General features: G+C 53.1%; 6 protein-coding genes and 1 pseudogene across 17 annotated transcripts in view; 2 read left to right on the top strand and 5 right to left on the bottom strand.

Moving 5' to 3' along the window:
- The window catches only part of CARNS1 (carnosine synthase 1), a 27,058-nt gene extending 7,437 nt beyond the window's left edge, over positions 1 to 19,621 (bottom strand). The window contains exons 1-9 of one of the 2 annotated variants that reach the window (XM_090032195.1): positions 19,357 to 19,621; positions 15,582 to 15,738; positions 11,441 to 11,459; positions 10,490 to 10,742; positions 10,023 to 10,112; positions 4,225 to 4,712; positions 3,738 to 3,936; positions 3,003 to 3,088; positions 1,792 to 2,023 (exon numbers count right to left, since the gene is read on the bottom strand). In XM_090032195.1, the coding sequence (XP_089888321.1) occupies positions 1,792 to 2,023; positions 3,003 to 3,088; positions 3,738 to 3,936; positions 4,225 to 4,712; positions 10,023 to 10,112; positions 10,490 to 10,742; positions 11,441 to 11,443 (1,351 nt within the window). In that variant the 5' untranslated portion in view covers positions 11,444 to 11,459; positions 15,582 to 15,738; positions 19,357 to 19,621. The remainder of the gene's footprint in view (positions 1 to 1,791; positions 2,024 to 3,002; positions 3,089 to 3,737; positions 3,937 to 4,224; positions 4,713 to 10,022; positions 10,113 to 10,489; positions 10,743 to 11,440; positions 11,460 to 15,581; positions 15,739 to 19,356) is intronic. The other variant, XM_090032196.1, reaches the window with a different exon arrangement.
- A 22,440-nt stretch (positions 19,622 to 42,061) lies between these two features.
- On the bottom strand, positions 42,062 to 51,788 carry TBC1D10C (TBC1 domain family member 10C). The gene is made up of 10 exons (XM_090034884.1): positions 51,674 to 51,788; positions 50,808 to 51,019; positions 47,094 to 47,193; positions 46,698 to 46,805; positions 46,230 to 46,336; positions 45,468 to 45,582; positions 44,842 to 44,907; positions 44,319 to 44,508; positions 43,770 to 43,924; positions 42,062 to 43,383 (listed from the first exon to the last, which is right to left on the bottom strand). Exons 2-10 carry the CDS (start codon positions 51,002 to 51,004, stop codon positions 42,919 to 42,921), a joined length of 1,503 nt encoding a protein of 500 aa, XP_089891010.1. The 5' UTR covers positions 51,005 to 51,019; positions 51,674 to 51,788; the 3' UTR covers positions 42,062 to 42,918.
- A 5,190-nt stretch (positions 51,789 to 56,978) lies between these two features.
- PPP1CA (protein phosphatase 1 catalytic subunit alpha) lies at positions 56,979 to 60,649 on the top strand. Its single transcript, XM_090032194.1, has 7 exons — positions 56,979 to 57,132; positions 57,416 to 57,547; positions 58,127 to 58,357; positions 58,908 to 59,012; positions 59,250 to 59,473; positions 59,706 to 59,840; positions 60,228 to 60,649. The coding sequence occupies exons 1-7, from the start codon at positions 57,078 to 57,080 to the stop codon at positions 60,336 to 60,338; spliced, it is 993 nt and encodes a 330-aa protein (XP_089888320.1). The 5' UTR covers positions 56,979 to 57,077; the 3' UTR covers positions 60,339 to 60,649.
- A 1,173-nt stretch (positions 60,650 to 61,822) lies between these two features.
- RAD9A (RAD9 checkpoint clamp component A) lies at positions 61,823 to 78,415 on the bottom strand. Of its 6 annotated transcripts, XM_090032186.1 has the most exons (13): positions 78,297 to 78,415; positions 77,325 to 77,422; positions 66,340 to 66,479; positions 66,050 to 66,120; positions 65,451 to 65,585; positions 64,831 to 64,945; positions 64,335 to 64,434; positions 64,099 to 64,208; positions 63,643 to 63,749; positions 63,490 to 63,554; positions 63,065 to 63,166; positions 62,334 to 62,568; positions 61,823 to 62,099 (listed from the first exon to the last, which is right to left on the bottom strand). In XM_090032186.1, exons 2-13 carry the CDS (start codon positions 77,336 to 77,338, stop codon positions 61,995 to 61,997), a joined length of 1,299 nt encoding a protein of 432 aa, XP_089888312.1. In that variant the 5' UTR covers positions 77,339 to 77,422; positions 78,297 to 78,415; the 3' UTR covers positions 61,823 to 61,994. The 6 variants fall into 6 exon arrangements, with proteins under 6 accessions (XP_089888312.1, XP_089888314.1, XP_089888311.1 ...); XM_090032188.1 differs by lacking the exon at positions 77,325 to 77,422 and having other exon boundaries at positions 78,297 to 78,394; XM_090032185.1 differs by lacking the exons at positions 77,325 to 77,422; positions 78,297 to 78,415 and adding an exon at positions 75,108 to 75,595.
- Positions 67,193 to 119,911, top strand: CLCF1 (cardiotrophin like cytokine factor 1). 5 transcript variants are annotated; one of them, XR_016440186.1, is made up of 3 exons: positions 67,193 to 67,324; positions 68,182 to 71,002; positions 111,163 to 115,881. XR_016440186.1 is itself a non-coding variant. In XM_090032192.1 (3 exons), exons 1-3 carry the CDS (start codon positions 78,340 to 78,342, stop codon positions 116,240 to 116,242), a joined length of 687 nt encoding a protein of 228 aa, XP_089888318.1. In that variant the 5' UTR covers positions 77,343 to 78,339; the 3' UTR covers positions 116,243 to 119,910. The 5 variants fall into 5 exon arrangements, 3 of the variants coding, with proteins under 3 accessions (XP_089888318.1, XP_089888317.1, XP_089888316.1); XR_016440187.1 differs by lacking the exon at positions 67,193 to 67,324 and having other exon boundaries at positions 68,182 to 68,310; positions 68,863 to 71,002; XM_090032192.1 differs by lacking the exons at positions 67,193 to 67,324; positions 68,182 to 71,002 and adding an exon at positions 77,343 to 78,355 and having other exon boundaries at positions 111,163 to 111,329; positions 115,739 to 119,910.
- A 150-nt stretch (positions 119,912 to 120,061) lies between these two features.
- LOC149871226 (glycine-N-acyltransferase-like protein 3) lies at positions 120,062 to 123,202 on the bottom strand. Its single transcript, XM_090032193.1, has 4 exons — positions 123,166 to 123,202; positions 122,954 to 123,061; positions 122,669 to 122,795; positions 120,062 to 120,745 (listed from the first exon to the last, which is right to left on the bottom strand). The coding sequence occupies exons 2-4, from the start codon at positions 123,044 to 123,046 to the stop codon at positions 120,510 to 120,512; spliced, it is 456 nt and encodes a 151-aa protein (XP_089888319.1). The 5' UTR covers positions 123,047 to 123,061; positions 123,166 to 123,202; the 3' UTR covers positions 120,062 to 120,509.
- A 7,686-nt stretch (positions 123,203 to 130,888) lies between these two features.
- On the bottom strand, positions 130,889 to 135,437 carry LOC149871225 (glycine N-acyltransferase-like protein 3; annotated as a pseudogene). The gene is made up of 4 exons (XR_016440518.1): positions 134,670 to 135,437; positions 134,300 to 134,426; positions 132,932 to 133,052; positions 130,889 to 132,059 (listed from the first exon to the last, which is right to left on the bottom strand). The product of XR_016440518.1 is annotated as a glycine N-acyltransferase-like protein 3 (transcript).
- Positions 135,438 to 138,622: the final 3,185 nt, after the last annotated feature.

Here is a 138,622-nt window from a genome sequence, read left to right as displayed (position 1 = left end):
CCTACCAATTTCTTATCCAAAATTAAACAACCCCATAAGGCCTTGAATACTGACTAACTGCTTGGGACAAAAGACAAATGGACTGAGGTGGCACAGGGGGATAACAGCTTGGGGAGCAATATCCACTGAAGACTCCCAGGGCCAGATCCTGTGCCACCTATTCAATGCCTAAGCACAATCGTATTCCACCCTGCTGAAAAAACGTTTAGGTGCCTACCTTTGTAACAAGCCAACAACTCAGCCAAAAAACTTAATCAATAAATGTAGGGAACAGGAGAAAGAACCCCTCCACTTCTTGAATGAACTATTTTTCAAGGACTCAAGGAGGGTGGAATATGAAAATACTTAGGCACCTAACAGGTGGAACTGGCTCTGGCCCCAGCTTCCTTTGGTTAGTTCAGAGGAAGGACAACAGTGAAAAACTATGAAGGAACAGAAGCAACCTTGGACAACAGGCAGCTGCCTTACAACAGATGGATATGTTCAACCATAGTTGCAGTGGAATGCATTTGTGATGCTCTTTACCTAAGGTAACTACAAGCACTTAGGAAAGACACCCGGAGCAATGTTGTGGCTAGCTGGCAAGAAAAAGAATCTGCTCCTTATATGGGTACAGCAGTGGTTCTCAACCTTTTTAGACTCCAGTAACCCCTCAGTGGACTCAAAACACCCTTCAGAAAAGGTCAGCTCTTAGTTTTCATTTGTTTTTTGACTATGGAAAAAAAAATAAGAGTGATTCTTCAGTTACAAAGAACTCAGAAAGCCTACGGCAGATCAGAATGTTTTTAATGGGTTCCAATTTGAAATCTCTGGCTTTATCTTGCAAATCATGTGTAGGTATTTGCATGCCCTGGCTGAGAATTGCTGGGCTACAATCAAACAAGCCCCTGAAGCTATTGGAGTATATGAGGAATAAGATGGAGACTATGAATACATGTCTATAGTCAATGGCATGGTCTCCCACAATGTGCAATACCAGCCAAGCCATCAGTAGCGGGGCAGGAGGTGGCATTCATAGGTAGTGACAACCATGGCCAAATAATTGGAAAAGCTCTCAAGAGACTGTGGAAAGGAGGGGGAAGCATAGTAAATAATAAATGCAGTACAGATGGTGAATCTGGGATCATCCCTTCCTTTTCTCTCATTATACACACACACAAAGGAGACTAAAAATGGCCAGTCCATAACAGATGAAGGACATGATGTCCCATGTGCCCTATGGGACTCCTTGCTAAAAGATCTCACTGAGATCAAGAACTCAGCAGAATGTTTAGAAAGATAACTGAGCATTTGTATAATACCACCTTGCTCTCTGACAGCTTTTCCTTGGGTTTCTGTAAAGGAAGCCAATGTCTGTCTTATACAGGTAGAGAAAGCAGGGCAGAGGATAAGGAAGTGATTTATCCCTGCTCTCCTGACAGGCTAGCAGCAGAGCTGGGTACTGAGCTCAGATCCTCAGTGCCGTGCCTATCCACAAGGACACATTACCTGAAGATGCCCATGGATTTTGCAACCCTCTAGAGCTACACTGAAGGAGAAATACTAGTTTGGCTTTGAGGTGCCACTGGTGGACAGGCCTGGGGGAGTGGCCTTCCCTGGGGGCAGCTTATTTCAGAGTTGCCCAGTAAGGGGCAGCTTGCACCTTCTCCTGAAGCAGCAGGTCCTGGCACTGCTGGAGAAAAGATAATGGGCTAGATGGGTCCCCATGTCCAGCTGGATGATTCTAAAGCACCCCATCAATCTGTGATGTCCTCTAAATGGTCAAAGGGGACGAGTGACAGGGCAGCTCACCAATCACATCAGTCTGGGTCCTACGGCCCCCCCGTTGTTCCACTGAGAGCTCTGCCTCCATTTCCATGAAGGCCCTCATAGCAGCCTCGGCCTTCTGCTTGATCTGGGCACGGATAGCTGTCATTTGGGCCCCGTCGGTCATGCCCCACTCCTGCAGGCTGCTCTCCAAGCTCTGGGGCACCGTTGCTTGGTGCTTCAGGGGCTTATCAGCCCGCCCCATACCACACACCACCTGGGGAGGGAGAGGGGGACAAAACCCAAAACCATAAACACCTATGCCTCTCCACCACTGACCATGCCCAGTGCTCCTGTGATGTCATCAAACCAAATGACTTCACAGCTACCCAGTCTGATGCTTTGCTTGCCTCACCCTTCCAGGACCCTGACTGGCTGCAGCTCTTTCCTCCCACTCAGGAAGTGGGATGTATCATATACACAGATGAGGGGGCAGAGAAAGGAGCTGTATTAACCAAACAGCGGGGGCAAGTGCAAGACCAATGATACTCATCCTGGTGCCCTTGACAGATAAGCCAGAGATGGCAGAGCAAAAAGGCATAAACAGCCCCTCCCACTAACTGGCTTGGGTGCAATGGTCATCTCAGATCCCAAGCAGCAGGAAGCAGCAGGATTATTGTCCACCACACTAAACATTCTTGACAAAGTTGTGGGGAAGACCCTGGATCCTGTTCTCCAGCTCTCTGCACCAGCTACTTGCTCTGCCCTGGGTCCAGCTCAGAGTTGGCACACCCCAGAGACCAAAGGCTGCATATATCATGTATTCTCTTCCCCTACAACATCCAAGTCTCCACTTCCATGGGACAGGATCTGATCCATGTGCTCTGGGATGAAAAGTCCTGCATACTAGGTGGAAAAAAATCCTAGGAGGAAAAGTTGGCACCCAGGGGGTGCCAGCTCCAAATGCCACACCCAGGGCAGGGTCCCCCAACCACCACGGCGGCAGCAGAAGGATGGTGACTAGGTGCGGCCCCTCTGGCCACAGTCCTAGAACTCCTGCCCCTTTTGAAATCTCTGGAGCTGGCCCGTCCAAGCCTGGTCCTTCCCCAGCCCATTCACCATCCCTGGTCAAAGTCTGAGTGGGACGGGGTCACTGGCTCCTTCTCCCCCCAGTTCAGGGCATTCGGGGGGTGGTACAAAAGGCTCAGACAGCTGCAGAGATAAGGAGGGGCATGTGTTCTGGGCTGCCCCGTTACCTTGGTCAGCAGAGGCTGGTCTGCCCAGGATCTGCAGACGACTGTGCAGATCCGGATCGCCAGGTTGGGCCTCGGAGATGTGCTGCCTGGGAGGGGCGAGGGGTGAGAGGTGGGAGGGGGAGGGGAAGGGGGCAGGAAGGGGGTTAGAGGACAGATGGAGGGAAGATAAGAGAGGGTAAAAGAAGAGAGAGAGGGAGATGGGGGAGGGGAGGGGAAGGAAAGAAGGGAAGGGATGGCAGGGACAGAAGAGAAAAGAGTGAAAAGCAGAGGAATGGAGGAACGGAGGAGGCGGGAGGTAGCAGGAGATGGAGAGAAGCAGCGAGGGGGGCAGAGAAAGAAATGGTGTCGGGTTTCATGCAAACTTGCCGCACAGGGCGGCCTCCTCTGCCTTGAGGGATCCAAAGTTTCAAAGATGGCAGCGGCCCCCGCTTCTCCAAAGGATTCTGGGATTCCAACATGGCAGCCACCCCTCTTTGTCCCATGGTTTTCAAGGTGCCAGTATGGAAGCCACCCCCTGCCCTGGAGGATTCGGGGATTGCAATATGGCAGGCAAACCTCTCCCAAGCCACCTCCCAAGCCACCAGCAACTTGCAAGCCAGTTCTCCCCAAGGGGTGCCAGCTCCAAATGCCACACTCAGGGCAGGGTCCCCCAGCCACCACGGCGGCAGCATGGGGGTGGACTAGGCATGAGCCCCTCTGGTCACAGAAGCAGGGGGCAGCTCTGGTGTCTCTTACACAAGGAGCTGCTGTCAGGGCTGCTGAACTGGGTGAAGCGGGCGGTAGGAATGAAGGCCTCCACTAAGGCGCTCTCCTCCTCCTCCAGGGTCTCCAGGAGCACCAGCACAGCCTGCAGCACAGCAGCCTGCTCCGCTTTGATGTGGAAGCTCACTGTGTGCGCCCCGCTCCAGCGCCAGCCCGATGGCTTCACCACTACCTGCAAGGGGAATAAAGGCACTCAGCAAAAAGGCCAGGGCTGTACTCCCCTCCCTGACCCTTTCTTCCTGGATGGGGTCCACTCCTGCTGTTCCCTGGCATCCTCTGGGCTGGCTCTGGGGCTGCCCCCTCCCTCCCATCTCTACCTGTGGGACCCTTTGCTCATCCCTCCCCCCCCCAAAGTCCTCTATTGCATGCCCCGCCGACTTGGTTGAAAGGTCCCCTATGCCAACTGCCTGCTCTGACGTAGTCAAAAAGCCCGCTCCCCATACTAGGAGCCCTCCCTCACCTGACTGTAGGGCTCCATGGCACCGCCCTGCAGGAAGGCACCGATCTCCTCCTGCACAAGGTTCTCCTGGCCCTCCTTTCCGCTCAGCTCCACCACGTGCAAGGAGCGCTGGGCAGCAAGGCCCTGCAGGAGCTGTGGGCGCTGGAAGGTGAAGGCCAGGGTGGGCGGCACCCCGACCTGTGCCCGTGCATCCAGCAGCTGGCGTGTCAGCAGCTTGTCCTCCAGCAGGCGGGCCAGCTCCCCCGAGCCCCCCGTGGGACAGTCCAGGTCACGGGCCAGCTCCCCTGCTGATTGCTCGTGCTCTTTGCAGGGCCCGAAGGAGCCCGTGAAGTAGGTGACACGGCGCGGGGGCGAAAACTCTTCCAGGAATGTGCGCCCACCCTGCTCGAAGGAGATGGCCTTGGAGACCAGCAGCGATGACTCCCCAGGGCGCAATAATGACGGCACCTTGGAGAGCCAGCAGGGGGACAGGCACAGCAGCATGCTACCTGGTGGAGCAGGGAGATGGGCAGTGTTACATCACCATTCAGCCACCATGACATCACTGAACACCACCAACATTCACTTCCCCCCTCCTCCCCAGCACATGCGTGCATCTCACTTCACAAACTAGGCAGCTACTGTCTTGATTTCTGCTAGAGACTAAATCCTGCTGGCAATGTCCCAATGTGGAGCTAGGGGGAGATGGAAAGTGCATTTAGATGGGGGGGCTCTCCCCTGGCCCCTCTGCCCCAGGGCAGTGCTACGGAGCACTGCGCTATTGCCAGAGGCACCATCTTACCCAGACACAGAGCAACTCCTTCTTGCTCTCAGACGACCCGCACGGGCACAGCCCTGTTCCAGCACAGTCACATTTCAATCCCTCTATTGCACCTAAGCTGTGGTCAGGCACCATCTTCTGCCCCAGCCCTCCTCCTCTCTACATGCTGTTGCTGCAGGGTGGTGATATCAGCCGCTGATCCCACCTTAGAGGTGGCTGCATTGCTTGTCAGGCACTTGCATAAAAGCCCTTGGAGTCAGGCCAGGCCTTCACTCGCTGATTAATCCGATTAATCGCCTGGTTGGGTTCCCCAGCTGAGCTCCTGACCAGGCCAAGGCTTTCTGTCCTGCTGCTAGAAGGGCAAAGGAATTGGACACAGGAAGGACTCAGCCTGGGGCCAAGGGAAACTGGAGCTGCTGGGCTTCAGTTACCTACAGCCAGGGCCTGGAGCCAGGCGGGGAGAGTGCCAGGAGCACGAACAACTGCTGTGCAGAGAGACAGACAGCCCCCATGCCTGGGCTTGGCTCAAGCCTGCCAGCTCTGAGACCTGAAGGGGACAAGGTCATGCTGGGGGACACACTCCAATCTCTGCAGCTGCTCGAGGCCATGCAAGGATGATGGAGGAGCAACCCCGCATACACCCACGCTACAGCAGAGCCAAAGAGGCTGGCATATCAACCAGCAAAGCCAGACTTGGGCATCCCTACACTGTCCCTGCCCCACTCCTCTAGCAGCCCATCCCCCTCTGCCCTGCCCATTTCCCTCTAGTCTCTCCTCCCACACCCCTATCCACCTGCTCTTCTTCCAGCCCATGTCCCCAGATACCAACCCATGTCTTTCCACCTCTGCCCATCCCCATCTCCCCCCCACCAGCCAATGCCTCTCCTCACCCTTTAACCCTCTGGCCCTTCAGGAAGGGAGTCTGTGCAGCTCCCACTCCAGGCTGAGACCAGGAGCTCCCAGCCTCTCTCCAGGCTCTACCTCACGTCCCCCAAACCAGGGCTAGTGGGGGCCAGAAACAGGAAAGGGTCTTGTACTTGGCTAACGGGATGAGGCCCCTCAAAACACAGTCCCATCCCATATGAAGATCTCCTCCCTCCCCTCTGCAGAATAGAAAATCCTGAAACAGGAAACAAAGGAAACAGGTGCCGATGCCAAGGCTTAAAGCCACAGAGCTCAGACAGCAGGAAGGAGGCCAGGGCGGGGAGGTAGGGAAGAAGCTCCTCTCCTAGCAGAGGGCTGTTCAACTGCAGGGAAACATTTTGCATAAGGGAGATATGTCAGAGTTCATAAAAACCATTTGAGGGGGCAAAGGGGAACCTGGGCTCCTCTGAGGCCTGAAGCCCAGACAGTTTCCTCATGCTCTGGTGTACTGAGGCAGGGAGAGATGCATGGGGGCTCCAGCATGCTCTAGAGTAGCACATTATTTGGGCCAGGGAGAGTACAGGGAGATATGCTTGAGCCCTTGGAGGCCTGAGTCCTTGGGCTCCCACTGCCCCACAACCCCAGAGGTAGGCAGTAAACCAGAGTGCCCACAGCAGCCTGGCAAGTGCCCAGCAGGGAAAGCCCTACCAGGGCTAGGTGCCCCACCCCAAGGACCTCTCCCCAGACTCCCTCCTCCAGTCCCACTCACACCAATGCACCCCCAGCCTCCTCTGCAAGGCCCCACAAGCCCTCCCTCCTCCTGCTCCCCCTTGTCCTTATCATATTCACACTCCCTATTCCCTACTCCTGCCCCCACCAGAGGCACTGATCATCCCTACCCCTCTGGGGTCTTGGGCTGCCTCCCTCTTTCGTTGCCCCATATTCCTGTCCCATTTATCTGCCTCCCCAAATGGCACTTGTGATGCTCCTCTTGTTCTTGCCTCCTTTCTCCTCACTCGGCCTTTAAGACCAGCTGCATCCTCCTTCCTGCCCCCACAGTCTGGGTGCCAGCAGGTCAGGGAGGGAAGGGGGGTCATGGACTGCAGAGGACAAACAGACCCCCCTGTTCCCAGTGTCATGCTGAGCTCCCCAGCTATGTTCCCCCCACCTTCCCATACACACTTCAGTCTGTGGCAGCAATGGCAAGGGGAATCATTCTCAGTCCTGGCAACCCCTGGGCTTAAGCACATTCAGCTGCCCTGTCAGAAAGGAGCGTGCTAAGTGCAAATGGAACAGAGCTGCTGAATTTAGTCCCTCCTGAGGCCATGCAGGAGTTTGAGGCTTGTAACTTGACTGATGTGGGGCAGGTTTTCACTGGGATGCCTAAGGATAAGTTCCTGGCAGCAGGGCAACCCCATTGCCACCTTGCAAGCTTCTGCTGCAGCACAGGAAGACATGGGAAATCCTGACTAAAATACTCAGACCTGTTTGCTATGCCCGTGGGATGGTGGGGTAGGCCTACCAGGAAAACTATTAAGCCTCCCTTGATTACAGGGAGGCCGGGAGATGCATACCAACTGATTACTGAGGACAGCAAATGAAAAAACAGGGATGGGAATGAAGGTCACAGGATGATAAGAGGGCTCCAAGGGGGTACACCAAGCAAATAAGACTGGCCAGCACCCAGGGCCTCTCAAACGTATCCAAGCCAGTGGACGCCTTCCAGTAAAACTCTGCCTGGAGACATGTGCAAAGGAGTGACAGGAAGACAGTCTCATAGGATGCCTGTACATGAGCCTGAAGGCTGCTCTGATGTGCTGTAATTACAGCATGTCAGAGCAGGCTTAATTAATTAAGTCTGCTGGAGCGTGGTAATTACTGCACTCCAGCCAGCCTCCATGTCTCGTGTATCAGCATCCTTGCACTTCAGAATGGTGGTGGGGGCACTTTAACTAAAGCTAATTCAATGAGCTTTAGATAAAGCACCCCCCGCCACCATTTTGAAGCACAGGGATGTGGATACACCAGATGCTCCAGGCACTTTCATTAGAGCCACTCTAATTAAAATGCTCCCCGCTCCTGGAGCACATGTAAAAATTCACATATAGTCACTCAGGTTTCCCTGGCTAGGGTCTTCTCCCTGTTTGGGTAGATGTACAGTTTCACCAAAGGCAAGAGGAGCTGAAATAGTCAGAAGAATGCTGTGAACAATGATTCTTCCAGTCTCATTGTTGGAATAGGGCACAGCTGACTTCTGATTAAACTTCCCCCTTGCTTGATTAAATTTTTTACGTTACAGGCCCTTGGTGGCACCTACTCCACCTGTAACAAAAACTCTTGCAAAAGCACAGAAGTAGGTGTTAGTTCAGAGTTTGCAAGCATCTCTCAGGTTCCAATGTCTGTCTTTAAGCATGTTCTTACCCTAAACCGTTCCCCTTCTCCAACCCAACCTCTTACCCCAACCCCCTTGCCAGCCCTAACTTGGCCCTTCAAGATGGGCCACCCTCAGTGGGTATTATACCCTGCTACCTCATCCAGCCTTCACTCCACTCCTTACAGCTGTCTGCCAACACCCAGGTTTAACTGGGGATAGGTCAGAGGTTAATGGTTAGAGTAGATGCACTATTTCTCAACTTAAGCATTTGAGGGTTAGCTTCCCTGAAGCTTTCCACTTCCCCATTAAAATGCTGGAAAATCAACACTGTGATGTTCCAATAATGTTTCAGTCAGCAGTATCTATTAAATGTGCATTCACAGCAAGAGACATTATGAGCCAGATTTTATTCAACTTATTAAGTGAATAAGGTGATTTAGGATCACATTTAGGTATCTATTCCACTCCGTTTGAGTCCCTGCTAAACCATTACTATAACAGATCGGCAGGTCTCCCTCCTCCTCCTTGGTCCTGTATTGAGTCATAGTCTTAAGGGTAAGATGACAGTGTGTTATAAAAGTAGTTGCATGAATGGATCTTCAGGGACTTGAACAGGGTGGAATAGAATTGCACTTAGGTTCTTAAGTTAAAATCACATGGCTAATAGGCAGAACAGGATCTAGCTCTTTTGTTTTTCTTGTAACCTGGGAATTTCCTCCTTTATTTATTTTGTTTTATGAAAGAAGAAAATGGCCCCTTGAGCATCATTTCTGCTTCTTCCTTGCTGGCCATAAGTGCTGATTATGTGTCTAGGGAATGTGGTAATGGGGAAGGAAAACGTAGCACCCTTTTTAATTGGATGTATGGATGGGGGGGTGTGCAGGGGCCTACAGGCCACACACATATACACGCACATATGTTTTGGTGTAAAAGAGAAATAAAATTGGTTTATAAGATTTGCTGACTGGATGCAAGACGGGGGGGATTGAGGGGCGTCTTCTGCCCCCTTGCTGTCCAGAGGGTGGGGTGTAATGAGGGGCTGTACAGATACCAGGTCAGCGGACAATTAAAGGGAGCTATTTGGTGTGGAGAAGCATGTTTGGCTCTGCTCCAACCCTGTTTTCAACAGAGACCCAGTGCTCTCTCAGCCCTTGTGGGGCCTCCTGCCACAGGGGAATAGTCCTAGCTCTCTGCCTCCCCGCAGCACTATGGAACCCTCACGCACTATAAGCTCTGGATCCTCTTGGCTCCAGCTGGCCTAACAGAGGCTCAGAGCCAAAGGACATGCTCCGGCTGCCCTTGGCCTGCATATTAATCCACCTCAGCAAATAGTCCCCCCAGCTGCTCAGAGCAAGGGCAGAAAAAAGAGTGGCTGCCTCCTGTTGTAAGGACCCCCCACCAACCACCCTATTAACTCAGTCTCTTGCTGAAGAAAGCAGGGCAGAGAAGTGACAAGAGCTCTTTCTAATAGTCTTCTTCCCTCTTACTGTCTGGAGAGCAGCGCATACCAAGCTGGGGATCTAGTAAAATCACTCGGATCTGGTTCCCATGAGTCAATCCAGCAGCTTTAAGCGAGTCCAAGCCAAGGGCTTGGCAACAGAGAGAGCCCCACCAAGGACACCCTGGCTCTGTCTTAGGATGGCTACAGCCAAGCCAGTCCTGGGAACTGGGGAATATGGGATGCTGAGCCTCATGCCGCCTTCATCAGGATAGGGCCAGAGAATGGAGAGTACTGTCCCCAGCACACAGGCAGGGGTGCTGAGGCACAAGGCCCTAGCACACTGACGACCCAGCACCCACCTGGGCACTGGGAGCCACCCTCCAGCAGGACAGACAGGTATGAGGTGGGGGACCCTAGGATGCAGATGGTCACTTCCGTGGAGCTGAACCCTAAGACAGACAAGAAAGGGGTTAAACACATGAGCCCTCCACTCCCAGCCACACCCTGCCCTCAGCCTTGCCCACCCTGCCTTCCCACTCCCCACCTGTTCAATCCCCAGCCCTGGCTTCCCTGCCACAGCATCTAGACCTGTTTTCCCTTCCCTTAGCCTTAAACCAGCCCCACCCTGTCCCTGCCTGACATCTGGTCACATATAGTAGTACTGGAGGACACCTTGATACCCACCACACATCCTTCCCTAGCAAGGTCCCTGTCCCATCCCTGCCCTAGGAGGACCATAGAAAGACCTCTCTGCAGGGCAGCCCTGAGTACTCGGGGCACAGTGGAGGAGCTGTGGACCCCCAGAGGATGGGGTGGAGGCATGCACCTGTACGGGGCTCCTTCGTGCGGTCAGTGGTCTCAGGCAGCCCCTCCTGCTGAAGCATGCCCTGCAGCAGGTCATAGTAGTAGGCAGTACAGGCACGAGCATGGCTGTCCTCAGGTGAGATCTTGCAATCCAGAGACACATCCCGCCGCCAGTGTGGGCACAGAGAGCCGATGGATGGCAGAGGCCCCTGCTCAGCCCAATCCAGTTCTTTCAGGATTAGGGGCTGGTCCGCATTGATCTGGTCCAGAGACAGCTGTATCCAAGGGGGTGGGAGAGAGAGGGATGCCCTGACCACTCAGAAAGCAAGAGATCTGTTGATCTGGAGGGGAATGGGGGCATGTGTGGAGGAGGGAGTTCATGCCCTGGGGTGTGGGGGTCTGAGAGTGCAGTCCTCCATTGCTGATACCCTGAAGCACAGGTCCTGCTGGGCTGGGAGGGTGTGCACAGGACCCATACTGGGGCGGAGAGGGGAGGGGAGTGGGGGAAAGTGCCAGCAGGTCCAGCTCATGGCACAGGGGTCAGGGATTGGGCACGTGTCAGTTTAAACAAAGAGGCTGTTCTGCAGAGGGGTCACGTGGGGCAGGCACTAAGCTGCTTGGAGCAAGCTCATAAATAGATCACGCTCTGGAGTCATTCAATTTTAGGGGAGGCAAGGCAGGGCTGGGGGGGTGGGGTAGGAGGAGTGACAGACTGTTCTGCCTTGTGTTGGAGCACTCCCCTCTTCCCCGCCTCACAGCCCATCCAATGCTTTGAAACAGCTGTGGCCAGCCAGGATCCCACTGTGATCTCCCTATGGCACTGCCCCATTGGCACTATTGCTAGGAGAGAGCCAGCTGATCATGGCCAGCTGAAGAAGGTGCCCAAGGGACTGGGGAAAATCACCTTCCGCCTGTAGGGAGAGGGAGGGCCTCTTGAAGGGGGAGGAAGGGAAAAAGAGTGGGTCAGACTCACCATCCTGCCAGTGAAGAGGCTGCAAGAGGAAAGAGCGAGAGATGCTGGTTACAGGTTTCAATGGGGAGCATGATCTGTCCTTTCCTTGACACTCACCCATGGGGGGCACCAGTAGTGTTTGGCCCCCTCCTTCCCTACTCAGTCACTGAGTGCCTCCATGGGGCTTAGTTATCCCTGCTGGGCGTGCCTGGGTGGCATCAATGCATGGCATCCTGAGCTCCTCCAGATCAGGAGTGGGATTAATCTTACCCTTGGCCTAATTCCCCAAGTCCCAGCCAGCACAGTCCTAATACACCCTAGTTCTAGCAGCAGCCCTCCTTACTCCATAGATATGGGGCTCCCTGCCCTGAGGCACGCAGTGCAGAGAAACCAGATGGGGACACAGGGAGCGCAGCCCCCATGCCCTTCAGTACAGGGGACCCAGGAGTCCAAGGGGCAGCAGCTTCACACCCTCCTGCACAGGCATCATTCCCCTGGCAGCAGCACTGCACTAGGGATTTATAGGGTGTGAGCTCCAGGACATGGCTCACACCCCCTGGGACCATCCTCCTCCCCAACAGAGATGAGAGAACCAGCACAATGGTACACCTGTGCGGGAAGAAGGTTAAACCCAGTACCATCAAGGGCAGGTGCATAGAGAAAGGAGGGCTGCACCTAGAACCACTTGCCCGTCTCTCTGCTAGCTGTCTAAGCAGGGCCACTAATGCCCTCAGCAACGCTCTCCTCCCATGAGCAAAGACAGGGTTACCATCAGTCCCACAATGGATGGGGAACTGAGACACAAGGCCACAGAGAACATCAGTGACAGAGGCAGACAGACAAACTAGGAGTCCTGGCTTCCAACCCCACTTTTATACACACACACACATATTGGAAAATGTTTCAGGTTCCAGGTCAAATCAACCAGATCAGTCTGAATCCTTTTGACTGAGCAAAACTCAATCATTCAAACATCATATGTGGCGCTGCAACCGGCAAGTATCCTCTACCCCAGACTTTTCAGCCTGGGGCTTCAGATGCTTCCAAATCCATCAGCAGACATCCTGTGTGCAGGTCCAAGCCTGGAGGCTTGGGATTCACATGCCCCTGAGTCTCACTTGCCCTCAGCCAACAGCCTCAGGAGCAAGCTAGGGAGGAGTCCCTCACTTCCATAAAGTAGGCATGTAGCCGATAGCCGAGATCCTCCAAATGGAAGCTGGCCAGTGGAAAGCTAATTACAAAGACTCTTGTAGGGTGTCCTGCTGTCTACAGTGCATTTGGACAGGGGTGCACCCTCCACTACACAATGCCATTAAAATCCATTTTGGCTTGGGCATCAGACCAGTGCAATTACACTTGATCTTAGCTCACAAGACACCAATCCCTTTTTTTCTTTTTAAAGAGAATTTTTCATGTTCCAATCCAAATCAATTCCAAATTTGTGAATCAGTCAAGAACCTTAAGTGGCCCTACTACCGGCAAACATCCTCCCTGCCACCTGGGGCTTCAGATATTTCCAAATACTTTGGCAAACATCCTACGTGCAGGCCCAATCCTGGAGGCTTGAGGTTCAGATGCCCCTGAGTTTTGCTTGCCTTCAGCCATAAGGCCCCTGGGGGCAAACTAGGGAGGAGAATCCCATTTCCAAAAAGTAGGTATAAGGCCAAGATCTTCCCTCTCAAGCAGCAAGTGGAAGGTTAACTATACATTATGTCCATGGGTACTACCCCATGCCAGAAAAGTGGCCATCCCTGGATGTGACTAGGAAAACCACCTTAGTGATCACGGTGTTTCCTCTGCCAGGTAAGAGGCCAACCCACTGCTTCAATTCCCCACACCCCACTCCCTTCCCCATGGTTGAGAACAGGACTCAAGAGTCATGGCTCCCACCCCCCACTCCCCTCCCAAAGCTGGAAATGGAACTCAGGAGTATTGGGCCTTTGTCCCCAGGCCTTCCCGCCCTCCAGCAAGGCAGGAGTAGCACCTGCTCCCTCTCAACCTCTTCTGCATCAGCAGTGGGGGTCAGCTAGGATCTGTCCCAGTGCATCTCCACACAGCATCCTCAAAGGCCCCTAAGCCCCAGCCCCTTTTCAGCCTGTCTGTAGAGCTGTGGAACAGCCCACTGCCACACCCCAGAGTCAGCTGCATTTTGGCTTTGGAGGAAGAATCCTCTCTTTAGCCTGGAAAAGCGCAGGCTCAGGGGTGATCTGATGGCCACCTATAAGTTTATCAGGGGTGACCACCAGGATCTGGGGGAACATCTGTTCACCAGAGCGCCCCAAGGGATGACGAGGTCGAACGGTCACAAACTCCTGCAAAACCGTTTCAGGCTGGACATAAGGAAGAATTTCTTTACTGTCCGAGCCCCCAAGGTCTGGAACAGTCTGCCATTGGAGGTGGTTCAAGCACCTACACTGAACACCTTCAAGAGTAAATTGGATGCTTATCTTGCTGGGATCCTATGACCCCAGCTGACTTCCTGCCCTTTGGGCAGGGGGCTGGACTCGATGATCTCCCGAGGTCCCTTCCAGCCCTAATGTCTATGAAATCTATATGTACAGCAGCAGGGCTCCAAATCACAGTGCCAGGCGAGATACCCTTGTCATCTGTACACTGCATCTGAATAGTAAGGTGGGGGAGGGCACAAGCTGGGCATCCATGTGGCGCTGATGAAGGCAGCTGGTCACAGGGGGTTCCATGTGCAGGACTGAAGTGACCCTGTCCCCAGTGATGGGATTAGCAGGGACATACAGCTCAGCTCTGGTGGGGCGTGGTGTGGGAAAAAAAAAATAATCTTGTTAATGGGCACCTCTTCTTTTTCCTCCCTGCCTCTCCTCTCCCCTCCCTTCCCCTTCCCTCCTTGTATCCAACTATTTGGCTCCTTTCTGTCCAAAGAAAAAGACTAGGAGAGGCTGGGGGGCATGTGGGGAAGGCACATTGCCCCACTTCCCCATGGACCCACCCATAACAGGAAGTGGGGAGGATGCAGACAGATGGGTTCTGGGCTCCCCAGACCTGCCCTGAGCTCACAGCAATGGGATTTTTGGCCTGTTGCCTGTGGTGACCCTGCCCTCCACATCCCTGCCTCTCTCACTGTGCCCACCATGCTCCATGCTCTGTCATGCCCTGCCCCCAAAGCCTTTGCCACCAGTAGAACCCCAGTGACTGCTTTCAACCCCACCCTGTACTTGATACCCATACCCTCCACACACATACACTGGGCAGGGGCCTGGCAGGGTGGCCTGGGACCCAAGCCCAGCTTGGTCGCCTCAAGGCAAGACCCCGGTGCCATGCTTCTTGGGCAGGGAGTGAGGACAGAATGGGAATCTTGAAGGACCTCAGTTTGCTTGCAGGATGGCTGTCCTCTCCCTGTAGGCACCAAGCAGCTTTGGGGTAACTACTGTGATCATCAGTGCTGCAGCTGGCACTCCAGGGATTGGCAAGGTGTGGGGAGGAATGGTATACTGCCGTGGAGATGCCAATCATGGAGAGCTAGGGGAGTCTGAACAGGAAAGCCCCCTCAAAAAAAGGGAACCTTTGCAAGCCTGGTTGAGGGGAAATGAGGGAGGGCAACTCGGTATGTCCCAGAGTACCCAGGGCTGCAGGATAGGTCAGATCTTAGCTCATCTGTGGGCTGTGTATGGGGTCTAGAGCAAGAGGCCCTGTTCCCTGGCTGGGTCCTAGGAGGACCCTGCATCTGGGTGGTCCCCAGCTAAGACTTGTTCACCATAGCCCATAGGCCCAACCCCTCATGGGGGTAAAGCCAAATCAGCAACCACTTGGCCTTCCTAATCAACTGCCCATTGAACATGTTGCAAAAGAGCTCCAGCCTCACATCACTCCCTTCCCTCACCATACAGAAGCTTCTGTGGCCCCCTGAGGGGGTGTTCACATCACACTTTGACAAGGGCACATGAGAAGCCCCCTTCCCTCCCAGCCTAGGCTAGGGGGGGTTTCAGCAGAAGTCAGTCTCTAGTAACTGCCTGATCTGGGATCGGAGGCAGTGGGGAAGAAATGACAGAAGCAAGGGATGGCTTTAGGCTCCAGTGCTGAGGCAGGACACATGGCCTCCATTCCTGCTCTGCCACTGACTTCCCACATGGCCATGGGCACTCCATCCAGCCTCAGTCCCCCACCTGCCGCCTGGAGATAATGTTCCTACCTTTGGTGCAGTTGTCTGAGTAGCTTCTTCAGGGTGGGGGTGGGGATCTGTCTCTCACTCTTGCACCCGTGCTGCGCCCAGAACCAGGAGGCCGGATCTCAGTTCCTCTGGGTCTGTGTCACAGCCAGTACGACAGGGCCCCGAGATGGGAGAGGACCTGTAGGTGCCACATGACACATACATCCAACCAGCCAGTCAGCGACCCAGGGCAGCTTTTGGGTTGTTCTTCAGAGAACAGCTGAATCTGGGGACCAAGCTGGCACTGACAAGTTATTTAAGGAGCCCCCAGTTTGGAACTGGAAGTTAAGGTTTTCCTAGGCAGGCAGGAATTCACTTCAGAACAGCCCAACATGAGGTACACAGTAAAGTCACTGACTTCAAAGCAAACACACTGGCATCACCACCCACCTCTGAGCTGGGGGTTGAAGCCAGGGCCAGGACCTGGCCTCCCTTTAGGATTATAAAGGTTGCCAAGATTCATAGATGTTAGGGTCAGAAGGGACCTCAGTAGGTCTTTGAGGCTGACCCCCTGCCCTGGGCAGGAAAGAACACTGGGGTCAGATGACCCCAGCTAGGTGCTTGTCCAGTCTCCTCTTGAAGACACACCAACGTAGGGGAGAGCACCACCTCCCTTGGCAGCCCACTCCAGATTTTGGCAACCCTAATCATGAAGTTCTTTCTAACGTCCAACCTAAATCTGCTCTCCGTCAATTTGTAGCCATTGTTCGTAGTTACTCCAAGTAGTGCCTGGGCAGGATGATCCAGGACAGCACGGCCCAAGGAGAACGGTGTGTGAAGACCTAGTCGCTAATCAGGAACAGCCTCAAGGGACAAACAGGCAGACAGACAGACCCATCTCAAGTGCCCCCTCCAGTTTCATGGAGAAGGGACATGTGTGTTTCCAGCTGTTAATGTGACCCAGAAAAAAAAATCCCCACAGGTGACCCGAGTATATGGGTACTCCGAGAGTCAGGCAGGATACAGCAGCTCTCCACCTTGCCGACCTTCCCAAGGTGCCACCTGAGTTGCTCAACAGTCAACTGTTCACTGCTGATCAGAGGGTACAAGAAAACATGTCAGTGATTCTCAACCAGGGTGCCATGGAGTACCTTTCAAGGGTGCCATGAGGTGCCACACAGTGTTAGCATTGCTAGGTATGTGCAAAAATGATTCATAAGATAAACCCAAAGATTGCAGATAGGAAGCTGTAGCATTAAAAACATTCTGCCCTGCTGTGATCTTTCTGAGCTCTTTGCAACAGAAGAATTACTCTATTCTTTTACTGTAGTCAGAAAACAAGTGAAAACTAACAGCCAGGATTGGCTGAGAGGTACCTTGAGTCTCATGAGAGGTGCCTCAAGTCTATAAAGGTTGAGAACCACTGGCATGTTTGATGGGTTTGCACCAAAGGCAGATGAGGTGGAAACCTCAAAGAGCACATGGCAGGATTGTGGGGCCTTCCTCACAGGAGTACATCCCTCAGCATCCAAAGATTGCTGGGTCAAGTGGTGGCAGTGGTTAAAACAGGTTGATTTCTACCCACTACCGCTCTCTGCTCCTTCCAGCCCCCGTTCTGGGCTCCCTAAGCTCCCATTTTGCCCCCACTGGCCTTTGAGGGTTTTCTGTCACTCTTAGCTACGTGGGGACCGGAGCATTGGAGTTACAGGTTACAATGATACATCGTCCCAGTTGTGGTTTTGCTTGCAGTTGACACAGATGAAGTCACTCAATGACCTCACTGTGCTGCCTGCCAGTAAGTAGCCTCCTCTGGGCAGCAATTGTGCCTGTGTGCAGGCACACCGGGGCAAGCAACACATACAGCAAGCACACAGAGCACGCAGGTGTGCACCCAGCAGGCAGAAGAGCCACCCACCCCCATGTCACTGCGACCTCTACGTACACATGACACTGAAGTTCAGCAGAGGGGGACACCAGCCCTAAATGAACAGCAGTAAGGGCACCAAATCAGGCAGTGCTGTGGCATGGGGACAAGGGGCTGGATCTCCAGCAGATGTAAATCAGCAACGCTTCCCTGGAAGCAATGCAGATTTGCTCCAGTCACAACCCTGACCCATAGCATGGGTAGCAAAACTACCTGCCAGCACTGACTCCTGGGAAGCCTCGGTCATGGGCTCCAATGAACCCAGGGTAATTTATATCTGCCAGGGACCTGTTCTGCACAGGACTCAGCCTAGTTTTCCCAGTGGAACAGTCCCCCTCTCCCCACACACTCCCCGTGGCTGTGCCACCAGGGACATGGCAGAGGTTGGTAGCGTCTCCAACCACAGCAGGGGATCTGGCCTGTGTAAATGACTGCTCTGGGTCCTGATGACAGAGGCCAGGGTACCCCTGCCCCTTCCCCCCACACCTAGCTCTGCAGAGCTGCCAGCCAGCACCTCTCTGGGCTTACTGTTCTCAGCTGCCCCCAGCAGCCAGCCCCAGCCCAGGTGGGCACAGCTGCTCCTAGCAGGGCCAGACCCCTACCCGCAGGCCAGGGGTTTGGGTCTTCTTTACCAGCTGGGACCAGCCTGGGGACAGAGAGATGCACTCACTGTCACAGCCATGGGCTGGGGATCGCTCTGACTCACTCATACACCCCAAAGGTACACACAGGCACAACCCTGCAGACACGCCTTCACATCTGCCCCAGTGACAAACAGCCACAGGTACATCTAGCAACATGCATGTCTGTGGGGACGTATGTCCCCACAAACACATGCATGCAATGCACACTCACATGCAACACTCACCCAGACTGCACACACACACACGCATCTGTAAAAATACATCCAGCACATACACTTGTATGATAACAAACAAACCACCACAGTGGCGCACACAAATTCATACATATACCCCTGTGACCAAGCAAAAGTGCAGAGTCCATGCAGGGAAACACGTGCCCAAGGACACACATGCACACAGGAATACATACCTCAACAATGCGTGTCCAGTAACACCTACACCCAGGAACGTACAGAGGGACACACATCTTCACTGACACACATACAACTCTTGCACACCCCATCCAGTGGGACACACAAACGTATACCAAGAATGCACACCTCCCTCTTGCATACCCATTTCTAAAACACCCCCCCCAGCATGCACACCCCCCCTCCTCTCACACCCCCAACCTGCTGGAGAAACACACACAAGTATACACCTCCCTTGCACACTCTTGTCCAATGGGACACACACTTCTAGCACACCATAACAAGCATGCACACCCCACTCCATAGTTTCATAGTTTGTAGGGTCAGAAGGGACTTGAGCAGATCATTGAGTCCGACCCCCTGCCATGGCAGGAAAGAGTGCTGGGGTCAAATGACCCCAGCAAGGTGTACATCTAGCCATGTGTACACTTGCACACCCTTATCTGGTGGGACACACACCTCACACCCTTGCCCCCACCCAATGGCAAACAGACATGCACCAAGCATATATACACACCCAGTTCCAGCGACACACACACACACATCATCTTCACACACCCAGGTCCAGTAGTGAACGCACACACACGCCCAAGCATGCACACACACCACCTTCACACACCCAGGTCCAGTAGTGAACGCACACACACGCCCAAGCATGCACGCATCACCTGCACACATCCAGGTCCAGCAGCGTGCTAACACCCCCCCCACACCCGCCCATCCAGCGGTAGGCGTATACACACCGATCGTGTTTGCACACACACACGTCCCCCCGCCCCGCAGCGCCACACGGCGGGCGCCCCGGCCCCCGGCCCTGGCACACGCGGGCTCCCCCCTACCTTCCCGGGCAGCGGCTGCGGCCGGCGGCGATGGTCTGTCGGCGGGGGCGGGGGCGGCGGAGGCGGCGGCGCGGCGGTGCCCGGGGATTAGGGCAGGCGGGTTTTATATAGCACCGCAGCCGCGGGGGGAGGGGGCGCGGGTCCCGGGCCAGGAGTGGGCGGGGTGAGTCCCGGGGAGCGAGTGTGCAAGGGGAAGGGAGTGGGAGGTCCAGGGAGGAGTGTGCAAGACCGGGGGGAGTGGGAGTCCTAAACAGGAAGTGTGCAAAGGACCGGAGGGGGGAGTATGTGCAAAGGGGAGAGCGGGAGCGTGTGTTTGTCCCAGGGAGGGAGCGTGCAAGGGGGAAAGAGTGTGAGCTCTAGGGAGGGAGTGTGCAAAAGGCAGGGGGCGGGGGGCTATGTGTGCCCCAGGGAGTGTGCAAAAGCAGGGAGTATGTGAGCCCCAGGGAGGGAGTGTGCAAAGGGGAAAGAGTGGAAGCTCCAGAGAGGGAGTGTGCAAAGGTGGGGGGGTGAGTCCTGGGGAGTGAGTGCACAAGGCAGGAGGGTGTGAGTTCTAAGCAGGGACTCTGCCAAAGGGAGGGAGTGGGAGCTTTGGGAAGTGCATGTGCAAAAGGGGGAGTGGGTGCGTCCCTGGCAGGGAGTGTGCAAGGTGAAGAGAGCATGAACTCTAGGGAGGGAGTGTGCAAAAGGGTGAGAGTGTGTCTATCCCAGGAAGTGAGAGTGCAAGGGGAAGAAAGTGGGAGCTCTAGGGAGGGGGAATGCAAAGAGGGAGGCATGTGAGTCCTGGGGGGTGAGTATGCAAGGCAAGGGAGAGTGTGAGTCCTAAGCAGGGACTCTGTGAAGGATGGGTGTGAGCTTGCAAGGGGAGGAGAGTGTTGAGTCCTGGGGATTGTGCCCGTGTGTTGTGGGGAATGTGAGTCTCGAGGAGTGTGTGCGCAGGAGGAGGGGGGTGAGAGTCCTAGGGAAGGAACATGTGTGAAAAAGTGTGAGCTCTAGGGAGGGAGTGGGAGTCCAGGGGAAGACATTGGGTGGGGGGAGCGGTTCTTGAGAAGTGGGGGTACACCCTGCTCTTTTCAGGGGCTAGGAAGGGGAAGGCAAATCATGCCTTGCTTCCTACCGAAGGAGAGTTGTAGGGCACTGCCCATCTGTCACCTCCCAACCCTTGCCCCTCTCTCTGTGCCAGATCCAACCTGTTACAGAATCTAGTAACTCACTTACCATTGTATTGCAAGTTGTAAAAGCCCCAGCTCAGGAAGGCATGTGATCTCATGAAAACCTGCTTCTGGTAGGGGTGAGGGTAAAGCAGAAGAGCATGCTTGCTTCCTGCTGGCTGCAGACCTGAGTGAAATCTGAAAGTGCACAACAATACTACTTAAAATGGAACAAAGGCTGGAGTGAGTTGGAAAGTTGAGGCCACTTAAATCTGGCCATATTAAAACAGCCACATGGACAGACCTATGAATAAGGAAAGTAGAATAGAGGAAGGCAGACAGCAAGGCAGAGGTCAAGGGCTCCAAGGGGCAAACGCAGCATGATACTGGGGCAAAAAAGAAGTAATAAAACCCCTGGGGGCCTAACCAAGGGACCTGTGAAGAAGACTGGAGGCGTGACTTGACATTGAGTCATGGCACTGCTGTGGCAGACCCCCAGACACTTTGTCCAAGTTGGCCACTCATATTTTCAAAGGCTGCAAAAGTGCCTCCTAAGCTGGAGGAAAGAGGTCTTCCAGGGAGTGAGGTGCAGGTTGGGCACACACCCACTCTGCAAGTTTGCTTTGATAAGGCAATGGCACAGATAAGAAGGTTGGAACTTGCATTATCAATTTCTGCAATGGCAGTCAGCAGAGAAAGCAGAGCTGTGGGAGGACTCTCTTAGCTGATCCTGAGGAATAGGGAGGCTGTTCCATTCCCCATCAGGTCTGGGGCATTGCTCCCTCTCATGGAGTGCTGGGAGGCTTCATGGTGACCCCACCTCTGGGGGCCCATGAAGGTTACACTAGCTTATAAACTGATACAAGCCAACAGTGTACTCTTGTAAAAGGGCCAACAACATCCTGGGTAATAGTAACAGGTGTTTAGCTTGCAAATCAATAAAATTGAATCTCCTACTCTGTTCAGCACTGACGAGGTCTCACCTGGAGTACAGGCAACCCTTGCCATTTGCAGGAGATACGTGCTTGAGATCCTCATGCAGGGGCGACACATAGGGGGTGCATGCTGGTCCATGTGCACCCCCTGCACATGGTGGTGCACCTCCTGCGTCTGCGGAAGCTCCCCACTCACTGCCGCCAGGCTCCCACCGCTGCCGTAGCGCTCCCACCACCACTGGCACAGCTGTGCCCCCTCCAGCCACCAAGGCACACGCTGTTTATGTCCCCGCAAATGGCGAAATCCGCAAATACGGCACTGCATTCATGAACATCATGAACGCAGTGCCCGCAGTGGCTGGGCGGGGCCGCGGCTGCACTGGAGACGGCGAGTGCCCGGCAGCGGCAAGCACAGAACTATTAAGGAGCTCCTGTAAGTGTATTTAAGATGCAGGTTCGCCATTCGCAAATATTTGAAACCATGAATGCTGAACCCATGAATAGCGAGGGTTTCCTGTACTGTATTCAGGTCTTGAGTCCTGCACTTCAAGAAAGAGGTGGACAGATTGGAAAGAGTCCAGTGGAGAGTGACAAAAACGATCAGAGAAAATGCTTAGGAAGCAAGACTTATGAGGAAAGGCTAAAAGAACTAGGATTATTTAGTCTAGGGAAGAGAAAACTGAGGGTGGATTTAATGACAATTTTCAAATATCTGAAAGATGATTATAGAGACGAGAGAGAGACTATTCTCTGGCTGTGGGGGACAGGGCTGAGCAACGTTCTCACACTGCAGGAGAGGAAATTTAGGATGAAGATAAGGAGGAACTTTCTGACTATAAGGTGGTTAGGCGTTGGAAGAGGCTGCCTAGAGAAGCTCTGGAATCTCTATCCCTGAACATTTTCAAGAACAGGTCAGACAGACACTTGGCTGGGATGTTTTAGTTGGGGATGATCCTGCCCTGAGTAAGGGGCTGGATTAAATGACCTCATGAGGTCCCTTTCAGCCCTGCTTTCCTATGATTCTGTGTGCTCTGGTTACCTTCACTGAGTCTTAAACTCCCCGTGTGACCCTAGCAGCCCCACTTCCTGTTATACAAATTATGAAGCTATCTTTGGACCCTGTATTTCTAAGGCAATGCCTAGTGGTAGTCTCATTCCAGTAACTGGCTGTATCAGTGAGATTGGAGCCAGGCTCCCCTGCTTATCTTTGCACAGAGGGAAGGTTCGCACAGACCTCATGTAGGCTTCAAATTTAGCCCCTTTTCTTGCTCTGATCAACAAGGCATGGTGGGAGTGCTGTTCAGCTGGCCTAACAACATTGTTGGAGAATGATGAGCCCTTTCACTGTTTGCCAACATTAGCATAACTAACGAGCTACAATGAAACACATTTTAACACCCAAGGTACAGCATGAGAGGGGCATAAGAAACATGAGCTGTTTGGCCAGTCAGAAGCCAGAATGACAGTGATCACTGACCAGCAACCCAGTGGTGATGCTTGAACAAGGGAAGGGACAAATTCCCCCAACACTTGATGGTTTCTAACCCAGACAACAGACCTTCCTGGAAGACCCTGTTGATATGCAGTTATCTGGCTCTGTGCAGGGATCACTTGGTGGTGGGATACTGTGTTGTGGTAATTAGCTGATCTCAATGTCCCTTCTGGCTGGAAGCTCTAGGAGTCTAAGAGAAGATGCTCCAGGTTTTTCCATTTGAAGAGATCCCATCATTTTAAGCCAATCTTTAGAATTGTGATTGTTTGGAGACTGCAACACTGTGGTCTTCACATCTGTTCTCCCTGCTTCTGAATGGAGCAGCCCAGCCCTGCTCCATCCAGAGTGCTGCATCTAGGGTGCAAAAATATCCAGCATACCTACTGACTGGGAAGTGACCCTCACAGCAGAACAGAAGCGGAAAGGGATCTTGGAGTCATAGTGGACTCCAAGATGAACATGAGTTGTCAGTGTGACGAAATCATCAGCAAAGCTAACCAGACTTTATCATGCATCAGCAGATGCATGACAGATAGAACCAAGGAGGTGATACTTCCCCTCTATGTGGCATTGGTCAGACTGCATTTGGAGGACTGCGTCCAGTTTTGGGGGCCATACTTCAAGAAGGATGTTGATAGACTCAAGAGCGTCCAGAGGATGGCCACTTGTATGGTTAGAGGCTTACAGGACAAGCCCTATGAGGAGAGATTGAGGGACCTGGACCTCTTCAGCCTGTGCAAGAGAAGGCTGAGAGGTGATCTTGTGGCTGCCTACAAATTCATTAGGAGGACACAGCAAGGGTTCGGAGATCCTCTGTTCACCAGGGCACTTCATGGGGTAACAAGGAACAGTGGTCACAATCTGACAGAGAGCAGATTTAGGCTAGATATCAGGAAAAACTTCTTCACAGTAAAGGTGGCCAAAATTTGGACTGGGCTTCCAAGGGAGGTGGTGCTCTCCCCTACCTTGGGGGGCCTTTAAAAGAAGGCTGGATAGACGTCTGGCTGGGGTCTCTTTCCTGCCTAAGCAGGGGGTCAGACTCGATGATCTGTTGAGGTCCCTTCCAACCCTAGCATCTATGAACCTCTGAATCCCAATGAGACCCCACTTGCTAACACCTCTCATCAATACTAGCTCCTCATTCACCAGTGATCACTGTATGTTACCAGAGACTGTTCCACCTGCCCTCCTTGCACAGACACAGAGCAACAAGCTGTCTTGTTGTGAGAGAAGATAAATGACTGGGCCATGGACAGGGCTGGGAATTGAATCCAACTCTCCTGAGTCCTGTTCCAAATCCATCCCCTTGGCCACATGCAATGAAAAGGCAATTTATGACTCAGTATAGTTTGACCTGAGATAGTCCCAGCTCCTGCAAAGGGCCCAGGGGAGCAATCCAGCATATTGTCCTGACTTCAACTACAGGCCTGTGTTCAGTCCCTCTGTAATCAAAGGCTGCAGGTTCCCAGATATGACCAGTGCCCAAAGGGTGCGTGTACTGGCAACTTGCCACACTAAAGCTCCAGCAAAACTCAGGCATGACTCAGTTCATGTCACTAGAGACTCCCAGGGCACCGCTGCCCTCTGGAACTTCCTCTCTGATGGCGGGGTGTCATCTCATGACTGGATACCTGTGCCAACAGTGCCCTGGCTCTGGGCTGAGTGGCTGCCTAGCTGACACTGCAGTTTCTAAATTGCAGTGCCACAGCTGGCCATATGGTTTATCCCAGTCTGCTCAAACTGACTTCTGTATCAGATTGGAAGGGACCACTTGGATCATTAGGCTGGCTTCCTGCATAGCACAGGCTAGACAACATCACCCAATCATGCCTGCATTGATGCCAGGGCATGAGAATATTATTGCGACATAATCCAGTTACTTTAGCAAAGGAGAATTCAGCAGGACTGGATAATGGCTTGTCACCCTCACTGTAGGCCTCAGACATGGTCAATGACTGAAATATCATGATAACAGGTGCAGCCTCTGAGTCTAACATAAGCCTAAATCATGACAGTATGCCCCCTAGCTTGCATTTTAGCCATTAGTGTGGCAAAGCAGAATAAAGTCTGCTGGTCAAGTCCATTAGTATTGAGCTAGGCCAGGTACAGATAATTGTTTTTTTGGAAAACAGTAATAGCAGTTAGAGGTGACGACTGTAATAACTTGAAGTTTTATTTTCTGATGAGAAGATTGAATTATGTGTAGTTAGCTAGAATCCTATTACATGCCAGTGCGTTTTTGTTGATTGAATATGGTAAGGCAAAAATATATAAATATGTGTTGCCAGCACTAATCATTTTCAAAGGGCCTACAAAGTGTGGCTAAAGCAAGAGCCCCCAAAAGCCTGTTTCTGAGTGACTTCAGAATGAATTTTTGCAGACATGGCAACAGCTCCTTCGGTGATCCCGCAATATGACGATGATGTCTTCCGGGCGGGGGCAGTTATTGGTGAGTTTTAAGATAGCTGAAGAGTCCAATCCATGCTCTGCAAGGTTTTCCACAGATACGACAGGTTGTACCTTGTGGGGGGCACAGCAGTTGGCCAGGATGTGTGCTTTCCTTCCTCCTCTGCTGTTTCTCGGCTTCCTGAGCAAGACGGTTCTCTTTGGAGTGGGCTGTAGCTTGATGTATGGTGCAGCACCAGTGTGACCTGTTACCAGCCAGCACTTCCCAGTTTGTAAGGTTGATGCCACCCTTCTTAAGATATACTTTCAAGGTGTCCTTGTAGCGCTTTCTCTGTCCACCATGGGTGCTCTTATCATGACTGAGTTAAGAGAAGAGGACTCGCTTCAGGAGATGAGTGTCAGCCATCCACATACAGTGGCCTGCCCGGTGGAGTTGATGTTTCATGATCTTTGCCTCAATGCTGGTTATGTTAGCTGCAGGGAAGATGCTGGCATAGGTGCAAAGGATCTTCCTGAAGCAATACTAATGGAACCATTCCAGGTGCTCAAGATGGCTTTGATAATGTCATCCACATCTCACACCCCTAGAAGAGCATGGGGATGACCACTGCATTGTAGACCAGTATTAGCTTCCATCTGCAGACCTTGGTTGGTAAAGACATGGCAAAGCAGATTTCTGAAGGATATGCTGAAGCAATGAATCCTATGTTTGATTTCTGCATCAAGACTGGCACCTGAAAAAATGTCAAGGGTGGACTGCAGATCAATCTCAGTGCGTGGGAGGATAACGCAGTCATCAGCATACTGAAGATTGGTGATGCCAGTCTTGGTAACTTTAATTTTGCTGTGAAGGTGCCACAGGTTGAAAAGCTGACTGCCAGTTCCAGGAGGAAGGCAGTCACGGATGAGAATCAAAATCACAGCAAGATAAATGGAGAAAAGGGTTGGGACGATAACGCAGCCCTACTTGACACCAATATGGAAGGTAAATGGGTCTGTCTCTGATCCACTCCAAAGGACTATGGTGGTCATCCCATCATGGAGTAGCCTGAGGACACTGATGAACTTCAGTGGACAACCAAACCCAGCCAGCACCTTCCATAAGGCTTCACGATTGGAGTCAGAGGCCTTAGTTAGGTTAATGAATGCCATAAACAGCTCCTGGTGTTGCCCTCTACACTTCTCCTGGATCAGTTATACCACAAAAATCATGTTGGTGGTACCCCATGATGGTCTAAAGCCACACTGGGATTCTGGAAGGACATCTTCAGCAACAGGGAGGAGGTTATTCAGAAGGATGCGAGTAAGAATCTTCCCTGCAACGGAGAGGAGGGCAGTGCCTTGGTAGTTCCCACACACTGACTTGTCCCCTTTCTTGAAGATGGTCACAATGTTGGCATTTTTTAAGTCAAGTGGAACTTTGTCATTAACCCATATTTTGATGAGAAGTGGGTGAAGTTTCTGCACTAGTGTTGTTCCACCAGCTTTGACGACCTCTGTGGGAATGCCATGTCCTAGCACCTTATTGTTTTTCGTCTGAGTGATGGCACACCAGGCTTCCCTGAAGGATGGGGGAGCAGCAAGAGATTCTGTTACTGGGTGTTGAGGGATAGACTTGGTTTCATAGTTTCATAGTTTCTAGGGTCGGAAGGGACCTGATCAGATCATCAAGTCCAACCCCCTGCCATGGCAGGAAAGAGTACTGGGGTCAAACGACCCCAGCAAGGTGTTCAGCCAGCCTCCTCTTAAAGACCCCCAGGGTAGGAGCCAGCACCACTTCTCTTGGAAGTTGGTTCCAGACCCTAGCCGCCCTGACCGTGAAGTAGTGACTCCTGATATCTAACCTAAATCTACCCTCTGCCAACTTGTGACCGTTATTCCTGGTCACTCCTGGTAGTGCTCGGGGGAACAGGGACTCCCCCAGTGCCTGCTGGTCCCCTCTGACTAGTTTGTAGACAGTCACCAGGTTCCCCCTCAGCCTTCTCTTGTGGAGGCTGAACAGGTTCAGGTCCCATAGCCTCTCCTCATAGGTCCTGCCCTGCTGCCCCCTGATCATGCGAGTGGCCTCCTCTGAACCCTCTCCATGTTGTCCACACCCCTCCTGAAGTGCAGCACCCAGAACTGGACGCAGTACTCCAGCTGCAGCCTGACCAGTGCTGCATACAGGGGGAGGATCACCTCCTTGGACCTGCTCGAGATGCATCTGTGGATGCATGGCAAGGTACAATTGGCCTTCCTGACCGCATCCCCACACTGCTGGCCCATGTTCATCTTGGAATCAATGATAACTCCAAGATCCTTTTCTGCCTCTGTACTGACAAGAAGGGAGTTCCCCAACCTGTAGGTATGGTGCCGGTTGTTCCTCCCCAGGTGCATCACCTTGCACTTGTTGGTATGGAATCCCATCCTATTCCCATCCGCCCACCTCTGTAACCTGTGGCAGCTGAAACCTCAGATTCAGGGTTGAGTAGAGTCTTGAAGTGCTCCTTCCAGCATTGTTTGATGGATACATTGTCCTTGAGGAGGGTGGAGCCATCCTGGAATAACAAGGGGGCTGGGTCATTGGAACGTGGCCCATGAATGGCTTTTATTGCTTGAAAGAACACATCATGTTGATCATTGAAACTCTGGATCTCCATGGTCTTTGCTTGCCACCACCAGTTCTTGATGTCCCATAGCCTCCTCTGAACTACAGCTTTGAGATGGTGGTAAGCCTCTTGTTTTGGTGGTTGGAGGGTTCATTTTGCCAACTACAGAATGTGGTTCTCTTCTGATGTACAAGTGCTAAGATTTCCTCATTATTTTCATCAAACCCATTTTGGTGACAGTAAATAGAGTATCCAATTGATTCAGGACATGCCTGATGAATAACATTCTTAAGTTCCTCCCAATGTGCCTGGATGTCCTTGATTTTGTCAGGTAGGTCAGACAGCCTCTCAATAAGATGTTACTGAAGAGCCTCATATCTAGCTTGGTCTTGGAGTGCCTTGATGTTAAATCTCTTCTGCATTTCTTTTGGTTGTTTATGGTGTTGTGGTGCAAGCTGCATGTCCTTGATTGATCTGATTAAACAGTGATGTGTCCAACAGTCATCTGCATCTCTCAGGACTTGGGTGATATGGACATCAGTACAATCATGGGCTCTGACAATAATATAGTCAAGAAGGTGCCAGTGATTGGAGATGGATGTTTCCAAGTGGTCTTATATTTGTCTTATATCTGTCTGAAGGTAGTATTCGTGATGACCAAGTCATGCTCTGCAGATTTGCTGAAGAGAAGGATACCATTGGAATTAACTCTTGCGTTGAAGTCACCCATGAGGATGAGCTTGTCTTTCTTCACAGTGCCAGTCAGGACCATGTTGAGAGTATAGTAGAACTGTTCCTTGTTGACTTCTTCATCATCAAGTGTGGAGGCATATGCACTGATGACCATAGCCCTGGTTGTTACTGGAGTTTGAGGTGGAGAGTCATCAGATGTTCGTCAGTACCCACAGGGCAAAAATTGCTTCCCATATCCATATGGCATTCAGAAGCGTGGGAAAAAAACAAATATCCTCCACTTTGCTCTGCAACCTTGTGACAACAATCATAAAACCGCACATCACACCCTGTAACTAGAGAGCCAGAACTCCTCTTCCCGTATCCCCTCTATAATGTATCCTAGCTGCTTTTATTGCCTCCCATAACTCAGTTGTACAGCTCAGCTTCATTTTCCTGATATTAAGCATGGTCCTCTCCAATATCCACTTGTTCTAGGCTTCAGAGGTGTCTATATGCGTGCACCAAAAGAAGGTAGAGGAGGGCCTTTAATTAGAGCAGCTCTGAAAGCCACTCTAACTCAAGTGCCTAGAGTGTCACATGGTTCAGCATCCCTGCACTGAAAAATAGCAGTGGGGGCTTTAAAGTGCCCCCATTGCCATTTTTCAGTGTGGGGACGCTGTTACACATGATGCTGGACCACGCTCCAGCAGACTTGATTAACTGAGTCTGCTCCAATGTGCTGTAATTACAGCACATTGGTGCAGCCCCACTGCACGTGCATAGGCATCCAGAGTTCTTTGTGTGACGTCTCAGTGATCTGGGATGAGGGTAGGGAAGAGCAAGGAGGCTTCTGGGCTTCCAACTGTTGCTTCTCACAGCATGCTCCAGTCATTGCTACTTCTAGATTATCCCTGATCCACGGGTGACTGGTGCCTCCCAAGACTGGGGGGGCACCTGCAGGTGCTGCCATCAGCAGGAATGGAGCGTCAGCGCCAGGTGCCGGGCTGGAGCTGACAAACTTCTGCAGGCGTCACCACCAGCATCAGTGGCCGGAGCGGAGCTGGTGAGCTCCTGCAGGTGCCACCGGCAGCAGCAGCAGCCTCCCCTCCATGCCCTCCCTATGCATCGCCTATGCCCTGATCAATGCTTGTCCAACCTCTTTTTGAACACCCCCAGTGATACAGATGCCCCAGCTTCCCTAGGCAGTCTATTCCACTGTCTCATGATTCTAACACAAGGCCACTAGCATGGGGGGATGGGGGTATATTGCCCCTGGCATCAGGGAAGAGAGGGTGGCAGGATCTGTAGGAAGAACCAGAAATAGAAGGGGTGAGAAGGTGGCTTTGAGGAAACTGGGTGAATGGAGGGGGACCTGGAGTTCTTGGGGTGTGCAGGACCTATGCTCCTCCTGAGTGCAAAGGGAAACTTTCCTTGGAGGGGCTGGTGGTCCCCTATGCAGCAGCCCCACCTACCAGAACTCACTGTGTAGCCCAGCTGAGCAAACATCTCCTTGCTCAGCAAGAGCACCCAGCACTACCTGGATGAGAAGCACAGCCTGAGCGTAGAGCCAAAGATGATCACAGACTCCATTCCACCCTGAATGAGGGCAAGCACTCCCCTGCCACCCCAGTAGGTGGAGAAATTCAACCCTGTAGGTGGGATCTGCCAACACCAGAGGCTGCTGCTTAAGGACTAGGATGCACAGCTGATCACCACTGTGCAGGCTGAGGGAGCTGGCCCAAATGCAAAGACAAGGGGTGGGGGTTTTGGTTGCAAGCTGGAGGTAAAGAAGCTTTTGGGAACATGTCCCTAGGGGGGTGCAGAGATACAGAGCTTCTTGGGTATAAGACTCACAGGAGGGGCAAAGTAGGGATTTCACACAGGGGAGCTGCCTGCCAGGGTATGTTCCACGATGGTAGGGAAACAGAGGCTTGGGGACATGATCTATATATCCCCCAGACTACACTAGACATGCACCTGGCTCTTCTCCTAATTGTCTCATATGGCTAGTGGGAACAGCCCACCAGAGGCCTGGATCTCAGCTAAACGCTCAGGTGAAAGGGAGCCTCTGAGAATAACAGAGCCCCCATCAAACAACAGCAGTGTCAGTAAATGGAAATTTGAGCTGGTGGCTGTACCTGCAGAGTGAAGTGGCACCTCCTGGATGACAGAAAAGTGGGATGGGGAAATTCAGTCCATTGCGAGCCCAAAGCCAAGGCACTGCATTAGCTGGTGACCAAGAACCCTAAGACAGCAGCAGGAGGAGGGTGAACAGAGCAGGAAGAAAGGATAACTGTGCCCACTTACATCTGCACATATCTTAAGTTAAGAAAAAAGAGGGGCAGGATTATTAGGTGCATTACCACAACCTGGTAACTGGACTACTTCTGTCCCTGCTGCAGGAAGGGACTTGGGCACCAAGGGATTGAGTGATTTGATCAAGGCCAGAGAGTCTACTAGGTGCATTATGGTAGAGCCTGGAGATTGAGCAAAACCAGCCCCTACCACAGGTGAAAAACTGGGGCACAGAACAATTAAATGACTTCACCAAGGTCAGCAAGTGACTCAGCAGCAGAGCTTAGGGTTGAACTTGAGGCTGCAGTGCCTGCATTATGGGGTGAACAGAGGAGGCACAGCTTTGTTCCCTGCACTTCCATATTTTCAAGCATCCAGGGAGCAAGCACTTTAAGGTTTTATGGGGTGAGGGGTGGGTGGGGAGAAGACAAACCCTAATCTTTGCTTTGCAGCTCAGTGATGAGGGCAGGTAGTGGTGCCTGGGGCTGTGGGGCTCTGTGCTGGGCATCTGGTCTTTGTCAGAGTCTGGCAGCTGTGGGGGAGACAGGGCCAGCCCTGCCAACAGTCCCTCACTGGCACCATGGCCACAAGCCAGGGACGACTTGTTTATGAAATCACGGCTGCTCTGGGGAGCAGGGGGTTATTAATACGAATAATTAGCACCATGAATCTTCCAAGCTGAGCACAAACATTAGTTAATGAGGTATCACAGTGCCTGGTGCTGCATGGCATCTTGTCCTTTGCTTTGCAAATGAAGAAGCTCATGTGGGAAGTCTTGCTCAAGGCTACATGGACTAGAAGGAAGCTAGGACACCTAGCTCCTCACTCCCACTCCTACACCCATCCTCTAACAACTGGACCCCGCTCCTCTGGAAGCTGGGAATGGGACCCAGGATCCCTGAAATCTATTCATTACTCTGCTATAGTCACCTCCATCCAGAGCTAGCATTAGAGCCCAAGAGACTTGGCTCCTAGGCCCTCTTACTCTATCCACTAGACCCTACTCTCTCCTAGCACTGGGCACCCAGAAATGCTGGCTCCCAGTCTCCCCTTTAGCTCCTGCTCCCTTCTAGAACTGGAACTGGAACCCAAGAGATTTGGCTCCCAGGCCCCTTCCTCTAACCCAGTAGACCCTACTCCCATCCCAAAACACAGAAGAGTCGCAGCCCAGCTGTGCTTGCACCCATTGCACCCTGCTCCCTCATCAAGTTACAGTAGAACCCAGGACTTCTGACCCCATCAGCCCTGTTAGAGTTACAGTAAAGGGGTCTGCCACTGGGAAGATGAAACTGAGCAATGAGTTTTTTTAAGGTGCTATTCATCCATCCCACAATGCTCCCTGGGGCTCTCACAGTGGCCAGTAAGTGGCCATGTATGGGGACAGGTGGGGACAGCAAGTTCTCCAGGACCCCAGGCCTGACCTGTGTGTCACTAAAGCAGAGACTTCCTCAGCCTACAGAGGGACTGCTACAGGAGTAGAAGAACCAGGTTCTTCCTCCCAGCCAGTGCCCTTCTCACAGGGTGGGCCCTATGGGGAACTCAGCTCAGCCAGGAGCACCCAACCACAGCTCAAGTGTCCACAATTGCTTGCTGCTCCAGCACCCTCACAGCACCCCCCACCACAGCCCCCATGGCTTGGCTGGGGACACTGGGGTATAGGTGCCAAGTCACAAGTGGCGGGAAGGACTGGCCTCAGGCTTTCCCTGTCTAGGGCAGAGGGAAGCCAGTCCTGAGCTGTGAGTATCAGGTCTGCTGGTCACAGCCAGGAACCTAGACTCCTGTTTAGGGCAGGTCAGTCCAGCAGGGGCCTCTGCCAGACCAGGTTGCAGAAGGTGAAGAAGCCACCCATACCAGGCCTGCTTTGTGCATAGAGGCTGGTAGTTCCCCAGTGGCAGGAGGATGCTCAGGGCCCAGACCCACACCTTACAGGCCAGGCAGGGGCAGCAGGGCCCCACAGCAAAACAGAAAGCTTGCTAATCCTGACTATGCTGCCTATTCCACCACAGGGATGCCAGCAGCTAACTGGTGGGGGTACCCACTGCCTGTCACCAGCTGCAGGGAATTCACTAAGCTGCTCAGCAACCCCCAAGGGCCAGGTTAGAGTCAACCTCAAAGCCCTGCCAGGGGCTGGGCACTGGGAAACACCAAGAGATTTTGATCACCCCACAGTGCAGCCTGCTCCTAGGCTCTTCTGTGAGGACACCCAGTCCCTGCTCTGACTATGAAGTCTCACTACCTTCCCAGAGCCAGGACACAACTCAGGAGTCCTGGACTCCTGGAGTCCAGCCCCGTCCTTGGACCACACCAACACACTTCCTTCCTAGAGCTGGGCTAGGATCTAGGAGTCCTGGTTCCCAACGCCCTGCTCTAGCCCCTAGACTGTTTTTCTATCACACTCCCTCGGACAAGGGACAGGGTTTCCCCCAGCCCATCCTTGCTGAGAACCCTGAGGTGCGCATGTACAGTCCCCACAGGGAAGGAGCTGAGTGGCCAGGGGAAGGGGCCAGTCTGCCTTTCAGGGGGCAGTGACTTGGGGACAGCAGTGTTCAGCAATGGCCCCATCCCAGGCTGGGCTGATGGATCAGGAGATCAGGGGTCCCCCTTCCAGGGATCCCACGTACTTGGAAACAGCATCACAGCAACCAGCTGTCCCCAGCGGCAACAGCACCAGCAAGTTGGGTGGTGTAATGAGCTCCCATGGGTACCATCATGAATGGGATGGGGAGCGGTTGCTCTCTGCTGGGCCCTGCTCCCAGGTGGAAGAGGTCTGGAGGCCCCTGAGGCAGCAGCACTGTGCTGCTGGCTCTGCCCACTCATCCACACACTGGTGGGCAGCTGGGCAGTGACAAGGCACTTTGTTTTCTTCCTGTCAAATAGCCTACCACACAGGACCCTTCAGGGGCAAGCAGGGAGTCTCCCAGTGAGTCCAGTCACCAGGCTCTGCTGAGGCTACTGAACCCCTGTCCTACCCACCGCACCCTGGAAGGCACCATTTCTTCCCATCTCCCTTCCTTTGAACCACCACTGGTACCCTGTGCCCTCCAGGCCCTGCCTCCGAGACCCACCTGCCCCAGGAGGGGCTGTCTCTGCCCCCATTTCATCCCATGTCATCCCTTTCCTCAGCTATTATTTCCTGGAATGAGCTGGATGGGCAGAGGAAAACAGAGTTGCCAGATAATGAGATTCTCCCTGCTCTCCAGTGCTGAGCCATGTGCAGCTACTAATCCCATCAGAGGGGACAGGGTCACCTCAACCCTGCATGGGAGCTCTGCTGATGCCCAGACTGGTGGATGGCCCTGCTGCTCCCCTGCCCCCTGCAGGGATCAGCCTCTGCCCTACCCCATGACCAGGCCTGCGGTGATTGCCAGTGGGGGACTGCTCTTGGGCCACTCGGGCACCAGAGCAGGGACTGTGCCCCACTGCTCTGCCATCCTCTGAATGCTGCCCACACCTGCCCCACTGTCAGGGGGCTCCAGGGCCACCCAAGCCTCTCTGTAGGAGCCCCTCAGGGTGGCCCCCAAGAAACAGCCCCCAGTCCTCTGAAGGTCTGTGGCATCCCAGGGCATCCCTGCCCCCACTCCCAGGGTGCTGTGCAGCGCAGGGGCACCTGAGGGCTGGCACACAAAGGCCCCTCTGTTGGCCCCGCTGGCGTGCACTGCCTCAGCCCTTTGTTCCCTGAGAAACAACTTGTTGTTTGTTCCCTCTGTTTCCTTCACTCTGTCAGGCTCACTGGCTTGTAAGCGAGGGACAAGGAGAATCCTCCTCATGAAACAGGGGCACAGGGAACCCCTCCAAATGAGACAAGAGCCACCTGGGCCCCATGGACCCCCCGATTCAGATTTCTATGCCACGCTTCTGTATTTGTTCTTAACCACAGAGGGTCTAGGCTCTTTGGGGGCACCCAGCACTCCTTCCCCTGGCAGCCTGGCCCAGCTACGCTTTGCTGGCTTCTGCTTTGCTGACAGTGCTCCCCCACTATATTCCCACTCAGAGCTCTGCCTGGCATGGGGCCCTGAGCCTAGCCTATGTCCCCCAAGACACTGCACCACAGCCAGGATATGCCTGCAAGGGCTCAGCTTGGACCCCAGGGCCTTAGATCCCTGAATCTTGGACCAGATCCCTTGTAGTGTCACCTTGGGGCTCCAGGGAACTGGCTCATTGACTCCAGTGGAGTAACATCCTGTGCATCAGGATTCCCAGCCCGGTGCCCCCAGGACATGCCACCATCATAGCCAGCACCCTGAGGGATCCCACCCCATAGCCAGCACCACCAGGGCACGCCACTGCAACAGATGGCACCCTCAGTCCTGCCACCTATGTAACCTGGCTTCTTAGGCACCCAGGCCTGTAATAACCTGGAGAATCAGGGGTTTAGGCACATCAGTGCCTTTAAAAACCTAACCATTAGAGCTTCACCCCAGTCCATCCAGAGCTGGGGTCCAGACCATTGCTCAGTATGGCTCTTCTCTTACCCACAGGGGGGCAATAGCTCCCTTCTACCTCATCCACCCACCTGCCTAACAGGCCAGCCCACGGCAATCGGGCAAGGATGGGGGTGCAAGCTGCATGAGCTCTGTAGGCATATGCATCTAGCAGATGTGCTCCAAGATTCATTTCCTTGATCCCCACAGGAGGCCTAAGGGATGCTCTGGCTCAGATGAACTCACGCCTGCCTGCTGGGTTCTGGGAAGCAGCTGTAAGCTGAGCCCAAGTCATCAGCTCACACTGCTGTAAGGGAGCTTGCCTAGGCTTTGCTCAGCACTACACAAGCTGCAGGGAACAGATGTGAAAGTTGTGGAGCAGGCAGCAAGTCTGGGGCCATGAGGAGGGCAAGTCAGAGCCAGGACAAGCTCCAGGGCCAAGGTTACAAAATAGCACATCAACAGCCCCCACCCCTGCTGCAGCACCCACCCCTGAAACCCACCTGCCCTGCCTCTCAAGATAACCCTTGCTCCCTGTCTCCTGGCCACAGCACCAGGCAGAATTGGCTGGCCCTTGGAAGGCTCCCAGCAGGCAGCTCCCACCTCATGCTCTTCCTACAGGCAAGCAGCACCTGATGGCTTTGTGTCATGGTATTGTTTCCCAAGAGAACCAGGGTGGCCCATTCCTATTTGTTCTGGTTTCTCCCTGCCCAGCTCCTTTTCTCTTGGGAGTCCCAGACTCCTGCAGCCCCTTAATGGTGCATCTGCCCCAGAGGCTTCTGGGTAGCCCTCTGCCTTGGGAGTGCAGCATCCCATGATTTCAGCCGTAAGCAAGCTCACAGAGGAACCTCCTCCCTTCCTTGGCAGGAGGCTTCCAAGCTGGAGGGATTGTGGGATAGGCCCCAAGGGGCATCACAGGAGTACATTTTGGATTCTCACAAAATCCTTCCCCTTCTCCACAATGCCCTGCTGTTAGCCAGGCAGTGGTGTGACAGGCAGCTCCCTGGATATACTTGCCAATGGCATGTAGAGTTGTGCTGACAGTGGTGAGCAGGAGGGCAGGAGAAGTTGGGGAGCTGCAGAGAGCACCAAGGCCCCTAGAGGGACGGCAGCCACCTGGATCTTGCTGCCCAGGGAGATGGTGTGAGTCCCTCAGAGCTATTTCTCCTTTTCTCCTTCTTCAATAGATGGGACCTGTCAAAACTGACCTCCCATGTTGGGGCCTGCCAAAGTGTGAGGCTCCATCCCCATCCATCATTGCCATTCCTGTGCTCCACCCCAGGCAGATAAGCAGCAAGGCCAAGAGCCCTGACAGCTGCAAGTCACTGGAGACAAATTGGTTCATAAGTGACTTGACAAGTTTCCATGAGATCAGGAACACAGCACCTCTGAAAATCAGACTCCAAAGCAAGTCGGCCACAAAACTGGAACAGAACCCAGGAGTCCTGGCACGCAGCCCACTGCCTTCCTGGAGCTGGGTGAGGACACAGGAGTCCACCAGACGCCACTCCCCACCCAGGGTTGAGAACAGACCCCAAGAGCCCCAGCCCCAAGTGCCTTTGCTCTGATCCACTAGGCTACACTTCCCTCTAAGAGCTGGGACAGAACCCAGGAGTCCTGGCTCCTGGTCTCCTGCCCTGCCGTCTAAACCCCATTCCCCTCCCATATCTAGGAACAAAACCCAGGAGTCCAGCCTCCTGGTCCTAGGCTGTCTCAACACCCCTACCCAGTGTCTCCATACCCACACCCCTACTTCAGCACAGTTAAGGGTGTGTGCCTTTGCCTAGTAGCAATGTGGGCCCAAGCTGCCTGGTTGCCAAAGAGACAACCTGGGTGGGTGCTGCTGGCACCCATGTCAGGCTGCACCCCAAAAGCACTCCCCATTGCTCCCCAAGCTGTTGAGCCCCTGGGGATTGCTCAGCCTGTGAGAGCTCTCTGGATGGCATCATGGTCATCTCTACTGCTTCACTGGGTGACTCTTGCTGCACCCAGTACCCCTAAGGTCAGGCCTCACCGTGCCAGTCACTGCACAAACACACACTCACTGGGGCCCGGGGCTGGAATAGCAGGGCAGTAGGTGGGACTGATGGTGTCTGGTAGGGCTGGGTGCAGTGGGCAGCCCCTGCTCTCACTCTGTCCAGCCATGGCATGCCCACATGGTTCTATGTGTAGCCCCTCAGCCAGGCTCTGGACAGTAGTAGCAAGGGCCAGTTTCAGGTTTGGGGGTTTAATACGAGCTTCCTATTATGACTTGAGCCCCTACCCAGATGCCTGGGAAAATGAATTGTGGCTGGGTGTTCTAAAGTGAATAAATTTCCCTACTCACAAGCAATGTTCAACTAAAAAACGATTTGTTCTAGAGGACAAGAGAACCAATACATGGCCTTAAGGAAAACTTGAACTATATTACACATTAACTGAAACCCCAAGCAGGTAGCAGTCTCTCAGTCACTAGCAAACCAAGCTGGGGGAGCTCCCACCTAGTCCAGTCTGCTGGAAAAGGAGGCTTATCCAGGGCTGCAGTCCAGGAGCTGTACCACCTAGGCTGGTCAAGGTGGCAAGTGCTGGATAGAGAAGTGCTGAGTGGAGTTGCTGTTGTGGCTGTGCTACTGGACAGTACTGCTCCACTGCCAGGGGTTCCCACCAGTTCACCACTGGCAGCAAGGGTCACTGCTGCTCCACATGCTACTGCCGCTGGTCCTACAGGGTTATCATGTGTCCACTCAAGTCCTTCTGTCCCTGGCCAAGGAAAACCTGGCCTCAGGTGGCTCTAGGATCATGGTTGCCTCTAGCTCTGGGCCAGGCACCTACTGTTAATGGTTCATTCACTGGGATCTGAGGCTACAGCAGCCCTCAGAGCAAAGACCCAGTGGGACAGGACCAGGGTCCTCCATACCCCACAGACACCCCATCCCTGTTGTGCTCTCCAGAGCTGCCCCTGCCCTGGGGCAGAGACCCCTGCAGATGACTGTGAGTATTCTGCCCTGGCTGGATCAACCCTAGCATTGCTGAGGCACAGCAGCCAACAGACAGGTCTGTTATTGCAGGATCTGGGCTGGGCACAGACAGTATCATAGTACTATAGTACTTAGGGTCAGAAGGGACCTAAACAGATCATCAGGTCCGACCCCCTGCCCCAGGCAGGAACGGGTGCTGGGATCATATCACCCCAGTCAAATATCTGTCCAGCCTCCTCTTAAAGATCCCCAAGGTAGGAGAGAGCACCACCTCCCTTGGGAGCCTATTCCAGAGCCTGGCAGCCCTAACTGTAAAGTAATGTCTCCTGATGAACCTTCCCTCTAACAATTTGTGGCTGTTATTCCTAGTAACCCTGGGTGATGCCTGGGGGAACAGAGCAGGCCCCAGTTCCTGCTGGTCCCCCAGTGAGTTTGTAAACGGCCACTAGATCCCCTCTCAGCTGTCTCTTGTGGAGGCTGAACAGGTGCAGGCCCCTTAGCCTGTCTTTGTAAGGCCTGGCCTGCTGCCCCTTGACCATGTGAGTAGCCTTCCTCTGGACCCTCTCAAGGTTAGCCACATCCCTCTTGAAGTGTGGCGCCCAGAACTGGACGCAGTACTCCAACTGTGGCCTGACCAATGTTGCACAGAGGGGAAGGATCACCTCCCTGGACCTGCTTGTGATGCATCTGTAGATACACAACAAGGTGCAGCTAGCCTTAGTAACCGCTTCCTTGCACTGGCGGCTCATGTCCATCCTGGAGTCAACAATGACTCCAAGATCCCCTTCTGCCACTGTGTTGACAAGGAGGTGTTCCCCAGCCTATAGGTGTGTTGCTGGCTCCTGCTCCCTAGATGCAGCACCTTGCACCTGTCTGTGTTGAACTCCATCCTATTCTCATCCGCCCACTCTGTAACCTGTCTAGATCTAGCTGGATTCTGTCCCTCCCCTCCAGCATGCCCACCTCACCACACAACTTGGTGTTGTCAGCGAATTTGGACAAGTGTGTTTTCCACACCCACATCCAGATCGCTGATAAAGATGTTGAACAGTACAGGCCCCAGGACTGAGCCCTGGGGGACCCCACTGCCCACATCCCTCCAGGTCGAAAACGACTTGTCCACCACCACTCTCTGGGAGCAACCATCTAGCCAATTTGCCACCCACCTAACTGTGTAGGCACCAACGCCGCAGTCACCAAGGTTTTTTAAGAGAATGTGGTGGGAAACCGTGTCAAAGGCCTTCTTAAAGTCCAGGAAGACAGGTTTGTATCAAAGGATCTTCAGACACACCCATTGGCTCCACTGTTCCATTATCCTTGCTTTGTGACATACTTCCTGTTGTGGTGATATCCTCCAAATTGGCCAATGGCAAGGAGCACTCACCGGAGCAAGTCTGGCTTGGTGGATAAGGCACTGGGCTGGGCCTGGGGCAGCCTCTGCCTGTGCTTCTGTGTCCCCACTGTTATACTTTGTCTACTTGCCTGACAGCTCCCTGGGAGAGGGATCTCTCACTGTAGGGTCCTGCCCATGGGCATGGCTGTCATATGACCCAGAAAAAGAGTGCTGTGCAGGAAACAGCGGCTGGACTGGGGAATGCAGGTTGGGGGGACCCTCTTTTGACATGGCCTTGGCTGTGGGTACCTGCAGCAGTGTTGTCTAGTGGTTAATGCAGCAATGTGGAGCTCAGGACACCTTGGGTTTTAGTCCCAGCTCTGCTGTGAGAGGTAACCTTCCCCTTTCCCAGTGCCTCAGTTCCCCAGAGGTAACAGCAGCCTCCTGTGTGAAACACTCCAAGATCTGCAGCTGGAAGAAGTCAGGATGGTGGTGCTCACCTCCAGTGAGCCCTGGCAGTTGTGCCCAGAATTGAAATATTTTCTTTTCCAATATCCTGAGCCAAGCCACCTCCAGGAGCCAAGGGGACCAGAGCCAGCACCGAGCAGGACAGGGGGATGGCTGAAGTTGGTACTAGTACACATGCCCTTCACCCGAGCCAGGGATAAACTCAGAAGGGGCCTTCTGGATTAGGTAACACCTCCCCAAAGGTCAGTGTGGGTTTGGCAATCAACCTGGGGAGGGGGCATGAGGGGAGTAGGACCCATGCACTGAGGGGGATGGGACTGCAGTGAGCGAGGAGGTTGCCCCTGCAACCTGGGGGCAGGCAGCTCCCCTTCCACAGGCTGAGCCAAAGCAAAGATTCAGTAGCTCACGGAGAGCCTGAATCCCCCTGCCCCCCCCAACCCTTCACCCCGGCTACAGCTGAGGAATGCAGGAGCTCTGAGGAAATCGGACACCAAAGGCCTGCATCTCTGGTGCTCAGGGTCAGTGAAGGACACAGGGAGAGGGGCTTGGAGCAGGGAGCTTGGCAGTTGGCAGCGTTCAGCGAAGGGGCTCAGGCTGAGGCTTGGCACAGCCCCAATGACAGGGCACTGATAAGAAGAGGGGTTGGAGCACTAGAACAGACAGGGCGGGTCTGTGCCCAGCTGGGGTGGGGGCTGCACTGTTCAGCACACCTCCTGCTACCACCATCCCCATCCCCATGGCTCATAGCAGCCCCAGACCCCTGTGCCCAGCACTGAGCAGCTCCACACTGTGCCCAGTCTCAGTCCTGCAGTCCCCCTGAGGTGGCTCCTCCCACCCAAGGTCCCTGGCACCTTCCTTTGCTCCCATCTTCCTCCAGGGGCTGAGCCTAAGAACCCCATTCCTAACCCCAGGGCTCCTGTGGGGAAAGGTGATGTGGCTCCACATACCAGCCACTCAACCCTTGGCAAATGCAGCACGGGTGACAAAAGATAATCTTATCACCAAACCAGGAAGTTGCCAGTTGGGCGGCGCTGGAGGCAGGTGCCTAGGTCAGAGGCAGGCAGGGCATGGGGCCTTCTACCTCTAAGGGGAAGCTGGCTTTCATCTAGCCCCAGGGCAAGGCACTGGCTGCCTCAAGGAGGTAGCAATGGGACAGAAGCTTTTCTTCCCCAGCAGGCACCAGTATTGGACCCAGTGCTAGTTCAGATATGGGTCAAGTGTCCCAGCCAGGAAGTAGGACAGCACCCTCCCTTCAACTCCCAGCACACACAGCTGGGGAGCTCCTGCAGATAGATGCTTTGAGCTCTGTGAGCCAGAACTAATCCTGCTGAAGAGCAAATACTGGCAGGGAGCCAAGTGTGGAGCAGGTGAGGGATCAGAGGCGGTGCAGCCCTGCAGGTATGTGGCTGCCTCTCTCACAAAGGCAGCAAAATCCAAGCAGGGTGATAAGCCAGGTGCTGGCCATGTTGGTGCCAGCCATGGTCCCCACCCCCAACTAGGATACCAGCACACAGGCCTGGGTTTCTAACAGCTCTGTGGCTGCTCAAAATGCCTTACCGCCTGCCCCGAGACAGCCCAGCAGCTGTGAACAGGCCTGCAACAGGCAGCATCAGTGCTGGCAAGCCCAGTTCTGACTTCATGCAGATGCAGCCATGCCATCAGAGTTCACTTAGAGGGGCCAGGCACACAGCCACCAACCCAGGCCCTTGAGACTAGGGGGTCCCAACTGGAGAGGAACCCCTTCCTCTCCCATGATTTCTCTGCACAGAGGTGTAACCAGCCATTCCCTGCCCAGCCCAGCCCAGGGAAGGCTATGGCCTCATCACAGAGACAGCCACAGTGGAGATGTCCACCCTATGCTGATATATCCACCCAGCCCCCACCGGGGCTGAAGACTTTTCCTCCTTCCCTACATACTTTCAGGAATGCACTCAGTTTAACACCTCCCATGGGCTTGCATCCTGGCACAAGCCTTTAATACCATGTACATAGAAAAAAAGACACCAAGAAGGGGGCCCAGCCCCACCTTGTCTGGTCATAGCCCCAAAGGCTGAGAGGAAGAGAGCCTTTCTTACTCTTTCAGCTTCCCATTGCTTGGCTCCAGGAAGGGATTAGTAAAAGGGTAGAGGCTGTGGCGGAGGCTGCTATGGTGATGAGGAGGCCTGTTCCTAGAGTTGGCATGGAAGTGACCCCTATGCTAATGGAGAAGAAATTCCTGCACCCCAGGAATGGCTTGAGTGTGCAAGTGTGTGCAGGGTGCCCCTGCCTTGGAACCACATCGACCAGTGTGTCACAAGGCCCATGTGCAGGCAGGTCACATGGAATATACATGTTCTGGGCTCACTCATGTAAACATGGGCACAGGCTGAGGAGGATGATGGTGGATCAGTGAGGGCTCTAGGCTACATCCTAAAGAGCCCCTCCCTACCCCTCGCTCTCCCCAGGGCATCCACTCAGCAGGAAAGGGCAGAGCCCATCTCAAATGACCAGACTCCACCCACAGCATATCTTCTGCTTTCTTCCATCCAGAAATAGTTCTCCAGGCAGTGGGCAGAGTCTCTAGGCCAGGTCATGCTCCCTGTTGTTAAGAAACAGGTCTCCAGATAGGAGATGGAGTCTCTCAGCCAGCTCATCCCCCATCTCCCCTCCTATTTAAGCAGGGGATGGAGTGTCTTTGCCAGGTCACACCCCATCTTCTCCCATTCAGGTGGGAGTGAAGTCCCTCGGCCTGGCCCTGCCCTGCTCTCTGCCTCAGGTGAGGGTAGAGTCTCTTAACCAAACCAAGTCCCACCTCGTCCTGATGTGGCAGGGGGAAAATATCTTTCAGACCCCATCCCTTCCTGCTCAGAAGTAGGTTTCTAGATAGGGGGTGGATTTTCTCCTGGCATGGCTGGGCTCCTCTCCCTCCTCATGACCTTGCACTAGGCTGCTCGTGGGCCGCTGTCCCATGTGAAAGGTCTTGCCACGTGTGTCTGGCTTCTTCCTGCCTGGGGGCTTCTTCTTCCGCTCCTGCTTCTTGGCCTCCTGCTCCAGTTGGCGCTGCTCCTTCAGCCGCTCCTTCTCCAGGCAACGCTGCTCCCTGGGGGGTGGGTCCACCACTATCTCAGGGATGAGGAAGGGAGATCCAGTCTGCCCACCCTTCCCAGGGCACCGTGCCTCCTCCAGCTGCTGCTCATCAAAGATGGCCTTGGCATTGGGCAGGCGCTGCCCCAGGCGCTGGCCAAAGTTAGGCCAGTCCTTGCGCAGCTTCTTCAGCTTCACCTGACAATGACGCTCCAGGTCGCGGTGTGAGACAGCCATGTCATGGACCTACAGACAGGGCAGGAGGGGACCCAGAATTGGGGAGGGGGATTACTGCAGGCTTGGGTGCACTCAGAAAGTGACACCACAACTGGCTGCATGCAAAGAGAAGAAACAGCAGAGAGCCTGCCCTGCCCAGCCCCACCCTCCCCAGCAAAGTGTGCTCCTTCTCTGGGTTAGAGGCAGTGGACAATATTGAATCCAGGAATAAGTCGGGAGTGGGTGAGGGATGGCTCCCCCATTTTGGCTGTGCCTGCCAGAGCTTTGCATGAGCAATAAGCTCAGAGCTGCTAGGGAGCAGCCTGGCTGTTTCATACCCTGGCCACCATGGCCTGTCTCTCCCTGGGTGGCTGAATCTGGCCTCCCCTTTCCACCCTGCCTCACATCTGCCTCACCTCTGCCATAAATGCATCCTCCTGCAGCTGCTCTGGTGGGATGTTGCGCAGCTTCTCCAGGGTCTCCACCACCCCCACACAGTCCCGCAGCTTCTCGCCCGAGCCCAGTGCCAGACGCACCAGCACCAGCCCCACCCGGAACAGCACCTTCACCCCTGCAAGGAGACAGGTGCTGTCAAGGCCTGCCTCAGCAGTGCGGGAAACCAGGGGTGGAGGGGGGAGGGCAGGATGGAGCTCCAGCCAGGGAGACTCCTGCATGCCTCGAAGCAGCCAAGAAGGTTTAGGATGGCCTTGACATAGACAGACATGATCTCATGGCAGCCAAGAGGGAGACTGTGAGGAAAGCCATGAAGCAGGCATTGGCCCTCCTTGGGGAACAATGACACTGCCAGAACACCATGATCCCCCCCAGCCAAGGCAGCCAACCAGCCATGAATGCCCCAGTACCCCTGGGCATACACCCCCCCCGGCATTGTCTGATAACCCTCACTGAGCCCTGGCCGCAGCTGCCTGGCTGGGAGTGCCCTGGGCAGGGACAGCCCTACCTACCCTCACTGAAGAAGGCATCCCAGATCCGCAGCACGGTGGGGAAGGGCAGGGTGCGGCAGAAGAGGCACAGGAACCACTCGGTAACAAAAAGCATTGGCCCCACGTTGTGCTTCTGCAGATGCTTGTAGGCCCTGTGGCACACGCGCCGCAACAGCGCCATGAAGACCTCACCATCCAGCAGCACCGCCTCCTACAGGGTGAGATGCAGCCTGTCAGACCCACTGTCTCTCCACAGGGTGCCACTTCTGCCCTCTCCATCCCAGCACCAGCTCACCTGGGGCTCAGTCCAACAGCCCTGCCCGCCCATAGGGTTCCTCACCCCAGATCACAGGACCACCTGCTGGGGAGGGCAGAGCTGAATAATACAGGCTCCGCCTCCTCCCTGATGTCACAGTGGCTTTGCTGGGGAGGGCGGGCTAGGTCCTACAGGCTCCACCCGTCCTCTGATTCCACTCTGCTGCGTCCCTTAAAGCGCCCCATCTGCCCCCCTTCCCTCCAGCCATGTCCCTGCTGTGTCTCTCACCATTTCAGGGCTGTAGTAGCCAGGCAGGTAGCGTTCACTGATCTGCACCAGGCACCAGAACGCTTGCTGAGAAAGAGAGTGGCATTAGTGCAGGGGGGTCCCCTGAGCACATGGGGAGGGGGTGCCACATGCAGGCTGCTGTATCGTGTGCAGTGGACTGGGGAGGGGTGGGGCAGTTGACAGGCCACCAGGGAAGGAGGGTAGTGGGAGTTGGCTCATGGGGAGGGCAGTGGTGGTGCTATCTGTGTGGGGAAGGGTCAGTGGGTAGGTAGCCCATGGGAAGTGGGTTCCTAATAGGGTTAATGCCTCACAGATTTAATAGACTTCATTGACATTTGGGCTGGAAGGGACCTTGCAAGATCATCGGGTCCAGCCCCCTGCCCAAAGGGCAGGAAGTCAGCTGGGGTCAGAATACCCAAGCAAAATAATCATCCAAATGCCTCTCAAACATGTCCAGAGTAGTTGTTGCACCACTTCCAGGAGAGTCTATTCCAGACTCTGGAGACTCGGATGGGGGTGGGGGGGGTGGGGGCATGGCTGCCCTGTGAGTGGGGGAGGGTGGGGGCAGTGCCCTGTGGGCAGGATGGTGGTGAGCATCTCACAGGGGCAGGGTGCATAGGACTCACCTCAGCAGGCATGTGCATGAGGAGCATAGCAGCGATGGGGCCCTGGGCCTGGCAGTAGCCCTCCTGGGGCCGGTACACAGTGTAGGCTTTCAGCAGCTGCAGGAGCCCACGCTGCCTGCAGGGATGTGGAAGCATCAGAGCTGAGCTGGGGCACACAGCACCCCACATTTGGCCTCCCCTCTTCCTCCCACCACCTGTTCCCAAGGCCTGTGGCCCATCCACCTAGGGACAGGGGTGGGGAGGGAAATCAATGGGGAAGGCAGAAGCTGGCAAACCCCAGTGCCTTCTCTTGTCCCAGTCCCACAAGCCCATCCCAACTGGACCCCCTTACACCTGCCCAGCTCAGGTCCTCAGGCCCTGGACCCTGGGAGGAGGGGTTATGTGGTGGTGGGTGGATGGATGGATGTGAATATGATAATTTCTACCACATTTTAGCTGGCTAAGCTGGGGACTTATGTACCCATGTGGTGCCAGGGCTCTCAGGACACAGCCCCAGGGACTCCAGCCACACTGTCCACACCCTGCTCTTTCATGGGAGCTGTGGGGCCCTGATTCGATGGGGAGACAGCGCCACCCAGAGCTTAGCATGGGAACCACAGAACCACAAAACTGCCCAGCTGGGAGGGAATAGGGGCAGGGGCAGGATCCAGCAATCTCTTGAAGCAGCTGAGGCAGATCAGCCTCAGCTGTATGCACTCCCTCCCCACCCTCCTCCCACCCAAGACCTGCCCTGCAAGGGCTCAACTGAGCCCTCTTTCATACCCGTGGCCCTCAGGGGAGAGGAACATTTCATGGAAGGGGAACTGGCGATGGATGTCCTTCTCAATGGTTTCCAGCCACTGCTGGGTGCCGGGGGCTTCCTCCAGTTCCTATGGCAACAGGGGAACAAAATTACCATAAGGACCAGAATGGGAGGGGGCAGTACCTTGGGTTAAGGAGGACTGGCTCTGTCCTTTGAGGGGAGCTGGGGTCAGGCCAGACTTGGCCCAAGAGAGTGGAGAGCAGAGAGCAGCCAGGCTGGAGGTCAGACAGGGCCCTGTAACCCAGCAATACAAGCCCATGCTGCACGGGCTCAAGGAGTGCTCCCGCAGCAGCAATAGTGGAGCTGTTATCCTCCCCTTGTGTACCTTGTCGCCAGCAGAGGGAAGCCTCACACACAGTCCAGCGCAGTGGTGCAGAAAGCAGCCCACATGTGGACAGAACAGGCGCTGGCATCAGGGATCTGGTTACCTGGTACTTTCCTTGGTTGCGGTCCATGATGGCCTGGGCCCCACAGAGCAGGGGCCAGCAGCGAGCACGCAGGGATGAGGGGATGCCCTTCCGGCACAGCACCTTCACCTAGGTGTCAGAAATCCTATTAGCCCCTGGCTGGGCCCAGAACAGCGCCCTCAGGGGCCAGGAGACACCAAGAGCCCACCCAAGGGAGAGGCCTGGACCTAAGACTGCAGAGGCAGAGCCAAGGGTGCCCCACTGCCAAGCTGCACTGCCCCAGTAAAGGGGTGAGGGGCTCACAGTGGACAGTCAGCAGAGCTGTGGTACCCCAGTGTGTTGGAGTGCCGCAGTGGTGGCAGGGACACCCTGATGTGGCTGCCACATTCTGGCAGGTCCCCCTGCAGCCCCTCTCACCTTTTTGTACCTCCTGGCCATGGTCTTGTCCCAGTGGGCTGTCATCTCCAGCCATTTGCTCTCCCGGCGCCGGAGCAGCTCCAGTGGGGGCAGCCCTTGGCTGGACAGGGAGAGGAGGGAGTATCACGCCCAGGCCTAGCAAGGGCTGCCCCCCGCCTTCTGCTCCCTTCCCCAGCACATCCCCTGCTATTCTCCTTCTTCCCCTCCCTCCTCTTCCTCTGCCTAGCTGGTAACAGGCCTGGCCCGGGTGCCCCATGGCTCTGCCAACCCCCACCTCCCTCCAGGGTGCTGCACTGGGGGAAGGGAGAGCGGGGCAGTCACCTCTGCACCCATCATCCTGGCCCCAGGCTGCTACTCCCTCCTGCCTCAGCTCTCCATCCTGCCACCGCAACTTGGGGAATGTATGACATGGGCACTGGGAAAAGGAGGACTTCCTAGTGAAGGGTGCACCACACCTTTAACTCTGACCACTGCTCTGCCTGACCCCAGCTCCTGTCACCCTGCTGACTCTGCTCTCGTCTGAGCCCCAGCTGCACCCCCACACTCTGCACTCACCAGGAGCACCCAATACCCTTAGCTTTGCCCAGAGACCACAGGGCATTGACGCAGACCCTCCATAAACCTTCAAAGGCTGGATGCATGCACAGGGCAAGCCCAGAGCTCACTAGTTATGGTTTTACTCTTTCTTCCACAGGCCCCAGGATGGCCCATAACAACCAGGTAAACAATGAGTCATGACTGACTGTGAAACTGCTGAGCAAGAAGTGAGTGAGGGCTGAGCAGGCAGGAAGAAGTGCAGAGTAAATGGTACCCTAAGCCCTGAGTAACAGCAGTGTCAACATCAGAAAGTGCCTAAGTACTCAGGACCTAAACTTCAAGTAGCTACTGAGTAACAGTGCAGCAAACACCGAGTAACTGCTCAGGCCGGATCCTCCTCACAGCACCAGTGCCTTGAGAGCACTGCCTGGCCATGCACAAAGCCCTCAAAAGAAAGGTGCTGTAGGGCAGGAGGAGTAGGGCTGGAGTAGAGGAGCATCTGCTGCTTCTGCAAGTGGGGCTGCTCATGCAATGAGAGCCCCTCAGGACTTGCTTTAGGCCTACTGTAGCACCCATGTGCTGGATGAGGACTCCTTCAGAATAACACTGAGCAACAGCCAAGTAAATCCTGAATAGTGACTGAGTACTGACCATATACCAGCCAAATGAACTCCACATAATGACTGAATAAACGCCAAGTACTAAGGAATAATAGCATAAAAGTGAACACCAAATAATGACTGAGCAATACTGAGTAGTGTGTAAGTAACAAGTGACAGCACAGTGAAAGTAAACTGAATAACACCAGATAAACCCTAAATAGACAAGGAGTAGTGCCTTAGCAAACATATGGTGTAACATGCCTAAAAGGTGGGTAAGGTCTGAGCTGTGACCCAGCAAATACTGGGAGCTCATCATCATCATCACTGCCTGTGACCTTCTGGATGCCAAGTAGGAGGCTGGCCCATTGTGTGCCACCTCTGTCACAGCATTGAGCAGAAACACAAACTGGGACTACTCTGAGGCCCTTGTGTCCGTGTCATCCTGTTGCAAACTGCCTCCCTCCCTCTGGGTCTAAGAGTGAGGAGCAAGCAAGTAACCATTGAGAAATGGACAACTATTGAGTTATGAGGGGGAAAATATTGAACATCCCTTAAGTAATGTATAGCAGATCAATGAGCACTGAGTAACAAGCTGGAACAGAGTCAACCTGAAGTAGGGAGGACTCACACCAAGTGAGGGCCATGCAAGCGCTGACCAGGAGCACCCTCTGAGTAAGGGATAATAAGCACTGAGGGCAGGGAGTACTCCTTGAGTAAGCAATGACCACGCGTTGATCGGGAGTGCTCTTTGAGTAATGAGCGAGTGAGAACTGAACAGGGAGTACTCAAGTAAAGGATGAAAAAACGTTGAATAAGGAGTGCTCAGTGCTCCTCAAGTAAAGAACGGGAAAGGGCTGAGCAAGGAGCACCCCTTTGTACGGGATGTACAAGCACTGAGCAAGGAGTAGTCCTTAAGTAAGGGAGAAATAACTGACTGCTGACCAGGAAATACTTGTGTCAAGGATGCATATGTGTTGAACAGGGAGTGATGATCACTGAGTTGTGAGTAGCACATGAAGGAGTATCTAATATGGCTGAGTAGCTGCTGGATAACCAGCGAGCCACAAGTCACCGTGAGCGAGGACAAAGAGGTGGGTCGGGATTTCCACCTGCAGAGTGCCCCTCTCAGACAGCGAAGGGATTGTCTAGGCAGCATTGGGCCTGCAGGGCTGGGCATGTTTTGGGGGCAAGGATCAGCTGTAGGGACTGCTTTGGACCCTGTGTATGGGCAACTGGGGAGGAAGGTAATGGGGCTCTGCTCTCTGCACCCCCAGCAACGCTGTCTCCTGCCCAGGGCTCCATTCCTGCCCCAGCAGCCGCTAGTGCAGGGCAGGGAGAGGCGGGAGATGACGCACTGACATCTCTAACCACACACTCAGGTTGCCATGGGGACCAGTGACAGGATGTGGTGAGGCCACTCACAGCTAAAACAGGAAGTGTTAGCTAACGGGTGTGTGCAGCCCTCAGCACACAGAGCCTCCTCCTGGGACAGACCTGGTGCTCCTGGCCCTGTTAGCTCATCCCCTGAGACCCACTTGCCTACCAGAAACCCCCGCAAGGGACCCAAACCAGAGAAGACCCCAAGCTGGCCAAGCCAAAGAAGGAATTATGGGCAGTGAGATGACATCATCTGTGGGGCTGGGACAGGGCAGAGTTACAGATCCTGTTTCCCTAGGGCCTGGAGAGCTCTGATTCAGATTGGATGTCTCTATCTTGAGCTCAGCCGTGCAATCTGGCGGGATGCAGAAGGTGGAAGTTTGGAGAGATCCTACCTAAACATTGCCATCCCAAACAGAGGACACTGAGGCCCTTGCATCCTTGACTGACCTCTTAGCAAGAAAATATAATCCCCACCCCACCCCCACACACACCTTAACTTGTTTGCAGCATCCTATGTGTTCGTGTAGCAGACAGAGCTTGGAATTTCACCCCTGGTTTATCACCACTAAAGGGCACAGCACTAACCAGCTGCATCCCTGGTTAGATGCGGTTACAACAGGCTCACTTGTTGTTAGCATCAGGCCGAAGCAGTTTCCTGGTAGATGCTCTGATAAACCTCATCTCAGACAACAAGGAGAATTTCACCCCGACTTCCCCAGGGAGCTCAGCTTCTCCAGATGTGAGCTGAGCCAATGTAGCTCAGAGCCAGGGGGTGAAGCTGTCTGCCTAGGGGTTTAAGCTGGGTCCAGGAAGGCTAAGAGAAAGGGGTTCAGGTACAGCTGATTTGTGGCTATAGATGGTCTGTGCTGAACCGCCAGCACTGAGGTGGGCACAGTGCCCTTTAGTAGGTGTTTGTGCAATGGGGCTGAGCAGGAGGACACTGGAACTCAGGCTCCGAGCAAGGGATTGCCTTGGTTGGGTTGTGAACCTGGACACCAGGTCCAACAGGCACAACAGTGCCAGGGAGCAAGAGACCATGTACAGAATAGGACCCAGGTGCCCAACAGAGAAGTCCAGGGCATGCCATCCCACACCTGCAGTGGTCTACACTTCTCTCAGTGCACAGCAGGCTCCCTCCCCATTGCCCCAGCACTCCCATTGGGAAGGCTACCCCTGCCCCCCACCCCCAACTCACGCATTCTGGGCACTGCCACCCCCGATGAAGCCATAGCGATCAGTCTGGCGGTATGGGGGAACCCCATTGAGCTCAGAGTCAGAGCCTAGTGAGCTGGAGTCCTCATGGTGCTCCAGGGCCAAGCTGAAGGCATCCGACAGGTCCTCCAGGGTGCTGTGGCTGGAGGAGTCAGCAGATGACATGGTACTGGTCGCCATGCCCACGAGAGTGCCCTGTAGGAGGGAGAGAGGGCCACAGTGAGCGTGAAGCAGGGCAGGGCAGGCCAGGACCAAGCACCCACAAGAGACCCTCACATAGTCTCTCACCACAGCCTACCCCACTCTCTCCCCAAAGGAACTATCCACACCCCACCTCCTAAGCCTCCCCCTCACCTGCATAGGCCATGCCCACCTATGCCCCTGCACCTCACCCCTCCAGACCTGTCTGTCCACAGCTCACACCCTCTTCCCTTTCTAGGTCTGTCCATTACAGGTCCTCCTTCCCCTATCACCGTAGTCTTTCTGTTTAGGGTGTTGCAGCCTCTTACCCACAGCATCAACCCTGGACCCCATTCCCCATGGGGTCTTCTTGCACAGCATCCCATGGCTGGTGCCTTCTCTGGGTCTGCCCATTTCCCCCAACACCCCAGCACAGGACCCCATCTTTCCCCATCTATGTGTGTTCAGTGTGTATGGGACATGCTGGGGCTGTCTTGCTGGCCATGCAGCATGTGTCCCACCCCTCACCCATGCAGGCTCCCCCAACATCTATTGGCAAGCCCTCATTGCTAGGTCTCCCTACATTCAGTGCTTGGGGAGTTTCTCAGAACATCCCCTCGCGTCTGTCCACATACCCTGTGCTCCAGTCTTCCCCAGGATCCCACTCACCTTCCTTGGCCTCTAACTTGTGCCCTGCGCTGGGCTTGGGGGCTTTCCCGATGCAGGATGCTGTGTCTGTGTATCTGTCCCTTGCTGGCACCTCACCCCCAGAGCACGTCCTGCAAGCTGATTTCCTTCCCACAAGTCATTTCCTCCTGCACCTGATACCGCTGAGGCGGCAGGCAGTGTGTGTGTGGGGCGCAGGGGCCCATGGGAAAGAGCATGCAGGGAGGGGGCAGGTCCCCTAGAGAGGCGGTGCATGGTGTGGACAGCTGTCCTAGGGGAGGACACATGGCACAGGATGGTGGCAGGCACCCTAGGGAGTGCATGAGGAGGGCAAGGTGTGATGGGCTGGCTGGCAGTGACCTGGCCCAGAGGTTTTGAAAGGGCAAAAGATGATCGGAGGACTTGGGATTCCTTTTCTGCACCAATCAGTCCCCAGAGACTCACTGTCCCACAGGTGCAGGAGGCTTTAGACTGTTTAGTAGGGAGCATATGGTCTTCAGTACTAGACCTCCACAGTGGCTACTACCAGATACCTCTGTGGGAAGAGGACAAAGAGAAGACTGCTTTTATTTGCCCCTTGGGATTCTATCAATTTGAACGAATGACCCAAGGGATATCCGGGGCTCCTGCCACCTTCTAGTGACTAAGGCAGAAGGTGGTTGGGGATATGCATGTGACCCAAGTACTGGTTTATTTAGATGACATTATTGTTTTTGGAAAGACCCCGGAGGAACACGAAGAACGGCTACTCTAGGTACTTGATCGGCTGGAACCTGCTGGACTTAAGTTGGCCATTGATGTATATTCTGCCAGGCCTCTGTGAAGTACATAGGACATATTGTATCACAGGAAGGGGTCAGCACTGATCTGGAGAAAATGCTGTGACCACCTGGCCTTCACCCAAGAACTTTAGGGAACTGAAAAGATTCCTGGGATTTGCGGGTTTCTATCAGTGATTCGTTAAAGACTATGCTACAATAACCAGACCTTTAAATGTCCTAACTCGGCCTTCCCTACATGACATCAAACAGCAAGAACAGTTGCCAAAGTACTGTGGGAAAAGTACTTCTCCGTGTTTGGGCTGCCCGCCAGACTCCACTCCGATCAAGGGTGAGATTTTGAGAGCCGGTTGTTGCGTGAAGTACTGACAGTGGCTGGCATACAGAAATCAAGGACTACATTCTACCACCCCCAAGGGGATCCCCAACCCGAGCACTTCAGTCACACCCTCTTGAATATGCTGGGTACCCTCCGGCAGGAACAGAAGGCCACATGGAGCCAGCATATCGCATACCTGGTGCATGCCTACAACTCCACTAGAAATGACGCAACAGGGGTCAGTCCGTATTTACTCATGTTTGGGAGGGAGCCCTGGTTACCCATAGATTTGTGCTTTGCGGTAGACCAAGTCTACCAACAACATTTGACTCATGGTCAATATGCACAACAGCTTTGGGACCGCCTCCGTTGTACATACCGACTGGCAGCCGAAACTGCTGGAAGAAACCAGTAACACCATAAGTGGCTTTATGATGCTCGCGTGCGTGAGCAAGGGTTACAAGAAGGAGACCAGGTGCTGCTGCAAAACCTGGGGCTAACTGGGAGACACAAAATCACTGATCGGTGGTGGGCTGAACCCTATACAGTGGTGTGACAACTGGGAGACCTCCCAGTATGTGAAATCTCCCCTGAGTCTGGACCGGGTCTAAGTTGCGTGGTCCACTGGAACCTCCTGCTTCCTATTGGTGAATTGGTGGGGCCCCCTCTGCCCAAGAGAGACCTGCGAGAAGAGAGGCCTAGGTCTCCCCATAGGAGGCCTCGTGCCACCAGCCAGCAGTTGTACCTGCAGCTCCCCTGGAGGACTCGGACTCTGACTGATGGTACCCTGCTGACTTACACCCAAGCTTAGGACCTGCCACTCCTTAGGGCGAAGGGGAGACGGGGACTGCTGCTCGTGGGGCCCTGTCTGGCGAGACTGAAGGAGAAAACATCCCTATGCCTTTACCTGCCAGTGGGGCAGACTCCTCCAGTGAGAGGGAACCTGAGCTGACAGGGCTTCATGGAGTCCTGCCCCACACCGCACCCCACAACCAAGATGGGAACTTCGGCCAGTCCATCGCTTCACCTACGATGCCCCGGGGGTGCTGGGGGAGGTCCCCATCGCTGCCCCTTGGGTCCAGTAGTCCCCCAGGCTGAGGCCTGCGCTTCACCCCGGACGGTGGAGGGTTCCGCAGGGGAGGATGAGAGGGCTGGCTGGCAGTGACTGACCGGGGGGGGGTTTGACAGGGCAAAAGACAATTGGAGGACTTGGGATTCCCTTTCCGCACCAATCAGGCCCCAGAGACTCACCCCCCGTGTCCCCTGATTGGCCCCGTGCGTCACCTGGAGGGGGCTAAAAGGGGCAGCGTGGGCTGACTCAGGGGAGAAACCAGTGAGGAACAACAAGGAAGAAGCTTCACAGAGCTGAGCCAGGAGCAGTGCCCCAGAAGAGCCTGAAGGAGCAGGACCCGCAGGCAGCAGTGGGACCCTCAGCAGTGCGGTGTGCGGCCGGCAGGAAAGGCTCCCCACTGGGCTCCAGGATCCCCTGGGAGAGGCTGTGGCCAGCAGGAGAGGCTCCCTAGCTCCAGCAAGGATCTGAGCAGCGACCTGAGAGGTTCCCAGCTCTGCTTCCAGCTCCTCCAATCACAGGTCAGGTGGCTCAAGTGAGGCTGGGGCTCTGGGAAGGTCAGGACCCCTAGCAGGTTACAGCAGTGCCACCAGTGTTGGCAGTATTCTTGCCTGCTACATGAGTAGATCTGGGTTCAAGTCCCAGCTGGGGTGAGTGAGCTAACAAGAAGTAAACCTTCTTGCAGTGGAAAGGGGCCATTGTGTTTTCCCATCTTCCTCCCTCTCCAGGTACCAAGGCCCTGTATTTCTTTGACATTTTGCATTTTGTGCCTCTTTTATATTCCACGCAATAGTATTGTTTGTTCTGCTGTTTGTGTTTTATGTTTTGTTAACTCTGTTTTTTGTCAATGATTGTTAGTGTCTAACCTTTGTTGAATCCTGCCCCCTTGGGGCATTGCAGTGTCCACTATACCCTCTGATTTATGCCTGTTATGTTCCTAGTATTAAAAGGTATATGGTTAAGTCCCCATTGGTGGTCTGGCTCTGCTCTATAGGGGGAGAAGAGTCCCTATACCTCCCACAGCGCTTGTGCACCTGCTCTGATCCCTTCAGTTGGAGAGGAGGTACCTCTTGGTGTACCGCCTGGGTTACAAAGGTCTCAGGAGTAAGCAGCCAGGGGGGCTGGGACTCAAGGCAGGAGGCACTCACTCTTTCCTTCCACCTGCTGACTGAGGCGGTACTGCAGTGACTGGGAGCTCCTCCCACAGCTCTCACCCCCTACATGGCACTGTGCCATGGGTGCAAGGCAGACAGTGTCACAGGGGGCTGTATGGTGGTGATGGCCTTAAGACCATGAGCCAGGCATTGACATGGGGTGCTGGGGGTGGTGCTGAGCCCCCATGGCAGTGTGGGATGCTAGCAGTGGTAGGAAGTGCCTGCAGTGATTGCCAGGCAGTGGTGTGGGGGTGGGAGCCTCCTGCTGGGCACTGGCACTGTCTGGCCCCTAGTGGCACTGGGTGGCAGCCGTAGGCATGGGTAGATCTAGGATTTTGAAAAGTAGGGTACAGGTGGTGTGGCACATTGTCACATACAACATAACACTCTTTTTCTCCAACTAAAGTGAAACTAGGAGCTTTACAAATATGCTAGGGGGCTAGCACGACAGTATTCAATTTGAGATCCAAGCAAAAGCAAACACGGTATAACTGCTGGAATGTGTACTGATTTCCTAGATGATAGGAAACTTTAAGCTTTAAAAAAGCACACCAAATTTGACAAAACACAGTCACAGTCAGAAAGTATCTCATCAGTCACAAAGCCATCACAGTTCAATCAACTCAAGTCTAGCATTCTTCTGCTTCTTGACAGTGCCTCCAGTACTTCACCGTCAGCCACCTGAGATAGTACGACCACACAGGGGCTAACGTTTTTTGGCTAGAGTGGAAGAGTCTGCTAGGCTATGACCCAGAAGAGAGAGGTGACCAGGCCTCTTATGGATTAAGATCCAGTGTAGTCCCTGTACTGGTCTGTTGCCAGGGCCGAGATCACTTTTGAATGGCAGTGTGCAATGGTGGGTGCAGACCTGTGCAATGCACTGAGGACAGGACACCTTATGAGAGTCCACTATAGCCTCCCAGTGGGATGATCTTGGCTACACACCTACTTTATGGAAATGGCAGACACCTCCCCAGCTTGCTCCTTTGGCCTGTTGGCTAAGGGCAAGCAAGACTCGGGGACATCTGAACCCCAAGACCTCTGGGCTTGGGCCTGTACATAGGATGCCAGCCAATGGATTTGGGGGTATCTGAAGCCTCAAGCTGAAGAGTCTGGGATGGAGGATACAGTGGCAGCGCCACATGGATTCGAAATATTGAGTTTGGCACAGTTGATAGGCTTCGGAACCGATTTGGCAAATTCAACCTGAAACATGAAATTAAAAAAAATTAAAAAGACAGAGAGCGGCAGCAACATTGCAGAGCAGTGCTGTAGCAATGAAGTTTGGTGCCCTGGGCAAAGCCCACAGCAGCAGCTTGCCTTTGCCCCACACACAGATCCAGAGGGCACACGCCTCCCCCCCACGCTTGCCCAGGAGTGCACGCAGCGGCGGAGCTGTCCTCCCTCCATCCCTCCCAAAACAAGCCACTTGCAGCTCTGTCCCACTCCCTGCCCCGGCTGGCAGCACCTGTCAGCGCCCCTTCACTTTGCTGCCCAGGGCAGTTGCCCCACTTGCCGCACGCCCCCTTTGCAGAGGAAAGGGCTGTCTGAACAATGGAAGGCCTAGCCTGCTGAAAAAGAGAGGGAGGCATTCACACCCGCGGAGTGAAGAGAGATTAGCAAGAAAAAGGGAGACGCCAATGAGCCATGAAGTCAATTGAGGTCCTCTGCGCCCCGCCCTGATCTCTGCACCCAGCCGGTTCCCAGGACCCGCCAGACCACCGCCGGAGGATGGGCTGGGGCCATCCGGGTGTCCCGTCCTCTCTTGATACGAAACGGGACGACTTTACGTCCTCTGTAGAAAACTAGAGGACATGGAGTTTCGTATCAAGAGTGGACAGAAATGCCCTCTACGGCGGCCACCTGTGCGCGCGCGTCGCGGAGGGGCCGGACCGCTGTCACCCCTGCGCCACGGAACCCGCCGGCCGGCTGCAAGGGCACCCCCGGGCCGCAGGGGGCGCTGCGCGGCGGGGCGGGGCGCGAGGCCAGGCGGCTCGGGGGCCCCGCCCCACCCCGTCCCGCCCGCAGATGGGGCGGGGCGGGGCGGAGGCAGCGGGCGGGGGTGCGCAGGCCGGGCCGGGTAGCTATGGCGGACGGCGAGAAGCTCAACCTCGACTCCATCATCGGCCGCCTGCTGGAAGGTGCTGCGGGGCCGGGCCGGGTCGGGGAACTGAGGCAGGGCGCAGTGGGCGGCCCCCTTGGGGCTCGGCTGGGCCTTCCGGGGCGGGGCGGAGGGGAACGTGCTGCAGGCGCCGGGACGGGCCTGGGGCGGGCGGCAGGGCTGCGTGTGCACGCATGCACGTGCATGTGGGTGGGCGTGGGTGGGCGCGTACGTGTGGGTGTGCGCCTGCATGTGTCCGTGCGTGCGGGGGCGGGGAGGCACTGCCCCCCGGTGACCCGCCCCCGTGGGCCGCCCCGCTGCAGTGCAGGGCTCCCGGCCGGGCAAGAACGTGCAGCTGACGGAGAACGAGATCCGTGGCCTGTGCCTCAAGTCGCGGGAGATCTTCCTGAGCCAGCCCATCCTGCTGGAGCTTGAGGCGCCGCTCAAGATCTGCGGTGAGCCCTGGGGCCCACCGCCACCCTTGTCCATGCATCTTGCCCCCCAGCCCTAGCTTTGGGACAGTGGGTTCCCCTGCGGGAGGTCGCAGCAGGTCCTGGGGGCCCCTGGCTGTTGCTGGCAGGGATCAGAGCAGTCCCACCTGCACTTTGCTTTCCGTTGCTCCCTCCAGTCCAGCCCTAAAGGTAGAGGGTTCCCCTGCGAGAGGTCCTGGGGATCTCTTGCTGAGGCTGGCTGGGTGCAGGGATCGGAGCAGCCCCCCCCCCCCACACACACACACACATCCTTGCCCCCTATTGCCACCCTTACCCCATTTGTGGGGATGGTGCGTTCCCCTGTGGGAGGTCTTGGCAGGTCCTAGGAATCCCTTGCTGATGCTGGCAGGGTAGGGGGATCAGAGTGGTCCCTTGACTCCGGCTGCGATCTGGGGGGGTGCGGGGAGGAGGACATAGGATCTCTGGGCAGGGCTGGTGGGGACAGCATCGGTTCCTTGCTGGGCTGGGGGTTTCTGGGTAGTTGGTAGGGAGGTTGGGGAAGGTCTGTGTACTGAGGGTGCCATTCCACCCTGCGCTCTCCAGGTGACATTCATGGGCAGTACTACGATCTGCTGCGGCTCTTCGAGTACGGGGGCTTCCCGCCTGAGAGCAACTACCTCTTTCTGGGTGACTATGTGGACCGGGGCAAGCAGTCATTAGAGACCATCTGCCTTCTGCTGGCCTACAAGATTAAGTACCCTGAAAACTTCTTCCTGCTGCGCGGCAACCACGAGTGCGCCAGCATAAATCGCATCTACGGTTTCTACGACGAGTGTGAGTGTGATTTCACCCCCCTCCCTGCCCCCATCTACCTGGACACATGACTGTTCCCAGTTGTGTATGAGCCTGGGCCGTGCTGTGAGTATGCAAACATCAACTGCATCTGAGTGCTAATGACCCTGGGCCCTTACCATTGCAACCTCTGCCTGCCTTCAGGTGTGAGTGTACACCTAACTGCAAATATGCAAACATCAACCACGCCTACGCCCCATACTCGCATCCCTGCAGTTGAGGGTATCAGCTGCATCTCTGTCTTGTGCAACAAATTTCTTACCCTACCACACTCCCAGTCACAAGGGTGCACTTCCCAGCTGCAAGCATGTGGGCATCTGCTCTGGGGGCAGCTGATGTGAGTGTGGTGCCTTCCAACCATGAGGGGGCTGCTTGTCCCATCTCCCATGGTGGCCCAAACCATGTGACCCTCTGACCTGGGTCTGCCTAGAAGGGAGTGTGCACCCCAGGAGAGGCAGATACTGTTGGGTGGTGGGACCAGAAGGGGCTGCTGCTGTTGTGAGGCTCCCATCCCAGATACTGTGCTTTGCAGGCAAGAGGCGCTACAACATCAAGCTCTGGAAGACATTCACTGATTGCTTCAACTGCCTGCCCATTGCTGCAATTGTGGATGAGAAGATTTTCTGCTGCCATGGAGGTGGACAGTGCCCAGGCCCCTAGACCTTGTGATCGGGAGGGGGAGAGGGAGTCCTTTCTACTATGAGGCACTGCTGGGGTTGGGTTAGGGTTGGGGTCTGGGGGGGAGAGGCTCCGCAGGGCTGTGTGGGGGAAGAGGGTTGCTGGGGGGGCGGTCATTGGGGATGCTCTCCAGCAGATCAGCTCCACCCCCTGCTGGGGTATGAGGTCTCACAGCCTTATCCCCCTTTCTTCCCAGGGCTGTCACCTGACCTGCAGTCAATGGAGCAGATCCGGCGGATCATGCGCCCCACGGACGTGCCGGACCAAGGCCTGCTGTGTGACCTGCTCTGGTCTGACCCTGACAAGGACGTGCAGGGCTGGGGCGAGAACGACCGTGGTGTCTCCTTCACCTTTGGCGCTGAGGTTGTGGCCAAATTCTTGCACAAACACGACCTGGACCTCATCTGCCGGGCGCACCAGGTACCCTGTACCCTGAGATGGAGCCGTATTCGGGGAACTTGAGGGTGGGCTAGCAAGGGGCTGCAGGTCAGAAGTGAAAAGCAGAGCTGTGAAGAGAGCCTGTGGTTGGGATGGCAGAGAGCTATAGAGGAGGCGGCAGAGTCAGGGCTCCTGTGTAGGTTCCCTGCATCTGGCGGTGGAAGGGCTAAGTTGAGTTCCTGGTGCCCAGCTCTTCATTGTCCTTCTGCCTCAGGTGGTGGAGGATGGTTATGAGTTCTTTGCCAAGCGCCAGCTGGTGACACTCTTCTCGGCCCCCAACTACTGTGGCGAATTTGACAATGCAGGTGCCATGATGAGCGTGGATGAGACCCTCATGTGCTCCTTCCAGGTAAGCCTCAGGCCAGGTCTCCCCCACTGCTGGCCGCCCGCCCCCCCCCGGCAATGAGCTGAGTTCTCACCATACTGGCATAGACTCAGAGCTGGGTTGAATTTCCCTTCCTCTGACCATGCAAGCATCTGCTTGTCTCCTGCAGAAAGCCTTGAAGAGGGAGGAGTTGGGTCTTGGAGTGGGGTTGCTTCTGGCCTGTGGGCTCATGGGACAAGAGACTCCCAGGGGCTCTGAACCCAAAGTACTAACCCTGCTGCTTTTTGGGGGAGGGCACTTGTCCCCCAACCCAGGCTAGAGATGCTGTCCTCCAGCCAGTGCCTCAGTCTGTTCTCGGGGTCTAAGGTACAGCAAACTATGCCCTCTGCTTGACCCAATTCTCTTCCCCAGATCCTGAAGCCAGCTGACAAGAATAAGGGCAAATACGGGCAGTTCAGTGGCCTGAATCCTGGTGGGCGCCCGGTCACACCCCCGCGCAATTCGGCAAAGGCCAAGAAGTAGTGGCTGTGGAGCACTCTTTGCTGTGCCTGCTCCACCAGCTCTGCCCACCATGGCTATACTGCCCAGGTTCACGTTGTCTGGGGCTGCCCGGTAGAGCTGAACCAATCCCTTTTTTTTAAGAAGTAAACTATCCCTCTGGGAGTTGATACCAAAAATCCTGCTCTGTGGGGGAGGGGGCTGGGAGGGCCTCTGCTGGGAGGGGGAACAAGAATTTTTTTTTGGATAGTCCTTTTTTGCCAACTCAGCCCCCGTCTCCCCCATTTCCATCCGATACTCAGTTTTTTGAATAAATGTTTAACATAAATTCTTAACCTATGGCCTTTGCCTGCTTTAGTTTTCAAGCCAGTGACTGGAGGAAGGAAGCATCTAGCTTTCACTTCCAGATCAAAGTTTACTCATCATTAGATGATGCCACCAGCCTTTGTTTCCCATCATCCCCGTGCTAGACAGGGGCAGCTGGGTCTTGAATGTTCTCCTGGGGTCTTCCTACCCTCACTTGTCCATGAGTTAGAGGTGTGTAAACATGTAGCTGCTGCATGCCACAGGACTAGGGACCGAAAACCAGAAGGTATGCTTTGTACCCTGTGGCTCAGCTATGGGGAGTGGGACTTGAAGAGGCCACTAATTTCTGCCCTGTACTGTGGAGGGACCTCAAGAGCCTGGAAGTACTGGCCATGTAGTAGGAAAGGGACAGCCTAGGGGCTCTCTGCTTCAGGGTGGCACCTAGACATGGACATGTAGGGCCACAAGAGCTGGCATGTGTGGGCAAGCAGGACTCTGGCCTGTGCTGCTGGCCCAGCCCAGGGCATCACACTACCTCAATTCAGAGATCTCCAAATAGAGGGGGAATGACATGAGAAAGCAAGCAGTACATAGCTGTATCAAGGGGAGACATTCTGCAGGGGGTGGTGTATGTGTGAGAATCTTGTGCTTTGGGTTGCTAGCAGGGTTGCACTAAGCTTCAGTGGTGGGGGCTCTGCAGAGCATGCACAGCCCAGCCCTTGAACTCTGCTTCAGTTGTCCACAAGTCTGGCTCTGTGCCTGGCCCTCTGCGTGCCAAGGCAACTCTCGGGAATTAACAGCCCAGCCTTGAGCCGGGCTTAGCCCAGGGGGACAGCGCCAGTTGGCTGCCTTGGGACCGCCTCCCCTGGCACTCACAGCCTTGGCCAGGGAGCAGGGGGCCAGTCCAGGGAGAGCTGCAGAGCAGGGGCAGGAACCCTGAGCCTGAAATAACTGGCCTGGTCCCTTTGGAGGGGCAGGGATCAGGCCTGGAGTTCGTGGAAAGGAGCTGCTGTGGGGGCCAGCTGCCCTTAGCCCCCATTTAGTGGGATTTGTTTGTGGGGAGGATCTGACTGGCCTGACATTATGCTCATCCCCTTCAAAGGGACTCTGAACCAGTGCTCCTTCTACCTCCGGACCAGCATTATGGGGTGGGGATGAGAGGGGAGGTTGACTGCCCCAAATCCCAGCAGCTGCTCCCCAGCCACAGTGTATCACAATTGGTTTATTTGTATTGTCTGCTCCCACACTGTCTCTACTGTAGGCCCGCAGGGCTCCAGTGCTGGGGGGAGGGGGGGGGCGGAGTCCAGCCGCTTTTCCATCTTCAAAATGCTCCTGGGAAGAAAATAAGCTGGGAGAGAGGAGAGTAGTCCTGGCTCAGCATTCGCCCTCACTGTCTTCAGCCAGCACCTCTTGGCTGGGGGTAGGGTGAGCTCTGGCCTGCGCCTGTATCAGCACTGACCCGAAGAACAGGGAGCGGAACTGGGGAAGAGATCACAATATGAATGGTGAGGCTACCCCTAGCAAATACTCCCACTCCAGGTAACAGCTGGCACAGTGCCTGCCCTACCCAGTCTCTCTCATGCATTACATCCTCCCATCCTTCCCCTAATTCTAAAAAGACAATCACATCCCCTCTCCCCACCTCAGCTTTACTGGATTTGTGCCCCTTCCAGCCCAGCATCCCTGCAAGCCCAGGGCTACACCAGCCCAGACCTTTTTTTGCGGGGGCGTCCCTGGCACAGCCCCATCTTCGTCTTCGTCCTTGTCACTATCCAGAGTGCTTCTCTCTACCTCTAGAGCAGTGGCTGGACTGGGGCATCGCATGGGGAAGGTGGGGCTTGGAGGTGGTTCTGCCCCCTCATCACCAGTGGTGGTTTCCATGGCGATCATGTAGGACTCAAGGTCATCAGCAGCAAAGTCTTCATCAGGGGCACGTTTGTGGCAGGCACTGTTGGGAAAGGTTAGGGCTATGGGATGAAGTCTGGCCCTCACTCTGCAGGAAAGAGGCTCCAACTCTGCCCAACTTTGGGGCTAGGGCACCAAAGAGTATTCCCCACCATAGTGCCAGCACACATCTCCTTCCATAGCCACTGCTGGATGGCACCTGAGTCTGCAGACAACCTGGGCAGCAACCTGAAGAAGGCAGAGCCACTTAGAATGAAGCTGTTTGCTCTGATCCTTAGTCATAGGAGGTCAGAGACAACTGCTGTGAACTGCATCATTGGTGATCATCTCAGGATTAACATCCTGCTCTTGTCAATCCCTACAGTCCCGAGCAGTCACCAAACCCTCCCCCAGTCCAGCATGCCACTCCCAACCCAACAATTAATGTGCCACAGCATGATGGGAGTAGCTGGGCCAGGGACAACCTCAGCACATGCCTGTGTATGCTGTTCAGGTGCAGAGGGAGTTTCTGGGTTTGAGAACCCTGGGGCCCAGCTTACCCGTTGGCTGTCTGGGCCTGTGAGCTGGCACTGGAGTCAGCCAGGGTGGCCAAGACCAGGTGCACTTCAAGCAGGGGGTCCTCCAGGGAGAACACAGCTGGCCTGCAGAGAGAGCATGGGGTGAAAATGGGTGCAGCTGGGACCCCACAATGAGAACACAGGAGTGGAGGGAGGGGAAACTAGGCCTGGAGAGAGAGATCATGGACATGTCACTAACAGAGCTATTATCCTGTAGGGCAAGGGCCTAAGGCTCCCCAGGGGCTCAGCAAAGGGATTGGGAGGATGAGGCAGGTGTCAGAAGCCCCAGCTTGAGAGCCAGCCAGAAGCACTGCAGAGGAGCAAGCCCCACCATCACCCATGAGCTCCTAGGTGCACAGGGACATGCACAGGAGCTGGAATGCTCCACCCCAGGGGGCCAGACATACCTGCCAGGTGTGTCAAAGTGGATGCTGAGGGGCAGGTTTGAGGACTCAGCGAAGCTCAGGAGGCCCTGGGAAGAGGCAGAGAGGGGCTGAATGTGGAACCCCACCTGGGTGGGCTAGAGGCCAGGGCCAGGAAAGGGGGGCAGGCTGGCTCACCCGGAACTCCTTGAGGCAAAAGGTGATCTGTGTTTCCTGCGGCACTCGCACATCCTGGAACTCATCCTCAGAGAGGCACAGCTCAGTCACCATGGTTTTGCTGGGCTCTGGGGGCGGCAGATGGGCTCAGCAACCAGTTACCTGCTTGGCATAGGGCTGCAGGCACCACCAATGCACGCCAGGGAAGAGCCCAGAGCCAGACCCACCCAAACACAAGTAAAACCTCCTGCTCTGGAGACACCAACCCCTTGACTGAGGTACCACGGGAAGGGGCAGGGGCCTTTCCTTCTAGGGGATCCTGATTCTAGTCTGGCCCCGAGACAGGGGACCTGGCTGGCTGGGGTGAAGAATGGGGTTTGGGATCTTCCCCTTGCAAGGGAAGACACTGCCTGGCCTCCTGTCAGGCCTTGCTGTCTGCCCTAGGAACCCATCCCCACAGGGCTGTGGGAAGCTCACCTGTCTCCTCATCCACATAGTTGCGCAAGCTCACCTTCCCACTGGGGCCAACCCCCAGCGTCACTTCAGCCAGCATTACCGGGAAGTGCACCACAGCATCCACCAAGACCCTGCCACCAGGAAGGGCAGGAGCTGTCAGCCAGAGGAAGCAGACTGGGCACAGCCACCCCCTACCTTCCCTAGTTCCGATTCCTCCCCAAACCCTTTAGTATCCCGGGCTGACGGGTGGCACTCACCGGGCAGAGGCGCAGAGAGTGCTGGTGCAGAGCTGCTTATCAAAGATGGCCTGAAGCAGCTCGCACTCTTGGAATGACAGGTTGTGAGTCTTGGTGACACCTGCCAGGGGTGCCAGGATGATGGCTCAGCTTGGAGGTGCATGACTGCAGCCTACCTCCCTGAGGCAGCCCTGCTTCTGGGGTTCCCCTGCCTAATGCACCTCCTCAGGTCCTGCCCCAACCCACATCAAGGATCAAAGCTGTAGCTCTCACTCCTGTAGGTCCCCCTCCCTGCCTCAGCACTTACTCCCACTCACCCATCAGACCTCTTCTCCCCACCCACTATGGGCTCCTACTCCCAGCCTGACCCCCTGTCCCCTCACATACACACCTGCTGTACTATGTCCTTTCAAGCTACAAGAACCCTTGCAGGGTTCACCCAGGGTTCTTCACAGCACAGTCACACACCACCCCCACCCCATCCCTGGGGCTGCCCAGGCGTGGGATCAACGCTCACCGTATTTGCAGTGCAACTGTACAACCAGCCGGCTGGCCCGGGGGTTCAGTGAGATGAGGCATTTGCTTACCGTCTTCTCCAGTGAGGGCAGCGATCGGAAAATGGCCAGGAATGTCTGGGGAGGGGCAGGCAGCATAGGCACAATGCAACTGGCAAGGAACCTCAGTCCTGGCTCCCAGCCCCCCATGTCTCTATATACCACAACCCTACATAAGAGCTGGGATAAAGCCCAGGGGGAGTTCTGTCTCTCAGCCTCCCTCCCACACTATCGTCTAACTGCCTAAACCCTACTCCCCTTCCAAACCTAGGGCAGAACCCAGGAGTCCTACAGATCCACTCCAGGAAAGTTTTCCAGAGAGCAGCAGAGGAAGAGCAGGACAGGCATGATCCCTGAGGCCCGTTGGCTAGCCCCAGTCAGCAACATGCATCCCACAGCACTGCCCTGCGCGGAAGGAATCCTGGGGTCAGGCACCAGGTTGCTGAGCCACAGGAAGGGACTGGACCACCCCAAGCCTAGACCTCACTTCTCCTAGAACCAGCACTTTCCTTTGTGCCCTTACCAGGGAGCCTCCCCCTGCTCTGGATGCCCCCACCCTCCTGGGGACCCCCAGCAGCCTGACCTTCATGAGTATCTTGCAGCGGAAGAGCTCCCCATGGGCATCTGGACCCCCTGCCTCATACAGCTGGAAGAAGAGCGGGGCGAACAGGAAGCAGGCGTAGGCCGAGCGTGATGAGTTCACAGCACGTAAGGACAACTAGGGGTTGTATGGGTGTGAGATGCAACTCAGCAGCCTCTTCCCCATAACAGGCCAGTCCCCCAAACCTTCTCCCCCCACATCACCAGAAGAGCAGCAAGGGAGAAAAGTGGCCCCGTCACAGAGCAGCACCCCCTCCACCCACACACGCAGAAGGAGTTGTGGGGGGACAAAACTGATCCCAGCCCACACCAGCCCTCTGCTGGGAGAGCTGGGGAGACCATGATGGAGCAGCCCCACCCACTGCAGACCAGCCCCTCACTCGCCTGCAGGCAGGGCTGGCAGAAGGAACCCACCCACCGTTGACTCACAACCACCCCAATGTCTCCCCTGCGCAGCTCACAGAGAGGCACCCACCCCCAGGCCACAATCCAGCCACAAGGCCCCTGCGATGCCTCCCCTGACCTCCTGTCTCCTGACAGCCCCTTCCTGCTGTCCGACCAGCCTCAGCAGGCCCTACTCACCCCGTTCTCTGTGGGCTCCAAATACAGCTCGTCACCGATGCGGGACAGGGCATGCACGGCCTTGCCAAGGACTGGGCAGGAAGAGGCAGGTACTGAGTGAGGCAGGGGCTACCCTGCCCCCCAGCACAGGTCTGCTCCACCCCAGCCACACCAGGCCCCCACGCCCCCCAATGCAGCCCCTAGGGGAACCCACCACCTGCCCTGCCCCACGGCCCCACCCCACTGGTGCCCCCTGGAAGACAAGTAGCCCTGGGCCCTGCCCTGGCACCCAGTGGGGCCCCCACACTCACCTTTCACATTTCCCCCGACAACGACACACTTCATGGCTGTGCAGCCAGATGCCTCGTGCCTGCCTGTGCATGCAGTCTTTTTGCCCGCTGCTGCACAGTGCAGCCTGGGGGTGTGGGGCCTGGAGCAGGGGCCAGCTGCCCTGGAGAGGAAACAGGGGCACACCAGGCCCGGGGACCGCCATCAGCCCCAGCAACATGGAGACCACCCCCGAATGCCCCACCAACATTCCACGCCCCCCTCCAACATTCCATGCCCCCCTCCAACGTGAATCCGAATGGTCGCACCCAAACCCCTCCCCACACCCTTCAAGACCCGAGTGATCTCATCTGGAACGCCCCCCCCCCCCCAGGGACCCCAGTTGTCTTATCTGAACAACCCTGCTAGTAGAGCTGAATGGTCTCATCCAACACGCCCCCTTCCAAGGGACCCCCGTAGTTCCGCCTTCCCCTCCAAAAGGACCCCACTGGCCTCACTTAACACCCCTCCAGCAGGCACCGCAGTGGCCTCACCCAACGCTCCGGGCAGAGGGACACTAATGGTAATGGTCCCGTCCAATCCCCCCACCAGACACCCCAGTGATCTCGCCCACCCCCGCAGCAAAGACCCAGGCAACCTCGCTCTTCCTACCCAGCCGCTACTCCCGGCTCTTCCAGCACTTCCCGGGCAAACCGCCTCCCCCTTCCCATTGGGCGACCGCGGCCTCCATCCCGCCCCTTCGCCCGTCCTATTGGCTCCGTGGTCACATGAAAGGGGAGTCTGAAGCTGCCTCGCGTCACGTGGCGATGGCGCCGGGCCGGAGCTGTGCCCAGGACCAGGCGCGGTGCGGGCCCCTCCCCTCCTCTGCGAGGGGTGGAGCCTCGCTCTGACCGCATCCCTTGTCAGTGGCCGGGCGGGCCTACACCGTGTTGTAATTGGAGGAGGCCAACGCCACGGATTGGCTAGGAGCCCGGATTGACAGAGCGGCAGACCAACGGGACCTCGAATGTAGGAGGCGGGACGCGAGGGAAGGGGTCCCTTTAGAGCTGCTTCCCGCCAGTGACCGCCCCCCCTTCCCCTCGGGTAGGGTCCAGGCTGCACGGCACTTGGCCTTGCCCTGCCCCCATGGGCCAGTGGAGTGAGGCTCCTCTTGTCTCCAGCAGCGAGCTGCCATGGCACTGCCAGCACCGCACGTTCCTCTGGCACGTGGGCAGGGGCGTGGCCCTGCAGGGCCTTTTCTGCCAGCCCAACCCCCCCCAGCCAAAGCCATCTTCCTCCAGCAGCTTCCTGGCCTGCTCCAAGTGAGTCCTGCACAGCAGTTTCTGCCCCACAAGGAGCGTGTGCCGAAGCACCCTTCCATCACCTCTGGGTGCCGCTCGTCACCATTGGGCCAAAGTGTAAATGTTTGGGTGGCTTCTCCTTCCCCCTTGTCTTCAGGCCCCACCCAAGGAGTCCCCGTGCAGCCCTGAGTGCATTGTGTGGCTATCATGGGGTTACTGTTGCATGATCAAAAGCATTTGGTCTGGAGCTAGCCTGTGGTGATGCGTGAGCCAGGCTGGGCTCAGGCTCCCTTCTTCTCCCATGGCCTTGGGGGCTGGGTTTGGCAGCCCTGATGGAAAAATTTATTTCCCCATGAGTCAGCAGATCTGCCTGTTCCCCACCAGCGGTGTTTCACGCGCTACAACGGGACGTTTTTTGCTGCTCACTGCAGCTGGGGTGGAGTGGAGGTGATGCAGTCCCTTCCTGAAACCTGGCCTTTGGGGCAGTCTCCCATGCCATCCTGGCAACTCTGGGCCCGTGCTTCCTTGTAGTGTCAAGACCTCCGCCAGGGTCAGTGGTTCTGGACTCTGTGAATTTTTTTGCAGGGGTGGGTGATTCTGTCTTGGATGGAAGAGATGTCTTGATTTCTACCTTCAAGTTTATTCTGCTGCCCATTACCACAGTATTGGTGAGGTGCCCCTGCCAGATCAGAGATGACGTCCCTTCTGAAAGAGGTAGGGAGACTGAGGAGGGACTTGGGGAAACTGGCAGGCCCTCATGGCACTGTCACAGCATCACCTAGTGGGGATGTCAGAGCAGATATGCCACAGTGGATCAATGGACCCTCTGTTCTGCAGGGACCCACCCCCTCCCTCCCTGCGCAACAGCGGAGAGCAAGAGAAGCTAGGATGAAGGAGCCTATACCCTGAGGAAATGCACTGGCCTAAAGGATGGGAACTAATAACGCTGAATAAATGGTCTCAGTGGAGATAGTCTGTACAGGAGAAGTAAGAAGGTGTTTGACATAATAAGCAGCCACTTCAGAATGACTTGTTCTTAAGTTGGAGCATTGGGCGGGGGGTGAGGGGCAGGTGGCAGAGGCATAGGCTATGCTTTGCTGGAACTTTGAAAATGCTGATTTTAAAGTTAGCTGAGTTAAGGCCCATCTGTCTCAGGCTTACTGATACCTACCCTCTAGCATCGATCATCTGGCTTGTTCTGTTGTTGCCTATGCATGCTGGAGCTTTCTGTAAGAGGGACCTGCCTTTGCTCTGTGTTTGTGCAAGGCATCAAACAGGACACGAATGGGATGGCAAGGAAGCCACTAGGTTAACCCTTCAAGAGCCAGAGAGGGGGCAGTACTGAGACTGGGGTCATTTCTTCTTCTTCGGTAAGTCCCGTAACTCCTTCCTTGATGTGTTTTAAATTCCAGGCCTTTTTTTCCCTTTCTTTTTCTCCATCTTGGTTCATACATTGAAGGTATGTTGCATAATATGGGCGGGGAGTCCAGGAATCCACAGTCCTCTCAGCATCTCCCAAAACAGGTGCAACTTGGTGTGTTCCATCATAGAGTCTCTCCCACCCTCACACTACAAGTCTGAATTGGCAGGACATCCCTTCCAGGCAGAGAAACTCCTTGGCTTCTCTGCTCAGGCTGCTGCAAGGGGGTCAGGTAGTGACCATTAGGATCATGGACACCAAGGACTAGGCCTAGACCCACTGAAGCTGTTACTCGAGATTTCCAAGCCTACAGGGACGAGAAGAACCAGAACTGGGTCCTTGTGTCTCTGGGATGGGCTCTGGGTTCAGCCCTCTTTCCCCACCCCCGCCTCAAGGAAGAAAGGAATCGGATTCCATGTTAGTGTCCGTTCCAACTCTTGAATAGCAGCCGGGCTCCTGTGGAGAGAGCATCCCCATGAGGGTGTCTGGCCTCAGGGCTCAGAGTTTTATGGGGCTGTGGATAGGACACAGCTGGCTGAAATCGTGACACACACACCTCGGTCATGTCCAAAGCCATGTGCACCCCCTCCCCTTCTCCTCTGACCTTCCAGATCCAGCACTGACTAGGCACAGGGGACAGAAGGGGAGAACATGAGGCAGGGAGTGGGGGGCATGAATCTGTGAAGCCCTCATGGTGGGTCAGGGAGAGTCCATAAACTCCTCCAGAGGACACTCGCACACACAAACAGGGCAGCCTCACTGTAGTGCAGCATTCCTAGCCCTGCGCTCAAACAGGGTCAGCCCCTGTATACTGCCTAGCTCTCTATGCTAGGCACAGTCAGCCCCACCATGGTATGGCCTCTCCAGCCTCCCCACTCACGTCTTGCTGCCCTCATTCCTTATTACTACTTCTTCACCACACCCTCACATAGGCTAAGCTTCGCCACACTGTTTCCCTATCCTGTGCTCATGCACAGGGTCAGCTGCCCAACCCTGATTCCCACAAGTTCAGCCCCAACCAGTAGTGCTGTCCCTATTACTTGTTCACAAAGATTTAGCCTCCCTGATGCTGTTTACCAAACCCTGAAATCACTCCATTTCATACCCATATAGGATCAGCCCCTGGAGCACCTCCTCCATCTCACACTTTCTCCACGCAGGCACCATACAACCCCATGCTAATGCTAAGTTGTCCCCATCAGGCCACTCTCCATTCACTCTTGCAGGATCAGCCCTCCCACTCTAGCACTACCGGTACTTGTTCCATGCATTCACACAGCCACAGCCCTTACCCACCCAGCACGTTCCTTGCCACACACAGAGGCAGAGTCAAGGCCTTGCCTCTAGTACTACACTGTCTTCTTGCACTCAGACTGGGTCAGTTCTACCCAGCGGGGTAGCTCAAGCATGTAGATCTGTTTCTTTATTTCTCTCTGTGCTCTCATTCAAGAGACAGACGCGCACAGCTGGGCTTTGGCTTCAGTTTGCTCTTCCATTTCGTATTTTACCCAGCAGGGGGTGACAAGTGCTTGTCACTGCACCAGGAAACAGGGAAGCCAAGAGTCTGCTCTGTGTGTGAAGAAATCCCCTGGCTAGTTCCCAGCAGAATCATACGGAATCCCCTTGGAAAGGAAAGGGACAGGGCTGCAGCCCAGTCCTCTGAAAACCCAGGCCTAGGCTTTCATTCAGGGAAGGATGGAAATTATGTAGGAGAAACCAAACAACAACTATGTACCAGAATGAACACACACTGAATATCTATCGGCAAAAATACCCAATTACTTGTGGGTGCATACTTCTCACTAGACAACCATAGCCACTCTCTCTTTGATTTCTCAGTTCTAATCCTCAAAGGGAATTTACAGAACACCTTTCATAGATGAGCCTACGAACTTCACAAATCTCCTGGATACAAAACATCATGGACTGAATATAGACTTTGGATTTATAGTATATTCTAATCTGCCTGCCATCTGATAACCCCAGGTAACCTGTCTGCATTTTACCAGCTGCATTCTATCACCAGTTCAACATTCCCCTGTTACCCCCAGCTACCTGTCTCATACCTGTTGTCTTCCATTCCCTCTGAACCTCACTGCCATGTATTTGCATTTTCAGAGACCTGCATTTTGCTTACTGGCTTCTGTTCTACCCAGAAGAGTGCACAAAGCACCAACAGACTCTCTATGCCTGAAGAAGGGTGTTTGGGCCTGAAAGCTTGCAAAGCACAATTTTTCTAACTATTTAGTTGGTCTAATAAAAGAGATCACATCTACCCAAAGAACCTTTGTCATTCAAGGGAGGAGGTGTTTAAGATGTTGGGAGGAGTTAAAGGGGAAAATGGAAGGGTCACTAGAGCTAAAGCTGCCTCTCTGCAGAGGTTCCAGTATTTGGGTGTGTGGTCTAGGGACAGGGGTTTTGGTGCCCCTGAGCTCTCTTAGTAGGATCAAGGCAATCATTTTACTCCCTCCCTCATTCCCTTCTCCAAGGGGACTAGGGACTTGGCTTCTACCCCTTTAGGTTGAGGATGGCCCAGAGCCCCCCTCAGAGGAATTATCCTTCTGCCTTTCAAGGAAGAGAGGAGAGGGGAATAATGGGGTGGTGGGACAGATGGACTGGAGTGCAGAGACAGCATAGACAGATAGAAGAGTTGGGAGCCCATGGGTAGAGAGGCAGGAGGGCAGAGAGGGGGCTGATGGGAAAATGAGGCTAGCTGGCGGAAGGAAAGGAAAGGCAGAGTGACCAGGGATGGGAATGAGCCCAATGGAAAGGTCAGCAGTGGGAGGCTTGGCTAGTGGTGGCGCCACTGGAGGGCGAATGTGCGACTCACACTCCCTGAGCTTGGCAGAAGGTGAGGTCAGCCGCCCACAAAGCTTCCTGTGACGTAACCCAGGAGCGGGGCGCCCAGGGGGCGAGGCAGGAGGAGCTCAGTTTGCTTGCCAAGAGGATAGGAGAGTTTGGCAGGCTGCCAAGGCGTGCGTTACCCACAGAGCCAAGCTGGCCAGGTGGAGCCCTTTGCTTTGTGAGTATCTGCTCCCACGCAGAGGATGTCCCAGGATGGTGCCATGGAGACAACCAGTGTCTTAAACAATGCAGCCGCCAGGCAGAGGAGGCAGGCTAGACTACAGGGCAGGCTTCTCAGACATACTTCCCTTGAGGACTGCCCACTGTCATGGGGCTGTCTCTTCCCTCATTCTGAAAGGCTCATCTCTGTGGCTGAGCAGAGATGCTTAGCAAAGGCCCCTGGACATTCTGTCTGCATTTCATCCGTTACTGGCCTGGAAACCACAGACAGGGCCCAAGAAGGCCATGGCATGCCTGGTTTCTCTTTGTCTCATTAGCATGGCATGTAGGCTGTGAGTGACCTGTCTCCATAGCTGGCCTGCAACTCATGAGCTGTCATTCAGACCAAGTCCTTTGTGATATATAGAACATCTTTGGTACAAATACTTCACTGTGAAATAATCTAGGTCTGGGATCCTGAGTGAATAGAAATCGAGGCAGCCTGCAAAGCAGAGAATAAGGGAACATGTACAGGAAGAGTCTTGCCTGAGTACTACAAAAGGGCATAAGAGGAAGTTGATGCTAGATGAGCATACAGTCACATAAAGTGCATTTCACGGTGCTGATCTGGAGCCTCAGACTGTCTGTTTCAGGCGTGAGGACATTGGTTGGTTCAGGAAGCTCCCAGGAACAGTACCTCTGTCTTGCAGGTTCAGCTGTCCATGTCAACATGAAGCATTTGTCAGTGCAGGATTGTATCTTTATTCCTTTGCTACCATTGTTTTTCACCACATGCTAAGGTGAATCCTTTTTCAGGCTGAGTGCTGGATCCCATGTAAGAGAATAGTCCCCTAGAAATGAACCTGTTGCTGAATGGGCAGAACATGAATGCCTTGTGTAAGTAATGCCCTTTTCCACTGGCACCCTGATGGGTGGGACCAGGGGACTGGCCTCAGCCCTAACCTGATACTCCAACAGACAGGATTGAAGCAGCAGCTGCAGTCATAGGTTTCACTCCATGTGCATTGTAATAGCACCATAGCAGAGGGATTGAAATGGTTTATGCTAAAGCGGAGACTTCCTTTGTACTCTCTTCAGAGGTGGAATTGTAAGGAGCCCAGGGCAGCCAGGGCACACCAACTGCTTCATGGGTAAGAGAGGAGCCCCATCTGCCATCCACAAGGGAATGCCCGGGCCTGAACTTTCTAGTTTCCAAAGGTTCTCAGTAAAGAACATCCAGTGAGCAGTGATGCCAGGGGTCTAAGCCTGGCTTTCTTCATGCAGGCTCACAGAGGGGGGAACAGCTTCCTAAACTGGAACCCCTGCCACCAGCAGTGCCTGGCAGCTGCCCCTCTCAAACAGATCCTGAGCAGACCAAGTTCATGGAGCACCCATGTATCGCCCATGTACCAGGGAGGCCATGTCCTACATTTTGATATAATTTACTCAAGAGGCTCTGGGTTGCACCCAAAAGCCCAGGATATAGCTAGAGTCTTGGAGAAGTGACCCATGCATCAGTGCTGATCAGTTTCTGACTGTAGGGCAGCTTCTGCCCACTAGCCTCCAGCTCCAAGGCTGCTGAGAGACCTACCATGACCAATCAGACCAGCTGGCCCCCATCTAAATTCTGTCACTCATCCCAGAGCCTGCCAAGTAGAGCACCACTGCCAACAGCCATGTCGGCATCCAAGCTGGAATGTGTCCAGGCTCAGCTTTTTTGTTACCAGCCCTGAAAGGAGAGGATCCAGACAGCACCCCCAGCTGTTTGGGAAGAAGTGAAAAGTCTTCTGCCTGAGTGAGGACAGGCTGTCTTCTCTACTTATATATCTGTGAAACAGCCATACCAGAGGCTCCTAGCAATGCTGTAGATTGCTCAGGTACTGCTCCATCACACACCACATCCCCCTGAACCAAAGGTCGCAGCTTCCCCAGCCCAAAACACAGCAGTCAGCCCCACTGACCCTGGGAGGGCTGATGAGAGAGGCTTGGGCACTTCGTAGCCACAAGGCAGCCAGACTGCAGGCAGCCCCTTGACCTCTGGCCCAGCTGCTTCAGCTCAGAAAGATTAATGGTGACCTTTGGACACAGAGAATCTTCAGGATACTTGAGCACCTTTTTTCAACTGCTCTTAGCTGTTTGGAGGCTGTTTTGCCAGCCCACTGAAAGGGGAAGCCACATACTCTGCAGCACAACTAAGAAGGCAACAGGAATTCCAAGGAGACTAGGTGGAAATGTACCAGCAAGGAGGACTGGTCCCACACTGAAATGCAGAAGGGCCTGTGCAGGGCAGGTGAAGCATCCACCATACTTATTCTATGGCTGGAGAGTGTGTGAGGAGACAGGGTCTCTGGTGCAGTGAAGGTAAGAGTATAAAACAGTGGTGTCTGGCTGGGGGGAGAGTGTTGGGAAAGCTGCCTCTATGGGGCATCCCAGCTACTGCTCATGCAGTCTTCCTCTTTTCCCCCTGAGGAGTGGTAGCAGCTTGTACCAGTGAGAACAAAGTGAGATGTTGAACAACGTCATTACATCCCAAGCCCTGCTGTTGTCTGATCCCGTATCTCATGGGGGGGACTGCGCTGATGGGGTTAGGATAGGGCTGTCTTGGTGGGGACAGACTCTGTCTGTTCCAATAACCATGTTGGCATGACATGGTCTATTATGAAGTCAAGCCAATGAGCCCTTCATTCTGTGTCCTGGGGCATGGCAGTGGGGAGCACCTTTTTAATCACTTTGTGCTTTGAATAAGAGCTGCTCCTGACTTTGAGGATTTGCTCTGTAGCCCTCTGTCTGCTCCTTTCCCCACTTCAGCTGAACCAAAAAAGTGATGCAAAGCCCCCAAGCTTTAAGTAGAGAAATAAGAAATGCCTGGATTTTGAATCCTACCTCTCCCTCCCTCATCCAGAGAGTTTATTCTAGGGCAGTGAGGATTACTTCCCCCACAGATAATCAGATATTACTAGGTGTGTAGGCATGCAACTCAGTCCTTGCAGAAAAGGGCAAATTTAGAGAAATGTTACAAAGAGGCACCTAAGCTTTTTTCTTCTTCATTCATGTGTTCCTCTTTCTCTCTTCCCCACCTCCCCATTACCTGGGTCTGACACGCATCTATGCTGAAAGTTGGTGTCGTAGTGTCTGTAGTAGGGTAAGTCCCCCGGCTTCCAAAATCAGGAAAATTTTCCTTGTCTGGGCTCAGTGTGGCAATGAATCTGTAAAACTTTCCTGGTGGCATGTTACATTGCACCATTCTCACCCACCAACTCCAACCAGTTTTAAAAAAGGCGTCTTCTTGAATTGGGTATGAAACACACACAGTCTGAGGCAAGCGTTCTGGGCTCACGTTTTGCCTGTTAGTGTTGCAAAGGGGAAAAAAATCCCAATTTTAACCAGTCTGTAACCCACATTTCCCTACAGTCAGATAAAAAGCAGCTACAAAAAATACAGGATGGAGAAATATGTGTATAAATGTGCATGTATTACATGCTTAAACTTGTGTTTATCTAAGAAGAAACACATAACTGCATACAAAGACATTATATAGCGTACTGTGAAGATATCAGTATTTGTGCCAATCCTAAAGAAACTTAAACATATTACTGTCTTTGTACATGGTGCAATGTAGACTCCTTTAAATCTAATGTATGTGTGTCTGTACATATATATATATATATATATATATATATATATATATGAATGATATTTAAATAAGTTGCACATAAGAGCAGAGTTGCTGCTCAAGAAATAGTGGAAAGGTTGAATTATTCAACCTCTTAGGGTGAATTCTACCAAAGAAAAAATAGTTTAAGACATTTCAAACAAAAATATGGGGAGGCTGGAGTTTATGGAAACTATTATGGAAAAATTCTGAGTTTTACCTTTTGGAAGTACCAAGAATTGTTAACCTAAGACAAGTTGGTTTGTAAGTGCCTTTGTTTTAAACAAAGCATCAAGAGAATGCTTGCAAAAATGAATACATTTCCCTCCCCAAAATTCAAAGGACTATAGTTTTCCATTTTCTACAAAGTGTAAATACTAGTCACATTTTAACAACAGAAGAGAAAAAACATGGTTCACAAATGAAAATAATTTTAGGTTCACTGATTGTATTTCCTTCTACAGAACAAAAAACCCTTCCTGCTTTTCTTGTTTGAAAAAAATGTAAATATTTAGTAATGTGAGTAAACAGCATTTTGGGTTTTGTTTTATTTTTTGCTTTTTGCCATATCCCCAACATACCAGGTTTAATAACCTTTGATAGTTTATTTTAAATCTGAAGTTTATTTCCAAAGCTCTCATCTAACTTAGAGGGACACCCAGAGCAAAGTTTGTCCTAATCAGATGAGGTTAATTGGAAACAAACTCATTTTTTAGCTGTTGTAATATACAAAAATAAATATTCATGTTTGTAGATCCTTGAAGCAAAAAGCCTCATGCACCTCTAGTAAGTCAGAATGCTAAGTCCCAACACGAGTGAGTTTTTACACAGCTCTTGAAAATTCTTAAAAGTCCCTTACTAGAGCAGCTGAACAGAGAGGGGAACCGTCCCAGAATTTGGACATCAGAACTACTCAGTAGTGAAGTGAGTTTTGTATGTATTTTGCAAGCTGTGCAGTGGGATTTTTGCTGGAGTAAGACTTGCAGGATTGGGCCCATAGCTCTATACAGATCTTGTGCACACAGTTAATAGAAGTATAGATGAAAAACAATGCAAAAATAGAATGATGCCTATGTACGTGTCTTCTGAACCCTTTGGACTTTTTCAAAAACACTTATATCTATATTGTGCCTATGTATGATACATACATACACACATAATATGTATGTATATACATATTACTTATAAGTTTTTATGTGTTACATGTAATAATTTCCTGGAGAGAGAGGTGCTATGTCTTTTTTAGAAGTTATTCACCTGTTTCAGGGAAGATTTTTTTAAAATTTTGCATTAAGAATTACAACATTTTTACTACTAAATATTTTAAATTGGCAATGAGGAGTCAGTTTAAAAAAAAAGGATCAAGCAGATGGGAAATCTCTGCCTCCTTGTCCAACTTTTAAAGAAGTTGGAGCCTAATGCTGAGTCACAATATGCAGTTGAAAGATCTTGTGTTGAAATGGGGCTGTGATGCCTTTTGCTGATTAATGAATCACAAATCTAACCCCCACAGCAGGAACAAGGCAAAAGTAAGAAAGAATGAATGAAAAAAGAAAACTTGTGAACTTTAGGGAAAGAAGGAAGAATGGGAAATAACAAACCAACCCCCGAGAAAGGGCTTAACTTTCTTTTCACCAAAATGTTTGCACTCACCCCCTCCATCCCATTCTGGTGTCTGTCGCCTGGCGAAATGCTTAGCAGGGTTAGTCACCTGCCGATGACTAAACGCCTGCATGCTGCTTCCTTTCTCCCTTGTTTAGAGGCAACAACAACAAAAAATAAAAAACAAAAGCTCAACAATTGATTGTGTTCTGTTTCCCATGAAAGGGCAGCAGCAAAGGGAATAAAAAATAAATAAACTAGCACTGCTTTCCCAAGTCCCGCGTCTGGCATTTGGGCTGGGGCAAGGGCAGGGGGCTGGCTTTGGGCTTGGATGTTTTTTCCCCCTTAGGGAAAAACTTTTTAAAAATCTGGAATGGGGAGGGCTGTACATGACAGCAAGAAGGGGAGAGACCGATGCAGCTTCTGTTCTTTCTTTCTTTATCTATCTGTCTGTCTATCTGTCTGTCTATCTTTTTTGTAGCCATCAGTATATCTTTCTTCCTTTCTTTTCTTCTCTATCTACATATTCTTCTCTGTCTGTTTTATTTTTCCTATCTTTCTTTTCATCCATCTGTACATTTCCATCTTCCCATCTGTCAATCTCTCCTTTCTTTCTTTCCATCTCTGTCTGTATCCTTCTTCCTTCCTCCTCACCCCCCTTGCTCCCCCCATGACACTCCAGTGTTTCTAACACAGGGTGGCACCGCTCGCTTACCTCACCCCCTCTTACTAAAACTTTCTTTTGTGAAAAGAGAATAACCAATCTGCCTCTACCTCTCCTCCTCTCCCCCCTCCGTACCCCCCTCAGGGACTGGTGTTTCAGTTTGTGGTTAAAGCTTTACACGTCAGGAAAAAAAAAGAGGGTTAAAGAATATCCTCACCAAAAAAAAAAAAAGCCAAACCCAAACCAAACCCTAAATGAGTGGGATTGGCAAATGGGATTATTAATCCTGGCCAAAAATAAAGGACCGCAGACTCTGTGCAGCCCCCTCGGAGAAAGGAAGCACTAAATCACAAACCTACCTTCAAGGGCTGCAAGTCCTGAGTGTAGCTTTGGCTTTACCAAATGGATTTCAGAGCAGGTAGGAGACCTCTGCACCTTTCCCAACCTCCCTTCTCTAAAGGCAAACCAGCCCTCCCCCTCGTCTTTGCCTGCTGCGTCCCATCTCCCCTCCCAGCACCCCCTTCACTCATAACTCTTTGGGAAACACTTTAATTTTCTGCAATCCTTCTCCAAATGCCACTAACAAAAGCTCTGCAATAGCCAGAGTTCTGGGGTGTGTGTGAAAGGGGTGGTATTCTCTCCTCCCCTTTAATCCACATTTTAAAAACCTCTCTCTTTCTTTTTCCTCCTTTTACTTTTAGAATAGCAAGTCGCCCTTTAGCTCAGCTGCTCCCTACCTTTGCCCAAAGCTGAAGAGCCATTGGGGGGGGGAGGAAGAAAAATGAATGGAGCCTGCCCTTGTGTACAATTGCATCAAATACATTCTTGAAAGCAACCTGGTTCTGCTTAACACTTGAATTTAAAAAAAAAAAGCAAGCAGCTTGGAGAGAGGGTGTATGCAATCTTTTTTTTTTTATTCTTGCATTCCTGGACACCAATCAAAAGAGCAAATCAAGGGAGGTGGAAAGGGGGAGAGAGCAAGAGGGAGAGAGAGAGAGAGAGAGAGCATGTTTAAAACTTTGCACACACACACCAAAAAAAAATATCCGAGACAGCTTTTTCCACCTAACACCCAAGCAAACACAAACCAAAACAAATAGGGAAAGAGGAAAAAAAAGAGAGAGTGAGAAAGAGACAGGGCAGAACAGATCAGGGAGAAAGGGAGACTTCGCCATTCGCTTGGGGCTTTGGGTTTAGACTAAAAAATCTAACCAAAAAGTTTGTCTTCTATTGATCAAATTCTGCAGCCTTCCTTCCCCCACCCCAACCCCACATTCTGAGTCTACTATGCTATATGTTGCTGGGGAGATTTCAGGTAAGACCAAAGTGTCTCTACTATTTTGGCAGAGGATGGGGGGGGTGTAGGGGCGGGGGTCTTGCTGTGCGTGTCGTGTTTTTCTTTTCCGAACCGCTGCTGATTTTAATTTGATTTGATTAAAATGTCTGTCTGGCTTTGTGATTGATTTAAGACTTTCCCCCTTTTTTCCTTTCTCTCATTCCCTCTTTTCCATGCATGTTTGTGATTACTGGGGAGGAAAATGCCGCTTAGCACGGAGAATTAAAATCCAGAACTGACAGAGAGAAGAGGAAAATGAAAGTCACCGGGACCTAGACAGGGCAGAAATATTTTTTCCCATGGCTTGATTTAAGCACTTGCACCATTAAAAAAAAGAGAGAAAGTATTTAATTGTTAATAGCAAGCTTTAAAAACATTCAAACAAAAAAATAAACAGCTTGAAGTTAAGTTTTGGGAACCCAACCATATGCTTCCTTTTGGAGGGGAGGCGGTCACCCTTAGAAATTCTCCAGAACTATTCTTGGTGATGTAGGGCGCTTTTTTTTTTAATGGTAATCCTTGGAGTTTTAAAATTTGTAATCTAGTTAGAAAACTGCCTCTTGTGTTTTGTTAGTTGTGGAAGGGAGAAAAAAATGCTTGCAGCAAAAGGACCAGCCCCAGAGTAAGGGTGTAATTTTTATAAGCGATGGGGGTTTTGCATTTTGCAGACAACACTCCAGGCTTTCTGGAAAAGAGGTTACATATAAAATAAAATAAATTTTAAAAACACCCCTTAAAAGGTCAAAATTTTGTCTTTCTGGACAGACTCTTTTGACAACACTGCTGTTTGGTTTGGTGCACAGGATGAGACAAGATTCTCTTCTTGGATGGAGTCGGTTATTTGAAAAACAAAAAGTTTGTATTCATTTTTTGTTCCAGACTCCGGAGGTGCTGGAGTGAGTCAGGAAGGGCATAGTGGTAGAGAATAACCAGAAAGAGTGAGGATAGAAAGACTTACTGGATCTATGAAGATATCTTTGTGTTTATCTCTCCATCTATCTACCTAGTGTCAGACAGGCACACACAGATATGGGGTGCAAGACAAGGCAAGATTTGCTTCTTCAGATCTCCAAGAGATAGAACTCAATACTCTTGTGTACAGTACCCTGAGAAACATCCTGTCTGCCTGCTTTGTAACTGGCGAGAGCTGTTTTTGGCCAAGACTGGAGAACTATGAAAATCTCTGGACAGATTGAGGAGGGAAAGAGGAGATAAGAAATGGAAAGAGAGCAATATGTCAAAGAAGGAGAGATGGAGAAGGGCAAGTGTTCCACAGACTCCCACCTCATCCCCATCCAGTTCCTCTTCCAGGTGGATGGGGCTGGGGAACCTGGTGCTTCTCTGTGTTTGGGGGAAGGGAAGGAGCCCCAAAACAAGATGTGCAGCTCGGCTCTTCAAAGCCCCTAGACTTTGTCACTCATCAGAAACACTTGGATCCTGACAGGAACTGATGTACCCAGCTCCTATTTAGCAGGCTCTGCAAGGGCACGGTCCCTGCGCACATCTGGGCTGCATTAGCCCCAAACCAAAAAAAAACCTCCAAAGGGAAATGCAGAGGGCTCTCCTTACGGGGCTGGGCTTGGGGAGGATTTATTCCTTGCTAAGTGGCACATTTTTTCATAAATTAAAACCCTTTCCCAATGGTACCTGCACCTACCTACACCAGCTAACTTCCTACATATATGTGCAGGCACTTTCTCTCTGTCACACGCACACACACCGCAGCAGACTATTGCTCAGATGTACATCCAGCAGATTCTAGCAGACACGCACAGAAATGCAAACATGTAAAGAGGCAGACTCTTCGCCAGATACACACACAGTCAGACACTCTTAGACACACACCCTTATATACCTACATAGAAGCAGACTGATAGACGGAGCTGCACACAAACTCGCACGCATAGGCAAACCCCCTCTCCTTTCCGGATCCATGTATGCCAACATAAACACCCAGACAACCAGATGGAAATACACTAATTCCAATCCACATGCAAGGAGGGACCTGCACCAACACAAACAGCACATACAGCCAGGCTGCATCTGGAGAGCCATTCAGCAGTGGTACAAGTGCCAGCATCAAATGAGTCCTGGAACTTTAGCACCATGTCACCAAGGCTTGCTTATGACACCGTGTTTGTGTGTGTACACATGTGTCAGTGCCCTGTTTGGCATAGGGTTTCCAGGACACTGTATTGAAGAAACTATGAAACTAAGTCAGAGCCCTAACTGTATTAGCTCTTGTTCTAGTGCCATGCACAGGAGTTGAGGATAGGGCACTAAATTTGCTCCTGTTGATTCAGCCAAAGGGAAATCTGCCCAGACACATGCCAGACCCAAGGCTGACCCCACTGGAATCAACAGCAAGCCTCGCCTGGAAATTGGCTCTGACAGGTGCAGATTCTCTCTGTCTTCTTGGAACAGGGCAAACCCTATGAGCCATCTGGGAGACAAGGGGAATTTTAGAAGGTCTAGCCAGGAGAGATGCTGGAGAAGTAGCTTAGGGAGCCCAGGGACCGACCACTCCCAGAATAGTCCTGTATCATGACAATGAGTGGACAAGCTAATCCAAGATAGTACATCTGAGGTCTCTGAACAACACAGTTGTCTGAGCATATATTGAGACACTCTAGTGTGCTCCTGCACATGCTTTTCTGAGCAAGCACCCATGATGTGTTCAAATTTGTGCTCTCAGACACAAATACACTTGTGCCAACATTCCCATGCTCATGCACACATGAATGCAGATGCTGGCTGGCTCGTCCATTAGTTTCATAGTTGGTAGGGTCAGAAGGGACCTGAGCAGATCATCAAGTCCAACCCCCTGCCATGGCAGGAAAGAGTACTGGGGTCAAACGATCCCAGCAAGGTGTTCATTTAGCCTCCTCTTAAAGACCCCCAGGGTAGGAGCCAGCACCACCTCCCTTGGAAGTTGGTTCAAGATCCTAGCTGCCCTGACCGTGAAGTAGCACCTCCTGATGTCTAATCTGAATTTACCCTCTGCCAGCTTGTGACTGTTATTTCTAGTCATTCCTGGTAGTGCACGGGGGAACAGGGACTCCCCCAGTGCCTGCTGGTCCCCTCTGACTAGTTTGTAGACAGTCACCAGGTTCCCCCTCAGCCTTCTCTTGTGGAGACTGAACAGGTTCAGGTCCCTTATCCTCTCCTCATAGGGCCTGCCCTGCTGCCTCCTGATCAAGTGAGTGGCCTCCTCTGGACCCTCTCCGTGTTGTCCACATCCCTCCTGAAGTGCGGCGCCCAGAACTGGACGCAGTACTCCAGCTGCGGCCTGACCAGTGCCGCATAGAAGGGGAGGATCACCTCCTTGGACCTGCCTGAGATGCATCTGTGGATGCATGACAAGGTGCAGTTGGCCTTCCTGACCGCGTCCTCACACTGCTGGCCCATGTTCATCTTGGCATCAATGATGACTCCAAGATCCTTTTCTGCCTCTGCACTGATGAGAAGGGAGTTCCCCAGCCTGTGGGTATGCTGCTGGTTCTTCCTCCCCAGGTGCATCACCTTGCACTTGTTGGTGTTGAATCCCATCCTATTCTCATCCGCCCACCTCTGTAACCTGTCTAGGTCTGATTGCAGCCTGTTGCTCCCATCTAGCATGCCCACATCCCCTCACATCTTAGTGTCATCAGCAAATTTGAACAGGGTGCTTTTTACCCCCTCGTCCAAGTCGCTGATGAAGATATTGAATAGTGCGGGCCCCAGGACCAAGCCCTGGGGGACCCCACTGCCCACATCCCTCCAGGTCAAAAATGACCCATCCATCACCACTCTCTGGGTGTGGCCCTCCAGCCAGTTAGCGACCCATTTGACTGTGTAGGTGTCGACACCACAGTCCCCCAGTTTTTTAATGAGAATGGGGTGAGAGACAGTGTCGAAGGCCTTCCGAAAGTCCAGAAAGACTATGTCCACTGCTACCCCTGCATCTAAGGATTTGGTGAACACACACATCTGAATGCTCATACACTCACATACCCACATATGTACTCTCTCACCTACAAATACTTTCTCACTCATGCATTGAAATAAACACACTCACAGGTTAAGATATGCCCTGTTAAGACCAATATGCATGCTTATACCCTCACATGCATATACATAGGCACCTATGTTCTGTAGCTACAGAAACTCTTTACTTAGCTTTGCCTCTGGCAAAATAGAGACATGAATGAGCTTTGAAATTGTGAGCTTATTTTCACTTCAGAGTTAGCTCAAATTATAATTAGAGTTCTGTCCACACTCAACATGAGCATGGTGGTGGTTTTACCTCAATTATCTTGTGTTGATAAGTTGGGTGTGCTCTGGAGTGAAGAGATACTCAGGGCTAGCTTTACCAGTGACAAAAGTGGAAAATGTCAGGGACACTATCACTTCTGTTGCTGACTTGTTTGTTAAATTCTTCTCTGTGGCTCTTTCCTGTCTCATTCTTAGCTGGCATGTGAGGCAAGAAATGTGCCTTAATGTGCAACCAAGGCTACAGCCCGGATACCTGCTTTCTATTCAATTCACCTGGCACTTGAGCAGGTCCCTACCACTTGCTAGGCATTACTTTCTCCTGTAGGAGTAACGATTCTGTATCTCAGCATAAGGGAGATGGGGGATTTTTCACTGTGTATGAGGTGCTTGGTTCTTGTAGGTACCAGGTACAAGAAACAGTCACTTATGGTAGGGAACTGGGAAAGTCTGATGGCTCTTCCCCTCAGGGGCACCCAGTGGGAGCATCTACACTTGCAATTAATGCAAAGCAATAAACTCAGGAGCAGTTTGAGTTGGAGTCAACTGCTCCCAGGCACAGGGTCTACACATATGCCTGGTACAGCAGAAATTTTAGCCGGGGTGGACCAGGCCCTCAGCTAGCTGGGCTGACCAGGTGCAATTTACACCTGCGTTCAGCATCTACATGTGCGTTTCAGTGCATTTATTTACTCTGCTGTATGATAGTGCTGTCCCCAACAATACTATTTGATAGCAGAGTTAATTAGTTTACTGCGCCCTAATGTAGACAGCAATGCTTTATTGTGGGCACTTTCTTAGCCCTGGGTTGGCTTGTCCCTTTCAGGACCATTGAGCAGTGTCAAAGGCACTACCTGTGAAATGTGTAAAGGACAGGTGACACTTGAGACACTTGGCTTGTATATGGTCAGTGACAAGAAAAAACATACAGGTAGCCTTGTGGTACTGGTGGAGGTTTCAGAGGGAGAAATGTTGCAAACAACTGGTTACTGTCCTGGTAGAGACACAGGATGTGTGTGTGTCCTGGAGTCTTTTTCTCAGTCAGCATGTACATGCATCTCATTTGGGGTTTGTGTACATCCCTCTCAGTTTGTGTGCATGTGTGTGATTGTAGCTGTGAGTTAGAAAGTGCCTTTCCCCAGGCTCAGGGGTCTGGATGGAATTAGGGGCCTGCGCACCCATGTTAAACTAGTTTGTTTCCATCATGCTCCTGGCTGGAGCCGGTGATGGGAAATCCAGGCCCAGCTAATTATGGGCCTCGCTGGAGTCTCCCGTACTCTGATATATTTATAAACATATAGAGGAGACAGGATGTAAACAATCAGTGCAAGCGGGCTCTGAGTGTATAGATGGGTGTGTGCGCAAGAGAGGGGGAGTGAAGGTTAGGGGGAGAGGGAAAGGAAAGCCATGGAGTAACCTCATGCTTGGACACTAATTCACACCCACACGCTCATTCACTCTCACTCACGCACTTGGGCGCACTCACTCACAAAGGAATGTACTTTATGCGATGTTAGTAACTAGAAAATTCAAACAACACGACTTTTCTTATGAGTGATCTGAATCCACAACTGCTGGGCAGAGGGGAGGTGAATGTGGCCCCTTTCCACATACCTTCTACCAGAATCTACTCCTGTGTCGTCATGTACCCTTAGACAACTGCAAATAAAGCGCATAAGAAAGTTCCCCTATCAAATTGTGCCCTTGCTGTCAGTTCCAATCACGGAGACCCTTTTTTTATTTCAGCCTTGGACTCCTCACCTTCCTCCTCAGCTCTACTGATTATGCTCATTCTGATCTGCAGCCCACCTGCTATCCCAGCCCTGGCTTTCTTCCCTCAAACAGCCCTGCTGATGCCCCTTAATCTGCTTCTTCCCTCCAGCCCCTGCATTTTTTGCACATATAATGCTAATTCCCTTCACACTTGATTTTCAGACCCAGAATACAACAGCTCTGGGCTCCTCATACACATCTCTCCCAAATGCCTCTCAATTCTGACATGTAGTCCCTTTGCTGTTCCAGTCCTTAGTTTCCTGCGTGCACAGTACCACTTTTTTCCACCTAAACTTGCAGTCTGTGACTGTGCAAGCACTAGGCTCTTCACACTCTCAACTCTAATGAAGCCCTTCAATCTCTATCCACAGTCCTCTTTTGTTGCTGTCCCAGGCTTCCCCACCCAGTTCTACTGGTTTCCTTCAGTCCTGGTATGTAGTTAGGAAATAGAGTTATTTTGGTACCTCTGGTGTCGTGGCCTTGGGTAATGGACTGCTATCTGCAGATTCCCTGGGAAGAATGCCATAGCTTCAGGAAATAGGGATATCTGTGAGCATTTGCCCCTGGAGGGGGGAAGAGTGTACCTTATGTAAAGCGTTTAAGTGTTAATACCCCTGTCGCATGGCAGGGGCAGTAGCCAGTTACTGCAGTGGTCACTGTTACATCTGGCTGTGCATCCATGTTTTATTTATTGAAAATCAAAATACAGTATCAGCCAAAAATAACAGTGGCAGACATATCAAACCCATTTATAACACACCCCCATAGGAATCCCTGGGCTGTAGGACAGGGGAGATGACCTCAAGTCTAGACAGATGAGAGGGTTATTTAGCCTTCTGTCAGTAACCCCATCTCAGAGCCTTCTTGGCTTCTAATCATACGACCAGTTGTCTATTATTGTTATGGAAGTAGCATTAGCCAGGAATCAGGGTTTCATTGTGCAAGCTGATGTACAGGCAAGTAACAGGAAGTCAGTCTGTGCTCTGCAGGTCATAAATAAATGTATAGACAACATACAGCAAAGGAATAAACAATTGGAGACTGAAACATTACTCCAAAGACAAGGACATTTGAGAGAGCCAGGGGTAGTTTCCCCCAATAACAAAGATATTCAGAAGAACTGAATGGCAGCAAGATTCAAAACTGGTCAAACTTTTTTCACAAAATGTACAAATGACCACTGGACTCAAACAAAGACGAGGCATTTAGGCAGATGATGAGCATATCCAGAATTATCATGGAAATTGTCATAAAAATAGATGAGAGTTTCATATGGGATAGAAACTCTTCAGCTCCAGCATATGAGCCCATCTTTAAAGGTTTGTTCATGCAAATCAGTTTAATTCAGGGGTTTCTGAAGTGTGGGTTGTGGGCCAAATGCAGCCTGTGAACCTCAGTGAAATGGCCCATGGCCCACTAGTACTTCTTTTTAAAACAGTTTCCAAAGGTTCCCAAAGTGTAGTCCACAGGCCAAATGCATCCCACAGGTCCCCATGATGTAGCCCTCCACCCAGGACTGTTCCTTTGAAATGGCCCTTGAGGGGGGTGAAACTTTGGAAACCCTTGGTTTGGACTGGGATGGTCATCCTTTTGATTACATTGTTGTAATGATGTGTGTGCCTAGCTATTGGGAGTTAGGAGGAAACATTCTCTAGAGATGCATTATCTGATAACTCCCTGATGTAAGGATCCTTCCTCTGAAGCAGCTGATACTAGCCACTGTGAGAGGCAGGGTACTGGGCTAGATGGACCGTGAATCAAACACGGTCATTCCTTCTAATGTAAGTTAGCAGTCACAGAAGACTCAGTGGTCACAGGTCACCAACAGCCTAACCAAAACCAAAAGGCAGTGATTTTTAGTACTGTGGTAAGGTAGGTTTTAAGAAGGTTCTGGACAAGGCAATGGTTTTACACACTTTGGCAGAGAGTCCTTCTCATGCCTGGAGGAAAGCATGACAGGAAGTGTGGGGAAATGGCACATTCAAGTGATCTACATTGGTACTGAGGCAGAACAAGGATCATCCTTGTGATAATACATTTCATATGTGAAATGGAGTAGGACTACATGATGGGTGGGAGCACATGAGAGAATTAGCAAGTGGGCAGAGCATCAGAACAAAGAACAAGGAAGGAGAGCTTCTTGTTGCCATTTTGGATGAATGTCAGGGGAGCAAGGCATTAAGGCCAGAGAGGAAATTACAACAGTGATTCTCAGCCAGGGTGTTGTGAGAGCCTTTCAAAGATGATATAGGGTGCCACATAACATTAGCATTGTTAGATGTGCAAACACCTACACCAAATTCAGAAGATAAGTCCAGAGATTTCAAATAGAAATCCACAGTGTCAAAAACATTCTGCCCTGTTTGGGGCTTTTTGAGTTCTTTGCAACAAAAGAATTACCATCTTAATTTTCCTTAGTCAAGGAACAAGTGAAAGCCAAGTGCTGCGCTTTTCTGAGGGGTGCCTTGAGTCCAATGAAGAGTGCTTCGAGTGTAACAAGGTGTGCCTTGAGTCTAAAAAGGATAAAAACTGCTAGATTATAGTAATCCCAAGTGCATGACAGCAAAAACCTTGACAAGAACTTTGGCAGCCTGTATGGGATGAAAAGCCCAGATGTGTGGGGTCCTGTACAGAAAGAACATGGCCTGGGCATGGATGTCTAATGTACAGGTTGAGATTTAGATGAAGCTGAAGGTAAGATCATGAGTGACAAGGCACTGTCCAGCATGGTAGGAGGAAAAGGCTCAGACAAGACTTAGAGGGAGGAGGTTAGGAGCCTTATAATTGCCATATTAAGTTTGAACTGGTCATTGGTTATTCACAAGTAGATATTCTAGAGGATGGGTAAGTGGATGGAGACAGGCCTGTGTGAAAGGGGCATATTTGTAAGTCATTATTCTGAAGATCATAGTCACAATGGTTTCAAATAAAATAATCCAATGGTATGGCGTAAATAGAGGAGAAGAGTGAGCTGGAGCCAGAGCATGACGGACCCCCACTGAATGACAGAAGCAGTGAGATCTTAGTGTTAGAGGAGAACCAGGGGAGGATTGGGCCATAAAAGTCAATAAGATCTTGTGGAGAGCATGGTTAAGAGTATGAAAGGCAGCTGATAGATCAAAGGAGAGGAAGCTAGTGTGGAACCTGTGAAATCTGGTGAGGTGGTCATTGGAGATGCGATGTGAGGGGGTTCAGTGGAGTACACGAGAGATTCTAGTATGACAGCAGGGGGGAGGAGTGTGGGACAGTGATTAGAGACAGCCTGCTTAGTATGTTTGGTGATAAAGGGGACAAAGGAGAAGTGGCATCAGGCTGCAGGCTTCATACCAGGGAAGGCTAGTACACATTTGGATTGTCAGGAGAAAGAAGAGAAGAAAGAAAAGTTGAGGGAGGTCAGGAGAAAGAATAAAACTAAATTTCTGGGGTGCCAAGGGGATGAGCATGATAGGTCAGGAGGCAGTCGGTGATTACTTTTTCTCTTGAGATTTTCACGTGTCCTTGTTCTTATAGCTTCTTGTTCTGCAATAGCCTGTTCAACCATTGTTGGGGGTGCCTCCTGGAGTCTGACTCGTGCCCCTTGTGTTTCTCCTTTTTAGTAACTGAGTAGGCATCAGTACTCAAGGGCTGACTGCATTTTGCATGCTCTGTTGAAAGGACAGCATCAGAGCCCCAGTATCACCTTGCTTTTGCTTAAATGCTTTGTGCCTGACTTATCCTTAGGGTGATTAAATCCCTAGTTTGAGTTGTGGAGCTTTCACTGGGCTAATTCACTACCTACTTTTTGTTTGGAGCCTAACATGCATCCCCTCTTGCAATAGTCACTATTCAGAAGCTTGTGAAAGCATTTTCTGTTCTAGCAAACAGCTCCTTTGTAGCCAGTTCAAAGTTAACTGTCTTTGGCTTCAGGGGATTGCTAGATGTTAGCTTTGAAGTTTCTGCCCTTCTGCCCATGAGTATCTGAGTATATGAGCTTAATGAAGTTTTGGTAGGTATGTTGGGAAGTATTTCTGAATTCTAAGATCCTGTAAGTCTGTAATAGAATTCTTAAATATTTTTTTCACTATTTGTATCAACTTTCCTGCTAACCCTTTTCATTTAGGCAGCAGCTGACAACCTTTTCAAGTCATGAGCTGAAACAACCCAGCTCTGGTCCAACATGGGTCAGGTGGCTTCTGCATCGAGTCAGTGGCAGGATGCTTTCCCCTGTGTCCATGCTGGGGCTAAGCAGCTGAGAGCTGTACTTGTTCTGCTACCTCTTCTCCCAGCTCCCTTGCTCCTTGGCTGAGGATATGGGGGTAGTTTCCAGCTGGTGAGGATAGAAAAAGCCTTAAGGCTCACAGGGCCAGATCTGTCCCATGGGTTGTATGTTGCTGACCCCTGCATTAGGGTAATACCTTCAACTGAGAATCCAGAAAAATTGTTGAAAAGATTATCTTGTAAATTATGGACCATTCTCTGTTTTTCAGTTTAGGGTTACCATATTTCCAGTTTCAAAAAAGAGGACACCACCTATAGGGGGATATATGATTGTTGGGGGGCAGTGATATGCTGGTGCCCTGCCTCTGCCCATGCCATTGCCCCTCACTCCCAGGCCACAGCCCCCCCTCCCCCCCCGCACCCCCCCCCCAGCCCTGCTGCTGCCCCTCCCAACCCACAGACCCTTGGCCCTACCAGTGCCCCTCATTCCCAACCTACAGTACACCGCCTTCCTGGGCCATGCTGTTGCCCCTCACTCTCAATCCACAGCCCCCTGCTCCCCCCAGCCCCGCAAAGTCTTGGGCCACCCCAACCCTGCAAGCAAGGGCACCTGTCCCAGTGTTGCTGGCCCTGCCATTTAGCTCCCTGAGGCCCCCCAAGGGCTCCCCACCCCCTTTGCTCACTGGAGGGGCAGGTGCCTCCCCCACCCCTGCCCTGCCGTAGCCCCAGTGCCCAGACAACTTCCCCCAGTGCCAGCAGGCACCCACCCTACCTCCCCCCACCCACATGCACAGAGACTCACGTGTCCCATGCAACTCCCCAGACAGCCCTCAAGACCTAGCCCTCCAGCTCCGCTCTCCACAAACTTATCTGCATCCAACTGCTTGGGCTGCTCCTACCACCCTGCCTGGCTGCCTGCCTCTCCCTCCAATTGCCCTCCACTAGCTCCTGCTAGCCAGGGCCAGAGTAACCCTTTAGTGGGCCCTAGGCAAACAGACTCATGGGCCCTGGGCCAGTTGAGACTGCCCCCTCCCCACCTTGGTGCTGTTGTCTGTAAGGAGAAGAGCTTGGAGCTGCCACTAGGAAACAGCCACTGCAATGTTAAGGCTGGTGAAGGGAAGGGAAGGGAGGCAGATGGGGCTGTTTGAGCTCAGAACCCTAGGCAAGTGCCTAGTCTGGCTATGCATTAATTCGGCCCTGCCACCAGCCCCAAGCAGCACTTTGCTAGGGCAAGCCAGGATATGCCAGGAAAAAACTTTGATGCTGAGCAGAGCAAAATCCCAGACATCTGTTCATATTTTTAAAAACCACCCAGATAAAGATCGGAGGACCCAAAAAGAGGACATATCTGGGAGGACCCGGACACAGGGTAACCCTATTTTAGCTCAGCTGAAAACCCAAGGTGGGCAAGCAGCTATACATAATAATTGATGGCAGAGTTACTCAACCTGTTGTATAACAGCTCAATTTAACAAATAACTGAGTAATAGCTAACTAATAAGAGGCAATTTTTCCTGTTAGGTCCAAACAGATCTACGTCAGCTTTGGACCAAAGAAGTTCAGCCATCTCACATTGTCTCAGTTATTCTTTTCATTGTTTCTTTTATTGATTGCAGGCCTTTTTTGCTTGGGTATTTCCTTCTCAGGGGCAACATTCATGCCTTGTCACAACTGAGCATCTTGGTTTCTGTTCTCATATGTCGCCATACTCAGATGAGCACTGTTGATGACATTTAGCATTTATGATCTCATACAAAGTGGTATTAGTATATGATGTTCTCTGGACAGAAGCCCATCAGATGCAGCAGTTCCATCTCAGTGGTTCCAATACATTTTAATGCTTGGAGGTGCTTTGAGTTTTTTTCTGTTGAACATCCGTCTAGAATTATTCTCTGGCTCTCAAGAGCATGGGTCATTTTGCTTTTCTCAATGCAATGTGTCAAGATGTTTTGTCAGAAATGGTTAGCGCTTGGATAATGTATACCTCCATCTCCTTCTTTTAGGCTCCATGCGTTTAGTACTGATAGGTAGTAAGCGTATGTCTGTGTATGAAGAGTATGTCTCCTCTTGGAAGCTCTGTACAGGGCCTGTATTTCACACTCAAGTAAATTCCTTTGCAATTTCACAATCGTTTTCTGAGGTCTAAGCGTTGCTTTGCACATGGATTTTAGCGGCTTGCAGTCTTGCTCAATTTTCATAGATTTTTGCCCACAAATGTACTCATGAAACAACTCACAATTTCATTCTGAACATAATTATATTAGGTTTTAGCTAGCACTTGGGATGTATGTGCTAAGGGAGAATCATCTTGCAGTAAGGCAGCTGCTGCACTAGGAGAGTTTGTGGTACCTGAGATCTTAGGCCCTTTATCAATTTTGTAATATTTTGGTATTGATGCTTGTGCACCAGTACTTTTTTTCCCCCAAAAGCTTTCTCTCTTTCTTACCAGACACACCCCAGTGGCATTCAAAATTATCATCCAGGAGTATTCTGAATAGAGACTGTAGCCTCTAAAAGAACTACTAAACTCTAATTTAGGATGTTATGGTTGTTGGGATTCTCCTGAGGCAAATACGCTAGCAAATAATTATGAGACGGACTCAAGGCAGCAGAAAGTAAGGATGGACATGTTGGGTACAGAATTTTATTAAATACCCACAAACAAATAATATAACTGGAGAACAAAGCACAAATATGAAACAGGGCAAATCAGGTAACTGCCATGACATGCTGCTCATTCTGTCCTAAGGAAAAGGAAACATTTTTTTGGGATGCCTACACTGGTAGATAGCACATTAAATAGATGGACATGCTTTGTTTGGGTTTTTTCCCAGTCTCTCACAATTTGTAACCCTGACATGCTTTTCCTTATACTCTGTTCTACCACAGGGATATATATCAGTGGGCTTTTGACCATATTATTGACTTCCACTACCCCAATTGTAAGGGTCCCCAAAAACTTGCAGGGGCAGGGGGCTGGACTCGATGATCTTCCAAGGTCCCTTCCAGCCCTGATGTCTATGAAATCTATTAAATCTATGAAACTTTATTTACTACTTTTAAGTATTTGGTCACCCTTTTTGGCATCTGAGTCAGCCAGTTACCACAGTATTTTCAATTGCATTGTGGGAATTATCAGCCTCTGACTTCTTTAATTTTTACTCCAGAAAGTGCTAAACATCTGTTCTGTACATGCTTGCCATCTCTTACTGAACGTATCTATCAGTTGCTCTACATTTCATAACTAAAATGATTCTCTTGTGCTAAGGCCCTACTTAAGCTTCAGACTTAGTCATGTCAAGACTTCATTTACAAGCCTTGGAAGTCCTGTAGCACCCTTTTGTATTATTGCCTTATTGTCCTATGCTTATTTTTAAGTCTTAAGCTACAAGCTTCTAACTGTGATGAATGAAAAATAAACTTCCTCAGCTATGTTAACACACCCATACATCTATGTAAGACCTCCTTGTCTGGGAGCCTTCTATTTGTCCAGTCACCTGTATCTTTCTTGAGCCGTACTGAACCCTTTTGTCGTGGAATACATGTCCTAGATAACAGATTTAATTTAGCTCACACTAGCATCCATGCCTCTCCAATGTAAAACTCTTCTCTGTGGTCCACTGCATACGTCACACAGCCTGTCATGTGTTGGCCATTTTCAACTCGAATCAACAGCTCATCAACAAATATGTCCACCCCTTCTTGTTCCTCCAAGATCCAGGGTATGAGGCAGTCCTGAAGGGAAGTTGTTTGAACATGTGTCTACCAAAAGGGAAATTGGAGGTTCAGAGTTTTGCACTTTTTCTATTGAGTTGGACCTGCCAAAACCCTTGGCTTGCCTCCAGAAGTGAATTATTACTGCATTTTGAAGTCTAGACACAACCTCCTCAACTGTCCTCGTGGGGGAATGCTCATGTTTGGTGGCCTTATCCAAAACTATACAAATCCTGCATTGTGCAAATACATCTTGGTGACCGTAGCATCAGTCCAGTGGCTCTAACTTTGCCATCTACTATGCTGTTTTTATGTTATTTCTCAGTGCTCATGGGATTTTACCTGATGCTTTTCTAGTGGCAGACTGGGATCTATATCAACATGACATATTATATCCTTAAACACATCCCAGTCCATTAAACAGCTCATTAAACTTGTTGATATCTTTTGCATCCTATTCTGTAGACAAGTTCAACATCAGTTTGATCATCTGCCTTCACAGGCTATTCTTCAGCCCATGCGCATCTGGCACTTCCTGTCCTGCTGTTTCTCAGCAGTGTCACACTATAGCAAGGCCGGTGTGACTCTGCCATGTGGGTTCATTTTGCACCCGCTTTATGAACAAGATTTAGTTTCCTATGTTAACATTGGGCAGTCGCTAATTGTTTTGCATACATGGACTGTGATTATCTTGGCTCAGCTCCAGTGTCGATTTTGAAATCCACTTGTTCATTTTTTTCTAATGTTGCAGGGCAAACCTTGCTTTGTAAATATATTAAGAGGCTCAACAAAGAACTCTCTTACTACATCATCCTCTTTGGTGCTTTGTCTTCCAGCTGTATGTTCAGTTTCACTCCCACTGATCTCTGGAAGCTTAATTCTGGTACAATTTTCCTGTATAGACAAGGCCTAGCCCTCATTGTCTCTCTGCATGTGTGTCATTCCCTTTTCTTTATCATTCTTCTCTCTGTTCCCCATTCCTCTCTGCTTGGCCCTGCACCCCTCTCCTGTCTCTCTTTCTGTCTCCCTCTTGTCTGCAGCAGCAAAGCTTACCTCAGAACGGAAAAATCCCTGGAAAGTTTAGCCATTGTCTGGTTAATTTCATGAGCTGTTTTCTGCAAACCCTTGAAACCTTTATTATTTATATAAATGAGTCTTCTGCTTTTAAGAGCAAGAAACTCTTACATTCTTCCCATCCCTCTTGTGGTCACTTCTAGCTTTTCCCACTCGTGGTCTGCAACATGGTCAGGATAACAAGCAGACACAGAAAAAGCCATGATATGTATTCCTAACCTCATGAAACATCCTAACTCTCATCTATACCCTATTGCACACCTATCTCTTAAACTCAGGAAACCCATAACCCTTACTCACAACCTAACCTGAACACTGCTGCAGCCTAAAGCAGACAGTGCTTAATGTCCACCTTGGTGCCTACCTATAGCCTAATGCAGGAGTTGGAAACATTTTGTAGAGGGCAGTGCTTGAATGAGCTCTGGCCTTTTCCAACTCATCTTGCACCACCACAGCTGTATCACTTCTCTCCACAGTGCCATCACTGGTGCTCACTTCCACCCAAGTGAAGTCCCCTGCTGCCAAAATGCTGCAGAAACCCTTGTCTCTGCAGTCTGGATAAAAGGTCCCACAGGCCAGATCTGGTTCACGGGCTGTAGGTTGCTGGCTCCTGTCCGAATTCCAACCAGCACCCTAGCTCCAGCCCTCACTCTAACCCCATCTAATGCTAACCTTCACGTGACAGGCCCACAACATGACTCTCATCCTAATGTTCATCTACAGCCTAACCCTAAACCTTACCCTGATTCCAGCCTACACCCTACATCCTACTAGCTTCAAACTATCACCCCACTCCAAGCCTCAGCTTCTAGACATGAGCCTGATTTTAATTTAACTCTGGTCTTCAGCACAACCTCAGCCATTACCAAAGCCCTCAGCTACCCCACACAGCATCCAACACACACTTCTATGCACCCGCACCCTACTTCTAACCTGTATCCCACCACCAGGCAACACACTAACCTCCAGGGTTTACCAGTATCCTGATCCTTACCTGTTTCTACACCCTAACCCCAAACAACATCATCACCATCCCCCAACAATGCTCACCTACAGTCTAAAGCTAACCAACAGCCAAACTGTACCCTAACCTTCCCTCTATAGTGTTCTCCTATAGTGAAAACTTGCCTGCAGTTTTGCCTACAGCCTGCCTTTCACCTACAGCCCTCCCTTTACTACTCCTTCACCTTCCTCCTGACCCAGTGGTTGCACCACACTGTTCAGTAATTTTTTAACCCCACCCCTGCTTGACTCCACACAAGCCTGCATTTTCTTACTTCACCTCAGTTCTGTCTGATCACCGGCCTCGTCTCAACACTGCCCCCAGCCAAGCTGCTCTGTCTCTGTGCTCTGCAGAGTGCTGCTGCCTGGCGCCAGGAGGCCTCTAAATGCCATAAGTGGGATATGAGAGCCCAAACACAGGAGCTGGTGGAGCTTCCCCTGGCCCCTCTTGCTCTTTCTTTTACTGCCTTGGCTATTGCCTTTCTCTTTCTCTCCCCTTCCTCCTTCCCTCTCTCTTTCCATACCTTTGTTTCTCCATCTCACCACTCCAGCTCTGTCTCCTTCCATGTCTGTATTTAGGTTGGAAGGCAGCAGTGGGCTGGACCATGGTGTAAGTCAAGCTTTCACCATGCAAAGCAGACTCTGGAAACCTGACCCTGCAGCGGGTTTAGGGTCCTCTTCCAGCCCTGTCTGTGTGGCTCTCCCTTGCGCAGAGAGCAGGAAAACATGTTGAAATGGGCCATAAAGTTCTGTGCTGGGGCTCACGCCACTGTGGGGCTGGGCCAAAGCAAACACATGGGGGAGGGTGAGTCACACATTAGCACTGCCCTTCCCCCCAGGCCACACCAAACAGCTCACGCACACATGCACACTCTCTCCCAGACCTTTGCACACAGACACAGGCAGATGCTCATGCAGATACACACCAGTGCACTTGGACACACTCCTAGCCAAGCATCTGCACACATAGACACAGGCAGAAACTCCTGCAGTCTGTCACTTGTCCACTCATAGCCAGACATGGGCATGCACAAGTGCTCATACAGACAAGCATGTGCACATAGGTGAAGGCACAGACAGATGCACTCATATAGGCCCACAAATCTGTCCACAGAACTAGGCACAGCCCCATGCTGAAACATGCGCATATAGAGATGTGCACACGTAGACATGCTTAACGAGGGGCTCATTGCTTTGCTCACACATGCTTGGGTAAGGTTTGCACACACAGACACATGCACAAAAGACATGTTCGCTAACAGGGACACCCGTTTGTTCATGCATACACATTCCTGCATACAAACTTATTCACTGACAGAAACACACTTGCTCTCTCACTCTCTTACACACACGCAGAGGAATTAATGAATACGCTACACCCTAGAAGACAGGGACACACATTGAGGACCTCTAAGACTTTATGAATCCTGAATAAAGAACCTTTGCCCTCATCTACACTAGGGAAACTTCTCCCAGTGTCACCACCTTGGTGTATGCAGTCCCCAGCATGTACCACTGGTTGACAAGGCCTTGCTTTCTAAAGTTGGAGGGCATCAACATCCTCTCGGCTCCCAGCACAGGAGGCTGTCTCCAGCACGCATGGTTGGAGTCTCGAGGAGCAGCATTGTGAGGAGAGGAACAGTATGAGAGTACAGATCTCTCTAAGCAGGCTTATGATCCCAGAAGAGAAGGGTAGGGTAGGTGTGACTCTCTTGCACAGGGTCCTATGGGGGAAAAGCATGAAGAAAAATGGTCTCCCTGGGTCATGGAGACAGTCTCTGAGATAGAGCCCTATGACAGGAACAATGTGAGGGAAGGGTGACTTGAGTGCAGGATCCCACAAGGGAATAATGTGCATGTGGACTTAATAGCACAGGTTTGGGGCTCACGGGAGAGCTGTACAGGGGGAGAAGGAACCAGGGACCCACCAGGAGGAGGGAGGTCGCTTATAAGGCACAATGTGAAGTGCCCACTTCAGAGCAAGCTGAGTCAGGTGGGCTGGTACAAGGGCCAGGGAGAGCTTTTTCCCCAAAGGCCCATATGCGTCAATGGAGCTTGGCTAGCAGTTTATTTCCAAAGTTGTCTGTAGCTTTGACTGGGAAATCTGATGTAAAAGGGCATCGTGTGGCTTCCAGCTATAATAATCTTCCCAGTTCTTCCATCCTGGGGCAGCCAAATACTCCTGGCTGCTAGGGGTAGGGAAAGCTTGCAACATTAGGTAGCTGCCAAAGAGCATACGGCCAAAGACTAAGCAGGGGAGAGAAGGGGTGCATTGGGGCTATAGGACAGAACTGGGGAGTATATCCGCAGATTCGTAGTAGGAGAGAGCCCGGGACACTGAAGGTGAAGCCTATGGGGCACTGCTGAACTGTGGAGAGGGCTTGCCTGGGTCTGCTTGCACTGTGGTCCTTCTCACTGCAGGAGCGGTGATGAGGAGATTCCTGGAGCTGTGCTGGAAAGCACAGCCCAAGGATGGGAGCTCCCCCCCGGCAGCTGAGCAAGGTGCCAGTTGGAAGGGAAACATCTTGGAAACGAGACGTGACCTTTATAAAATAGCAGGCTAATTGGTTTGTCTTTCGTAACCTGCCCCTGACGTCAGGGGAGATGACGGGATCCCAGGCTGTGGTTTCCTGCAGGCCTCTCTGCAAAGGTCACTGCATGCCACTCCTGGGACCTCCCTGTGGCGGTTTCCCCTTTGCCCCACTGCACAGCTCTCGTGCCTCCCCACGTTGGAGTTCCCTCCTCCTCACTAGGTAGCTCTTGGCCTGTCCCTCTCTCTAGGTCTCCCCCTTTGCCTTAGTATCGCCCTCCCTAACTCTGCCCCTCATGGGACCCTGACCCTGAGCCAAAGACCCCACTCCTCCCAGGCTGCTGTCTTGAGGACTCACCCCCTGACAGACCTTCCCCACACTGTGGGATTGAGTTGGAGGCCAGTGCAAGAGATTCCTCCCTCCTCTTCAGGTCTGTTTAGTCTGCGGCTCCCTAATCACCCCGAGCAGGGCTGCTCTCTGTAAACATCTGTCGGGATCAATCCATCCATGGGCCCAGCCCAGCAGTGGCCTCTCCCGTCCATTACCCACTCTACCACCCACATCACGCACAGCCAGCTTTACCCTGGGGCCCACCCAGAGAGAGGATCCTTGGGGAGGGGAGGGGGGCCTGCTCTGAGCCCCTAGCAGTTGTGCCCCAGAGAGCCTTCTTTCTGGAATTAGAGGGTGTATCCCCCTCCTCCCCTTCTAGTTTGTTAATGGGGGCCCCTCAAACCCACCATGTGCTTCCTAGAGATTCACTTTGAATTCTCAGTCCCCACTCCTGACCCCCAGTCAAGAATGGGGCTGTAGGCCACAAGGTCTGGTTATCTTAGGACAGGGCTGTCTGTACTACCCTCTCCAGGTTATGTTCTCTTCGGTTATGAGGAGGAGACAACAGTAACGTAATTGGGGCCATTTTCCCTCTATCTACAAATATGTATTGTGGAGAGACCTTGCCCTTTCAATAAAAACTAAGAAAAGAGTTGAAGACACTAGCAGAGTGTATCGGCAAAACTGCATGAGAGAGGTCAGGGCTGTAATAGAAGTGGGCGATGGATCAAGATAGAGGGGCATTGGGAGAGTCTTGCAAGCAGCTCATGCACTAGCCAGGCCTTCCTGACCATAGACAGAAAATACAGATTATGAAAGCAACTAATCCTGCTGAAACATTAATGGTAGGTGACTTGGAGTACCCAAATATAACCCGCCCAGGCGTCCCATCAGGAATCTGGCTCCAAGAAACACTTTCTTGAGACCATATAAAGAATTGTTTCTGTGTCTCATTCTGGAGCAGCTGGGAGGAGAGGCCACTCTGGACTGATTTCTGAGCAATCCAGCTGGGTCAGGTCAAGGAGTCACTGTGTCACAACTGCTGCAGGGCCAGCTAATTGGATCTGATGTGCTGGCAGCACCAGTACTGCCTGGAGCAGCCCAGTGACAGCCAGTGGTCAGGTGGGGAGCAGAGTAAAGTGCCAATGTTCAGAAGAGGCAGCCTAGGGGACAGCGCAAGGAAATCAGTCTTATTGGAAGCAGCACGGAGGTTGCTGGGATTCAGTTATTAGAGACACTACCCAGAACAAGAAGTGAGAGCAACTGCAGCTAACAGGCAACTATGAGACTGCAGTGAGGCTAGAACCATGTCCCTAGGAAGTGACCGAGGAAGCATTTCCAGAGGCCAATTTATATCTTTGCATAAGTACCAAGTGATGACTGCACTATACAATGCAGAGTTGGCCTGTGGAACTCACAGTTATTGGAACGCTCAGGCCAAAGGCCTGGATATTTTTAGAGATCATGAAAACGTCTGTAGTAAGCTGGATGATTCCTGTGTTTTCAAGAAGCTTGAATTTAGGGTTGCAAACCATTAAGGATTAGGGTAAGTCAGGCTTAGCTAACCCACTCCCATCTCCTTTCTTGACCTAGACAGAATCCATCCCCTGGGAAGGTGAATGGTTAAGGGTCTCTCTAGTTCCTGTTTACAGGAGGAGGCTCCCTGGGATCCAGCTATGGACCTGCACTGAAAGCCAACTCTATTGAGGGCTACATGCAAGATTTCCTGGGAGGCTGACTTCCTCATTCTCCACTCCATGAGTGCATTCCTAACTGCCTGAATTTCTGCACTGCCAGACAGAGAACCAACAGAACTTACCTTCACATCCTTGGGATAGACTGTCCCTAACCCTAGTTTCATCTCTCCCCATAAACATTTAGCCTGCAATGTAGGGGTAGAGATAGCTCTTTCCTAGGTGCATGCCAGGACACTTGATCCTTATGACCCACAAGCTAACACACTGTGGATACATCTACATGAGACATTTACTTTGGAGTAGACTAATTAGCTCACCAGTAAACTTCTCACATCTACACATGCAGGTCTATTTGGCCTCAGGAAATGAATAAAATCTGTAGCAGGGTAGTACTTATAAATACAAGTAATATCCTACTGCGGAGTTATTTACTGCGCAGCATTGCATGTGTAGATGCTGACCTGGCAGTAAATTGCTGCTGGTCAGCCCAGCCAGTAGGTGGCCACACTCTTGCCTGCTGCCTAGCCACATGGCTTGGCAGCTGCAGGAGCCTCATAGCCCAGCCAGTGCCTCTGCTGCCTTATGCAGCCGCTTGCTGTTCGGTACTGATGCCCTGTACCCCTTGCCAATCCAAAGCTGTCTCCCGGACTGTGGGCCACACTGCCACTACCAGCTGGAGCCTGGGGCTGACCCCCATGTCTCCTGCCAGCCCATAACTGGCACCCAGGCAGCTGCAGCTGGAGCTGCCCTGGTGTAAACTGTTCCTCCCTGCCTCATTTTGCTGCTGGCCTGAGCACATGTGTAGATGCACCCGGGAGTAGTTTACTGCAGAGCCAATTGCTCCACAGTTTATTCATGCACATTAATTGCACATGTAGATGTGCCCAATCTGCTGCACTTCCACTTCACATGACAGTTAGGAGAGGTGCTCACAGCTCCAGATCCCTCTAGTTCATCATTGTCCATAGCCTGACATCTCATTTGGCCTACTGAAAGTATTGGAGGAAAGTTCTGTGCTGAGGTCCTTTGACAGAGATTTCTGCCACTAGCCTCCATACTAACTTCTGCTGAGTCCTGGATCTCCTCAAACTTCTGCAGGTTGCACATCCCTTGATCAAAACTGTTGGGACCAGATCAATCTAAAGTGACAATGTTGGCAGTACCTACAAAGGTCCATAACCTTGTTGGCAGTGCACAGGCACCAGCCTCAGCATGTACTCTGCACCCAGGACTGTTACTGCTGGCACTGACCCCATCATCCAGCATCTCAATCTTGGACATCAGGCTAAGAGGAAGAACTAACATTCTTGTCTGACATGTTTCATGACCTGTGAGGGCACCACTGTCATGCTTTTTCATGGTGCTCTGGAGCCAGTTGCTATGGCCCAGTTAGCTTGGCCTCATCCCCTGTTCAGACCCCAGAACTTTGTCAGAACTCTTTTGCTGGCCCTAGGTCTGAGCAAGGTCTGTTGTCAAAGCCACTGCATGCTCTTCTGCTGCTTGAGTCTTCACAGTTACTGATCTGGAACTGTCTCAGATGCCATCAGCTGCTTTGGAGATTGTTAGAAAGCCCCTGGCTCTGCTTCTATTTTCTGCAGCTCCACCTCTATCATAGAGGTGGGAACTCATGCAGGGCTTCCTTCTGGTGCTTGGTGGCCCTACATATGGGACTCCATGAATATCTTTTAAGGGAGAGTCTGGTCTGGACTTCTCAACCTAGATAAGTAAATCTGGCTTTCCCCCTAGATATGTAAGAACTCTGCCAGCTGAGGAACATCACTTCTTACTACAGCTGCCCTTGGCAAACTCTATGGTGTTATCTGCAGTCCAGAGTTCAAGAAGACACAGCTGTTGCTCTGTCCCCCTGGCAGAGAAGGATGAATTGGATAGATTTTACCAGGAGAGACTATTTGTCCTCTGTTCCTTCAAATTGCAACTAAAGCAACGATGTCTTGTTACATGAAATGCCAAAAACTTAGTACTGGGCTTTTTGCCCAAGAAGTGGAAAGATGTGGGTAGGTGTTTGGTAGGTGAGGATTACACACTTCAGTTACACTTCTTAAGAGCAATCTATAACAATTCTAGACACCAGTGCAACAACAGTGCCAACAATGGAAGTATTCCTGACTTCCTACTGAAATCCCAGTCAAAATCAAATATATTCCTTTTGAGGGTATGGGCCTCTTGATAGAAATGATGAGCCTCTTGCTAACTTCCAAAGACAGGCTCTGTTGCTCCACCAAGGCATTCATTCATGGTAGTAATCATATCAGGCACTTCCTAAACTATCCAACAGTACAGAAGCAGGATTCCGCTTAACCCCAGGAATAACCTCCAAACAGGAACTTTGACAGTGTTGTCAACTTTCTTCGTGTCATCAGTCTTTCCTTCTTCACCTCCACCTTTTGAATCTAGTTTCTGCATCATCTGAGGCAAGTTTGCTTGCAGTCTGTGAGTACTGAACACCATCCGTGACAGACTATCCATTCTGTTTCACACCAGGCCACATTGGTGTCCTCTTTCCTTCCTTCCTCTTCAGACATCCAACCCCCAAGAAAGTCCTAGTGGAGAAAAAGGATTCCCTTCTCAAGAAAGAACTTTAGTTAGTCCTATATGATCACCAAGGGAAAAGGACTTTTACTCCAACCATTTCCTGATCCCCAAGAAAACTGATGGTTTCATACTTATCATGGATCTCAGAAGCTTTAGCAAGTCTGGAACATCTAAGTTCAGGAAGTTTGCACCATCTTTATCACAGAAGGTTGATATGTAGTTGTCATATTAGCAGACGCCTACTTTCATGCAGCAGTCATGTATATTTTCATCAAGCCCCTGAAAACTTGCTTGGAGATCAGACAGTCCCAGTTCGCATTCCATCCTTTTGACTGGCACACAGCCCCAAGAGTCTTTATTATGCACCTCTCAGTGGCTGCTGCACACTTTGAATACCAAATAATATTTTTCTGCTCCATACCTGGATGGGTGGCTTCTAAGGAACCCTTCAAGAGTAATCCCATACATGTGCAGTCTCTGCCAGAGTTTGGGACTTCTAATCAGCTGAAGAAAATCCTCTCTAAACCTGCACAAAGGGTCACTATTATTGGGCTAGCCCTAAACTCCACTTAGCCCAGAAGGGAGAACTTACAAAATTCAAGATTCTCCAACAATTTGCAGAGAACCAGAGCAAAGACTGTCCAGTTTCTCTTAAGGCCTGGTGCTCTTCATTGACCTATATTATACCCTTAGCTTTTCTGAATGTCATGAGTTGTGGGTTACTACACACTGCATGAACACAACTTCACTGTTGGGGAACAAAGATGATGTCTTCTGAGAGGTAATTGTGGCTCCTTTGTCTCTACCAGCACAATTACTACAGGCAGCTTTGGTCTGAGCTACCATGCACATTGCCAGGCATCCAAGCATATGCCCCATGAATCCAGCAGCCGTCCAAATGACATATCCATGTTCCGGTAATGTTTTTCACCCATCCTGGCAGCACTGCATACTACAGATACTTAAAAAACATCAAGGCTGTGGACTCTATCCCCAAGAAGAGAGGCATATGTGATACTGCCCATGGCCTCTCCATGGAGGCAAGAAAGCTTTGGTTGTGATGTATCTGGAGCCAAATCCATCCTACAGCTCTTGACATGGCAAGAGAAGAGAATATGGACATGGACACACTCAGCAGGAAGTCTCAAGGTCAATGTGAATGGTCCTATAAACAAGGGGGAGCCAGAGCACGGTTTCACAGATAAGGCCACCCAGTAATACAACTTTTCACATCCCAGCAAAACACGAAATGTCAAGTGTACTGCTCGATAGCACGCAGGGACAGAAGCTCTCTCTCACATGTGTTGCTGCTGGACTGGAGCCACCATTTCTACATGCCTTGCCTCCCATCCCCCTGATCCCCAGAGTCAGAAGGAAGATTGGGTTGGACAGAGCCAACATTATACTAATAGCCCCAGTGTGGCCTCGTCAGCACTGGTATCCAGATCTCCTGCAGCTGGCCAGGGAGCCGCCATATCCGCTAGCCTCGTCCCCAGACTTCCTTTCTCAACAGCAAGGGTTGATTCTGCATCCCAATGCTGAAGCGTTCCACCCTGCTGCCTGGAGGAGAGGGAACTGGCTGACTGATATGCAACCCGACTTCTCTCCCCCTTTAGTCTCCATGGTCCTCCAGTGCTTGTACCTCCATGGGTTCCCAGTCTTGTCCTAAGAGAGTTGATACACTCTTCCATATAAACTGTTGGTACAAGCTTCTCAAGCAAAATAGCCTCTTTAATGCAATTACATCTGCCAGGAGAGTGAATGAGCCTGGTGCTTTGATGGTGATTACACGGTATTCTCAGATTTCCATTTCTCCCAGTGCATTTTCCTCCCTGTGTTTTTCCCTAGGCCCTGTTCCCACCCTGGGGTAGCACAACTTCATATCTTAGATGTGACAGGGATATTGTGGATGAAAGCAGGCTTTTAAAATCCAGCAGGTTAATTGTAGTACATGGGCAGAAATTCCATGTAGAACCATACCGGACAGGACTTTCATGCCAGATTAGAAGCTGTAGAGAAGGTTGTTACATCTTAGATGGGAAACCTGGCTTCCCTATTTTAAGGCCTTTCAAGAGCGACCACAGTATTTGTGACATGTCAGAGGTAGGAGATTTGCAGGACACCAACCTGGAGCTTGGTGCACTTTTTTCCAAGACATTACTCCTTGTGCTCCACTGCTATTGGTTAAGCTGAACTACAAGGCAGCTTTACCTCAAATCTCCCCTTCTGTTCTTAGGGGAAAGGGAATAGAGAGTGTAGGTTGGGGTGCCCTTCCAGAAAGAAACACCCTCAACACAAATTCCTGTGTGCACTTCCCAGAAAGACACAACTTTTCCAAGCAGTTCCAACACTGGATGCTAGGGACACCATATCCCACAAACAGGAGTGCACAGAGGCCTCTCTCAAAGGGCAGCTCTTACAGAATTGCCCAGTAGTAGATTCTTTACACCTTCACATGAAGCATCTGCAGTGGGGCACTTTAAGAGGCAGGTGCCAGGCTAGAGTGGCCCAGGGCTGTAGTTCCTCTGGGTCTGTAACATGGGTAGGCGTGAGTCATTTCCCTAAAGGCTTGCCCTTTTGAGTGCCAAAAGCCTTGGAAATATTCCAAACTGGAGTCCCCAATCTTCTGAAAAAAAGAGAAGAAACACATAAGGATAGCAAGAGGCACAAGGGCAGAGTCCAGACCTTGAGGCCCAGAGGCCTAGGAGGGATTAGAGGCCACTTGCTCCAAATCCACCTCCTACTGTTGCCTGATATTGTATAGGCAGGTGGAGAGAAGTGGGAGGACGTGACTCTGGGAGCCAGAGCTCTTGGGGTTCTTTCTTAGCCCTGCTACAGACTCACTATGTGACACTAGGCAAGTATTTCCCCTTCCTTGCCTCAGTTTCCAAGTTTGTAATATCTGGCCTATAGGCTTTATGAAGTTGCACTCCTTCCTAGAGAGGGAGGCCACTCAGAGCCTCCATGATTGTGGCCAGGGAAGACAGTGAGAAAAGACACAACACTATTAAATATGCAGCCAAGGGGGCGAGGGAGGGGCCGTGCCCTGGAGGTAGCAGGCAGTGGAACAGTTGGAGTTATTAAGTGGCAATAAATCCCAGAGATCCCAGGGCATCACTGGGTTATGAATCTGAGCCACTGACCATGCAGTGTCCAGGGATGGGGTCTGCAGAGCTCTGAGGCTGGCAGAGCAGGGAGTTTGCCAGCACTGTCACAGAAGAGAGGACACTTATGATCAGAGCAAGAGGGTGGTCAGTGTACTTAGTCACTGGCTGGGGGGAGGAGGGGAGAATGAATTGGGTCCTCCAGCAACGCACAGGGATAGACTTAACAATAAAGTCCCAGCTTTAGATCTCCTGTGGCTGGAACCTCTAGCAGCCTGGGATAAGGGGAGAGCAGTAAATGCTGAGCATAACCATGTCTGAACACAGTGGGCACGTCTACACAAAACGCTTACTGCACAGCAGTCTGATAACACTGCGCAGTGTTATTAGACTACTGTGCAGTTAGTGTCACAAAAAAAATGTGCACCAGCGCTAATGCACAGTAACTACTGCACATTAGTGAGCGTGTAGATGTGCCCATTGTTATGAGTGTGCACCTGGAGGGTTGAAGAATCTGTAGGAACTGAGGTACACCAGCCAGGGCTCATCTACGCATTCATTTATGTGCTGTAATCTCAGCACATTAAGTTTAGTACCTGTAGTGACAGGTCCTAACTTAATGCATTGTAATTGGTGCTTCTGTGCATTAGTGCAAGTGAATGGTTTGCTGGTGATGCTACTGCACATTAGACTAAATCTACTGTGCGTTAGCACATTAGCACAGGCTTTGCCCACCGCATTAATGCACAGTAGAATTAGTCTTCTGTGCATTAAGCGTTTCTTGTAGATGCATCCCAGAGGGAGGAGATAGGAGCCCAGAGCTGGAGCCCAGAGGCCCAGGGGCCTGTTGGCAGGCAAATGCTTCCCAATTGTTCTCAGAGTGTCAGCATTCATTTGAAGAGAGGAAAGAGGCAAGTTGTGAAGAAAACATTTCAAATGTGAGCTAAGGACATGGGCAGACACTGCAGTTACCCTGAGGTAAAGCAAGGCGGGGCCTTTGCATCATTCGCTCTATGGTAACTCCCCTTGTGCATATTCTTACTCTCTGGCAAGGGGAAGTGCTAGTTTAGGCATAAGTGAAAGAGGGTCCATAGATTAGCTTCCACTTCCTTCCGGGTAAGAGCGCCCGCAGAGGTGACTGCAGGGCCGCTGATGGACTAGTAAACCCTTCTTTCCTCTGCCTTCCAGAAACTTGTTCATGTTCCCATGGCATAAGAGTAATTTACGCCTTCTGAGGTTGCAGAGATCTGACAACTGCTGAGATGCCAACTGCCCCCATTGATGCACTGGGTGCTTGTTGAAGCACCCCTTTAAAATGCTGACCCTTTCACTCTGTTGCTAATAAGTGCACATAAGTAAGGGGTGGGAAGAGTGGCCTTTTCAGGTCTGGGGCTGCAGACTCCTCACTGGAGAGGTGAAACCTGAATCAAGGCTGCTGTGCATTTGACCATATTAGAACAAGCAAGCTGTAAATCGAAAAGGACTTGTTTGAAAGGGTAAGAAACTGGTCCCAGTTGCTCCAGGACTGAATATACCACTATGTCATTTGGGAGAGTCATGTTATGTGTGTGATAGCTGGGGAGGCTACAAGTTAACCTGTTTGAGTGTCCACAGCCTCAGACCTGTGTGGGCAGGCTGCTACCATGAGGGGAGTACAGTAGATTGTACTTACCTGAAGAGGGCACCCATCTGTTAAAGGCTGGGAAAAGCCTGGGAAATGCTGTATGGATGAGAAGACGGGACTAGGCAAGTAGCTGAGGTTGATTCCCACCAGAACTGCCTCGGACGCAGCTCCCTCCAGTCAGGCATAGAGTTAACACCATGGCAGGCCTGGGAGAGTTAGATATAGGTACTGGCAAGCTCCAGGTCTGGTGAGGAAAGAGCCAGGCATGATGGGACCCTATCAGCAGAAGGGCCAGTAGAGCAGGCTCCAAAAGGGACAAAAGTGTCCTATTATGTTTAGGAAAGAGAGGTATAGGTGGTGAGTAGATGGGCACCCCCCGCCAATGTTGGTTTGGTGAGGGGAGTGACAAGGATCTGGGATGGAGAGATCCTCTCTGTTGCTGTGATTCACCACATCTTGTCACCTCTCCCCAGGGTAGGATCCTTGCTCTGCAGGGCTTGCTGCTGCAGCCTACTCCTCAAGCAGTGGGGAGCAAGACTGGCCTGGGAAGCGGGGAGGGCTCAGCTGGGTTGGTAGCTAGGCAGGCATCAGATACCAAGACCTAGGCAGCCCCTGCTCTTCCCTCAGAGCCCAAGACAGGGATAGGACACTGCAGCACAGGTTAGTGCAGTAAGGTGCACTGTGGGTGTTTTGACCAGTTGTAAGCAGTAGATGACATTAGCCACTCTGGGAGGCACTGTTGGTGTAGACAATCCCAGGGGTCTCCTGCAGCACAGCAGGGGTGTGGGTGGCATGCTGGGTTAAATGGTCTTGTCTGGGACAGTGAGGTTGTGAAGAGGGTACCATGCTACCTGGCTCACTGCTCTCGTCCTGGGTGGTAGGGTGGCAGATGAGAGCCCATTGGTTCAAGTTAGGGCACTTGGTGACAGGGCAGGCTGCTGGGCTAACTGGGCCAGTGGTCAGATCCCGAGTGCCAAACAGGTGAGGAGGAGGATACAGGGCAAGGTGGGCCAAAAGCATGACCTGGTGCAGCACTGAGCTGAGAGCCACCCAGTGAAAGGGGCCAGCTGCTTTCCAAAGCCCATGGGGGATGATGCCTGGCTTGCTGGGGCCACTGGTCTGATCTCCCAGCAGCTCCCTACTTGAGCAGCGCTGCCTAGGGAGCACTGGGCCCCCCTCGCATGCCCAGTGCTGGGGAAGGCGCTGGCTGTGCCTCCCAGGCAGCCGAGCAGACTGGGCTCTTAAAGGGAAAGCGCAGAGGCTGCACAGGCCAAGTGACCCAGGTGAAGGAACATGTGACACCTCGCTTTAATGGGCTGCCTGCTTCCTCCCCTGAACTGGGGCCAGCTCCACTCCGGGCCTGCGTTCCAAACACTCGCTGTGCCGCGCCAAACAGGCAGGGAGGGGCCTGCCAGAAGGCTCGCCGCGGGGGGCCGGGGGGCCGGGGGGAGGAGAGAGGGGACAGGGGAGGGGGGGAAGATGGGGAACAGGAGGAGGGGGAGCAAGGGGAGGGGGAAGAGGAAAGAGGAGTGAGGACAGAAATGGCTGGGAGCAAGGAAACAGAAGGAGGGGACAGGCAGCTGATGGGCGAGGTGGGATGGGGAGGAAGGGGATCTGGAAGCAGAACCGGCTGGTAGGTGACTTTGGCTGGCCCACTCTGTCTGGCCCCTCCCCGCACCGGGTTAGGAAGCCGCAGGCTCTGCCAGCCTCCTCAACTCTGGAAAATAGCTGTGCGAGTGCGACACACTTTTTCAATTAAGAGCTGGCAGGAGTGAGCGCTGGGCCCGCTGGCAGGGCGCAGAGGGGATGAGGAGGAGGTGATGCAGCTGGGCAGGGGGGAAGGGGCCTGCTGGCTGCCTGTCACCTCCTCAGCCCCTCCCTGCCCTCAGCCCCTTACCCCTCCACTTGGGCAAGTTCCAGTCACTGAGTCTACAACACATCCAGCAGTTTTCCACCATTCATGTAAAGGATGACTATGACATCAGAGAGGCCTCAGCCAATAAGTGGGTAGTTTAGGATGACTTATTAGCATGCTGCCAAATTATCGGCTGCTTGGCAGGAGCAACACTGGAGATTGGCACTATGAAGTCACAGTCCTGATGTCATCTCTGAATCAGGTGACTTTATTCTTGTCACTTCCCATGTAAAGGCACAGGGGCAAATGGCATGTCAGTGCTGTCAAGATGGGGCGGAGGAAATGGATTTATTAGATTTGCTGCCATCTGTTGAGCTGAATTGGAATTGCTCAGCTGTGTGTCATAGGCCCTGTACTTCTGATAGCTAATGAGGATTCCCCCTTAGCTCACTGGCCAAGACTGGATTTCAGGAGCTGATGTCTCCAAATTTTGCACCCAGGTTTGCTAGGGTGGTTGGAGCAGGGATGTTGATGGAGGCTTGGCTGGCCACAGTTTAGCTGAAATAGCTGGGATGCAGTTATTTCTGGGGTGAGGAGCATCAGTTGGTTTACACACAGATCCTTTGCATAGTACAAGGATGGTACTTCTGGGATAGGTCCTGGCAGCTGTATGAACAGGTATGCCTCATCCAGTTTTGAGTCGCAGGGTTCTCTGGGATACAGCATGGCTGCCGTTCCCACAAGGATCCAGCACATATGAAGTTGCACCTGCCTCTGGGGTGGGGCATGGCACTGTGCAGCAGGCTAGGAAAATAAATGAACCAGGCTCCTGTTTCTGGTGCAGGAGGTGCAGGGAAGCAGAATGTAATTGCCCAGGTTGGGATGGGTGCAGGGTGCGGCAGAAACATCTGACTGAGGCAAGGCTTTGCAAGATGCTCTTTAATGAAGCGTACAAGTGGCCTGGGCCCAGGTTTGGTGTCTCATGGGTGATTCATCACAGGTGGGAATCAACCCCCTCCCAAGCAGGCTCAGCCGGCAATGGGACTGGCTGAGATGCTGTCAGGATTCACGTGCCGGCATGAGTAATGGTCACGTTCCCCGCACGGCCATGAGCCAGCGGCCTACGCAGGCACTATTCCCTACCGGTTTCTTTCTGCCAAGCCCAGCAGAGCCCCAGCAAGATGCTGGAAAATCTCACTGCTCTGGAGCCAGAAATCCCAGTCCTTGAACCCTGTTGGCTCCCAAACCCCAGCACCCATCAACCTGCACCTCTCGCAGCTCCTGAGATCCTGGCACCCGTCTGCTCCTCAGGCTTAGATTTTGTAGATTTTCATGGTCGGTCTTCTATCTATCTTGCCTTTGAGCCTGGTAGCTCGCACCACTCTGAGCCCAGCAGGCCCTGAGCCCAGCCTTAGGCTGAGCATTGGATCAAATCACACTTAAGCCATAAAAAGGCCTTTGCTTTTTCCTCTGTGGCTGGGACCCAGCAGGGATACCTGGCCCTAGGAGGGAGAGGGATGGAGCAAGCCAGACACACCTGAAAAAGCAAGTTAGGCCAGACAGGCCTCCATGACCATGTCAGCTGCTGGCTCCCAGCTCTTCCCAGTGCGGTTTATCACTTTTATGGCTTATTTGAAACAGGTGTGTGAGACACCCATAAAAATACCTGGCCCAGCAGCCAAGGCTGGCGGCTGTTCAGGGCAGCAGGAAGGAGAGTGAGTGACAAGGTGTTAGAGCCGTACATCTTGCCATGCAGGGCGCTGGGCTGGGGAGTAGGGCTAGCTCCCACCTTGCTCAATTCATCCCCTGCCAAATTGTCTTCAAGCCCAACAGGAATTTAGTCCTGGTGAGAGTCAGGATAGCTCCAGACTTGACTTCATGTCACTGCTGAGAAGGGGGTGGCGGGGGGAGGCTGGGCACTGCAGGCTGCACCTTCCCTGGTGCCACAGTACTGGGGAGGACAGGCTCAGCTTTACATGCTGCACCCCCTCACAGTGCCCCCTACTGGTTCTGCCCCATCCCTGGTATCCCCTTCTAGGCAGGGCAGGTGGGGCACTTGCAAGCTCCATTTCTTCCAAGGTATCATAATGCCCCCTGCTGGACATGGCAGGGCTGGGCACTTGGAGGCTTTCCCACTACCTGTTGTCACTGCCTGGCCTGAGCTCATGCTTGTGTTTCCTGCAGGAGATTCTTGGGGGATCTTTGCCTTCCTGTGTGCTGCACTCTGGAACCTGCCTGCGGTCCCTGCCCTCAACAGCACAGACGAGGCAGGTGCTGGCCAGTCCATCCAGAAGACATACGACCTCACCAGGTACCTGGAACACCAGCTTCGCACACTCGCCGGCACCTATGTGAGTACAGGGTAGGGGGCTCAGGCAGCTGCTTGGCCACGGGACTCCAACTCCCCTCCCCTTTCCTTATCTCTTCCCCTCACCCCTCCAGTCCTCTGCACTGCTCACTGCCCTGCTTTGCCTCCAGTGCACTCTGGCTCCTCTCCCCACCAGCTCTTGATGTCTGTCCAGTAAGCTGGGGGAGTGAGGCAAGCAGGGAGGAGGATTGCTCTCTCCTCCTCAGGGGGTCTTGGTAGATGAAAAGTCCTCCAAAGTGGCTCTCCCACTTGGGAAGCTGAGGGGCGGTTGTAACTCAATCCACCCCCTAGCCCTAGGAGGAGTGGGGATGACAAATGACTGAGGCATGTTCTGTTATAGGATCCACTCCGCATGGCACTGATGAAGTCTGCAGCCGAGGTGGGGGGCTGAGGCAGAAGGCAGTATTGCACAAGGAGCTGTAAATCCTCTGCCTCTCTTTTACTGGGGTCCCTTTCTCTTACCCTGCCTTGTTCTAAGTCACGCTGGGGACCTGGGGTTTACTTTCTCTGTCTGCCCTCACATGCCAGGCTTCATCATGCCCATTTCCCCAGCTCATGCTCTCCCCACTGCATGGCTCTAGTCTTGGCAGGGTGCCTAAACTGGTGCCTCCTCCCTGTCCTGGGGCACCGGGGAAGTCTCCTTATGTTTACACTCTGTTGTGCCGTCTCTCTGTGGAGTGAGGTGAGGCTCGTGTGTCAGAACTCGCCTAGGCGCTGCCCCACCCAGGCCATGCTCCACTGCGCACAGAGCAGGCACACAGCCACAGCAATGGGGATAGCACTTCCATCAAACCCATCCAGCCTGGGATCTCTTCTCCCTGATCTACCAAATCAGGCTCATACAGCCTGGGGTCCCTTCCCTGTGGTGCCTGGGCAAGGTGTGCTGTCTAATCCCGGATCCCTCCCATGCAGCCCATCAGAGCTGACCAGTGACCTGCTCTGGCCCAGTGCCTGGAAGACTGAGCATCCCGTACTCGTTATCCAACCTGGCTGCAGATAGGGAAACCCTTCCTGCACCTTCCAGAAACATGAACCATCCCTACCCTTCCACATCAGTCTTGTGTCAGAAGGATGATGTGGGTGACTTTGGGCTGGTTGGCCCAACACCAGTCCTCAGTAGGATGATGGAAGGGCTGACACAGAACCCATTCAGTGAGTAACAAATGCCAGTGCGAGTAGTTGTATGGAGCCTTATCAAAGCAACTCGGTGTCACGTTTTAGGTGGTTTTACAAGTTTAGCTGATAAAGGCAACTGCATTTTGCAGTAGTGTTCTGAAAGGCATTTGACTTAGTATCATGTGATACTAAGAGTCCACCCCCAGACTCAAAGTGGCATATGAGAATTAGATTGGAAACCATCTCACCAATAGAGCCTATAAAGTAATTGAAACTAGTGATGTTCAATGGGGTGGGTGGAGGATATTTCTAGTGGGAGCTCTCAGTGATCAGCCCTCAGCCTAATGCTACTTGTGGATCTTTTAGAGAAAATATTAAAGCTGGGTTAGCAAAATAGGTGAGAGTTCAATTAGCAGTTTGGATCACTTGGTGGGACATATTTGAATGTAATGCCTGTTAATGCAGTTAGAGTCAAAGCCAGACTTCTTGGGATGAAAAATGCCAGTCACATTGACAGGCCATGGGCAGAGATGGGAAAAGACTTCAGGGTGGCAGGTGACCAGCCGGGTGTGACCCCCTAATGCAGTGCTGTTGTTCATGGATGATCCTTAGATGTAGCAGTGAGGGGAGTGTCCAGGTAGAAGAGGGAAGTGGTGTTACCTTGTGCACAGCACTGGTGAGCAAATAACTGGAATAGCATGGCCAGTTTTGGTAATCGCACTGGGAAAAACTAGAAAGGGGTCAAAATGCTACAAGCTTGAGCTGGTATCTGTACTTAGGGAAGAGAGGACCCACAATGTCTGAATGGCCATATATGAGCACCTCCATGGGGAGACCGTTTCTGATACAAAGGGGTTCATTCATTTAGCAGACAGGAGCAGAGAGAGATTCAGAGGCTAGAAAGGGAATCAGCAAAACTGAGCCTGGAAGAGCGCACAGTTTTAGGAGTTTTGTGCGAAGAATTTTGCAGATGTCCATCCAACCTGTATTTGGGAGGAGAGAAGCAGAGGTCCCAGGGCTGCCCTTCTCCCATCTCTTTGCCTTCAGTCACACATATGAGGTACATTCCCCCCCCTCATATTCCTGGGCCCACACCACTCTCTCCCTTCTTCCTCCATCTCTTTGCCCTGTCACTGTTTCTGTGCCAGTCTCCCCCACTACCCGTCTCTGCCCACCATCACAGGGTGCTCACCTTGACCCAGCCTGCCCGTCTAGCTTTCACTCCAGCTCCACAGGATTGATGAAGAGAGACATCTGCATTTGCCCCCGGGCCATGCAGAGGAAATTAATTTGTCTCCCAAGCTTGTCAGATTGTTCAGATGCCCGCACTGCCCCACCTGCCATGCCCCCCGGCACCGACACACCTCTCTTCCGCTCCCTGCTTCACCCTGCCTGCCTACACGCCTGCCAGGGCTGCTCCTGGTGCCATCCTGGAGCATGGGGAATCCCCAGCGGTACATGGGATGGAAGGGCCAGGAGTTAGCATTTCTATGGATGGGCATGGGAGCATGTGTGTGTGGAAGTGCGCTAGGCAGTTTGTTGAAATGGCCCCGGGGGAGGGCACGTGCAGAGGATGTGCTCATGTGCATCAGCCTTGTGTTGTGCACTTGAATCACAATGTTTTCCCCAGCATCTCTCCCCTGTGCCATCACTGCTGCATTTCCTAAGTGTTATTGTCAATCCCTCCCCACCCCCTTGCATCCAGAGTTGGGCACTGCCCACACCCTTCCCGTCCTGACAGGTTGAGGGACCGCTCCCCAGCTCCCCCTGCTCAGAGGTGTTATGCTGCAGTGGCCTCATTTCACCTCCCTTTCTCCGCTCGCTTGTAAATTACCTCCTCCCCAGGGCTTGTCAGTTGACTCCTCCGGCTGCCTCCCAGCCCTGGCATTAGGGCCTCACCTGCTTGGGGCCTCACCTGCCCAGCACCCCCTCCGCTGCGCGTCATCAGGAGAGGAATTCCTCAGCTCTGCAGTGCTCTGGAGTGCCCTCGCCCTTGCCACAGGGCACAGGAAATTCCACTGCTCTTCACAGGGTGAAGGCAGCCCCTCCCAGTGAGGGGATCACACTCCCCTCTGCCCAACTTACCCGCACCATCAAGCTCTCAATGCAGCCTCGCCCCAACGTAGCTGGGAGCCAGCATCTACGCCCACATCACTTTTCCCAGCCCCTGCACTTCAGGTTCCCAAATCTTATAATGTAGTACCCACAACCCCAAAGAAGTCCTGTCCCCCTGCCTTAGCTCATGACCCTGTCAGCTCCATGTCCCAGGTGCAGGACCATGGGGGTCTAATCCTGCCAGTCCTTACCCCTGGAATCAGTTCAGGTGCATGGGTTGTAGGGTCTGATCCTCATGGCATTTGTTTCAGCTCCAACTAGGGAACAAGGCACCCAGTGCCCTTGCCCACTGCCACAGGATCCTGGGCATAGCAGCCAAATGAAGCCATGGCTTTCTGGCCCCAGCTCCCACCCTGGAGACCCCCTAACTGGAAGGGGCAGGTCAGGCCTAAGAGCTGAGCATACTGTGTCCCAGGGCCCCACTGGCCACAAAAGGTTGCCGACCCTTGGCCTCTTCTGCAGTGCCACCCCTCCTGCCCAGCTACCTCAGTGCTTCTCCAGGGACAGGCTCACTCCCATGACAAGAGGTCAAGTGAGCAGGCCTTATGAGGAGAGGCTGAGAGGCATGGGACTGTTTAGGCTGGAGAAGCGAAGGCTCAGGAATAACCTGGTGGCAGCCTCTAAGTATATAAGGGGTGTGCATCAGGAACTGGGAAAACATCTGTTCACTTGCGCACCCCAAGGGAAAACAAGGTCTAATGGTCACAAACTGCTGGAAGACCATTTAAACTGGACATAAGGAAAAAGGTCTTTACCATCCGAGTTTCCAGAGTCTGGAATAGACTACCCATAGAAGTGGTGCAAGCACCTACTCCGGATACCTTTAAGAAACGCATGCTTATCTTGCTGGAGTGCTCTGACCCCAGCTAACTTCCTGCCCCTTGGGCAAGGGGCTGGACCCAGTGATCTTAGGAGATTCCTTCCAGTCCTAATGTCTATGAAATCTATTAAATCTATGACCTTTGTAGGGGGACTCTGGAGGCAGCTGGGTCTTCCCCAAACTGGTACCCAACCACTGTGGAAAACCCCATTTATCTGGTCTTGTTGGCTCATCTATGGGCCTGCCCCCCACCATATTCTGGGCCAGCCTCTGAGGCAGAGGTGGCAGGGGCCCCACTGTGGGCAATCTAATGCCTGTCCTCTCTGTCTTTCCTGGTATAGTTGAATTACCTCGGGCCGCCCTTCAATGAGCCGGACTTCAACCCTCCCCGGATGACGAGGGCCGAGATGGTGCCCAGTGCAACGGTGGACTTTGAGCTGTGGCGCAGTCTGAATGACAATGCTCGGCTGGCAGCCAACTACCGAGCCTACACACACTTGTTATGCTACCTGCGTGGCATGGATGGGCAGGTGGCCAAGGCTGACCTGCGCAAAAGCCTGGGCCACTTCTGCTCCAGTTTGCAGGGGCTAGTGGTGAGCATCGCAGGTGTCATGTCCTCGCTAGGCTACCCGCTGCCTGGCTCACTGGGCAGTACTGACCCTGCCTGGGCCCATGGGCTGGGGCCTGTCAGCCCGCACAACGACTTCCTCAAGAAGATGGATGACTTCTGGCTGCTCAAGGAGCTGCAAACCTGGCTGTGGCGCTCAGCCAAGGACTTCAACCGCCTCAAAAAGAAGGTGCCCCCCGCTGCCGTCACGCTGCGCCTCGAGGCACAGGGCTTCTGACCCAGCGCCCCCCTATCCACCTACCCACCTGCCCAGCACCATCACGCTGCCCTGCCAGGCACGGGGCTTTGTTCCCTTCACAGGTTCTCTTTGCTTCCAAAAGGAGGGATGTGGCCCTTCCCCCAAACACAATCCAGAGCAGCAATAGTCCTCTCCCCTGCCAGGCAGACCAGCACTAACACCCACCTCTAGACTTGGGCACCTCTCAGAGTAGCATCATCCCCATACTGTGTGTCCAGTAATGAGCCCCACCTCTATATGCCAGGGCAGCATCAAGAGGCATTTAGTCCCTTGCTGCCTCCTGACGTCTTCCTCCATACTTTCCCCCAGCTCACTTCTTGGGACCCCCCACCTGTCCCTTCTTTCTTCTCATGCACAGAGGCCTGGACTCTTCCAGCCTTTTCCTGAGATCACAGGCTGTAGCACCAGCCCACACACTGAGGACCATGTGCTTGGCTTTAGGTCTGCCTTGGCACTGCCAGCCCTGCCCCCAAGGCCTTGTGCCCCACAGCACCAGGAAACTGGAAGGGGCACAAGCAGAGCTAGGCAGTGATTCCAGCTTCAGCCCATCGGAGCCCACGTCTCCCCCGGTCAGACCTTCAATGGGCGTCACTGCCAGCTGGATGGCACCACAGGGTAGGAGGGATTCAATGCAGGACAGGGTAGGGTTTCAAATAAAAAAGATGAGGGTCCAAAACAGGAAGGGGTGGAGTGTGAAGCAGGAAGAGCCAGGGTCCAAACAGGAAAGACTTGAAATGGCAATTCCAGCATTCCTCTAGTTATGATGCTGCTGCATCTACTGGCCCCACATCTTGTCAAAACACCTGTCTAGCAAGGCCTAGGCCACGTGGGGTGGGGAGCTAAACCAGGGAAGGGTGAGAAATCACCTATGCCCTCCCTTGACATGTGTTTTAACCACTCACACATCACGCCCCCATGCTCACGCCATGATGCGCATAGCATTGCCTTGAAGTTTACATTGTCACTGGTGTAGCATCAAGCAGGCATGGGGGTCTCTCCCCCTGGTGCAGGCCCCTGCCCCCCCACTCCACCTGCCCACACCCCAGGCCTGTGCAGAGGGAGGGGGCAGGGCCCAGCCCCCTCCCTCTCCTCTCACATTCCCCCCTGTCGGGTTGTGTTTCTCTTGGTTTGTCTATATTAATATTTATTTATTTGGAGATGTTATTTATTAGATGGTATTTATTGCAGAATTTCTATTCTTGTATTAACAAATAAAAGGCTTCCTCCTTGAGCTCGGCTTGCTGGCACCTTGCACAGTAGGACTGGGGGCTTACCAGAGCACTGGCACTTGTGGGTGGGAAAGGAGCACAGGGGGAGGCCCAGGATGCAGGCTTGGGCTTGTTGGGTGGCAGGACCAAAGGCAGAGGATGCCACCTGATATTCCCAGAGCGCGAGGAGGCTCCTCTCTCTGACCCCCAAGCCTGCCCCCTCCCAATCCATCCTCCAGTCCCTTCTTCTGGCACCCAGACCCTTTCCCTACTCTTAAACCCAGTTCATCTCCCTCCTCTGACCTGCCCCTAGATCTCCCATGCATTGCCCACATCTCTCAGACCACCCCCACACCCATCTGGCCCCAGACTAGCTCTGCCTCCCTCCCTTAGGACCAGGCACTCTGCCGTTGTACTCTCTATCTCACAGGTTGGCAGCACAGATATGAGGCAGGGGGTAGGGAGAGCGGTTGAACGAGAGACCTCCCATGGGGGGGGGGGGCTGTTTGTGGGAGAATATCCCCGGGACAAGGGTGTCACAGATCTGTTTGCACTCTCCACTGGGGAGCTCACCAACCTGCCATGCTAGGCAGCAACCACTAGGCCCAGCATGTCACAGACTTCTGGAGATTAAACAGAGTGCAGAGAAGTTTTGGGGTGCTCTCTAGCGTCATGTGCCCCCCCCACTCCTGAGAGCCGGATACCACAGTCCCACAGTCCCACAGCTTCTCACACTGCCCCAAAGCACAAGCACCCACACCCAGAACTCCCCAGCCAGAGTGTGAGCCTTAGCATTTCCAGCTTAACTCTCCAGGGGCTTGTAACAGATGCGAGCACAGGTGCACATGCATGCGTACACACGCACACATACACATTTTCTACACATGGGTGCTGAGAACCCCATTGCTCTTTACTTAACAGCAGAAGAAATCCACGGGTCCAAGGCTGAGTGCATTCCCCCACCTCACTCCCCTCACTGCTTGGAGGTGCTCTGGGCTTCTCTGGCCATAACTGGTGCCACGGCTGAACCAGGTCCTCTCTGCCAGGCCAGTCTGTTCATCTCTTCTCCTGCCCTGCCCAGGACTTCTTGTGGGGCTCTGGGAAACCTGGCTCAGTGTAGATGCCCCTTTCCAAGATCCTGGCTTCTTCTTCACAGCCTGTGGTAGCTCAACAATGCTGTTTGTACTGGGCAGCAGCTGCCATTGCTCGTAGCCACCCACGAAGATCTAAGGCCTCTGCCCTTGTCCCAGTCCCAGTGGCTATATAGTATCAGCAAAGGCAAGTGCAGAGGCACCGCAGACAAGACAGTTCCCATAGCAAGATCTGCACAGTGACCTCCCCAGGCCAATGCAAAATTCATGAGTCAGGCACAGGTGTGCCAAGCTGTGCAGAGATGCCGGGGATTGCTCTGTGGCACATGGTGGGAATAGGGAGTGGCCTCTAGAAGATCCACAAGTAACATTAGGCTGAAGGATGCTCACTGGAGAGAGAGGGTGGTGGCAAAGAGAGGCTCTGGCTTCAGTAGTTCCAGCCACTCTGTCAGGCCAGGGCAAACCTCTAGGTGCTGGACCTGCCCAACAGTGACCAAAGGGTCCCAGCCCAGAGGCCTCATCCACAAGATAAACACCAAGGCACTTAGAAGGTCAGCAGCACAGCCAGGAAAAGACCCCCCCCAACACAGCCTCTTTGCTCTAGCCCACTGGATCCCACTGTCCTCCCAGACTTGCAACCCAGGAGTCCTGGCTTGCAGCCCCCTTGCTGCAGCCAATGGGCTCCACTTCTTCTCATGATGCAAATGTCTTATAGTAGAGTGCAAGGGATAGCTCCACATGACACATGGAGGTTTGGGGGTCCCTGACAATGGCACTGAGAACACAAAGGGCTAACTAAAGAGGAAGCAATGCCTGGAGCATGGGCACCAAGCTGCCCTCCCACCTCATCCTCCACCCCTCTGCTTTGGGGTCTGCAAGCCCCTCCATCCGCTCCCCCATGCCCACCTCCCTCCTGGCTGGGGCCCAGGGCTGGGGTAGCAGGGGGCTATGGGTCAGGAGTGAGGGGTCCTGGCAGAGCTGTGGGGGAGCCCAACAAAGGGCCGGCGGGTTGGCAGCGAAGGGCCCTGGCAGAGCCATGTGTGGGGAGGGAGCAGGCGCGTGCAATGACTCAGTGCCCTGCCAGCCGCTTCCCCCCTGGACAGAGCCAGGCTGGGGCAGGGTCGCTGCCCCCTGCCATCTCCCTTTGTCTGCCCAGAGCCAGGGCTCCGGGAATCTGACTGACTCAGCCAGATTCCCAGCACGGGACAAAGCCAGGCGGCCCTGGGTCAGGGCCGAGGGAGGGGAACAGGCCCAGACCCCGCATGAGTCACTCCCAGCCCCTCAGTACCCCCCAGGCTGAGAGTTCAGGGCAGCACAGCCGCCTGCTGGGCTGGTTAACCCTTGTAAGTGCACCCTCTCGGTAGCTGTGCCATCAGCCTGAGCCCCGACCCACTTCCCACCCCAAGGGGAGCTGGCTGCAGCTGCAGAACCACTGCTCTTGCCTCCCTGGAAGTGGCTGCATCTCAGTGCCAGGCAAGTGGACCTTGTGTAAGTGGACCACAATATCTCACCTATTTCACTGCCAAGCAGGGTCTGAAGCACCCTGTGGCCTGGCCCAGCAGTGACTGCAGCCACATTACCCATCCACATGCGGCTGTGTTTAAACCCCATAGGTTTAAAAGCCTAGAAGTCTCACTCAGCAACACGCTGAGGCACGGGCTCACCTGCTTGAGCAGCACTGTGGCCTCATTCCTGATCCTACCAGAGTCAGCCATGGCTACCATGCAATGAATTGTTGCATCCCAGCAGTTGCTTCCCCTACCTTTTTTTCAGGCCAGCCCTCTATTACAAACATGCCATACACTGCTGCTGTCACAGGGTTGGGGGCTGCAGGGCTCTTAGCTCTGGGGTGGGGTGGGGCAGGGGCATCAGCCCATCAGCAGAACTTGTAACCCATCAGCCGGGGCACTGCGCACGAGGCTGGCGTTTAATCTGTAATCACTAGGGTTAAGAGTGAATGCTCCAGAGAAACACAAACAGTTCACACACCAGCAAGAGGCCGAGGCTCAAACAGGCCTTGGTGACACCAGGATCACGAGAGGAAGGTTTCCCACTGCTGCCCCAGAGACATGGCATTTCGTTAGGTGCTGAGATTATGGGGCCTAGTTCCTCAGCAAGGGGTGTGTTGTCCCACGATCTCCAGGGCTGTGGCACACAAGGGCACCCGGCACCTGATACTATGGCTGAAAAGGAAAAGGAGGGAGTGGGGTCAGGCCAGGACGAGAGCTCTGGGGCTGTTAACCCAGGATGGGTGCAGGCTATGGGACGATGCACAGAGCACAGCTCTTTTTGCCCTGTGCCTCACTTCCTCCTGGTGGTGCTGTGGTGGGCACCGGTGTCCCCTCCAGGCCTTGGCAAGTTATCATGACAATGGACAAGCACCCAGAGGCAGGGGCATGCAGGAACCGGCCTGGTGGGACCACCAGCCTATCCCCCCACCAGCCCCAGCAGAGATCGGGCGGGAAGGGGTTAGCTCCAAGTCCTGACTGTTTCCTCCCAGCCAGATCCCAGGCCACAGCTGCCGATCTGGACATAACAGCGACACCCAGTGGCCATGGGAAAACTAGCCTTGAGCCTGCAGGTGTCCTGTGGGACATCTGCTGCCTACCACCCTGTCAGTGCCCCTCACCCACTCCCCACAGCCCCCTGCCACCCCAGCCCTGCACTCCCCCACCCACCTGTGTCTACTGCCATCTCACAGTCTCCCCAGCTCCAGTCACACCTGCCCAGACCAGCCCTTTCCTGGTACCCCTTGCCCCATTCATCACCCCCCTGCCCACCCCAGCCAAGCACCTCACTCATTTCTACCCGGAAAGTCAGGCTCTGGGCCCCAGAACCGGGCACATAGCTCTGTGCTGTGGGCTCCTGCTAGTGCCCGGGTGCTGCGGTGGGGTCTGGTTTCAGAACCATCATGTATAAGACCCCAGGCTGGCTGCAGAAGCCGAGGCGGTGCAGGGCACCCAGGAAGGGCTTGTTCTCGGGCAGCACCCCACAGAAGGCGGGGAAGCCCTGGGCATGGAGCTGCCCCACCAGTGCCCCTAGCACCGTGCCCTGGTAGTGCTGCCCACGATAAGCAGGGAGGGTGTAGCCATGGGACAGGCAGGCAAGAGGGTCGGTGAGGGACCAGGAGACAGGGTGCCCATCAGGGCCCAGCAAGCAGGCGCTAGGGAAGCACCGAGTCAGCATCTCCAGGTAGCGCAGGCTCCTCAAGTTGCCCCCAAAGTCCCAGACATTGTTGAGCAATGCAGCGTGGGAGGGGGGCACGGGGGCAAGCGTCAGCCCCTCCTCCAGCCTGCAACACAGCCACAGGGGACAGGTGTTGGGAGGGGCAGGGGGGAGGAGAACCAACCCCCATGCCCTCCCCCAGCTTCTGGCATGGGGCAGCCTGGGACAGACCGAGGCTGGGAACCCCTGACTGCAAGGTGCCACGTAAGGGTGTGGCTGTGAGGTCCCCGCCTGCCCCGTCCATCACCGTCTGCAAGTCTTGGGGCCGCTTTCATCCTGCCTGTACCCTGCCCCCACCAGGCACTAACCGGAAGTGGGGCATGGCGGGTGGGTCTGGGTGCAGCAGCATCACATACTGAAACAAATCTAGGTGGATGTCCTTGGCCTTGGCCATGTCCCTGATAGCCTCGTACACCCTGTTCTGGAAGCCTGTTGGGGGTGGCAACATGGTGAGAGGAGCAGGGACCTGAATCCTGCCTGTGTATATAGAGGGGGCCATGTCCCAGGACAAGGAGTCAATGCCCCTCCACCCCCCTCCCCACAGCCAGCTAGGCCTGGCCCAGCCCTCAGGGGACCTATTCAGGCCCAACCCATGTAATGTGCTCCCCATGTGATCCATAGCCCCAGGTTCATGTTCTGTATCCCCTGCCCCCAATCCTACCCTGCCGCATCCACATCTGCACACCGCACCCCTCCATGCTGCACAGCTGGCAAGCTCTGCTCTGTAACCAGCCACCTAAACCCACGCTCCCCACCCTAGCAGCACCCAGAACCTGTATCCTCATCCACTGCTCCTCCACAAAGTTGCAAGGAGCTGAGGGCACAGGGCAGCACCACTGCCCCAGAGGGTCGCCCAGGGCATGGAGTGGGTGGCGACTTACTCTGTAGCTGGAAGGCCCGGCTCCAGTCCACTGCATCAGTCGTCTCTAGCAGTGCCTGCCAGGCCCCATCTTCCCGGCAGAAGGCTGCCTGCAGGTTGGTGTAGTAGTCGCCAGGGTCAGGTACCACCTGCAGCGGGCAACAGAGCACTGGGCAGTGCCCCAGACTGTCCGAACCCTCTTACTAGGTCAGGGGCACGGGGGCGCCCTGAGTGCAGAGGCCCATGGGGAGGGGAGGGAAGAGGCATGGGGAGCAGAGATGACAGGAGGGGCAGAAACAGGCCCCACCTCTCTGCGTGGCCGCGAGAGCACAACCTTGAACTCCGGCCACGAATCCACCAGCACCTCATGGCCAGCCAGGTTCCCACGGTTGATGTGCATCACGGCACCATAGACCTGCAGAGATGCAGAGATGGCTCAGAGCCATGGAGGGGGCCAGGATGGGAGCGGAATTAGAGCCAGGGATGGGAAGTCACTTTGGAGGGAAGAATTGGCTGAACCTGGGGAGACCAGTGCACAGGGAAGTGGGCCCCGCTTTCCTTCTCCAGCGGGGGAAGAGAGGGAGGCCTGGGGGAAGGGGCCCTCCCCAGCCAGGTCCTCTGACCCAGAGCGCAATTAACCCTTTCTCTTCCCTTCCAGCTCAGGCCAGGCCCCACCCATCACCTGGAGCCTCTCCAGACCTTTGCAACAGGGCACAAAGCTCATGTCACACTCAGAGCCGGCCTGTGCTGCCATTGGATAGATCCTGCTGTCTGCAGTGGGGAAGCAGCAGGCTTTTGTGCTGAGCTCGCACTTTGGAAAGCAACAGGGAGGGGGGCAGCACCTAGCACCAGGGCAGGCATGGAGCAGCTGTGGCCCCACACCCTTGGGGACGGCTCAGCCTCCCAGCCCACTGCCTGCTCTGCCCCCCAGGGCTGATGGAGGGCCCCCTCTTGTACTGTCCTGGGCGGGGTGTGAGGGGGGCTGTCACTCAGGCTTTAAGGGACGGGGCAGCCCAGCCTCACCGGTAGTGTCTCAGGCAGTCCTCACCGCAATGCCCCTTCCAGCAGCAGCAGCTTGGAGGAACAGCTAAGGAGCAGCATCGCTGGCTGGATTGGGCCCTTACAGCCTCCAATGGGAACAGTGCAGGCACCTGGGGGAAGGGAGACACCATGAACTTCCTAGCACTGTCCCTGTCCCCCCCAGAGAGTCACTCAGGATGTCACCCCCTCCAGACTTCAGAGAAGCCCATGGGGAGCCCCTGCAATAACCTGTGTACAGCCCGTCAGCTGCTGGTCCCCAGCAGTGTTGAGGCTGCTCTGGGCAGGGCAAGGGGTTCCTACTCACCTGCGAAGTCTCTGTCCCAGGGCAGGGGAGACCCTGGGCAGCACAGTGGCTATAAGGTGTCTGTGGGGAGCACTCTACCTCACAGTGGCTGGTCCTGCCCCCTGGGTCTCTGCCTCTGAGCTGCTGCAGCCTCTGATCCCAGCGAATGAACTATTAACAGAGTGTGTTAATCCATCTAGGTGGACATGGCCAAGAGCAAAGGGTAGTGGCTTCCTTGCAGCCACTTGAGGTGAGACATACCCCAGCCACGAACAGAGGCCTGAGGCCAGGCCGGGGGCCTGTGTGCACACACAGCACCATGTGTGCTTTGTCATGGTGGGCAGAACAAGAGCAGGGGCTGCCCTGCTCACCCCCTTCCAGAGATCATTGTTCCCACTGACATCCTCATTGACAGGCTGGGGAGGTGCCCACCGGCTGGATCAGGTGCACGACTGATTGGTGATGCTGGTCAATGGCTCGGGGTGGGAGGGTGTCAGGTGGGGGTTCCTCAGGCGTCTGTCCTGGGTCTCATGTTATTTGGCATCTTCACTGATGCTTTGGACAATGGGAATCGAGGGCAGGCTTGGCAAATTTGCAGGCAACACCAAGTTGGGTGGAGTTGCTGATGCCCCAAAGCATGGGGCTGGGATCTGGGGTGACCTGGAGAGGTGGCCTGTGATTGGTCGGGTGGGTTCAACAGGGATGGGGGCAGAGTCCTGCACTGGGGTGCAATGACCACACGAAGGGGTGCAGACCCGAGAGCGACTGGCTAGGCTGCAGCGCTGTGGAATGAGAGCTGGGGGTTGCAGCAGACCATGGCCTGGACATGATTGGCAGTGTGCTTTTTTTTTTAACCAAAACATAAAATCTCAAACATTTTACTTCTTGTACGCACTATAAACTAAGGATTCTGCTTGATCTTCAGTTTCACATCTAACTCAAACACCAAGTTATTATAAAGACTCAGCTACAAAACAAAACCACAGGTACAAATCCATGTGGCATGGGGCAGTGCAGTGCAGCAGTGCTGGGGAGCACGAGGCCCAGGGCATCTGCATGGCACAGTGCAGCGGGAAGCCCACAGCTGCGGAGCTGAGAGTGAGGTGGGGGGCACCCATGCACATGAACCATATGCAGCAGGGGGGCAGTGGTTCCACTTAGAAGTGGACTAGATGGACTTCTTCCCAGCACCTGCTGCCCACAGATCACCGAAGATCACCCTTCCCCATGCAGGCCACAGCCCAGGGCACTCCTCTGCTGCACTGATGGGGGAATGGTCACAGGCCTGTGACAGGGAGCTGTAGCATCCTTGATCATCAGTCACCTCCAGAGTGCCCCAGTGGGACCTCACATGAGCAGATCCCCGGGCAGAGGGTGGCACTCCAGGTCTAGCTCTTCCCCTTGGTGGGGGAGAGTGCACATGCCCCTTGCTGTGGGTAGGTCTGTGGAGCCCCCTTACTTTGAACCCCACCAGCTGCACATGCAGGCTGGACACATGATGCACTGCCACTGCCCTGCCTTAGGAGGGCACTGGATGCATTATGGAGTGACCCTGGCTCCGAAGGGGGCATGAGATGCCTGGACCACATTTCCCAAGATGCCCTACATTGTGCATCTAAATAGTTTGGTGTTCAGGCAATCCTCCCCCCAGCCTGATGCCCTGGAGGGGAAGAGAACTCTGCCTCTGCTGTGGTGGTAGCAGGGGCAGGGGTAGGGGCAGGCTGCAGCTCTTGGAGAGCATATAGGGGGAAGAAGCTCTCTGCTGCCATCTGTTGGTGCTCAGGAGAAGACCAGGACAGAGCCAGGCTTTATTTGCATGTTGTTACCCATCAGCCGGAGGCAAGTGGTTGGGTGTTTGGGGTAAAAAAATCTTTGAGTCTTTTGGGTGCAGGATTAATGAAACCATGTCATCTGCAGTGTGTGAGATGAGGTTAGCTGAGCAGTATTGAGTCCACTTTGGGGTCAGGGTGATCCTAACCTGAGCCCCAGATGCACACCATGGGGTACTGGGCCCCTGCAGTAGGCCAGCACAGAAGAAAAGGGGGATCTTCTGTAGCGGGGGAATGAGAAGGGGTAGGATACTGCTCTAGGATCCTACGTGCCACTGAGTACATGCCAAGGCAGGCTTTGCTAGCGAAGCATGGCACTTTCTCCATGTTGGTGACTGCCAAGTCTGTTCCTCAGTGAAGTTGCCCAGCATGGTAGCACAGGGGGTTTCAACCTTTTTTGGTCGGTGTGCGGCAAAACTGGAAGTGCCAGTAGCATGTGGCAGCGAAATCAGAAGTGCTGGCAGCGTACGGCAGCAGCAAAAACAAAAGCACCGGTGAGGTACGGCAGCTCAGGCAACACAAAGTGCTGGTGGCCTCACGCCCTGCTTCTCTGTGCTGCTGCTGCATACCCCCTGGGGCCTTCCCAAGTACCCCCAGGGGTATACATACCCCCAGCTGACAACCCCTGTGGTACCAGGACGAAGCCAACTCTTAGAATGAGGCCCACAAACTTTTTTTTTTTAAGAGAATGGTTTGTGTTTCCAGCCAAATTAATTCCAAATCTGTGAATCAGTCAAGAACCATAAGTGGCCCTACTACTGGCAAACATCCTCCACCCCACCTGGAGCTTCAGATGTTTCCAAATCCTTTGACAGGCATCCTATGTGCAGGCCTAAGCCCAGAGGCTTGGGGTTTGGATGCCTCTGAGTTTTGCTTGCCCTCAGTCATAAGGCCACAGGAGCAAACTAAGGAGGAGTCTCCTAACCCACTATGAAGGAGCCTGAAATTACTGTAGCTACTACAGCCACCATCGGGAAGTGCACTCCCCAGCCCCTGCCAGATCTGGCAGCCTGGCAGGGGCCGGGGGACCGCACTTCCCAATTATAGGACTGCTGTCATTACTGTTTAAACAACAGAAAACTATTATGACCAAGGCCAAAGTATATTATGCTTGTGTCAACAACACCCTGTTGTACAGCAGCAAATCCTGGACCACATGCTTTACTCAACAGAAGCACCTCAGCAGCTTGCACTGATGTTGCCTTGGCCGCGTTGTAGGAATTTCCAGGCGGGACAGAGTTGCCCACACTGATGTCTTGGGGCAAGCCAACACTCCAAACCTCCATTGTCTTCTCAGTCAGCTCCAACTCTAATGGCTTGGTCACGTGGGGAATGGACAGTAGCCATATACTCAAAGATCTGTTGTATGGTGAACACTATACAGGAAAACCATGCAAATGTCCTCAACTCTGTTTCAAAGATGTTTGCAGGAGCAATATGAAGGCATTGAACATTGAGCCAAATGACTGGGAGAAGTTTGCTGGCAAACTTCTGAAGCAGTGTGACAGAGTCTATTAAGTGTGGAATGAAGGCTTTTGAGGAGAGAAGAGCCCAATGTGCAAAGGAAAAAAGACACCTCAGGAAGCAGCCCCAAACCGTATTCAGCACTGTTAGATACAAACTTCACATGTGCTAGGTGTGGAAGGGACTATCACTCAAGAGTTGAGCTCTACATCAACACTTGCAGCTGTTCAATGAGCCAGTACCTCACTTGGCACAAATCTATCATTTCATGAGACAGACAGATGCCCATCACCATTGCTACTACACTGCGAGAAGGGCACAGAGGAGGGGAAGGGTTCTTGAAGGGACACTCTTCCCTTGCTTATTTAACCTGTAACTGGGGATTGGAGCAGGAGGTCTAATGTTGAGGTTGTCACCAGAGATGGGGTCTATGATGAGTTCTCCGAGTATGCATTGGTGCTTATTCTTGCCACACTCTCCTACACCGAAGCTGTGGACTTTCCCCAAATACTTTTATGGATTCATAGAAATTAGGGGCTGGAAGGGACCTCAAAGATCATCAGGTCCATCAGGTCCAGCTCAAGGCAGGAAAGACTGCTGAGGTCAGATGACCCCAGCGAGGTGTGCATCTAGTTGTCTTTTGCAGATCCCCAGGGAAGGTGATTGTACCACCTCTGTGGGGAGTCTATTCCAGACTCTGGACACACAAACCATAAAGAAGTTTTTCCTAATGTATAATCTGAAGTGATCCTCTATCAGTTTATGACCATTATTCCTAGTCTTCCCCTGGGGTGCCTTGGTGAACAGGTGTTCTCCTAGCCCTGATGTTCACCCCTTATATACTTAAGGCTGCCACAAAGTCCCCTCTGGTCTTCTCTTCTCCAGACTGAACAGTCCCAAGTCCCCCAGCCTCTCCTTGTATGGTCTGTTCTCCAGACCTCTAATCATTCATGTGGCCCCCCATTTGGACTCTTTCCAGCTTCTCCACATCTTTCTTGAACTGTGGCACCCAGAACTGGAATCAGTACTCCAGCTGCGGCCTCACCAATGTTGAGCAGAGCCAGAGGGTGACATCCTTGGTCTTGCTTGTGACACATCTGTTACTGCAGGCCAGAGTGTTGTTCACTTTGCTGGCTATAGCATTGCACTAGTGGCTTATATTAATTTTAGGGTCAATTATAACCCCCAAGTCTCTTTCAGTTGTGGTGCTGGCTAATGTAGTACCACTCAGCCTATAAGTATGTTGTGGGTTATTTCTCCCCAGATGGAGCACTTTACATTTCTCAGTGTTAAATATCATCCAGTTTAGATCTGCCCACTTTACAAGCCTGTCCAGGTCAGCCTGTATCCTCAACCTGTCTTCCAGGGTGACTGCACTTCCCCATAACTTGGTGTCGTCCATGAATTTTGCCAGTACACCTTTCACACATGTGGCCAAATCGTTGATGAAGATGTTGAAAAGCACTGATCCAAGTACTGAGCCTTGAGGGACACCACTTGACCTTTCGCCGTGTCAACTCATTTCCATCTATTAACGTTCCCTGTGTCTGACCTCAGAGCCAGTTTCCTAGCCACCAGACCATTAAGTTGTTGAGGCTGCAACTTGCCAATTTTACCATGAGGACATCATGGGATACCAAGTCAAAGGCCTTTTTGAAATCCAAGAATATGATGTCAACCTCATCTCCCTTATCCAGGTGGCAAGTTACTTGATCATAGAAGGAGATGAGGTTGGTCAGGTATGACCTGCCTGCTATGTTGGCTGTCATTTAGAATACTCCCTTGTGTTAGCCTATCTGTGATGGATTCTTTGATACATTTTTCCAGGATTTTTCCAGGGATCAAGGTCAGACTGATCGGCCTATAATTTCCTGGGTTGTCCTTCGTTCCTTCCTTCATTGAAGATAGGCATCACCTTGGCCCTCTTCCAGTCTTCTGGGACCTCACCCGAGCACCAGGAGTTCTTGAATAGCTTTGTCATTGGTCATGCGATGACGTCAGCTAGTTCTTTCAGTACTTTAGGGTGTAGTTTTAGAGTTTCATAGTAGGTAGGGTCAGAAGAGACCTGAGCAGATCATCAAGTCCGACCCCCTGCCATGGCAGAAAAGAGTACTGGGGGTCAAACGACCCCAGCAAGGTGTTCATCTAGCCTCCTCTTAAAGACTCCCAGGGTAGGAGCCAGCACCACTTCTCTTGGAAGTTGGTTCCAGATCCTAGCCGCCCTGACTGTGAAGTAGCGCCTCCTGATATCTAGCCTAAATCTACCCTCTGCCAGCTTGTGAGCGTTATTCCTGGTCACTCCTGCGAGTGCTCGGGGGAACAGGGACCCCCACAATGTCTGCTGGTCCCCCCTAACTAGTTTGTAGACAACCACTAGATCCCCCTCAGCCTTCTTTTGTGGAGGCTGAAAGGTTCAGGTCCCTTATCCTCGCCTCATAGGGCCTGCCCTGCTGGCCCCTGATCATGAGAGTGGCCCTCCTCTGGACCCTCTCCATGTTGTCCACATCCCTCTTGAAGTGTGGCGCCCAGAACTGGACGCAGTACTCCAGCTGCGGCCTGACCAGTGCCGCATAGAAGGGGAGGATCACCTCCTTGGACCTGCTTGAGATGCATCTGTGGATGCATGACAAGGTGCGGTTGGCCTTCCTGACCGTGTCCCCACACTGCCGGCCCATGTTCATTTTGGCATCAATGATGACTCCAAGATCCTTTTCTGCCTCTGCACTGACGAGAAGGGAGTTCCCCAGCCTGTAGGTATGGTGCTGGTTGTTCCTCCCCAGGTGCAGCACCTTGCACTTGTTGGTGTAGAAACCCATCCTGTTCTCATCTGTCCACCCCGTAACTTGTCTAGGTCCAATTGCAGCCTATTCCTCCCTTCTGACGTGCCCACTTCCCCCTACATCTTAGTGTCGTCTGTGAATTTGAACAGGATGCTTTTTACCCCCTTGTCCAAGTCGCTGATGAAGATGTTGAACAGTGCGGGCCCAAGGACCGAGCCCTGGGGGACCCCACTGCCCACATCCCTCCAGGTCGAATAAGACCCATCCACCACCACTCTCTGGGTGTGACCCTCCCACCAGTTAGTGACCCAATTGACAGTGTAGGTGTCGACATCACAGTCCCCCAGTTTTTTAATGAGAATGGGGTGAGAGACAGTGTTGAAGGCCTTCCTAAAGTCCAGAAAGACTACCTCCACTGCTAGTTCACCAGGTCCTGCTGACTTGTAGTTATTCTGCCTCTCTAGGTATCCTTGTCTTCCATTTAGAGTTAGACTCAGCACTTGTGAGTGCAGCAGCACTGTGGCTGAGGAGCCCCCAGGAAAGCATTTAATGATCCTAGATATTCTGGGTAAGGGGTTGAGCTGGTGGCTTTTGTTATGTTTCAAAGGGAACCCCTAGAAATAGGACTCCAGACCATCTTCAGGTTTTGGCCATTCAGGCTTTTGACAGCATATTGAAATTTCCTGTTAAAATAACAGGCCTTTGTTTGCCAACATATTGCATTCTAAAACCCTATTTTTTTAAGCCAAAACTGGGAATGGTTGAGCGGCACTGGATCAAATCCCGCTGTCCATTGTCATGCAGGTAGCCCCAGCCATGCTAGAGATCAGAAGGAAACTCAGCAGTGACTTCAGCAATCAATTTAATCAAACTGTGAAGACACCCGTGGGATCCTTGCACTGTCCATGCATCACGATCAAGGAGCAGAGTTAAAGGGATTTCCCAGGTGAATGTCCATGGGTTTCTTCCCATGGTGAACCTTAGCTCTGCATTTCAGGAGATCCCTACCACTTGCTGTGGGAATAATCACAACAGAGTGATGCATTTTACCCTGGATTAACCAAGACAGATTCTTTACCTTTAGGGAGTTGCTGCCTCTGGTGGACAACAGCCAAGGTGTTTGTGTATGACACCATGCCCCTCTCCTAAGTGTGGGACAATCTCACAGGCCACCTTCTCTCCAGTTCAGCTGGCTCTTATGGTATGGCAGCATGGCCAAAAGGAAAGGGCAGGGAGCTGATGTAGCAGGCTATCATGGGGAAAGTTGTAAGAAGGTTGTAGGGGAGAGTGAAAGCTGACTGAGGGCTGCCTCTTTGGGCCTGGGGGGACAACAAACAGGGAACACCTCAGGGGCCGAGTGCATTTTGGGCTGTTCTGGCTGAATGCAGAGAGGACAACAGTGACCACTTGGCTCTGCTGGAGGGAAGAACAGCAACAGTTCAGTGGGCTGGAGGAAGTAGGATACATGGGTAAGGCTGGTTTGGGGTTAGGGTTGGGGTGGGGAGGGCAGCCCCCAAGTGGGGATGGTACCATTGGGACCATGGGTGTAGAACTGATCCCCCAGCTCTGAGGCCCTGGTTGGCTGGACATGGGGCTCAGGAGGGAACTGTGCCTGGTGTTGGATGATGGATGATGAAGCGGGACATGCTGGGCAGGAGCCGGAACCCATGGTTCACCTGCAGCCTTTGCATGGGGTAGTTGTCTAGACTGGTGTAGCCAAAACTGGGGTAGCCCTGTGCATGCAGCCGCTTGGCTGTGACAATGGTCACAATGCTATAGTAGCCATGGCTGCGGTGCTCGGGTAGGGTGTAGCCATGGCGCATGGTGCCAAATTGGTCAGTCATGTTCCAGCTGATAGGGCAGCCCGTGGCATCCAGGACGCAGGTGCTGGGGAAGCTGCGGATCAGGCTGGCCAAGTACCGCCGGCTCCGCTCATTCCCCCCTTTGGCCCATGTCACGTTCAGCAGGTCAACATGGGAGGCAGTCAAGGATGAGAGTTTCATGGCAGGGTCCAGCCTGGGGAAGCAGAGAGAAAGCACTAGAGCTACAGGACAGGAGGGCCGGCTCAAAGCAGCAGGGAAAAGGGTGCTGGTCCTTTCCCCTCTAGGTGGTGCCGGTCCTCCCTGAACCTCATACTGGAGCACTGGCTGGCTCAGGGAGTGGGAATGAAGTGGGGGCCTTTCCCTCTAGTAGGTGCCAGCTCTGACTCAAACCTGGGGGTGGGACATGGGGTCCTTCCCCACAAACCCAGCCCAGTGCTACTCCTACTCTCGTTCCCTGTGGCCATAGGGAAAAGCCCATCTCCATCCTGTCTGTAATTATGCTCCAGGTATTTGAAGACTTATCAAATTCCCTCTCAATCTTCCCTTTGCCAGACTACATCACCCTAGCTCTTTCAGCCTTTCATCACAACTCCTTGGAAAGCCCCCAAGCATTTTTGTCACTCTATGCTGGACTCTTTCCAAACTGTTCTTGAAGCGAGGGGACCAAAACTGAACTGATTTGCAAGTGACACTCTTATTACTACACCCCAGTTGCTGTTGGCTTTTTGTTTGCAAGAAGAACACATTGTTGGCTCATATCCAGCTTCTGCTCCACCGTAACCCCTGGTCCTTCTCTGCAGTGTTGCAGTTGGACTTTGGCCGGTTGGACACATAGACATGGGGATATTCGAAGCTGGGATGTCCCCCACCTCAGGTGTACTCTGTGACAGGTTCTTCCCTACAGCCCCTGAAGTGTCCCGGGGGAGGGTGGTTATCTCCTGCACTGGAGCTGGGTGAAGGCTGGTGACTGGTCATGCCAAGGGCACACAGCCCAATGTGTTTGTACACCCCCACATCAGACTGCCCTGGGTGGTGGCTGGGTGAAGTGATAAGACACACACTTACCGGATGTCGGGCATGGTGCTGGGGTCTGGGTGGAAGAAGGTGAAGTAGTTCTCCAAATTCAGCTGGACACCTTTGGCCTTGGCAACATCCCTGGAGGCCTCGTATAGCCCATCCTGGAGCCCTGCAGGGAGAAGTGATGTGCTGTGAGCAGAAACCCCCACCTCACAAACCAGTGCCAACTAGGGGGTCTGCATTGCAGAGGAGGTCCATCTGGCAAGGCAGGCAATGGAAGGGCATGTGTCTAAGGCTCTCAAATGGCTGGCCTCCTGGCTCTCAGGAAGGGGAGAGCCTGTGCCCTCAGCTCAGCGCTGGCACAGGGCTGCCCCACACAACCCTGCTGTGCCATTGGGCCCCTGGTAGCTGGGAATGCAGGAACTGCCAGTGTTATGGGGGCCTGTGGCAGGGCACTGTTTGTGTTGCCACTTTAAGGGCCTGGAGCTGGCAGCTGCCAGGTGCCTGATGAGGGCAGCCATGTTGAACCTAGGGCTGCCTATATAAACAGGGCAGTTCTGCTGGAGGCTGGGCAGCAACATTGCCTGGCTGCTGGTGTCATCTGGAGGTAAGGGAGGAGCTGTAGGGGATGGGTAGGAGGCTCCTGGTTCTGGGTACAACCTAAACCTGCACCCTGCCAGGAGTGGGTGGCCTGGTGGGGCTCCCAGTGGTGCGGGAGCCCCCAGGAAATACCAGGCCAGTTACCAGCCTGGTGAAAGGCGGGATGGGGTGCCTTAACCCCTAGCCTCAACGTGCAGGTGGTTTACCCCTTGTTTGGAGGGCCTGGAGGGTGGACCCCCAGAGAGAGAAGAGAAAAGGCCATAGACTCAGGCCTGTCTGAACTTCCCCTGACTGGTCCAAGCTGGGGTCAGGACTGGGAGGGACAAAGGGCCAGGGGCCCACTGTGAGGAATGCCCAGAGCTGCACGCCTGGGGTCCCGGCTGGCCTGGAGGTAGGCCAGGACTAGTGTAGCTAAAGGTCCGGGGGGACCACGCCCGAAGAGGAAGCGGTTCAGGGAGCTATGCAGCTGGGAATGAAGGTGGAATAGACCGTCTGAGGGGAGGAATCCAGGCAGGGTTCAATTAGGAGGATTCTGGGGGCCAGTGATGATGATAACATCGAGATGCCATCTGCAAGACTCGGGCTGCGGTATAGGGGAGGAATGGAGCCTTAGATAGCACCCCCTGGCATTGGGGCAGGAAATAGGCAGCCTCCAGCTTAATTACATCAATAAACTAATTAACAACCAGGCATGGAAGGCGAGAAGGCAGGCAGTTAGCACAGAAACAGGTGGGCATGCCACAGTGAGATTGGCCCAGAGCAGGCCCCCTGTTACAGGGTCACTCTGGCTTTGGAGAAGTCAAGCCCAGCTGTTACCTTGGATATAGACGGTGTGGCCTCAGTTGATGGCCCCTGGGCTTTCCAGCAGAGCCCGGTAGGCACCCAGGTCCCGGTAGAAGGCTGCATGCATGTTATTAAATAAATCGGAGTTGTCTGTTACCACCTGTTGGAGGGACATTCACTGAGATCAAAACTCCAGGGAGGAGAAATAGTTCCCCCACACCCCAAGACAGATAGAGCCCCCACCCCAGCCTGGCAGCCCCGAGAGGGGAAAGGTCCCGTGCCCTCTTTCACACACCCCCAGCCAGTGCCACTGATTTGAGGCCAGATCGGAAAAGAGGAAACCTCTAAATCTCTTTCCCGTGCCACACCTGCCAGTCCCCACAGAGCATCTGACAGGCCCCACCTCTTTGCGTGGCCTGAGAAGGACAGCTTTGAAGTCCGGCCAAGAATCCACCAGCACCTCATAGCCACCTGGGTTCCCACGGTTGATGTTCATGAGGCCGCCATGGACCTAAGGAGACGTGGGGTGGGGTCAGTGCCACGGAGGCGGACCCATGGGTGCCAAGGTGGAGGGAGAACAAGTGGTGCCTGATTCCACCTGGGTATCAGGAGCCCCCTGATCTTTGCCCGGAGGTGGGTTTAGCTGTTTGTGACCTTCTGCCTTGCTGGAGACTTTGTTTCTTGTCCAGTCTCCCCTGGCACTTCCTGAGAGGTGGGCATTGCCACAGATCGCAGTTGATAGCTGCCATCTGTCCAGGTTTTCAGTGGGGCTTGGCGGGGTGGGAGCCCCAAGCTGGGAACTGTGAGGGGGTCACCAGGAATGTGAGAGGGCAGGACAGGGAGAGAAAGTTGGGGGTTGCAGGAGGATGCGGGGAGTACGAGGGTTTGGAGGGCTGGTGCAGGCCATGATGGGGGGTGCAGAAGGGCAGAACAGTAGCTCCTGGCCCCAGGACTGAGGCCAACACATGCCCGGTGAGGCTGGGTGAAGAGGGCTCAGCGGTAGAGGGTGAGACTGAGCCTCTATGGTTCAGAGCCTTGGTATCTGCTCTGGACTCCGTGCACGTGTCCTGCAGTACCAGGGGTGATGGACAGGTTGAGAGAAGCATGAGGTTTATGGGGATCCCAGCCAGGCTGGGCACTGGTACCCAGAAGTCCTCTAAGCCAAGGGGAAGCCCTCAGCCCCTGACCTTGCCTCCCCTCCCCACTCCCCTGTGCCCACCCCCTGTCTCTTGAGTTAGTGTTTGCTGAGTTTGGAGCTGTGCCTCCTGCTGTGTATCCCCTTCCCATTGGCTGGCACAGAACCAGCCTACACTTCGACTGGCTGGAATCAAGCCTGGCAAGGTGGTGAGTGGCTGGCAGGGAGCCCACTCAAGCTGTGATTGGCTGGCCAGGTATTCAGAGTTCTGCTGCATGACCAAGAGGACTTTGAACTCAGTTTGGACTTTGCATGAGGGGCAAGTGGGGGGCGGGGTACGAACCCTGGCAGAATGGCCAGTGCCAGACGAGGGGCCAAGAGTCCCCAGAAGGCATCAGTGACCCTGGAGGAGCTCTCACCACCACCCCCACCTTTGGCTCAGTGCCCCCAAGTCACCCAGGGCACACAGGGCCCACCCCACCCAGGTCAGTCCCAGGATGAGTGTCAGGGTAGTGGGGGCCCCTCAGGACAGGGGCAGCTCAACATCACCATCAGCGTCTCAGGCAGGCCCCGCCGCAACACCCCCTCCAGCAGCTGCAGCTTGGAGGAGCAGCTCAGAATCAGCATCTCCAGCTGGACTGGGTCCTTGTGGCCTCCAGCCAAGAGGGTGCAGGCACCTGGGGGAAGGGAGACCCCGTTAACTCCTTGGCATTGTCCCCATCCCGCCACCTCCCCTGCCTCCTCCCCTCCTTAGTCTGCAGACTCCACACCATGGGGAGACCCTACCATCACAGACAAATCTGTGCCCAGCCCACTGCCCATGGGAGACCCTTCAGTGACAGACCTGCCTGTTCGCAATGCTCAGGCTCCGGGCAGGGCACAGGGCTGCACTCAGCTGCAGAGTCTCTGTCCTGTGGCCGGTGCAGCTCTGGAGAGCACAGCAGTGATGGGGTGTCTGGGAGGCACGGAGGACCTGGCCTGGCAGTGGCTGGTGCCCTTTGGATCTCTGTCTCAGGGGCTGCTGCAGCCTCTGATCCCAGTGAATGAACCATTAACAGAGTGGGTGCCTGGCCTGAAGTCCACCCAGGGCAGCTGCATCCCCAGATCAGCTCCTTCGATAGGTGGGAGGAGGTGGGTGGAGCAGGACCCTTGGGAAACACAGTCTTACCCAGAATCCACCGCAGCCACAAGACAAAGGCAAAATGACTTGGCTGTAGCCCCTCTGCAAGTGTCCCTCATTCCTGACTCCCAGCCCTCTGCCAGCCTGGCCCCAGGATCCCCCACAGCTCTGCCAGTGCTCCTCATTTCTGACTCCCCATGAGCTGCACTCTCCACTGCTGCCCACAGCTCTGGGGATGTTAAAGGCCCCTCCTGTGGGCTGCCCTGCCTGGCCATGGCTTGGCTCTTACCACATATGTGGCCTTGCCCCCACCATGGCCAGTACCCCATGTGGCTTCCCAGGGCATTGCCCTGTTCTGCAGGGCACCCCAGTGATCTGGTGTTGGAGGGTCTCCCAGCCATAGCAGGGGCAGAGTTTGTAGCATCTCCCTTCAAGGCTGCAGCACAGTGATGGGGGGCCTGGAAGGGTCTCAAGGGTCACTGACTCCAGGCTCTGGCACACACATATCACTCTTTCCAGCCCCACAATGTGCCATCCTCATTTAATGGGGTTGCTCCTTCCCTCCTCCCTGAGTGGGAAGCTGGCCTGGCTCTTTGCAACCCTCCTGCCTCACCCTCCATCTTATGTCCTTGTGGCCTGTGTGTGCCTGTTGTTACTTGTGTCAGCTTCGCCCTTCAGCTCAGATTCATCTCTCTTTTGGATATTTGCCTTTCTGATGCATCTGGGGGTTCATATACATTCCAAATAGGGATCATCTTTAGCACCCATTTTGCCAGGCTAAACAAACAAGCTCCCTTCGTCTGTCCTAGCATCAAGTGCTCCATCCTCCTAACCAGCTAAGCTGCCCTTCTTCACACCTGGGACCCCATAAGAGACAGAGCTGCTGGGAAATCTGTGTGATCCTACTTGTGTTCCCTTAGGGCAGGTCTGTTAGTCCTCTGCATGTCCTCCACCCTAGGGTGCATGTTCAGTGGCATGGGACTACTTGTGCCTGTTGTACTGCTTTGGGTTAAATGTGTAACTGTAAAGAGCCAGGTGGATTAGGTCTCTGTGTCCCCCAGCCCCCCCCCGCCCCCCGCCCCAAAACACTGGAGTCTGTAGGGGCACAACTGCTGCAAGGGAAAAGCCATTGAGGGAACAGCACTCATTGTGAGCTGGGAAGAGTGGAGTGGCTCTTGGATACAATGTGAAAAGAGTGTGTGAGAAGCAGAAGAGCCTTCAGCCCAAGTCTTGTCTTTGAATGGCACTGAAGTTGGCCCTCCAGCCTCCAAAGGAAAGTGTCTATGGGTACAAGTTCCTGGAATGGGTGCAAGGGAAACCTGTTCCCCATTGATTTCTAAAAGAGCTGAAATTCCTACATCTGAAGCTGGACAGCTCAGAGGCTAATAGAGTTGGCTCTGCAGAGTCAGAGAGGTAGGGCTGGAAGGGACCTCCAGAGATCATGTAGTGAGCACCCTGTTTGACACAGGATCAGCCCTATCCAAGCCATCCCATACAAACCATGATCTAAACTCTACATAAGACTACTGTCAACCTGACACAACACAGACCTAACACCCAAACCTGCAACAGATAAAGTAGGGGAGCCATGGCAGCCAATGTCCTGGTTCTATAAGATGTTGTCAATATATTATATATTGCCAGATATGGCAATTGGTCTGACTCTGAGCAGAGGGGCAGCAAGGGTGATGGTAGTGGTGATGTCTGGAGGCAGGGCAGAACAGGCGGTGAACCTGGCAGCAGCAAGGTGCAGTGATCCCCAAAGGAGGTAAGGAGCAGCAGGGGTGGTCCTCCCTGTCCAGTCCTTGCCACTGCTGGTTGGCGTAGGCAGTAGAGCACCCAAATGGCAGCCCTTGGGCAAGTCTCCCTTCCCCATGGGCAGGGAGAGGCAGTAGCTCTCCTGGGTTGGTTTGGCTGTGACTGTGATAAAGGCTGTTAGTAGTTTGGGGGTTCCATGATGATTTAACAGCCAAGAGTTTCCCTCAAGGTTGTGTGGTTTCTGTCCCTTTTCCCCTTTGTTCAACCCCATTCTGCTTCACTGTGGCCTGCGAGTGGGGAAGCCGGCTCAGGATGGAACACCTAGGTGGATTTGTTTTCCCAG

Source organism: Crocodylus siamensis, chromosome 2, assembly GCF_052110815.1.
Source record: "Crocodylus siamensis isolate JL-2025a chromosome 2, ASM5211081v1, whole genome shotgun sequence".
NCBI classification, from domain to species: domain Eukaryota; kingdom Metazoa; phylum Chordata; order Crocodylia; family Crocodylidae; genus Crocodylus; species Crocodylus siamensis.
Note: the sequence above shows the minus strand (reverse complement) of the source record. Positions and strands in the feature narration are given on the sequence as shown.

Coding starts and splice junctions, on each gene's coding strand:
- PPP1CA (XM_090032194.1), top strand. CDS start 57,078: ATGGCGGACGGCGAGAAGCTCAACCTCGACTCCATCATCGGCCGCCTG. Junction 57,133..57,415: donor CATCGGCCGCCTGCTGGAAG/GTGCTGCGGGGC, acceptor GCCCCGCTGCAG/TGCAGGGCTCCCGGCCGGGC. Junction 59,474..59,705: donor TCATCTGCCGGGCGCACCAG/GTACCCTGTACC, acceptor CTTCTGCCTCAG/GTGGTGGAGGATGGTTATGA.
- TBC1D10C (XM_090034884.1), bottom strand. CDS start 51,004: ATGGCGACCAGTACCATGTCATCTGCTGACTCCTCCAGCCACAGCACC. Junction 45,583..46,229: donor CTCTCCCCTGAGGGCCACGG/GTATGAAAGAGG, acceptor ACATCCCTGCAG/GCAGCGTGGGCTCCTGCAGC. Junction 43,384..43,769: donor AGGATGCATTTATGGCAGAG/GTGAGGCAGATG, acceptor CCCTGTCTGTAG/GTCCATGACATGGCTGTCTC.
- CLCF1 (XM_090032190.1), top strand. CDS start 110,955: ATGCTGCACCCCCTCACAGTGCCCCCTACTGGTTCTGCCCCATCCCTG. Junction 111,330..115,738: donor GCACACTCGCCGGCACCTAT/GTGAGTACAGGG, acceptor TTCCTGGTATAG/TTGAATTACCTCGGGCCGCC.
- LOC149871226 (XM_090032193.1), bottom strand. CDS start 123,046: ATGCACATCAACCGTGGGAACCTGGCTGGCCATGAGGTGCTGGTGGAT. Junction 122,796..122,953: donor TCTCGCGGCCACGCAGAGAG/GTGGGGCCTGTT, acceptor TGCCCGCTGCAG/GTGGTACCTGACCCTGGCGA. Junction 120,746..122,668: donor CCGGGCCTTCCAGCTACAGA/GTAAGTCGCCAC, acceptor TTTCCTTTTCAG/CCATAGTATCAGGTGCCGGG.
- RAD9A (XM_090032184.1), bottom strand. CDS start 67,212: ATGCGGTCAGAGCGAGGCTCCACCCCTCGCAGAGGAGGGGAGGGGCCC. Junction 64,435..64,830: donor ACAGTTGCACTGCAAATACG/GTGAGCGTTGAT, acceptor CACCCCTGGCAG/GTGTCACCAAGACTCACAAC. Junction 63,167..63,489: donor CACTTTGACACACCTGGCAG/GTATGTCTGGCC, acceptor CTCTCTCTGCAG/GCCAGCTGTGTTCTCCCTGG.